The sequence below is a fragment of the Gymnoscopelus microlampas genome (assembly GCF_963454915.1).
Source record: "Gymnoscopelus microlampas genome assembly, chromosome: 14".
NCBI lineage: Eukaryota > Metazoa > Chordata > Actinopteri > Myctophiformes > Myctophidae > Gymnoscopelus > Gymnoscopelus microlampas.
The window spans coordinates 45,643,314-45,787,492 of record NC_139951.1 but is presented as its reverse complement, the minus strand read 5'-3'; the positions used below and the strand labels follow the sequence as shown (position 1 = coordinate 45,787,492).

Sequence of the window (144,179 nt, the reverse complement as noted above, 5' to 3'; positions counted from 1 at the left end):
TTTTATATTCGGACAAATAATAAATCGTGGTGCTGCGGGATAAATCACCCGTCCGGGCCGCCCTCTCCTGTAACTAAAGGGACTTGCAGTGCACGTCGGGTCGTGAGTGAATTCACATTTCAAATCGCATTGATTGACTGGTGATATAAATAAGCTTATATCACCAGTCACAAGTTTTAATATCCAGAATTGACAGCAGAAGTTAAAAATCAAGTGCTTGATCTTGTGAGACCGGGGGACACGCGTTACTGCGTCATCAAGCTTGCAAATGCACAGCGAGGATTTGCAGAAACGGGAGCTTTAGTTTCAATTTTGTTTTTATATAAAAATATATATACAGCTATCATCAAACGTACAGTAGCTGATCAACAGACAACTAGGAAAGCAAAACTATTCCCTATTTCCTCTGCTGTCCTCCACTCCATTCAGTAGCCTACCTCCTGGGGAGGGGACTGAGTTTTGTAGCCTAGACTCGTCAGAAATAAGCGCAACAAGAGCGTGCCTTCATCATCATCAATCATTATTAGAATGGCCCAAATTCATTAACATTTCGTACACGCTTTGTATTGTGCTTTACATTTAATTTGGCTATATTTGAAGAGTTTAATTCTCAAGGAGGCAGACCATTAGGATACATTTATTTTGCAAAATAAAATGTCAAATATCGTCTAATAAAAACATTCGCCGATTGGACTCATCCAATCGCCCAACCTTACTGGTGGACACTGACCATGTGAGTGCCAGCTTTCAAGCATCATTACCAGATCAGCAACATTACTCACAGATGAATAGTAGTTTATTTATCTGATTATAAATGTCCCTATGGATGTTGTTGTCGTTGCACTTCAGGAGGACGGCACCAGAGGACGTGTACCTCTATCCTCCCTGCATGCTGAGATGTTTGTGGACCCCTACCATCCCAACAAGGTCTTAGAGGGTCTCAACAGGCTGCGTCTCAACAGAACCTTGTGTGATGTGGTTCTGTGCTGTGAGGGACAGGAGGTCCCCTGCCATCGTACTGTACTGGCCTCCTTCAGCCCTTACTTTGAGGTAAATACACACTCAGTGTTTCCCCTAGGATGAAGCTGTAGCTATGGCGCCGGGAGCGCTCTATCTTTTTTTTAAAAAGCGCAGACTGCTTTCTTTTTCTCCCAAATGAAGGGGGTCGGATTCTAAACTTTTTGCAGCTAGCGTTAGTTACCTTCCACTCCCAATTCATTGCTCATTGTAGGCAACAGGTGATTTGGCCGGAGATAGTAGAGCTATTCACTGCGCACATACAGTAGCTCTGCGTTTGGAAAGCTCTACCATAGCAGCTACAACCAGCGTCAGCGTGGATACATTTTAATTTAAAATGCCTGCTGCTTCGATGGGACAAGTGGGGTAATTAGAGGCTTATTGAACAGCTGAGAAACCTCCACCACATTTTACATAGAAAAGTAGCGCAAATGAAGTACAAATGTTTATGCTGAAGTCTGTGTCCTGTTTCTCTAGCTCAAGCATTTAGGTTGAAAATAGTTAAGTGAGGAGGGTGGGGGGCGAGGGGGCTTTTGTACTGTAAATACTAAAACTGGAAAAGCATGGACTTAGCGCGACTCTAGACAAAACAAATACATCTGTTGCAACTTGATTTGATATGCTGCGATGATGTAAAGGCAAGCTATTGCCTAAAAGTTATTTGGCGCCTAGTAGGTTATGGAAACCTTTGTGACCCATAGAAAGCTGTTACCCTAGGGAGAACCGTTTCACAGGAAACCTACAAGCTCACAAGTCGTCGCATAAAAAATCAAGCTGTGGCAACAGAAAACAAGGCGTAACACACTGTTAAATGCATATAGGGATATACACTGACACTTTTTATTGACCTGCTGTTACGCAAATATATTTCAATTCTGCCTTGGCTTTAAAGGTTTCATGACGTTCAGTTTTACCACACATTAAAAGTCTTTGTCATGGTCCTTCAAACGTGTATAGAAAGTTTGAACAAAAAAATCCACTCCATTGATCCATGGCAGGTGTTTTTCTCTCATATTTCTAAAGTCTTTTCAACTGCAATGAAAAAATAAATCTTTGCCTGCGGGCAAATTTTCAGCCTAATTATTCAGAAAACCCCAGACCACAGAAAATCCACTGAATGTTCAAAGTTCATTTTTTTGGGGTGTAATTGAGGTCATAAAACCCCCATAAAAAAATTAAAAAGTGAAAATGAATGTCATAGAACCTTTAAGGGGAACCGATCATCATGCTATTTCCATGCTGTATCCAATTAATTCAATTAACCGTTGACACAATGTAAATAATAAAGGCCTAAGCCATAAACACACCCAAGCCAACCATTCAGCTTTTCAACCTGCACAGGCCATGTTTACATCTGGTATGAAGGAGTCCACACAGGAAAGGGTGACCATCAGAGGAGTGGAGCCTCAGATGATTGGTTTGCTGGTGAACTATGGCTACACTTCTAAGATCTCCATCTCTACTGATAATGTGAAGGTAATGTATTATCATATTAAACCTCATTCATTGTCTCCATGTTTTTTCCGACATGACGTCAGTGCTTAATAAAGACATTTTGTTCATTTGCTCTAGGCCCTGCTAGCAGCATCAGACTTGTTTGATGTCACTGCTGTTCGTGAGGCCTGCTGTAAATACATGATGCGTCACATGGACATAAATAACTGTGTAGAGACTTACTGCTGTGCTGATGACCACTCCTGTGAAATGATGAAGAAACACAGCATGGATTACATACTGGAACACTTCAGTGACATCTACCAGAAGGTCAGTGATTGAGGAATAATACATTTCCCGAGTTGATTTTGTCTGTTGTTGGCTCTCATCTGCTCTAACTTTTTCTTATTAATATTACTCAACCTCCCACCACTTTGAGAACCGCTTGTGTGTGTGTGTGTGTGTGTGTGTGTGTGTGTGTGTGTGTGTGTGTGTGTGTGTGTGTGTGTGTGTGTGTGTGTGTGTGTGTGTGTGTGTGTGTGTGTGTGTGTGTGTGTGTGTGTGTGTGTGTGTGTGTGTGTGTGTGTGTGTGTGTGAGAGAGTGTGTGAGAGCACTTCAGAGGAGAAAATGTTACTTCAGTGTGAAGTATGAGAACAGTCTTCTCCATCTGTCAGCTAATCTACTGTATTTTGTTTTCTACCAATAGGAAGAGTTCCTGTCTCTCTCTGTAGAAAGACTGACAGAGGTTCTCTCCAGTGACCATCTCAATGTGCCCAAGGAGGACATGGTGTTTGAGGCTGCCATGCTGTGGTTAGACAAGTGTCCTACCCGCAAGCAGAGCTTTGAAAAGGTCAGTAATTTCTTATTCTCACCTTACCAGACGATCAGAGGTCTCTACCTATCAATATGTCAGGGGTCTTCTAAATGCAAGTTATTTTCTACAGTCACTTTCTAATACATATTTGGCATCTACTGTATATGTGGTACTGGCTGGTAATATGCATAGTTATTATATAATGTTGTTCCAGTTGGACTAGTAAATACTTGGTGTTCTGTGCATTCTTTAAGGTGCTACAGCACATCCGTCTGCCTCTCATCAGCCCCTCCTACCTCCTCACTGTGGTTGAGCCTCAGAGCCAGAGGTTCATCTCTGAGGCCAAGGAGCGTCCCTACTGTAACACAGCACGCCCACGAAGGACCACAGGTACCCTGCTGAACACATGCATGCATGTTGCACCTGATGATGCTGATGAAGCTTATCTGCTAATAAAAAATATGACTGTTTTGCACCCTGTCCGTCCGTCTGTCTGTGAGTAGCTAATGTCCGACACCGTTGGCCTGATGGCAGCAAAACTCCCTGGATGCCAGAGCAGAATATCTGCCCCGAATTCTTCAGATCGGCCTGATGTAGCGCCACCTGGAGGCCCATTTTTGTTTTTATTATATTACTCAGACAGATTCAGTCCAAACATCACGCGAATCGGTACACAGTATCTCTATAGTCACGGGATCAAGACGGATTTTGATCTTTCATATTCCTTCCTGATTGGCTAACATTGGCTTCCAAAGTTTGCAGGATTGGTCCGTTGTGAACAAAATGCCTCGAATCATGAACGCAGCATGCAATTTCCGTGTAATTTTGCACGCACATTCCCACTAGGCCGAGGAAGAAATGCCACCCTTTTCACATTGGCCTGTTATAGAGCCACCAACAGGCCGATTTTAGCAAAACTATATATATTTTTTAAATGCCTCAAACCATGAACGCAGCGTCCGATTGCCGTGAAAGGCAGAGGAATTGGCCTATTATAGCGCCACCAGGAGGACCCAATAACCTACCTGACCTGGCGGAGACCTAGTTGCATCATGATTTCATTATTTTAAGTTTACAGTTCAAGCTTTAATTTAGTTTTTTGCGCTTTTATACATGTCACAATGCTTACCAATTTTCTCCTGGAATCATTCAGTGACTCCTAATGTTTTGCTGCCTCTCTGGGGAGAGAGTTCCAGAGGGTGGGCGCTGACACACTGAAAGCTCAACCAAATACATTTGGTTTCTCTTCAACTGTTCAATCTACAGGGATTAAAGTTCTCAGTCCTGGGGACTGATTTCAGTCTTGAGGATTCCATGTGCCATGTTTAAAAATCAAAAATCACATATTGGGACATGGTCTGAAAATAATTTTCAGTCTTGGGATTCTTTTTTGTTTTAACCCCTGAATCTACTCTGTCTCACCTGCTCCTTCTCCTCTGTTTGTTGAAGTGATTGTGACGTTGGGACAGTCTAAAACCTCAAAGGGCTGTGACAAAGTTGAGAGGTTTGATCCCCTGACCAATCAGTGGAAGACTATTGGACGACTGCCCTTGGACTTTAAAGGCTATAATGTGGTTACATCAGGTGAGGATTACCATTACAGTACGTTTTAACTCATTGAGTGCCATTAACGTGTTTCACGTGTTTTTACTTCACACGGCGAAGCAGCATTCTGCTTCTATGGACCGACTGCTTGGAATAAACTCCCATTACACCATTTCTTCACTCTTGCTTTCAGTTAATTTTTAAATCTCTGTTATTCAAGTCCTCACTGTTTTGACTGATTCACTGCCTTTTTTGCTATGTATTTTTTCTTTAATGTTTTATTCTTTTGTTTTTCTTTTTGGCTTTATTGTTAAATTATTTGTTAATTTTTTGTAAAGCACTTTGAGCTGCATTTCATGTCATGGAAGGTGCTATACAAATAACATTTATTATATAGTCCACCTGGCAGCTTATTTCACAACACACTGGCACTGTTTTGGTGAATTCCTTGGCTTTGTAAGTAAACCATCACAATAAGATAGACGATATGTAAAGAAATGTAAAGTTGTGTATGCATATTCAAATCTTATTTCTTTTAACTTTTTTAAATTCTGCTCTTCTTCCACCATAGGTTCCACTCTGTATGTGGCCGGAGGCTACGTCTATTATAAGGTTGATGATGAATATGATTACAATACAGATTTTTGGCGCTATGATGTTCACCACAACTCATGGTTGAAGATGGCGCCCATGAATGAGAAACGCGATAAATCGAGTAAGATTCAAGAAGTGTTTCAAATTAACCATGTTAGCCCTGGTGGCCCTATTTTGGGCAGGTCAACTTTCAATTCAATTCAATTCAATTTTATTAAAGTGTCAAATCACAACAAGTTGTCTCAAGACACTTTACATGTAGAGAAGAGACCCGACATCCCACCCTGAGCAAGCAATTTTGCGACAGTGGCAACGAAAAACTCCCTCTTAATTCAACAGGAAGAAACGTCAGGCAGACCCTACTGTAGGCTCTAAGGTGGCGGCCTTCTGCCTCGACCGTGTCGGGGAAAGAAGAGAGAGAGAGAGGGAGAGACAGAGGAGAGACAGAAGGAGATACAGTGCAAGTAGTAACAATAACAATAGTAGCAAATATGATAGTGTAAGATACTAGCATATGATAGTATAATATAGTACAGCAATAATGTGTATGCAGTATATAATGGGATAATATAAAAATGTTTAAGATAATATAATATACAGTATAGTGTAGTGGTATAGTGTAGTGTAGTAGAAATCCACGGTCGTGTCCAGGGTCGTGCTCCATGGAGAGGCCCGGTCCGGTCCGCAGTCACAGTCTTGAGCCGCAGCTGGGGGTCCGTAGTAACAGTCCATAGACAACATGGAGAGGCCCAGGCCCGGTCCGCAGTCACAGTCTTGAGCCGCAGCTGGGGGTCCATAGTAATAGTCCATGGACCTGCGACGTGGGAGGTAGAAGAAACTCCGGGGAACGAGTCCCCGGTTGTAGAATTAGTGGCAGGCCTTACTAGAGCGTGAATCCGTACAGGGTTAATTACGATTGTACCAATGGGACACAAACCCACACAACCAAAGGGAGGACGAGAAGAGAGAGGACGAGGGGAGAGAACTTTAAATATATATATATATATTTCAGTATTATTGTTTTCTTTCAAATAATAGCAAATCTACAAGCTCACTACGTGTCACATCAGCTAGTAGATGGTCTGTTTCCAAATAGCCAAATTTGTAAGCCAAATTTATGCATTTCAGAATATCATTCCAGTGCTTTTATATTTAATATATATAAGTATATGGAAGTTCATTAAAATGAGCTGTTGTCCTGTCTTTGTTTTGGAATAAGTGTTTTTGTCTTGGTTACCCAATGAAATGCTGCATAGTGCATATGGCCACGGTCAAGGGTGCCGATTTATGATTTAGCCAATGGGAGCTTAAGTTCAAGTTGTGCATTTTGATTGTTGGCGGATAATAACTAGTGGAACAAGGAATTAATAATCAGAGGTTTTTTTTCAGATTGCAGAGAGAGAGTATTAATGACAGATCCCTTCAGCATTACGTGTGGACTAAGACCGGGTGTCATGCATCCTGTGCAGTGTGCACGTTACATAGCATTTTAACCGCTCGACCGGTGCATTCCCAGTGGGTGCTCGAGCTCCTGAGCACCCACAGGATCGGCGCCCATGGTCATCACTTCATCAGTTTTACTTGTATTTTTTCTCTGCTCAACCCCACATGTAACATAGGCCTGGTGATGCTGGATGGATATGTGTTTGCAGTGGGGGGCTGTAGTAAGAAGAGTCGAGACTCAATAGAACGCTACGACCCCAACTCAGACACCTGGCAGCTCATGGACTCTGTCGGTGTGGATGCGCATTACCATTCTTACAGCTGTGATGTGGTCGCACTGGATGGACAGCTGTATTTTATTGGTATGGAACAGATGCATGCACCTGCAGGCTCAGCCTGCTGGCTTTCATGAGGTTGTGTTTTAATGTAGTGTTAGTGTATGTCAAGCATAATGGTTCACTGAAAATGTACAAATCATTTGGTATTATTATGTATTCATGCTTCTCCTGTTGACTGTGAATAATGTTTTGACATGTGTGTCCTCCTGGACTCTAGGTGGTGCTCCAATGGTCGGCAATCCAAACCGGAGTGTCCAGGTGGCCAAGTACAACCCTAAAACATCTGTGTGGACAGAAGTCCCTCCTATGCAGATTCCACGTAATAAATCAGCTGCTTGTGTGCTGAATGGAAAGATCTATGTTACAGGTATCTTACCTCTTCTTAGTCAGTGGTGGAAGAAGTACTTTTTGTTTTACATTACTTACTTATGCCTATCGCTCGTTTTCATGGAGCATAGGCCGTTAACTACACAGTCCGCCAGAGTCCTCTATCCTGGGCCTTCTTTTCCAGCTGTTTCCATGTCAGTCCACACTGCTTGATGTCAGTCTCAAGGTCCCTGCACCAGGTGTTCTTTGGCCTTCCCCTCTTTCTTTTGCCTTGCGGGTTCCATCTAAGGGCTTGTCTCATGATTCTGGTAATGGGCTTCCTCTCCCACTGGTGGTAGATCCGCTCTCTGCCAGAGATTGTTATTCCTCATGGTGTCTTTTTTTTTTTACGTGAGTAAGAATAATACCAGAATATATAAATACTTTTTTACTCCAGAGAAAGTACAATAATATAATTCAAATGTGCTTGCAATATAATATAATAAACCCTTTTCACAGTTGTATTATTGTAATAAGTAATACATTAATGTATTCATCACTTTAATGTTAGATCTGGTACAGGTGGAGTAGCTGTATAACTTAACCTGTAATAATAATAATCCTCATTTATCAGTTAATGTATGTTTATTATAAATAATCAAAATTAGAAAAGTAAGTAGTAAACTGTCAAATAATTGCAAAAATAAATTAAACTAGAAAAAGTGCTCCTCGGAGCACAACTCTCCGCCAGAAGACTTGTGTTGGGAATGTTGGGAATGTTCTATCTGTATAAGTGTCCTATCCGTCCTGTCTGTATAAGTGTCCTATCCCTCCTGTCTGTATAAGTGTCCTATCCGTCATCCGTCTGTCTATGTAAGTGTCCATCCGTCTGTCTATGTAAGTGTCCTATCCGTCCTGTCTGTGTAAGTGTCCTATCCGTCCTGTCCGTGTAAGTGTCCTATCCAATTGTTACAGTATCCGCCATTGTCTTACCTCACTCTTACCAGACTTGTGTTGGGAATGTTGGGAATGTTCTAATTCTTATGTTCTAACTGTCCTATCCATCCTGTCTGTATAAGTGTCCGATCCGTCCTGTCTGTATAAGTGTCCTATCCGTCTGTATAAGTGTCCTATCCGTCTTGTCTGTATAAGTGTCCTATCCGTCCTGTCTATGTAAGTGTCCTATCCCTCCTGTCTGTGTAAGTGTCCTATCCGTCCTGTCTGTATAAGTGTCCTATCCGTCCTGTCTGTGTAAGTGTCATATCCCTCCTGTCTGTGTAAGTGTCCTATCCCTCCTGTCTGTGTAAGTGTCCTATCCGTCCTGTCTGTGTAAGTGTCATATCCCTCCTGTCTGTGTAAGTGTCCTATCCGTCCTGTCTGTGTAAGTGTCATATCCCTCCTGTCTATGTAAGTGTCCTATCCGTCCTGTCTGTGTAAGTGTCATATCCGTCCTGTCTGTGTAAGTGTCCTATCCCTCCTGTCTGTGTAAGTGTCCTATCCGTCCTGTCTGTGTAAGTGTCATATCCCTCCTGTCTATGTAAGTGTCCTATCCGTCCTGTCTGTGTAAGTGTCCTATCCGTCCTGTCTGTATAAGTGTCCTATCCGTCCTGTCTGTATAAGTGTCCTTATAGAGGACAGGTGTCCTTATAGAGGACAGGTGTCTGTATAAGTGTCCTTACAGAGGACAGGTGGTGATGATGTGGTCGGCAGTCTGCTCAGGCTCGCCACACTCGCATACTGCGCTGTCTGTCAGGCCCCACTTCTTCATGGGCGACTTGAACCGGCCAACCCCAGTACGGAGGCGGTTCAGCAGTGTCCACTGGACACTGCTGAACCGTAGGTGTTCTCCTTGGACTCCATCCCCAGGGTCTAGGATGTGATGGTGCATCCGTGACGGCTCAGCCGACTCCCACTGCCAATTATGTATCAGCCATGCAGCCATTTCGTGTCTTACCTGGTTCCTGTCTTACCTCACTTTGACAGTGGCAGAGACACTGTCAAAGTGATGCCATGTATATATAGGCCACTATGCGTCACTAGCCAATCAGATCACAGTATTTCACGTGTCACGTGAGGCTTGACCAATCGGTGTGTCATGTTTAGAAAGTGAAAACGCGGTGAAAACAATACTCTCCTGGCGGAGAGTAATAATAATAAAGTATTTGCCTCTGACTTGTAGTGGTGTAGAAATATTTAAAAAGAAAAAGGAAACGTTCAAGTAATTTAAAAGTACAGTACTTGAGTAAATGTATTCAGTTACTTTCCACCACTGGAAACATTATAAAACACACTAACAGTCACTATCCTGTTAATTCTGGTTTGTCTATAGGTGGTCTGCATTTTAATAAAACAACAATGGAAAATAGGATGGAGTGCTACAACCCCAAGACCAATCAGTGGACCATGTGTGCCCCCATGCAAGTGGAACGCTCCTCGCCTAGCATGGCTGCGGTGGATGGAAAGATGTACGTACTAGGAGGGCGGGACTCGGATAACTCCGATATTGATAGGTATGACACAGCTGCTCCATGAATGTCTGAGAAAATGTGTCTTCTTGTTCACACCAGACATTTCTCTCACGGCTGTTTGTTTGTGTCTCTTCATGTAGTTCTGCCCGTAACATCGAGTGCTACTGTGAAGAGACGGACACGTGGGAAACTGTGGGGCAGATCTCTGATGCCCGCTTGAGTGTCAAATGTGTCTCTCTCTCAAGCTGAGGAGGGATCACGGTCATCCCATATATTATTAGGGATGGAGCTCGTTAATTTTTATTGATAATGAGCACCTTATCGAACCTGCTTATCGAACCGAGCTTTTATCGAGCCCACTATCGATCTTTTTCTATTATTAAGAAAAAAAAAACGTGAGGCGAAAAATTCTGAACAGAACCGGTATCTTTTTTTATTGGCCAGTTGGTGATAGTGAGTTTGTGGCTGACCACTATCTAAAATTAAATGAAGATGACAAAAGTAAAAAATATTTTTGCCTATCATTAAAACAACCATTCATATAATGTGCAATAAGTGTTAAATGGCTTTATATTATGAATAGTACTGTAATAATTACTATAAAATCTCCATGTCTCTTCAACTTTTTATAAACAAAAAATACATTGTTATTTTTTCTATTCTTTTTTCTTTGTTTTAACCAAAATATATCACGTGCACTACATTTTACTAGGGCATTCAAATACAGTACTTTTCTAACAGACAGAAGGCAAGTGACCTTTTTACTTTTGGAAAATAATATTGAAGAAACGGTTAATGTGTGTACTGTCACTTTAAAAGCGCAATGTATACTTCATCGTACGACGGTGTCACGCACCAAACATGGCCGATCTCCAAGCTCACACTGCGTCTGTTCGCACCACGTTGTGAGCTTGTAGATCTGCCATTTTCGGCAACGATAGACTGAGGGACGGACAGCGCTGTTTGGCACAACTTGCAGCTATCAATACACTTTTAGACCAACATGTTTGTGCCAGCGTGGGTGATTAGATTTATTTCTTGATCGCCTCTTGTTTTGATAGTTTAGACATTACGTCATGGGCCGCTACACTCGATAACAGGCTCGACAAGCCTAAAGCTTATCGAAAACCGGGTCTCGATAAATTCATGCCCGGGTATATAATGGACCCGGTTTTCGAGCTCCATCCCTATATATTATGAAGATGATTATTCTGAAGGTGACTAGGGTTGGGGTCCGGAACCGGATCCAACATTGAGGAACTGGAACTGGTTCCATCACATTTGGAACGGGTTTGTCACTCTGTCAGAAGCTTCATATCTGCTATACAATTACAATACCAGTGGTTCTCAAACGTTTTAATTTCAAGGACCACCATAACTCTTTGAGTTACAGACCTTTAAGGTCCCATTTAGAACCTGACTAAATTTGTGTTTTTAAAAAATCTATATAATTTTGGCTTTCATTCAAATGTTTGATAAATATAGGAATTGTTAAAGGGAACCGTTAAGGTATCAGACCGTTAAGAGGGAATTGTTAACAAACCAGAATTGTTCAAATCCTAAAGGGTCCCAACCCTAAAGGTGACAGAATATAGATGGATATATTATGATTAGATTAGATTGATATAATGTAAACAATGAAGATGATGATTAAGAAGCTTCCTGCTGGGACGTCACAGAGAAGAGACACACTGTGTTGTGATGGTAGTGTCAGCCTCCCATTGAGTGGAGTTCAGAAGCTCTGCTCAGACCCAGCTCACTCAGATGAAAGAGATGGACAGGAGAGAGAGATGGACACAGCGTCCCATGCTGCTACTGCTGCTCCTGGCCAGCCTATCAGAGCTGAGGGGCTTCCCTTCCAGTCCCTCCATGGATGCAGACGTCACCCCCAGAACCACCGTCTTGTTGGAAGGTAAGTTCAACCTGTCAGTCTGTTCCTGTTCAGCCTACCTGTGACATCATCAGTAGCCATTTTTGGTCATTCACAAGACGGGGGGGGGGGGGGGGGGGGCTTTTAATTTTTTCCCCTATTTTTATTTATTGATGCAATGATGATATTGATGATCCAGGAAGAGAAAGGCAGTAGTTTCCCCATTGATGATGTCATTGGTAGATAGGTTTCCGAACTATACATAGCCCACCACAGTGTCTCATCCTTTTTGGACATGTAGCTGTAGTTTTGTTTTGTTGTTGCCCTTCAGGCTTTCTAAATATAGTTTTTTTGTTGATTATGTAGATTTTTTGTTTACTTTTAACATTCACTAGTGAGTAGACGAAAATGGCACCATCTTATATTGACCATGACATGAGTGAGGACCAATTATATGAAGATATGGTTAAAAGTAGGTGAAGTGCTCCTCTAGGCCGAATTATACTTAGCACACGGAAAATGCTCAATATGAGCTTTCCGGTGCACAGGCACACAGCTAAGTATAATATGACTTTGTTGACTCAAATGAGGGTGCATGTGATGAAGGAAAATCATCTAATAAGTCATTTTTTTATGGCTTTTTAAATGACTTATTAAAATTGATTATTTTTCATAACTGATTAACTGTTGCAGTTTTTTAGTTGATGTATATCTATGACAATTGATTTTTGGAACTGACACAATTTATTTTGTCTTAACTAAATTGCTTATTAGATTGATGCTGCTTGGCCATATTGTTGTTAGTACATTTTTGTAGGGGGCGCTATAATACCATCTTTCATGAGGCCTAGAGATTTAGCACGGTGCATTGTTGACATTTTCTGTCAGCTTAAATCTGGCCCCCCCCTGTTGATAAAGTGACTTTAACCCTGGGGTCCTAATGCATCATCTGTGTATGGCTTTCTTGACGTCCCTGCAGTGAATGGCAACGTGAAGGAGGAACCCATCGACAACAAAACCTCCCAGCAGATTCAGGAGCTTGTCGCCAAGTTGACCAATCACTCTGGCCTGGACATCATCCGTATCCACAAGCCTTTCCACACAGACAACCCCAGCATCCAGGGACAGTGGCATCCTTTCACCAACCCACCTCTTTCTATTATACATTCTATAGGCCCAGTTATACCTTTTATTGGCCCAGTTATAACTTCTATAGGGCCACACACGCACACGCACACGCACACACAAATAATGACCATCCCCGGGGCAATATACTGTAAATTTTTTACAGAAACCTGCTAGAGACTGAATACATTTTTTTTGCGATGGGCATGTTTACTTGATTTGGATGTCATTTTTATATTTTGTAAAAAATAAAAAGATTATTTTTATATATATATTTTTTAGAGTTGCCAGTTATTTTCACATTTTTTCTTCCAGTTTTGTCGTTTTGCCAATGAACCCTCCCCACACATTTCTGTATTGCCACTGCTGTTGTACCGTACTGACTCACCTGCCAGTGAGGAGCCCCCACCGGGAGGACGTAGTGCCACCGTTCTACTCTTCCTTTTCAACTCCCTCTGACAGGTGCCGTCCCCCTCCCTCCCGAACACGGACAGTGTGTTCATATAGATGTGCGTCCAAGCCAGATGCCCCGTGGTGGATTCGAACCCCCTAGACTTCACAGTGGTAGACTTTACCCATGTGCCACCCGGGTGCCACTGAAGTTGAGATCTTTTTTGGGGGGGGTAGGACGCAGTGATGTAACTGCAGAAAAGGTTTATAAATAAAAAGAACGTTCAATGTTTTCTGTTTACATCAGTCGATCTAATGTTACAGGCGGAATGTCGACCAGGCATAACTATTTATGCAAATAATTAATTTAGTAGCTAAAGTACACATTTAATTTGAGTGGAATAAAAAGTAGGCTACAATGTTTACCTCTGTGAATGATGTATTATTGAGGACAATTTTGAAATATTCAAGTTGATTAAAAATACCTCAAAATTGCATTGAAGTAAAGTACTTGAGATGCCTTCGACCACTGGGAACAATAAATAGTCCAGATTAGATCTACTCTTCCATCCTCCTTTTGTTTCTGTTCATATATCCATTCAGTGACATACAGGACTAGTATACAAAGAGTTTGTTAAACCTTTGTATTTATACTTAATTTTGTATTCATGTCAACAACAAAGACAAACACAAATGTGAATAAACTTTTCCACATAAAACCCCCAAACTATTTTTGGGTGACCGACACATTGTAACTCCCAGTTGAAATGTCTGTCAACTGAACATCTTAAATGTCTGTCAACTGAACATCTTAAATGTCTGTCAACTGAACATCTTACATGTCTGTCAACTGAACAGCTTACATGTCTGTCAACTGAACAGTGTGTAGTAGCCAGGATATTACTGAAAAATACTTGATACGCTCGAATAAAGCTTCAGTATATCAGATGACTATTGACTGCATAAGACCCGAACAAGTCATGTTTCTTTGCATTTTAAAACGTGGAGAGAGTGACTTCACATCTGACAACAATGGAACACAGGGAGATAGAAAACTATTTTAATGTATACGTTCAAGATGAGCAGAACACACCCCTAAATCAGTTCCAGTGTGTCTATTACAGGACTGGTAGCAAATCACGGTAAATAGTGCTAATTTAACTCTGAACCCACGCTATTGAGAAGGGAGGGGAGGGACATGAACATGTAGAAAATATTAAATTTTATTTGATGGTATTTACTAAACCATCCGTGGTTCTAATACCATAGTTTGTAGTATGATGGGGGTCAGAACCTGTTGTCTTTTAGTAGACCTACTGTACGTTGTCTAGTGGTGGAAAGAACTCATTGCACACACATTCATAAAGGTACTTGACTTTATTTACTCACCATATAACATCTGCAATAATGGTTTATCTTATCTTTCTTATCTTATCTTGTGTCAATTAATTAGCATTTATTTCTACACAAAGGAAAATGCCAACATAATCCAATTCAGCATTCCATGACACACATTCATAGTTTGGTATGAAGGTAAAGTATAGGCTCAATATGAATAAATGCAGAGAAACTCAGTTCATAAAGACAGAGGTCATAGTTCATAAAGACTCAGGTCATAGTTCATAAAAACAGAGGTCATGGTGGACAAACAGGTTCTCAAGTAGATTAAGAGTGACACTGAAATCTGTCTGTCTTTGGATGAATATATATGGCCCTTTTATTTTGTTTATTCTAACAAGACAATAGTTGAATCAGTATTTGAATGTATTGTAATAAACAGATATATTTAGGCTTCATGGTTTGAGTTTGAAATATAATTTTACATATTAACCTTATGCTTCACAAGAGCTTGTAGATCTGCTATTTCCGACGAATGTTTGCACATTTCCACTTCAATGCTATAAGTCATTCACCACTGGAGATAGTTATGGGACAACTCATTGCTTACAACTGTCCTGCAGCTTTATCAATGAGGAGGGTTCAGTATTTATTCATTTGTATTCATTTATAAAGCTGTTTAACAAAAGCTTTCCTCAGCCCTGCTTTCTTGGAATGTTGGTGTTATAGCTCCCCCTGCAGGTCACAAAAACTTTACACAGGCGTTGTTGTGTCCGGAACTGACCTTCTGTAATGTGTTGTTGTCAGGAGGACACAGTTAGGTGTAACACCTCGTCCCTTTGAAGAGGAGCTGCAGGAGGAAAGTGTGTTTGTTGTTAAAGTTTAAAACGTCTAAAACAACGAGGTATGTTTATTTAAGGTGTGTTTTTCTTTGTGTTTATGTATATTTGTACAACTAGCCCTGGTCCAGATCGTTAACGCTCTGGACCAGGGCTAGTTGTACACATATACATGTTTACGTTATGTTTGTATCGGTTTGCGTGTTGTGAGAGCTTGTTTACAGTTGGACGTTGCATTGAGGCTGATGTTAGAATGGTGTTTAATAGAGATGTTAAATACATGTGAGTAAAGGAACAACCAGTGAGTTGTTTAACCAGGAGGCAGTGATGGTGATGTGGAAGTAATGGTGGGATAAAGACATAGCCTTAGATCAAGACTATTGTAGATTCATTTTATCGGTTTTGAGAGTTTTAGCGACCACCCTCCCCCCTAGTTTGCCCTGGAATTTCACCAGTAAAGCCCGTATTTCTCTGAACATGTGCTTTCCCGCTTGCCCCAAATGTTACCTAGGTGTCCGGAGTCTTTGTTTAATGTATTAATCTATGTTTTTCTATAAAGAAGTGTTTTAATCCCGTCTGTGGCCGAACGCCATTTCTTCCCCCTCGTTTACTTCCTGTTTACATTGAGTGTAATTCCGACCTTCACCGGATGCGCCCCGTCACCACCGCCCATTGGGAACTTCCGACAGAATCGGCCACAGACTGGATTAAAACACTTCTTTATTGAAACATATGGACTAATACATTACACAAACACTCCCGACACCTAGTTAACATTTGGGGCAAGTGGGAAAGCACCTTATATTTTGCATTTGTACATGTTCAGAGAAATACAGGCTTTACTGGTGACATTCCAGGTTAAACTGAGGGGGTGTAGCTAAGCCTCTAATAGATATGAAGGTAAAAGTCAGACTCGATAAAATACTTATGATAGTCTTGCTCTAAGGCTAATAAAGACACATGTAGAGAGTTTGATATTTGAGTAGACCCCATCACCCCATAATCAACGTCTGCTTGAATCCATCCTCATTCATTATTTGATCACCTGGTTAGTGCTGATGCTGCTTATGGTTAGATAATACTACTACTGTACTACTAATACAGGCTAAATAGTCCAGAAACACAATCAGAATAATGCTTATTGCCAAGTGTGTTTGCACATGTCAGGTATTTGGTTCGATGAGGTTGATGCATTGAAAGGAAGTTTACAAAGACAGCTGTAGCATACAGTACATTCCCGTTCTAGCTCTGGTTCAGAGCGTTAGTGAGTTCCCTCTAACGCTCTGGAAGACCCCTCGCTCTGCGCATGTACAAGGAATTCCACTGTCCTGCCAGCGTTCAACTATAGTGAAAATAAACAAAACCATTTCGCTAATCACCGAAGCAAAGGCTGTTTTGTGTTGTTGAAAGTCTATTCTCGGAATGCGCAAGCCTCTCAGCACCCCACCTACTCTGTAAAATACACTTTTTGGGCAGAAAATAAAATATGTCAGCGAAACTGAAATTATTCGTATTTACTCCACAGTGCCCTCTACATTTTGGTTAATGGTAAGTTCAAATCCCCCAGATCGGTAGAGGCACTGTGGAGTAAATACAAATAATGTCCGTCTCGCTGACATATTTTATTTTCTGCCCAAAAAGTGTATTTTACAGAGTAGGTGGGGTGCTGAGAGGCTTGCGCATTCCGAGAATAGACTTTCAACAACACAAAACAGCCTTTGCTTCGGTGATTAGCGAAATGGTTTTGTTTATTTTCACTATAGTTGAACGCTGGCAGGACAGTGGAATTCCTTGTACATGCGCAGAGCGAGGGGTCTTCCAGAGCGTTAGAGGGAACTCACTAACGCTCTGAACCAGAGCTAATTCCCGTTCCAATATTGTCTGCTCATTTATTTGTGTCATCACTTCCAATTTCACTTGTTATCTGTATCCTGACTGAGTTCTCCATCCTGATAGGATAAAATTGGTATCCCGACCTGAAAATGCATTTTATGAACAAACACGCTATAGCAATGAGAATATAGACATATTTAACATTTGTTTTAGCCAAAGAAAATCACTTACCCTACCTTTTTAATACTGGTATGTATGCTGGGGTATTTCATCATGTCTCACACTGTCGGTGTGTGGAGTGAAGTCTCTTTAGCAACACAGAACACACTGCTTACTTGACCATTATTATGGTCAAGCAGTGATGAGAGGCTCTCATCAGACACTCTGATCCAGAGTAACTTCCCAGAGTAAGATCAGAGTAAATGACCCCTATAGTCAAACAAATAGCCGGCTAAATGGTCACATAAATAGAGCAAAGAAAACAAGGTAGTGCTTCAAAGAAACTAGGATGGCAGGTAAACGTCAATCCTCCTAGGATCTGTCTAAATAGCACAAAAACTAATCTCTGAATAAAATGATGTGAACAAATAACCAGCATATCTCTGTATAGTATAAGTAGCATTTATTCCACATCTTAGAAGCCAGGAGGGAGAAGAGTCTCTAAATTGATAGAAACAAAGTGTCTCTTTGGGTGAGGTATCCATTTAAAGCCACAATGCATCAGAATCGGAAGATTCTGATTCTGATGAACTCACTTGAACTCACTGAGAAACATGTCCTTGTTTGTCAAAGAAGTAACCCAGACAAATAATTCTCAACCTGCTCTAGTGGCCAGCCGTAGAAGGCAGGCTGTACTGTGAAGCTCCCATGTACAAAATGTCTGTTAACTGAACAGTATGTAGAAGCCAGGATATTACAAAAAAGTACTTGATATGCTCAACAAACCTCCCCTGATTAAATAAAACGTCAGTATATCAGACGACAACAAAAGAGGACCCTTTTGGGTCAAGAAGCTATTTCGTTGCATTTTAAATGTGGTGAGAGAGTAGACTGCACTAGCGTGTCTGATATCATGGCTAGACGGGCGGGTTCAAAATCTGCGGAGAGAATTTCCGCCGGATCCTATTGGTTCACCGATCTGTCCATCAGCCCCCACCCCGCCCCGCGTCCTCCTCCTTCCCAATGTGTAGCATTGAGAGCCCTGACGTCACAACATTTGGAGCAACGCCCACTGCACTCTGGTTGGTTGGGGAAATTAAACACTTCCTATTCCAGGAACATCAACTGGTTGGTCCAGGCTTTTATTTTTTTTAGCAAAAATAAAAAAAATAAAAGCCTGGTGATCGAGGCTAGTGAGAGAGTAACTCCAATCCTGCATTCGTTCACATCTTAACCACATTATTACAACCTCATTTCACTAACGCTCAGCCTTAGTTGAATTAAATCACTGTGATCAACAGGCAATAAAGAGATGAAGACAGGTGAATCATGTTCATACCATCAAGGTTCCAATTCTCAGAGTTAAATGAACACTGAGGATTTCACTGTGTAACCACATGTACTAACTGTAACAGTAATGTTGTGTGTTCTCTCTGCAGACCAGACCCACTCCACTCCACCTCACCTCACCTCAGACATGGCTGACAACATCCTGGATGCTGCCTGCCAGAGAGAATCACCACAGGCTGCCAAGAGGATGAAACTGGACACTAAGGCAAGGGCGTATCGTCATAGAGGCCAATGGGGCCATGGCCCGGTCTGAAAAACTCTGCTCCCCCAGGGGAAAAAAACAAAAAATCAACATAACAACATTAGCACCCCATCACCCATTCTGTTGTAGCCAACCACAGAAATTCGCCTTTGTTTTCAAATCGGGCTTATTTGCATTCGGCCGGATTGTTAATGGCTGGCCATTAAAAAACGGTTTCCCCGTCAAACCATCGTTGCGCGAGCCCCCCCCCGCCGGCCCGCGGGGGGGGGGGGGTTTAAGAATCTGGCCCGGTCCACGTTAGAACCCACCATACGCTACTGCACTAAGGTTGGGCGATATGCCAAAAATATGCCAAAAATATTCCTATCGGCCATCGTTGGCCCAAAAATCGCAGATTGACGATATATTTGTACTAGAAAAGCAATAATGTGAGAACAGCTCCCCAGTCCTTTAAGCTCGAATTATACTTTGCCGTACAGTGGGTCGCGTGTCAAAAATAGCAGATCTACAAGCTCACAACGCGTCGTGGACATGACACATTGTGAGCCTGTAGATCTGCTATTTTCGGCGCGCGACCCCGTCGTACAACGGACTATACATTCGGCTGTAACACGTGCAGTGTCGGGTTAATGGAAAAAAACGAGATGAGACGGCATGACTGTATTTCTGCTGCCATGCACCAATCTCACTCTCACTGACCAAACTTGTTTAGACAACAAAGAATTGTAAATCAATTGTAAATCACTTCCATAGGATATTCTTTTAGCACTAAGCTTAGATCACAGGCTAGGAGATGAAGTGAAGTTGAAGCAGAGAAGCCTGCCTCAGTTTGCAGCAATGCTGTGGCGAAACACACCCATCCAGGTCAACTTTTTTATATTCGGACAAATAATAAATCGTGGTGCTGCGGGATAAATCACCCGTCTGGGCCGCCCTCTCCTGTAACTAAAGGGACTTTCAGTGCGCGTCAGGTCACGAGTTAATTCACATTTCAAATCGCATTGATTGACTGGTGATATAAACATAAGCTGACACAAGTTTTAATATCCAGAATTGACAGCAGAAGTTAAGAATCAAGTGCTTGATCCTGTGAGACCGGGGGACACGCGTTACTGCGTCATCAAGCTTGCAAATGCACAGCGAGGATTTGCAGAAACGGGAGCTTTAGTTTCAATTTCGTTTTTATATAAAAGTATATATACAGCTGTCATCAAACGTACAGTAGCTGATAAACAGACAACTAGGAAAGCAAAACTATTCCCTATTTCTTATGCTCTCCTCCACTCCATTCAGTAGCCTACCTACTGGGGAGGGGACTGAGTTTTGTAGCCTAGACTCGTCAGAAATAAGCGCAACAAGAGCGTGCCTTCATCATCATGAATCATTATTAGAATGGCCCAAATTTATTAACGTTTTGTGCACGCTTTGTATTGCGCTTTACATTTAAAGGGATATTTCACTTTCAAAAAAACTTTGGATAATTTTATCGTCTACTCGGGCTTTTGTGAACCCCCAGACAGTTTTTAAGTTGCTTGATTCATTATTTAGATATTTGATATTAATTTTATCAGACACGCCCCCTTCCTATACAAACCCATTATAACTTCAAACTCTATTTTTAACCTGTTAGATTCATCAAAAACGCCCGTCCTTGGTTCACCCTGCTCACCCTGCCCTCCTAATGCGTGAGGGGGCCGTGTTTTTTCGATTACTTTTTTCATTTATTTTTAATATATTTTTTTGAAAATTAAAATAAATAAATACGATAAACAAATTTAATAAAATAAATGAAAAAAGTTATTGAAAAAACACGGCCCCCTCGCGTATTAGGAGGGCAGGATGAGTCACCAGAACCAAGGACGGGTGTTTTTGATGAATATAACATGTTAAAAATGGAGTTTGAAGTTATAATGGGTTTTTATAGGAAGGGGGCGTGTCTGATAAAATGAATATCAAATATCTAAATAATGAATCAAGCAACTTAAAAACTGTCTGGGGGGCTCACAAAAGCCTGAGTAGAAGATAAAATGACCCAAAGTTTTTTTGAAAGTGAAATATCCCTTTTCATTTGGCTATATTTGAAGAGTTTAATTCTCGAGGAGGCAGACCATTAGGATACATTTATTTTGCAAAATAAAATGTCAAATATCGTCTAATAAAAACATTCGACGATTGGACTCATCCAATCGCCCAACCTTACTGGTGGACACTGACCATGTGAGTGCCAGCTTTCAAGCATCATTACCAGATCAGCAACTTTACTCACAGATGAATAATAGTTTATTTATCTGATTATAAATGTCCCTATGGATGTTGTTGTCGTTGCACTTCAGGAGGACGGCACCAGAGGACGTGTACCTCTATCCTCCCTGGATGCTGAGATGTTTGTGGACCCCAACCATCCCAACGAGGTCTTAAAGGGTCTCAACAGGCTGCGTCTCAACAGAACCTTGTGTGATGTAGTTCTGTGCTGTGAGGGACAGGAGGTCCCCTGCCATCGTTTTGTACTGGCCTCCTTCAGCCCTTACTTTGAGGTAAATACACACTCACAGTGTTTCCCCTAGGATGAAGTTGTAACTATGGCGCCGGGAGCGCCCTATCTTTAAAAAAATGTTTTTTAATTTAAATTATATATTTTTTCCCCCACATATTAAGTCAGGTGTCTGAGATTGACAGTGTCACTCTGGCTATTGACAACGAATACAGCAGCTCAGCTCAAGTCTATTATGTCTGTCTATCAGTCATGGTTTCAGTGACGCAACACCACCGACCGCTTTCTTTTTCTCACAAATGAAGGGGGTCGGATCCTAAACTTTCTGCAGCTAGCGTTAGTTACCTTCCACTCCCAAAAAATCGCTCATTGTAGGCAATAGGCGATTTGGGCGGAGATAGTACAGCTATTCACTGCGCACATACAGTAGCTCTGCGTTTGGAAAGCTCTACCATAGCAGCTACAACCAGTGTCAGCATGGATATATTTTAATTTAAAATGCCTGCTGCTTCGATGGGACAAGTGGGGTAATTAGAGGCTTATTGAACAGCTGAGAAACCTGCATATTTTACATAGAAAAGTAGCGCAAATGAAGTACAAATGTTTATGCTGAAGTCTGTGTCCTCTGAGGTTTTCTCTAGCTCAAGAACTCGGCAGTCAGATGCGTCCCAGCAACAGGCTTTTGGGTTGAAAATAGTGACGTGAATGAGAGGAGGGGGGACGAGGGGGCTTTTGTACTGTAAATACTGTAACTTCAAAAGCATGGACTTGGCACGACTGCGAGCTCTAGACAAAACAAACACATCTGTTGCAACTTGATTTGATATGCTGCGATGATGTACAGGCAAGCGCAAAGTTATTTGGAGCCTAGTAGGTTACTGAAACCTTTGTGACCCATAGAAAGCTGTTACCCTAGGGAGAACCGTTGCACAGGAGATCTATAAGCTCACAACTGGTCGCATCTTGAATAAGAAATCTTCATAAAAATCAAGCTGTGGCAACCAAAAACAAGGCGTAGCGTGCCGCCACTGTTAAATGCATATAGGGGAAACAAACACTGCCACTTTTATTGACCTGCTGTTAAGGAAATATATTTCAATTCTGCCTTGGCTTTAAGGGAAACCGATCATCATGCTATGTCCATGCTATATCCAATTAATTAAATTAACCGTTGACACAATGTAAATACGAAAGGCCTAAGCCATAAACACACCCAAGCCAACCGTTCAGCTTTTCAACCTGCACAGGCCATGTTTACATCTGGTATGAAGGAGTCCACACAGGAAAGGGTGACCATCAGTGGAGTGGAGCCTCAGATGATTGGTTTGCTGGTGAACTATGCCTACACTTCCAAGGTCTCCATCTCTACTGATAATATGCAGGTAATGTATTATCATAAACCTCAATCATCGTCTCCATGTTTGTCCCATATAACATCAGTGCTCCATAAAGATAATTTTGTTCATTTGTTCTAGGCCCTGCTAGCAGCATCAGACTTGTTTGATGTCAGGGCTGTTCGTGAGGCCTGCTCTGAATACATGATGCGTCACCTGGACATAAATAACTGTGTAGAGACTTACTGCTGTGCTGATGACCACTCCTGTGAAGAGTTGGAGGAACAAAGCATGGATTACATTCTGGAACACTTCAGTGACATCTACAAGCAGGTCAGTGATTGAGGAATCAATTTCCTGAGTTGATTTTGTCTGTTGTTGGTTTTTTAATCTGCTATAACATATTTTTACTACTATAACTAACTAAATAACAACTGACCCAGACCTCGGTAGAAACATTCAATCAGTCACAGTGATTGGATATATTAATAAGCTACAGTCACAAACCATCTATCACCAGTGAGCACTTCAGAGGAGAAAATGTTTCTTTATGAAGTATGAGAACAGTCTTCTCCATCTGTCAGCTAATCTACTGTATTTTGTTTTTCTACCAATAGGAAGAGTTTCTGTCTCTCTCTGTGGAAAGACTGACAGAGGTTCTCTCCAGTGACCATCTCAATGTGCCCAAGGAGGACATGGTGTTTGAGGCTGCCATGCTGTGGTTAGACAAGTGTCCTACCCGCAAGCAGAGCTTTGAAAAGGTCAGTCATTTCTTATTCTCACCTTACCAGACGATCAGAGGTCCTTGCCTATCAATGTGTCAGGGGTCTTCTAAATGCAAGGTAGTTTCTAGAGTCACTTTCCAATACATATTTGGCATCTTCTGTATACAGTATGTGGTACTGGTTGGTAATATGCATAGTTATTATATAATGTTGTTCCAGTTGGACTGGTAAATACTTGGTGTTCTATGCATTCTTTAAGGTGCTACAGCACATCCGTCTGCCTCTCATCAGTCCCTCCTACCTCCTCACTGTGGTTGAGCCTCAGAGCCAGAGGTTCATCTCTGAGGCCAAGGAGCGGCCCTACTGTAACACAGCACGCCCACGCAGGACCACAGGTACCCTGCTGAACACATGCATGCATGTTGCACCTGATGATGCTGGAAAAAGCTTATCTGCCAATAATAATTATGTGGTTTGCTGTTCAGGCTTCATAATGGTTATTGTCTCCGCCAGGCCGAAGGCATGGCCAAGACTATGTTTTGCATGTTTTTGGGGCGGTGTAGCCGCCCCCTATAAGTGAGTTTTGGACACCGACCAATCCTGCACCGTGATTGGCCAATAGTCTACAACGCATTGTATACCCCTAACCCTTCCATTGTTAATGCAAATCGATACTTTTGCAAAGTCAGCCAATAACATTACAGCTAGTGTCATCACCACTAACTGTAATTTGATTGGCTGACTTTGCAAATTAAGGACTGTGATTGGCTAGCGAAACACATGACACATGTGCAGCCCTATGAATAGCAGTACTTTTTTTAAAAGTGAGTCATGTTGTGATGACCACACACCGCCCACTTCACACTGGGTGTGATTAATATATTACTCATGCAAATCGGTACACAGTATCTCAATAGTCATTAATCTAAACTGGTCTTTCGGATTTTTCATATTCCATCCTGATTGGCTTAGATTGGCTTCCAAAGTTTGAACCAATCATGAACACAGTGTGCGATTGCCATGAATCATTGCACGCACATTCCCACTAGGCCGAGAAAGGAATGCCACTTGGAATGTTTCAAATCAGCCTCATGATGGCGCTATAACAGGCTTGTTTTTACATATAACTGGATTGAATTGTCTAAAACCTTTTTACACAAAGTCCCCAGATGCCAAGGAAAAACCTCTGCCCTGCATTTTTCACATCTGCCTTTTATAGCGCCACCAGGAGGCCAACTTTTGTAAAACAGTCTTTTTACACTCTATTTTGTCCAAACATCACGCAAATCGGTACACAGTATCTCTATAGTCATGCGATCAAGACGGATCTGTCTTATTTTTCATATTCCTTCCTGATTGGCTAACATTGGCTTCCACATTTTGCAGGATTGTTCCGTTTTCAACAAATGCCTCAAATCATGAAGACAGCATGCAATTTACATGTAATTTCACACGCACATTCCCACTAGGCCATGGAAGAAATGCCACCATTTTCACATTGGCCTGTTATAGAGCCACCGACCGGCCGATTTTAGCAAAACACAATTTCCTTTTTTTAATTCCTCAAAACATGAGCAGCGTGCGATTGCCTTGAAAGGCTTAGGAAGAAATGGCACCCTTTTCACATTGGCCTATTATAGCGCCGCCAGGAGGCCCCAATAACCTACCTCACCTGGCGGAGACCTGTACTCGGAGGAGCACTTTTTCTGAGGAACAGCAAGTGCATTTTCCAGCAGCAGAAGTTTCCGCGGAGCGGCGGGATGCTGGTGGCAGAGAGGCAGGTGCCGGGAGGCGGGACGGCAGCAGCGGCGGAGCGGCAGTTTCCTGTGCCTAACCCTAACCTCAGTAAAACTATACCTAAACCTCTGCCGCTCCGCCACCAGCAGTCACTGCCAGCAGCTGCCGATCCTCCACCGGCAGTTCCGTGTCAGCTTCCGCTGCCGGAAAATGCACTCGCTCCTTCTGCTTTTTCTAGTTGATTGCATCATGATTTCATTATTTTAAGTTTACAATTCAAGCTTTCTTTTAGTTTGTTGCCCTTTTATACATGTCACAATGCATACCAATTCTCTCCTGGATTCATTCAGTGACAAATTCTGTGCTGCCTCTCTGGGGAGAGAGTTCCACAGGGTTGGCTGCCACACTGAAAGCTCTATCCCAGAAGGTTCTAATTCCACAGGGTTGAGGCTGCCACACTGAAAGCTCAACCAAATACATTTGGTTTCTCCTTCAACTCTTTAATCTACTCTGTCTCACGTGCTCCTTCTCCTCTGTTTGTTGAAGCGATCGTGACGTTGAATGAGACAAGAAACTATGACAAAGTTGAGAGCTTTGATCCCCTGACAAATCAGTGGAAGACTCTTGGACAACTGCCCTCGAAAGTAAAAGGGTATGCTGTGGTTGCATCAGGTGAGGATTACCATCAGAGTCAATCAACTTAGGAACTGTAATGGATCCTACTGTTTTACCTCTGAATAGACTGATCGCTAAGCCCCACCCAACGTACCGTTTGTTCAATGCTAGCTTAGCAACCATCATGTTGGACAAGCTGCCATTCATAGGAATCAATGTAATCTTGCACACCCACACACTATAATTACTCCTATCTATCATTATTATTATAACATTGGCAGATAAAAAACCCTAATTTATCGATAGATATAAAGATAGATATCGATGAAGATAGATAGATACATAGATAGATGTAAAGATAAATAGATATATAGATAGATATAGATGTAGACCAGCTACAACCATATTTAATAGGGGCTTAGGTAAGTGGTTAAGCTGAACGTCATAACTGTGATATCGTTAAATAATGCTGCTACCTTGACAAGTCATTCACCACCTTGTTGGGCAATAGAAAACTCTCTGTTACACACGGCCGGGCAAATATAATCATTACACAGGTAATTCTTCAAATAATCTGATGAATGACATTATTGCTTCTGAATTGAACTTTAATACACACATTAATAGATCCCTGAAGGCCTGACGTCACTGCTGCACTGGCGCTCTTCCACTGGTTCATGGCTTTATTTGTTGTTTTGAAATCACCATTGGGGAATCTTAGATCGCCTCATATAAGAACTGTGTTCCAAACATAAACACATCACCCCGGCGATTTTACTCGTATGGATATGAAGCATCGACTGAAGGTGGAAATGTACACATTTACCCAAACAGTAACGCAATAAACGCTAGAAACAAGTCAAACGACCCAAAGACTACATTTTCCATGAAAGTGGCTGCTGTAGGGACAATGATTTCAGACCTGGAAGTGTAGTTCTTAAAAGTTTTAAGGCAGAATTAATTCAATTTTCACCAGAAACAGGCTTTATCAAATATGAATGAATATCTTAAACGAAGCAGAGCCACCCCCTGACAGAAATGCCGGGGTGGTGTGTTTATCTTTTTGAACACAGTTCTTATATGACGTGATCTAAGATTCTTCAATGGGGATTGCAACACAAAAGATAAAGCCACGAACCAGCGGAACAGTGCCCTCTAGTGGCAGTGACATCAGACTTCGGTGCTCAATCGTGTTATCAAGATTGCCTGTTGCACGGAGCAATAGAGCCTATCTGTCGTTGGACGATGCAAAAACGTTGATCTTTTGTTTTCTCTCGGCTTGATTACTGCAATGCACCTTTTTTCTGGCCTGCCAAAAGAACTGACAGATTACAACTTGTTCAAAATGCGGCAGCCAGATTTTTAACTACAACTAAGATGAGGGAACATATTACTCCAGTTTCAGCTTCGCTACATTGGCTCCTGGTTGTTTTTAGGATTGATTTGACTTGTTTATAAAACTCTCAATGGTCTGGTGTAGCGCCCCTGTAAACAGGGGCAAAGATGAATGAATGAATTATAATGAATTCACACAACGGTGCAGTCTCTCCAAACACCAGAGTGTATCTTTATATAAAGCTTCAATAGTGCATTAACACATTAACAATATTCATACAAATGCATTCTTTCAGAATGATTATACAATGTAGCAGCATCACAGTACACAACTACTATTGCAATAAACATGTGACCCTTTGACCATGAATTCCTCCAAAGTGCCAGTCAGTCTGTAACTGTAGCATCATAGTATATCACTCTGACAATAATCAAAATAAATGCACAATCTCACAAAATACAAAAGTATAAATGTTACCCTTACTGGACCAGTACAATTGCATCAAAAGTGCTTAAATGTAATGATGAATGAATGCACCTGTAAACATGTAACTTCACATTTGTTCAGTTTTTAACTAAATTATAAATGCATTTCTTGACATTTACTGTTACACCAACTAATCATGACTGAAAAGATCAAACACAAACAAAGTTACACGACGCGCAGCAATTAGAACTAGTGTGGCTGCAGAATGCCGTCTTTACCACGTGGCTCAAACAATCCACTAGTTATCATTTGGTCTCAATTCAGTTTCACATGTTCACATCATGAAGCATCTTTCACATTTATATTTGTTCACACTTTTCAGCCGTCTGACGACAGTTTTACCTGTAAACAGGGGCAAAGATGAATGAATGAATGAATTATAATGAATTCACACAACGGTGCAGTCTCTCCAAACACCAGAGTGTATCTGAGGAGAAAATAGCGCTGTCCCCCTCTAGAGGCAACACTGTGCCAGACCAACATAATCGATCACCGATTCTCCAAAACACTCACTAGCCGATCACAGAATGATAAGATTATGCTGTACAGTACTATAATCATATTAAACTGTGCAAAACAAACCCACAATGTTGCTTAATATAAGGAAATTACTTGAATTAGCTGGACCAAAATAAAGACATTTAAATAAAATACTTTTGACCAAAAATAGCTTAAAAGATCGTTTTTGTATAAATCAATAAATCAAATAATTTCAATCTACTACACTGGCACCTTTCTACCTCTATGGCTACCTGCCTCGATATGTTCCAAACCGCCACCCTCGGGTCTTCTAGTGCTGACCTGCTCGAAGCATTCTGCTTCTACGGGCCGATGGCTGGGAATAAACTCGCATTACACCTCTGTGTAATGTGACAGGCAGCCTCTGTGGATAGCTTTAAAGCACAGATCAAGACCTTTTTCTTCACTCTTGCTTTTAGTTGATTTTTTAGATCTGTGTTGTTATTCATGTCCTCATGTCCTTTTGCCTGATTCACTACCTATTATGCTTTTGCTTTACTTGTTTGCTTTATTGTTAAATTATTTGTACTTTTTCTGTAAAGGACTTGTGCTTTGTTCTTGCTCTGTAAAGCACATAGGGCTGCATTTCATGCCATGAAAGGTGCTATACAAATAAAGTTCATTATATAGCCCACCTGGCAGCTTATTTCACAACACACTGGCACTGTTTTGGTGAATTCCTTGGCGTTATAAGTAAACCATCACAATATGATAGAAGATATGTGATTTTTTTTAAAGTTGTGTATGCATATTCAAATCTCATTTATTTTAACTTAATTCTGCTCTTCTTCCACCATAGGTTCCACTCTGTATGTGGCCGGAGGCCAAGTCTATGATCGTCGTGTTAAGTGTTATGTTAACAGTAGAAAGATGTGGCGCTATGATGTTCACCATAACTCATGGTTGACGATGGCTCCCATGAAAGAGCAGTCCGATATATACAGTAAGATTGTCACATTCAAATTAACCACATGAACCCTGATGGCAGGTCACCATAGGCAAAACATATTTTTTTAATTATTCTAGTTATTGTTTTCTTTCAAATAATAGCACATCTACAAGTTCACTACTCTACGTGTCACATTAGCTATTAGATGGTGTGTTTCCAAATAGCCACATTTGTAAACCAAATGTACATATTTCAGAATATAATTCCAGACAATATCAGTGGAAATGTATTAAAATGAGCAGGTTTTTAAAAGGCGCCTGTACAGGTAGTAAAATGTACCAGTTCCAACCGCAGAATAATGACATCACAAAGGCAGAGAGGCTCGTCTTTCCACGGAGACATTGTTTGTTTACATCCGGGTTGAAAAAAAAAATGAAAAAAAAATGAAATAAATGTGTATTGATTATATAAGTGTTAATGGAGTGGTGCAGTCAAGCAGCAATAAGGTAATGCTACTTCCATTTGGCCTTTCAACGTTGCCATGTTTAGTGAGAGAAATAAGCAACCTGGTATGATATTTGTTTAAATATTTTGTTTTTCTCTGCTCAACCCCACACGTTTCATAGGCCAGTGTTTCATAAGCCTGGTGATGCTGGATGGATATGTGTTTGCAGTGGGGGACCGGGGGGTTGACGACTGGATGGAACGCTACGACCCCAACACAAACACCTGGCAGCTCATGCACTCTGCCGGTGTGGCAGCGAGTTTCGATTCTAACAGCTGTAATGTGGTCGCACTAGATGGAGAGCTCTATGTTATTGGTATGGAACAGATTTATGCACCTGCAGGTTCAGCCTGATGGTTTTCATGAGGTTGTGTTTTTCATGTAGTGTTAGTGTATGTCAAGCATAATGGTTCACTGAAAATGTACAAATCCTTTGGTATTATTGTGTATTCATGCTTCCCCTACGTGAATAATGTTGACACGTGTGTGTCCTCCTGGACTCTAGGTGGTGATCCAATTCACTTCAAGACAGAGCGGCCCCAGGTGGCCAAATACAACCCTAAAACATCTGTGTGGACAGAAGTCGCTCCTATGCATATTCCACGTAATAAATCAGCTGCTTGTGTTCTGAATGGAAAGATCTATGTTACAGGTATCTTACCTCTTCTTTGTCAGTGGTAGGAGAAGTACTCTGTTTGTTTATAGAAATGATGTTATAGAAATACTTTTTTTTACCAGAGAAAAGGTACAAAAATATAGGCATTACATTTAAATGTGCTTGCAATACCTAATGGCAAAAGGCCATTTTCACAGTTTCAGAGTTGTATATTTTTGAATTAGAGTAAGTATAATTGAATTGTAATAAGTAATGCATTAATGTATTCATCGCTTTAATGTTAGATCTGATACAGGTGGAGTAGCTGTATAGTTTAACCTATAATAATAATAATCATCATTTATCAGTTAATATATGTTTAGTATAAACATTTAAAATTAGCAAAGTAAGTAGTAAACTGTCAAATCACTGTACACCATCACTGTATTTTATATGATTAAGTGGGTTGGCCATATCTCGCAGTTTGTAGAAATTAGCATCATTATATTTTATTTATTATAAGGCCTTGTGTGGTAAGCTTCCTTTGTACCTATCCTCGCTTTTAGAACCAAAGGTTACTGGACATTGAACACTTGAGTAAATGTATTCAGTTACTTTCCACCACTGATCTTAGTTCCATAATAAACCTCACCTAAACTTCACTGTTGTTTGGGCACATTATAAAACACACTAACAGTCACTATCCTGTTAATTCTTGTTCGTCTATAGGTGGTCTGTATGATGATGATGATGATAGGACAATGGAAAATAGGATGGAGAGTTACAACCCCAAGAGCAACCAGTGGACCATTTGTGCCCCCATGCAAGTGAAACGCCCCTCGCCTAGCATGGCTGCGGTGGATGGATTGATCTACGTACTAGGAGGGCGGGTCTTCGATGACCACGATGACTATAGGTATTGCACTGCTGCTCCATGAATGTCTGGGAAAAGGTGTCTTCTTGCCCACACCAGACATTTCTCTCACGGCTGTTTGTTTGTGTCTTTTCATTCAGTTCTGCCAGTAACATCGAGTGCTACTGTGAAGAGACGGACACGTGGAAAACTGTGGGGCAGATCGATGATGCTTACTTCCGTGCCAAATGTGTCTCTCTCAAGCTGAGGAGGGATCGTGGTCGTCCCATTCCCTATGATTAATATGATTATTCTGAAGGTGACTAGGTTTGGGGTGCAGAACCGGATCCAACATTAAGGAACTGGTTCCATCACATTTGGAACGGGTTTGTCACTCTGTCAGAAGCTTCATGTCTGCTATACAATTACAATACCAGTGGTTCTCAAACGTTTTAATTTCAAGGACCACCATAACTCTTTGAGTTACAGACCTGTAAGGTCCCATTTGGAACCTAACTAAATGTGTGTTTAAAAAAATCTATATCATTTTGGCCTTCATTAAAATGTTTGATAAATATAGGAAATGTCAAAGGGAACCGTTAAAGGAGAATTCAGTCATTTTAGATGTTTGCTTTGATGTGTCGCTAATCACTCACCAACATACAAAGGGCCGGTGAATTTTTCCAGAGAAGCCCCTGTTGTCCATTGTGGAGACCCCTTCCACTGGCATAATGGAGTAATGCGGATAAACAAAAATTGCCATGCACTGAATGTCCCTTATGAGCTGCCGTTCATGCAGAACGACGTGAAGCTAGTCCTCGGTGTTGTCAGATTCTGTGAGAGAAACAAGCAACCAGCTCAATGTCGTTATGCATGGACGGCAGCTCATAAGGGACATTCAGTGCATGTTTGAGTGTCAGTACACTGCATAATGAGGATTAGTGGGAAAAAAACGAACTTTGGAGCTGCTAAAATAGGCAATTGTTGTTTATCCGCATTACTCCATTATGCCAGTGGGAGGGGTCTCCACAATGGACAGCAGGGGCTTCTCTGGAAAAATTCAACGGCCCTTTGTATGTTGGTGAGTGATTAGCGACACATCAAAGCAAACATCTAAAATGACTGGAATTCTCCTTTAAGGAATCAAACCGTTAAGAGGGAATCCTTAACAAACCAGAATCGTTAAAATCCTAAAGGGTCCTAACCCTAAAGATGACAGAATATAGATGGATATGTAATATAATGTAAACAATGAAGATGATGATTAAGAAGCTTCCTGCTGGGACGTCACAGAGAAGAGACACAGTGTGTTGTGATGGTAGTGTCAGCCTCCCATTGAGTTGAGTTCAGAAGCTCTGCTCAGACCCAGCTCACTCAGATGAAAGAGATGGGGAGGAGAGAGAGATGGACACAGCGTCCCATGCTGCTACTGCTGCTCCTGGCCAGCCTATCAGAGCTGAGGGGCTTCCCTTCCAGTCCCTCCATGGATGCAGACGTCACCCCCAGAACCACCGTCTTGTTGGAAGGTAAGTTCAACCTGTCAGTCTGTTCCTGTTCAGCCTACCTGTGACATCATCAGTAGCCATTTTTGGTCATTCACAAAATGGGGGGGGAAAATGTTTTAGTTTTTTTATTTATTGATGCAATGATGATATTGATGATCCAGGAAGAGAAAGGCAGTAATTTCCCCATTTATGGTATGCAGGTTTCCGAACTATACATAGCCCACCAATGAGACCCACAGTGTCTCATCCTTTTGTAGCTGTAGTTTTGTTTTGTTGTCTTTGGGCTTTTTATTTTTTTTTAATTTTTACATTTTGTATATTTTTTGTTTACTTTTAAGAAGTTTTTCATTCACTAGTGAGTAGACCGAAATGGCACCATCTTATAATAAGCATTAGTGAGGACCAATTATATGAAAAAGTAGGTGAAGTGCTCCTTTAGGCCAAATTCCTTTCCTTACGGAAAATAGTCAATATGAGCTTTCCGGTGCACAGGCACACAGCTAAGTATATATATGACTTTGTTGACTCAAATGAGGGTGCACGTGATGAAGGAAAATCAAGAAAATTCAAACGATTTCAGATTATTTCTCATAACTGATTAACTGTTGCAGTTGTTGAGTTGATGTATATCTATGACAGTTGATTTTTGGAACTGACACAAGTTATTTTTGTCTAACAACATTGCTTATTAGATTGATGAAAATTATGACAAGAAGTTGCAATTTTGATGCTTGGTTATATTGCTATTGTTAAAACCAGCTTTCATGAGGCCTAGATATTTAGCACGGTGCATTGTTGACATTTTCTGTCAGCTGATATCTGTCCCCCCTGTTGATAAAGTGACTTTAACCCTGGAGTCCTAATGCATTTTACACTCATCTGTGTATGGCTTTCTTTTTCTTGACGTCCCTGCAGTGAATGGCAACGTGAAGGAGGAACCCATCGACAACAAAACCTCCCAGCAGATTCAGGAGCTTGTCGCCAAGTTGACCAATCAGTCTGGCCTGGACATCATCCGTATCCACAAGCCTTTCCACACAGACAACCCCAGCATCCAGGGACAGTGGCACCCTTTCACCAACCCACCACCTTCTATTGGCCCAGTTATACCTTATATAGGCGCAGTTATACCTTGTATAGGCCCAGATGCACGCACACACACACACACACACACACACACACACCCTAAATAAATAATGACCATCCCTGGGGCAATATACTGTACATTTTTACAGAAACCTGCTAGAGACTGAATATTGTTTTTTTGCGATGGGCATGTGTACTTGATTAGGATGTCAGTATTCGGTCAACATCACATTTTTATGTTTGTAAAAAAGAAAAGGATTATTTATATCATTTCTTTTTTAGAGTTGCCAGTTATTTTCACCTTTTCTGTTCCAATTTTGTCGTTATGCCAATGAACCTTTTTCTGTGTTGCCAATGCTGTTGTACCGTACTGACTCACCTGCCAGCCAGTGAGACACCCACCTCTGTCTGACAGGTGCCATCCCCCTCCCTCCTGAACACGGACAGTGTGTTCGTATTGATGTGCGTCCAAGCCGGATGTCCTTTGGTGGATTTGAACCCCCTAGACTTCATAGTGGTGGACTTTACCCCTGTGCCACCCGGGTGCCACTGAAGTTTACTTGTTTTTTTTGCAGTGATGCAACTGCAGATACGGTTCATACACAAAAAGAACGTTCAGTGTTTTCTGTCGTACATCAGTCGATCTAATGTTGCAGGCAGAATGGCGACCAGGCATAAATATATATGCAAATAACTAATTTAGTAACTAAAGCACTCATTTAATTTGAGTGGAATAAAAAGTACAATGCTTACCTCTGTGAATGATGTAATTATAAATTATTGAGGACAATTTTGAAATACTCAAGTTGATTAAATACCTCAAAATTGCATTGAAGTAAAGTACTTGAGATACCTTCCACCACTGGGAACAATAAATAGTCCAGATTAGCTCTACTCTTCCATCCTCCTTTTTCCTCCGTTTCTGTTCATATATCCATTCGGTGACATACAGGACTAGTATACAAAAAGTTTGTTAAACCTTTGTATTTATACTTAATTCTGTATTCATGTCAACAACAAAGACAAACACTAAGTTAAGAAGCCGCTTCTTTGCATTTTAAAACGTGGAGAGTGTGACTTCACATCTGACCACAATGACGATGGAACACGGGGAGCTCAATAAGAATAAGTGCAGTTCATAAAGACTCGAGTCATACTTTCATATTCTTCATAAAAACAGAGGTCATGGTCAGTGGTGTAAAGTAACTAAGTACATTTACTTAAGTACTGTACTTAAGTACAATTTTGAGTTATTTGTACTTTACTTGAGTATTTCCAATTTCCAATACTTTTACTTCTACTCCACTACATCTCAGAGGCAAATATTGTACTTTTACTCCACTACATTTATTTGAAAACTTTAGTTACTAGTTACTTTTCAGATATAAATGATGATACAATGAAACATACATTAACCACTTTAAACCTATTTTATACCTAGGCTATTTGAAAATAGCCGATCTACAAGCTCACAACGCGTCGCATCGCGGCGCGTTGTGGGCTTGTAGATCTGCTATTTTCAAATATTTAGTACTTTTACTTTTGGTACTTTAAGTACATTTTGATGCCAATACTTTTGTACTTTTACTCAAGTACATTTTTAATTTTGGACTTTTACTTGTAACAGAGTATTTTTATATTGCAGTATTGGTACTTTTACTTAAGTAAAGAATTTGAGTACTTTTTCCACCACTGGTCATGGTGGACAAACAAGTTCTCAAGTAGATCAGGAGTTACACTGAAATGTTTGTCTTTGAATGAATAAATATTGCTTTTAATTGTTTTACAAGACAATAGTTTAATCATATTTAGGCTTCATGGTTTGAGTTTGATGTATCGTTTGACATATTAACCTTATACTTCACAAGAGCTTGTAGATCTGCCATTTCCACCAAATGTTTGCACATTTCCACTTCAATGCTATAAATCATTCACCCCTGGAGATAGTTATGGGACAGCTCATTGCTTACAACTGTCCTGCAGCTTTATCAATGAGGAGGTTAAAGCATTTATTCATTTGTATTCATTTATAAAGCTGTTTTACAAAAGCTTTCCTCAGCCCTGCTTTCTTGGAATGTTTGTGTTATAGCTCCCCCTTTAGGTCACAACAACTTTACACAGGAGTTGTTGTGTGCGGAACTGATCTTCGGTAGTGTGTTCTTGTCAGGAGGACACAGTTAGGTGTCACACCTCGTCCCTTTGAAGAGGAGCTGCAGGAGGAAAGTGTATTTGTTGTTAAAGTTTAAAACGTCTAAAACAACGAGGTATGTTTATTTAAGGTGTGTTTTTCTTTCTGTTAATGATTTTTACGTGTGTTGTACAAATATACATGTGTACGCTAATATATGTTTGTGTCGGTTTGCGTGTTGTGAGAGCTTGTTTACAGTTGGACGTTGATTGAGGCTGATGTTAGAATGGTGTTTAATAGAGATGTTAAATACATGTTAGCTCTGGTTCAGAGCATTAGTACAAGGAATTCCACTGCCCTGCCAGCGCTCAAGAGTAGTGAAAATAAACAAAACCATTTTGCTACTCACCGAAGCAAAGGCTGTTTTGTGTTGTTGAATGTCTATTCTCCAACCCCGCACGCCTAAAAGCACCCCACCTACTCTGTAAAATACACTTTTTGGGCAGAAAATAAAATATGTCAGCGAGACGGACATTATTTGTATTTACTCCACAGTGCCCTCTACAGATCTGGGGGATTTTAACTTACCATTAACCAAAATTTTGCTTCGGTGAGTAGCGAAATGGTTTTGTTTATTTGCACTACTCTTGAGCGCTGGCAGGGCAGTGGAATTCCTTGTACATGCGCAGAGCGAGGGGTCTTCCAGAGCGTTAGAGGGAACTCACTAACGCTCTGAACCAGAGCTAAATACATGTGAGTAAAGGAACAACCAGTGAGTTGTTTAACCAGGAGGCAGTGATGGTGATGTGGAAGTAATGGTGGGATAAAGACATAGTATTTTAGAAAGCCTAAAGACTATCGTAGATGTGTTTTTATCGATTTTGAGTCTTAGCGACCACCCTCCCAGTGTGCCCTGGAATATCACAAGTAAAGCCCATATTTCTCTGAACTTGTACTAATGCAAAATATAAGGTACTTTCCTGCTTGCCCCAAATGTTAACTAGGTGTCCGGAGTATTTGTTTAATGTATTAATCCATATATTTCTATAAAGAAGTGTTTTAATCCCGTCTGTGGCCGAACGCCATTTCTTCCCCTTCGTTTACTTCCTGTTTACATTGAGTGTAATTCCGATTTTCACCGGATGCGCCCCGTCACTACCGCCCATTGGGAACTTCCAACAGAATGGGCCACAGACGGGATTAAAACACTAATTTATTGTAACATATGGACTAATACATTACACAAACACGCCGGACCCCTAGTTAATATTTGGGGAAAGCACCTTATATTTTGCATTTGTACTTGTTTGGAGAAATACAGGCTTTACTGGTGACATTCCAGGGCAAACTGAGGGGGTGGAGCTAAGACTCTAATAGATATGAAAGTAAAAGTCAGACTCGATAAATACTTACGGTAGTCTTGCTCTAAGGCTAATAAAGACACATGTAGAGACTTTGATATTAAAGTAGACCCCATCACCCCATAATCAACGTCTGCTTGAATCCATTTCCTCCTCATTCATAATTTGATCACCTGGTTAGTGCTGATGCTGCTTACATCATGGTTAGATAATACTACTACTGTACTACTAATACAGGCTAAATACTCAAGAAACACAATCAGAACAATGCTTATTGCCAAGTGTGTTTGCACATGAGATATTTGTCTCGATGAGGTTGATGCATTGAAAGGAAGTTTACACAGATGGTAGTAGTATACAGTAGATATACCATGATATAAATTAAATGATTTCACACATATACATTTAATTTCACATTCAGTCCACATACATACACTTGGTGGAGGGGATTTGTGTGAAGGGGACCTCAGTACAGTAGCTATACTGTAGTAATTATTCTTCACTGACTGAACTTGTAGATCTGCTGTTTTTTGTTAATATTTTGAAAAAACATTTAAATTATTTTAATTTAATGGCATGCCCACAACACTAACATTGATGCTGCTATGTACTATGTTGCTGTGTATAATATTATGTATTCTTCTATAGATAGCAGCTAATATTACACTACCATGTACTATGTTGCAGTGATATATATATAGACTGTATACATTTATACTATACTATCAATGCAGGTATGTATGCAGCAGTGATGTGTATATAGTCCGCATTCTTCCATAGATATCACTGTAATATTAAAGGTAGGGTAAGTGATATTTGTTGGTTAAAACAAAGAGCTTTATGTTAAAATGTTAAAGCTCTATATTGTGATAGTAATCATTGCTATAGAGTGTTCAGTAACAGGGGTCTCATGTCTCTCTAGCTCTTTAATAAACAGAAATTACGTTTTCTGGTAGGTGGCAAAATGTCAACCAGGAGAGAGTACCCATTTATCAGCTTACTGTTTATAGTGATCCCGTTCCAATATTGTCTGCTCATTTATTTGTGTCATCACTTCCAATTTCACTTGTTATCTGTATCCTGACTGAGTTCTCCATCCTGATAGGATAGAATTGGTATCCCGACCTGAAAATGCATTTTATGAACAAACACGCTATAGCAATGAGAATATAGACATATTTAACATTTGTTTTAGCCAAAGAAAATCATTTACCCTACCTTTTTAATACTGGTATGTATGCTGGGGTATTTCATCATGTCTCACACTGTAGGTGTGTGGAGTGAAGTCTCTTTAGCAACACAGAACACACTGCTTATTATAACCATTATTATGGTCAAGCAGTGATGAGAGGCTCTCATCAGACACTCTGATCCAGAGTAACTTCCCAGAGTAAGATCAGAGTAAATGACCCCTATAGTCAAACAAATAGCCGGCTAAATGGTCACATAAATAGAGCAAAGAAAACAAGGTAGTGCTTCAAAGAAACTAGGATGGCAGGTAAACGGCAATCCTCCTAGGATCTGTCTAAATAGCACAAAAACTAATCTCTGAATAACATGATGTGAACAAATAACCAGCATATCTCTGCATAGTATAAGTAGCATTTATTCCACATCTTAGAAGCCAGGAGGGAGAAGACTCTCTAAATTGATAGAAACAAAGTGTCTCTTTGGGTGAGGTATCCATTTAAAGCCACAATGCATCAGAATCAGAAGATTCTGATTCTGATGAACTCACTTGAACTCACTGAGAAACATGTCCTTGTTTGTCAAAGAAGTAACCCAGACAAATAATTCTCAACCTGCTCTAGTGGCCAGCCGTAGAAGACAGGCTGTACTGTGAAGCTCCCATGTACAAAATGTCTGTTAACTGAACAGTATGTAGAAGCCAGGATATTACAAAAAAGTACTTGATATGCTCAACAAACCTCCCCTGATTAAATAAAACGTCAGTATATCAGACGACAACAAAAGAGGACCCTTTTGGGTCAAGAAGCTATTTAGTTGCATTTTAAATGTGGTGAGAGAGTAGACTGCACTAGCGTGTCTGATATCATGTCTAGACGGGCGGGTTCAAAATCTGCGGAGAGAATTTCCGCCGGATCCTATTGGTTCACCGATCTGTCCGTCAGCCCCCACCCCGCCCCGCGCCCCTCCTCCTTCCCAATGTGTAGCATTGAGAGCCCTGACGTCACAACATTTGGAGCAACGCCCACTGCACTCTGGTTGGTTGGGGAAATGAAACACTTCCTATTCCAGGAAGATCAACTGGTTGGTCCAGGCTTTTATTTTTTTTTAGCAAAAACAACAAAAATAAAAGCCTGGTGATCGAGGCTAGTGAGAGAGTATCTCCATTCCTGCATTTGTTTTCATCTTACCACATTATTACAACCTCATTTCACTAATGCTCAGTCTGAGTTGAATTAAATCACTGTGATCAACACGCAATAAAGAGATGAAGACAGGTGAATCATGTTCATACCATCAAGGTTCCAACTCTCAGAGTTAAATGAACACTGAGGATTTCACTGTGTAACCACATGTACTAACCGTAACAGTAATGTTGTGTGATCTCTCTGCAGACGAGACCCATTCCACCACACCTCACCTCAACCATGGCTGACAACATCCTGGATGCTGCCTGCCAGAGAGAATCACAACAGACTGCCAAGAGGATGAGACTGGACACTAAGGTTGGGCGATAACCAAAAATATTCCTATCGGCCATCGCCGGCCCAAAAATTGCTGATTGACGATATATTGGTGCTAGAAAAGCAATAATGTGAGAATAGCTTCCCAGTCCTTTAAGCTCGAATTATACTTGTACCGTACAGTGGGTCGCGTGTCAAAAATAGCAGATCTACAAGCTCACAACGTGTCGCGGACATGACGCATTGTGAGCCTGTAGATCTGCTATTTTCGGCGCGCGACCCCGTCGTACAACGGACTATACATTCGGCTGTAACACGTGCAGTGTCGGGTCAATGGAAAAAACAAGATGAGACGGCATGACTGTATTTCTGCTGCCATGCACCAATCTCACTCTCACTGACCAAACTCGTTTAGACAACAAAGAATTGTAAATCACTTCCATAGGATATTCTTTTAGCACTAAGCTTAGATCACAGGCTAGGAGATGAAGTGAAGTTGAAGCAGAGAAGCCTGCCTCAGTTTGCAGCAATGCTGTGGCGAAACACACCCATCCAGGTCAACTTTTTTATATTCGGACAAATAATAAATCGTGGTGCTGCGGGATAAATCACCCGTCTGGGCCGCCCTCTCCTGTAACTAAAGGGACTTTCAGTGCGCGTCAGGTCACGAGTTAATTCATTTCAAATCGCATTGATTGACTGGTGATATAAACATAAGCTGACACAAGTTTTAATATCCAGAATTGACAGCAGAAGTTAAGAATCAAGTGCTTGATCTTGTGAGACCGGGGGATTCGCGTTACTGCGTCATCAAGCTTGCAAATGCACAGTGAGGATTTGCAGAAACGGGAGCTTTAGTTTCAATTTCGATTTTATATAAAAATATATATACAGTTGTCATCAAATGTACAGTAGCTGATAAACAGACAACTAGGAAAGCAAAACTATTCCCTATTTCCTCTGCTCTCCTCCACTCCATTCAGTAGCCTACCTACTGGGGAGAGGACTGAGTCTTGTAGCCTAGACTCGTCAGAAATAAGCGCAACAAGAGCGTGCCTTCATCATCATCAATTCATCAATCATTATTAGAATGGCCCAAATTGACTAACATTTCGTGCATGCTTTGTATTGTGCTTTACATTTAATTTGGCTATATTTGAAGTGTTTAATTCTCGAGGAGGCAGACCATTAGGATACATTTATTGTGCAAAATAGAATGTCAAATATCGTCTAATAAAAACATTGGCCGATTGGACTCATCCAATCGCCCAACCTCACTGGACACTGACCATGTGAATAGCAGCTTTCAAGCATCATTACCAGATCAGCAACTTTACTCACAGATGAATAATAGTTTATTTATCTGATTATAAATCTCCCTCTGGATGTTGTTGTCGTTGCACCTCAGGAGGATGGCACCAGAGGACGTGTACCTCTATCCTCCCTGCATGCCGAGATGTTTGTGGACCCCAACCATCCCAACAAGGTCTTAGAGGGTCTCAACAGGCTGCGTCTCAACAGAACCTTGTGTGATGTGGTTCTGTGCTGTGAGGGACAGGAGGTCCCCTGCCATCGTACTGTACTGGCCTCCTTCAGTCCTTACTTTGAGGTAAATACACACTCAGTGTTTCCGCTAGGATGAAGCTGTAGCTATGGCGCCGGGAGCGCCCTGTCTTAAAAAAAAAAAAAGGTTTTCATTTAAATTATATATTTTTCCCCCACACATTAAGTCAGGTGTCTGAGATTGACAGTGTCACTCTGGCTATTGACAACCAAAACAGCAGCTCAGCTCAAGTCCATTATGTCTGTCTATCAGTCATGGTTTCAGTAGGCTGCACTATCCTTCCTGCTTTCGTGTAAGAGGGGCGGGTTTAAAATCAGCGCGGAGAGAATGCGCCTGATCCCATTGGTTCACCGATCTGTCCGTCAACCCCCACCCCGTCAACACAACATTACGAGCGACGCCTACTGCACTCTGGTTGGTTGGGGAAATTAAACACTTCCTATACCGGGTACACCGATGCGCTGGTACAGGCTTTTATTTTTTAGCAAAACTAAGCAATAAAAGCCTGGAGATCGAGGCTATGGTTTCAGTGACGCAACACCACCGACCGCTTTCTTTTTCTCCCAAATGAAGGGGGTCGGATTCTAAACTTTATGCAGCTAGCGTTAGTTACCTTCCACTCCCAAATCATTGCTCATTGTAGGCAACAGGCGATTTGGGCGGAGATAGTACAGCTATTCACTGCGCACATAGCTCTGCGTTTGGAAAGCTCTACCATAGCAGCTACAACCAGCGTCAGCGTGGATATATTTTGATTTAACCCATCGCGTGCCAATCGCATAGATCTACGCTAACCTAAATAACAGCGCAGCGTGCCAGTCGCGTAGATCTACGTGAAGTGGTCCTTTTTTCTTTTTTTTTCTCTCGCAGTGACACATTTCATTGTAGCACTCTCTCGCAGTGACGCATTTCATTGTAGCACACCCGGAAACGGAAATTAATGTCAATCGAAGATTTTCGTTCCCATCCGCCGCCGCTCTAAAGCTTCCGCTAAATCGCCATTATCTCGGTGTTGTTTTTCTCCGCGCTGAACACTGTTTAAAGCGTTTTTTAGAAACTGCGACTACTGCAAAATGGAATGTCGCCGATTGAAAATTTCTTCTCTGGGCCACTCACACAGCTACCCTGTGTGTCTACAAATAGTTGAACGTGCGATCATAAGGTATTTAGCGAGGTCTGTGGCGAGGTGAAAAAAACAATAAACCGCTGGCAGTGGTGAGTACATTATGATATTAAACTCTGGCATGGAATGTGTTAATGCCTGCTGCTTCGATGGGACAAGTGGGGTAATTAGAGGCTTATTGAACAGCTGAGAAACCTGCACATTTTACGTAGAAAAGTAGCGCAAATTAAGTACAAATGTTTATGCTGAAGTCTGTGTCCTCTGAGGTTTTCTCTAGCTCAAGAACTCAGCAGTCAGATGCGTCCCAGCAACAGGCATTTGGGTTGAAAATAGTGACGTGAATGAGAGCAGGGGGGGCGAGGGGGCTTTTGTACTGTAAATACTATAACTGGAAAAGCATGGACTTGGCACGACTGCGAGCTCTAGACAAAACAAATACATCTGTTGCAACTTGATTTGATATGCTGCGATGATGGACAGGCAAGCGCAAAGTTTGGATTTATTTGGAGCCTAGTAGGTTACTGAAGCCTTTGTGACCCATAGAAAGCTGTTACCCTAGGGAGAACCGTTTCACAGGAGACCTACAAGCTCACAACTCGTCGCATAAAAAATCTTAGAAATCTTAGAAAAAAAACAAGGCGTAGCGTGCCGCCACTGTTAAATGCATATAGGGGAAACACTGACACTTTTATTGACCTGCTGGTAAGGAAATATATTTAAATTCTGCCTTGGCTTTCAGGGAAACCGATCATCATGCTATTTCCATGCTATATCCAATTAATTAAATTAACCGTTGACACTATGTAAATAAGAAAGGCCTAAGCCATAAACACCCAAGCCAACCATTCAGCTTTTTAACCTGCACAGGCCATGTTTACATCTGGTATGAAGGAGTCCACACAGGAAAGGGTGACCATCAGTGGAGTGGAGCCTCAGATGATTGGTTTGCTGGTGAACTATGCCTATACTTATAAGGTTTCCATCTCTACTGATAATATGCAGGTAATGTAATTGTATTATCATCATAAGCCTCATTCATTGTCTCCATGTTTGTCCTATATAACATCAGTGCTCCATAAAGCTAATTGTGTTCATTTGTTCTAGGCCCTGCTAGCAGCATCAGACTTGTTTGATGTCAGGGCTGTTCGTGAGGCCTGCTCTGAATACATGATGCGTCACCTGGACATAAATAACTGTGTAGAGACTTACTGCTGTGCTGATGACCACTCCTGTGAAGAGTTGGAGGAACAGAGCATGCATTACATTCTGGAACACTTCAGTGACATCTACCAGCAGGTCAGTGATTAAGGAATCATACATTTCCTGAGTTGATTTTGTCTGTTGTTGTTTTTTTATCTGCTATAACGTTTTTTTATTACTATTACTCAACCTCCCACCACCACAACTGACCCAGACCTGGGTAGAAACATTCAATCAGTCACAGTGATTGAATCTCTGACACAAGTGGATTGCTGCTTGTCTGGCTGAGATCTCGGAGATCTCGTAGTGGATGTCAACGAACCACCTGAAGCTCAACCTGGACAAGACCGAGCTGATGTTCCTCCCGGGGAAGGGCTGTCCGTACCGAGACATGGCCATCACCATTGATAATGCTGTGGTGACGTCAACTCGGACTGCGAAGAATCTGGGTGTGACCTTGGACGATCAACTGTCGTTCTCCGCAAACATTGCATCGGTGACACGGTCCTGCAGATTCCTCCTCTACAACATCAGGAGGATTCGCCCCTTCCTCACGGAGAAGGCAGCCCAGATGCTCATCCAGGCTCTTGTCATCTCCCGCCTGGACTACTGCAACTCCCTCCTTGCTGGTGCCCCGGCATCTGCCATCAGACCTCTGGAGCTTTACAGAAAGCTGCGGCTCGTTTGGTGTTCAACCGCCCCAAGTTCTCCCACACAACTATCCCTTTCCGTTCTCTGCACTGGCTCCCCGTAGCGGCTCGCATTCAGTTTAAAACCCTGGTGCTAGCCTATAGGGCCTTCGGTCTGCCACCTCGGGGCGACTGATTGCCTCGTCACTCAAGGGTCCTTCTGGTCGATCGACACGGTCACGACTTTTTCCTGTTCTGGCCCCACAGTGGTGGAATGAACTTCCCACTGATGTCAGGACAGCAGAGTCACTGCCCATCTTTCGCCGCAGGCTGAAAACCCACCTCTTCAGGAAACAATACCCTTCCTCTTTGCCTGGCCTACTTGTTGTTAACTAGTTGTACAAACTCTTGTTTTATTGTTGTATTGTTTTATTGGATGTTGTTTAGTCGATACACTTACTTGTTTTAGCTCGTGCTCATTTGATTTTGCTATTTTGTCTCATCTGTTTAAGAGAGTAGGTAGCTGTATACTCTTGGTTGCTTGTTTTTGCAGGAAATGACTTCTGGTGATTAGTAGTTTCGTTCCCTACCTATGTTGAATGCACTTATTGTAAGTCGCTTTGGATAAAAGCGTCTGCTAAATGACTGTAATGTACAGTCACATATCCATTTCACTAAACAGATCATCTATCACCAGTGAGCACTTCAGAGGAGAAAATGTTACTTTATAAAGTATGAGAACAGTCTTCTCCATCTATCAGCTAATCAACTGTATTTTGCTTTCTACCAATAGGAAGAGTTCCTGTCTCTCTCTGTAGAAAGACTGACAGAGGTTCTCTCCAGTGACCATCTCAATGTGCCCAAGGAGGACATGGTGTTTGAGGCTGCCATGCTGTGGTTAGACAAGTGTCCTACCCGCATGCAGAGCTTTGAAAAGGTCAGTCATTTCTTAGTCTCACCTTACCAGACGATCAGAGGTCTCTGCCTATCAATGTGTCAGGGGTCTTCTAAATATAAGTTATTTTCTACAGTCACTTTCCAATACATATCATCATCTACTGTATATGTGGTACTGGCTGGTAATATGCATAGTTATTATATAATGTTGTTCCAGTTGGACTAGTAAATACTTGGTGTTCTGTGCATTCTTATAGGTGCTACAGCACATCCGTCTGCCTCTCATCAGTCCCTCCTACCTCCTCACTGTGGTTGAGCCTCAGAGCCAGAGGTTCATCTCTGAGGCCAAGGAGCGTCCCTACTGTAACACATCACGCCCACGCAGGACCACAGGTACCCTGCTGAACACATGCATGCATGTTGGCCCTGATGATGCTGGAAAAAGCTTATCTGCCAATAATAAATATGACTGTGGTTTGCTATTCAGGCTTCATAATGGTTATTGTCTCCGCCAGGCCGAAGGCATGGCCAAGACTATGTTTTGCATGTTTTTATATTACTCATGCAGATTTTGTCCAAACATCACGCAAATTGGTACACAGTATCTCTATAGTCATTAAACTAAACTGGTCTTTCGGATTTTTCATATTCCATCCTGATTGGCTTAGATTGGCTTCCAAAGTTTGAATCATGAACACAGTGTGCGATTGCCGTGAAATATCGCATGCACATTGCCACTAGGCCGAGAAAGTAATGACACTTGGAATGTTTCAAATCAGCCTCATGATGGTGCTATAACAGGCTCGTTTTTACCTATAATTGGATCGATCTGTCTAAAACCTTTTACGCAAAGTCCCCAGAGGCCAAGGAAAAACCTCTGCCCTGCATTTTTCACATCTGCCTTTTATAGCGCCATCAGGAAGCCAATCTTTTTGATATTACTCCTTCAGATTTTGTCCAAACATCACGCAAATCGGTACACAGTATCTCTATAGTCATGCGATCAAGACGGATCTGTCTTATATTTCATATTCCTTCCTGATTGGCTAACATTGGCTTCCAAATTTTGCAGGATTGTTCCGTTTTCAACAAATGCCTCAAATCATGAACACAGCGTGCAATTTACATGTAATTTCACACGCACATTCCCACTAGGCCATGGAAGAAATGCCATGCCACCATTTTCACATTGGCCTGTCATAGAGCCACCAACAGGCCGATTTTAGCAAAACACAATTTCCTTTTTTTAATTCCTCAAACCATGTTGTTGTCAGGTGCCGGGAGGCGGGGCGGCAGCAGTAGTGGAGCGGCAGTATCCTGTGCCTAACCCTAACCCCTGACCCTAACCTCAGTAAAACCATACCTAAACCTAACCCTATAACCTCAGTAAAACCATACCTAAACCTAACCCTATAACCTCAGTAAAACTATACCTAAACCTAACCCCTAACCCTATAACCTCAGTAATATTTTACTACAAGGATTAGTAAGCTACAGTCCTACTGATTCTATGCTGCCACTCCTCCGCCGGCAGCCCGCCGCTCCACCGGCAGCAGTCACTGCCAGCAGCTGCCGATCCTCCGCCGGCAGTTCCGTGTCAGTTTCCGCTGCCGGAAAATGCACTCGCTCCTTCTGCTTTTTCTAGTTGATTGCATCATGATTTCATTATTTTAAGTTTACAATTCAAGCTTTCATTTAGTTTGTTGCGCTTTTATTCATGTCAAAATGCATACCAATTCTCTCCTGGATTCATTCAGTGACAAATTCAAATTCTGTGCTGCCTCTCTGGGGAGAGAGTTCCACAGGTTTGGCTGCCACACTGAAAGCTCTATCCCAGAAGGTTCTAATTCCACAGGGTTGGGGCTGCCACACTGAAAGCTCAACCAAATACATTTGGTTTCTCCTTCAACTCTTTAATCTACTCTGTCTCACCTGCTCCTTCTCTTCTGTTTGTTGAAGTGATCGTGACGTTGAATGAGACTAGAAAGTATGATAAGTATGACAAAGTTGAGAGCTTTGATCCCCTGACAAATCAGTGGAAGACTCTTGGACAACTGCCCTCGAAAGTAGAAGAGTATGCTGTGGTTGCATCAGGTGAGGATTACCATCAGAGTCAATCAACTTGGATCCTACTGTTTTACCTCTGAATTGACTGATTGCTAAGCCCCACCCAACGATAGCGTTTGTTCAATGCTAGCTTAGCAACCATCATGTTGGACAAGCTGCCATTCATAGGAATCAAAGTAATCTTGCACACCCACACACGATAATTACTCCTATCTATCATTATTATTATAACATTGGCAGATCAAACCCCTAATTTATTGATAGATATAAAGATGGATATCGATGAAGATGAATAGATAGATGTAAAGATAAATAGATATATAGATAGATATAGATAGATGGAGACCAACTACAACCATAATTAATAGGGGCTTAAGTAAGTGGTTAAGCTGAATGTCATAACTGTGATATTGTTAAATAATGCTGCTACCTTGACAAGTCATTCACCACCTTGTTGGGCAATAGAAAACTCTCTGTTACACACGGCCGGGCAAATATTATCATTACACAGGTAATTCTTCAAATAATCTGATAAGATTATTGATTCTGAATTGAACTTTAATACACACATTAGCACTGAAGTCCTGACGTCACTGCTGCACTGGCGCTCTTCCACTGGTTCATGGCTTTGTTGTGTTGAAATCCCCATTGGGGAATCTTAGATCGCCTCATATAAGAACTTAAACACATCACCCCGGCGATTTTACTCGTATGGATATGAAGCATCGACCGAAGGTGGAAATGTACACATTTACCCAAACAGTAACACAATAAACGCTAGAAACGAGTCAAACGAGCCAAAGACTACATTTCCCATGAAAGCGCCTGCTGTAGGGACAGTGATTTCAGACCTGGAAGTGTAGTTCTTCAAAGTTTTAAGGCAGAATTAATTCAATTTTCGCCAGAAACGGGCTTTATCAAATATGAATGAATATCTTAAACAATGCAGAGCCAACCCCCTGACAGACATGCCGTGGTGGTGTGTTTATTTTTTCGAACACAGTTCTTATATGACGTGATCTAAGATTCTCCAATGGGGATTTCAATACAAAAAATAAAGCCACGAACCAGCGGAACAGTGCCCTCTAGTGGCAGTGACGTCAGACTTCGGTGCTCAATCGTGTTACCAAGATTGCCTATTGCATGGAGCAATAGAGCCTATCTGTCGTTGGACGATGCAAAAACGTTGATCTTTTGTTTTCTCTCTGCTTGATTACTGCAATGCACTTTTTTTCTGGCCTGCCAAAACAACTGACAGATTACAACTTGTTCAAAATGCGGCAGCCAGAGTTTTAACTACAACTAAGATGAGGGAACATATTACTCCAATTTCAGCTTCACTACATTGGCTCCTGGTTGTTTTTAAGATTGATTTGACTTGTTTATAAAACTCTCAATGGTCTGGCACCTTTCTACCTCTATGGCTGCCTGCCTCGATATGTTCCAAACTGCCACCCTCAGGTCTTCTAGTGCTGACCTGCTCGAAGCATTCTGCTTCTACGGGCCGATGGCTTGGAATAAACTCACATTACACCTCTGTGTAATGTGACAGGCAGCCTCTGTGGATAGTAAAGCACAGATCAAGACATATTTCTTCACTCTTGCTTTTAGTTGATTTTTTAAATCTGTGTTATTCATGTCCCATGTCCTTTTGCCTGATTCACTACCTATTTATGCTTTTGCTTTACTTTTTTGCTTCATTGTTAAATTATTTGTACTTTTTCTGTAAAGCACTTGTGCTTTATTCTTGCTCTGTAAAGCACTTTGAGCTGTATTTCATGCCATGGAAGCTGCTATACAAATAAAGTTCATTATATAGCCCACCTGGCAGCTTATTTCACAACACACTGGCACTGTTTTGGTGAATTCCAAGGCGTTATAAGTTAACCATCACAATAAGATAGAAGATATGTGAAGAAATGTAAAGTTGTGTATGCATATTCAAATCTAATTTCTTTCAACTTAATTCTGCTCTTCTTCCACCATAGGTTCCACTCTGTATGTGGCCGGAGGCTTAGTCTATGATCGTCGTCTTAAGTGTTATGTTAACCATAGAGAGATGTGGCGCTATGATGTTCACCATAACTCATGGTTGTCGATGGCTCCCATGAAAGAGCAGTCCGATATATACCGTAAGATTGTCAAACTATCACATTCAAATTAACCACATGAACCCTGATGGCAGGTCATAGGCAAAACATTTTTTTTAAGTTATTCTAGTTATTGTTTTCTTTCAAATAATAGCAAATCTACAGGTTCACTACCGGTACTCTACGTGTCACATTAGCTAGTAAATGGTCTGTTTCCAAATAGCCACATTTGTAAACCAAATGTACACATTTCAGAATATAATTCCAGACAATATCAGTTGCTTTTTTATTTAATATCTAATGGTATGAACTGGCAAAAGGAGACTCGCTCACTGCATATAGATATAGGAAAAACTCCTTAGACGAGACTTAAAGAAAAATGTTTTTCTTTATTTTGTGATGCCCATGTTGTGCTCAAGTGCTCTGTGAGTTAAAAAGCATCTAATATCTAATGGTATGGAAATGTATTAAAATGAGCAGGTTCTGAAAAGGCGTCTGTACAGGTAGTAAAATGTATCAGTTCCAACCGCAGAATAATGACATCACAAAAGCAGAGAGAGGTTCGTCTTTCCACGGAGACATTGTTTGTTTACATCCGGGTTGAAAAAAAAATGAAATAAATGTTTATTGATTATACAGTATAAGTGTTACTGTGTTAGTGGAGTGGTGCGGTCAAGCAGCAGTAAGGTAATGCACGTCCACTCCTGACATCCCAAACTTGAGTATGGGAAATGTTGGAGGTGGGGTGGATTTAGCAGCTCTTCAAACATGACTTCTAGAATATATGTATGTAATGTATATGTATTGTTTACGAGAGTGCCACATTATAACATAGATCATAGATACTGTTTTTTCACATAATCAAATTTCCAGCATTTAAAATGAGCTGTTGCCCTGTCTTTGTTTTGGAATAACCGCTAAGTGTTTTTGTCTTTTGAAATTTGATTATTGGCAGATGATCACTATTAGAACAAGGAATTAATAATCAGACTTTAAAGATTTCATAGCGAGAGTATTAACTCATTCACTGCCTGAGTTTTTCAGAACAGTCTGCAGCCAGTGGCAGCGTTTCTGAGCATTTGAGCCACAGAATATTTTGCTCTGGGACGATCAACACACCCTCCGTTCTTTAGTTGTTGGCTGTTGAAATAGCTTGTTCTTGCCAAAAAACAAGAAGACACATATTTTTTTTCCTAACATTAGATCGGACGGGCTGGGTTTGTTGTGATCACGCTATTTTTGGGTATGCCGTTTCTCTGGAAGTCATAGGATCACTCATGGGTTGGTGTAGGGCGCCTTCTAGCGTAAACACTGAAAACACTGTTTTGACGTGTTACACATCATTGTCACTGTGGGCTTGTATGTGTTACACATTATTGGTAGCCTGGTTCCAGACGAATCTGCCTTTGCAAAATTGCATCGCACTTTAGCCCTAGGCAGATTAGGTCTGGCCCCCTCAATAGAGATTTTAATTTAATCAGGGCCCAGTATCCAAATGTGGGCGGGCTTATCACCTTATTTGGAGCAATGACGTACAAGGAAGTACTGCTCTGATTCGTTCGTACAAGGAAGCACTGCTCTGATTGGTTTAGGTCTAACCAATAGAGTCCGTTTGGATCTTTTTGTAACCGCCCCTTGGGAAAAAAATCTATCGATAGGGACCAGACTAATATCCACGCAGTGTGTCGTGTGATATTGTTCGGCCACGCGAGGCTACATCATTGGCAATGAATGAGTGCCAATCCCTTAAGCATTACGTGTGGTATAAGACCGGCCCGGTGTGAGCGGGTGTCATGCATCCTGTGCAGTGTGCACATTACAAAGCATTCTAACCGTCTGACCGGCACATTCCCAGTGGGTGCTCGCTGTGTCCCATGGGTGCTCGAGCTCCTGAGAAGTCAGCACCCACCGGATCGGTGCCTATGGCCAAGGTCATCACTTCATCAGTTTCATTTTTTACCAGGTTGCCAAATCTGGTCTATATCTACACTCACTAGGCTCAATGGCCCTCATTTATCAACGCGGTGTAGACCAAATAATGGGCGTACGGCGAGATCACCGCAATTTTCGGCATTTATCAATATATCCTGACGTGGGCTTTATCCTACGGTACGCTGAGATCTCACGTCTGGTCGGGACCAGTTGTTGACGTTGGCTGCACCCGTTTATTCCATCCTAGACCTGCGGAGCAGCATTGTTTGACTGTCTGAGAGGCATTGGACACCTAATCCACTCATAAATCTGTATATCTACACTAATAAATAATCCCTGTGAAAATATAACATTTTATAAAGTAATTTAAACAAACTGCTTTAACAGTCATTCAGATAAGATTGTAGATCTGTCTGTATTGAAAATAGCAGATCTACAAGCTCACAAGCCAGCAACGCGTTGTGAGCTTGTAGATCTGCTATTTTCAAAATATACGGGCGCTTTCTGCGAGAGCACTCTTCTGCGCGAGCACCGGTCTAACAGGCGGCGCTGCTGTTATATTTTCATGGCCACCGGGAGATCAGACATTTAACCCATGGTCCAACACACAGCCTTCATTCATTAATGTTCTCTCCAGGCTATCTCTCATTAATGCGGAGCGGGACGGGACTCGCCCGTCCGACGGTCCGAGTCTCACTGGGAAATGGGAATAGCCTACATGAGGGCTTTATTTTAGTGTAACTCGAACGCGCACTGCTCGGTATGGGTTAAATACATTAATCTACAAAAGTATTCCATTCATGCCGATGTGATTGGTATCATAATATGTCATTCATGTAGGCTACAAGCCTACGTGACAATACGCTACGGGCGTGTGTGTGTGTGTGTGTGTGTGTGTGTGTGTGAGACAGAGAGAGAGAGAGAGAGCGAGCGAGAGAGGCGTGTGCGTGTGCGTGTGCGGCGAGGCCAGCGGGGGGGGGGGGGGGGGGGGGGGCGGCTGTTTCTTATTGGCTTTTCATGTCTTTGGTCGTATTCTGGTTCGTCTTCATGTCGTAAAATCGGGGCGTTTTGAGAATATTTATGGGGCGTGTTATTTAAATGACGCTCGTTTCAGCCGTGACATTTATCAACACTGGGACCAAGTGTAAGCTCGGATCAGCTGTGTAGGATGCGTTGATAAATGTGACTTCGACGTTGGTGTACGCCGAATATATGGAAAAATATACGGCGGTTTATACGCTGCGTTGATAAATGAGGGCCATTGTCCTCTCAGAATATGGGATCTAAAGACGACCCGCAATACTGTGTTCGGCCACTGTATGTATCTCTATGAACTGTGGCGCTGTTCCTCATTTGGCCTTTCAACGTTGCCATGTTTAGTGAGAGAAATAAGCAACCTGGTATAATATATTTTTTTAATATTTTGTTTTTCTCTGCTCAACCCCACACGTTTCATAGGCCAGTGTTTCATAAGCCTGGTGATGCTGGATGGATATGTGTTTGCAGTGGGGGACCGGGGGGTTGACGAATCGATGGAACGCTACGACCCCAACACAAACACCTGGCAGCTCATGCACTCTGCTGGTGTGGCAGCGAGTTTCGATTCTAACAGCTGTAATGTGGTCGCACTAGATGGAGAGCTCTATGTTATTGGTATGGAACAGATTTATGCACCTGCAGGTTCAGCCTGATGGTTTTCATGAGGTTGTGTTTTTCATGTAGTGTTATTGTATGTCAAGCATAATGGTTCACTGAAAATGTACAAATCCTTTGGTATTATTGTGTATTCATGCTTGTCCTACGTGAATAATGTTGACACGTGTGTGTCCTCCTGGACTCTAGGTGGTGATCCAATTCACTTCAAGACAGAGCGGCCCCAGGTGGCCAAATACAACCCTAAAACATCTGTGTGGACAGGAGTCGCTCCTATGCATATTCCACGTAATAAATCAGCTGCTTGTGTTCTGAATGGAAAGATCTATGTTACAGGTATCTTACCTCTTCTTAGTCAGTGGTAGGAGAAGTACTCTGTTTATAGAAATCATCACTTTTTCACTAGTTCCATAATAGACCTCACCTAAACTTCACTGTTGTTTGGGCACATTATAAAACACACTCACACTCACAGTCACTATCCTGTTAATTCTTGTTCGTCTATAGGTGGTCTGTATGATGATGATGATAGGACAATGGAAAATAGGATGGAGAGTTACAACCCCAAGACCAACCAGTGGACCATGTGTGCCCCCATGCAAGTGAAACGCTCCTCACCTAGCATGGCTGCGGTGGATGGATTGATCTACGTACTAGGAGGGCGAGACTTCGATGACCACGATGACGATAGGTATTGCACTGCTGCTCCATGAATGTCTGGGAAAAGGTGTCTTCTTGTCCACAGCAGACATTTCTCTCACGGCTGTTTGTTTGTGTCTCTTCATTCAGTTCTGCCCGTAACATCGAGTGCTACTGTGAAGAGACGGACACGTGGGAAACTGTGGGGCATATCGATGATGCTTACTTCCGTGCCAAATGTGTCTCTATCAAGCTGAGGAGGGATCGTGGTCGTCCCATTCCCTATGATTAATATGATTATTCTGAAGGTGACTAGGTTTGGGGTGCAGAACCGGATCCAACATTAAGGAACTGGTTCCAGCACATTTGGAACGGGTTTGTCACTCTGTCAGAAGCTATGTGGACTTCATGTCTGCTATACAATTACAATACCAGTGGTTCTCAAACGTTTTAATTTCAAGGACCACCATAACTCTTTGAGTTACAGACCTGTAAGGTCCCATTTGGAACCTAAATAAATTTGTGTTTAAAAAAATCTATAATTTTGGCCTTCATTAAAATGTTTGATAAATATAGGAAAATGTCAAAGGGAACCGTTAAAGGAGAATTCAGTCATTTTAGATGTTTGCTTTGATGTGTCGCTAATCACTCACCAACATACAAAGGGCCGGTGAATTTTTCCAATGAAGCCCCTGTTGTCCATTGTGGACAACGACATGGAGCTGGTTGCTTGGTTCTCTCACAGAATCTGGCAACACCGAGGACTAGCTTCACGTCGTTCTGCATGAACGGCAGCTCATAAGGGACATTCAGTGCATGTTTGAGTGTCAGTACACTGCATAATGAGGATTAGTGGGGAATAAAACGAACTTTGGAGCTGCTAAAATAGGCAATTGTTGTTTATCCGCATTACTCCATTATGCCAGTGGGAGGGGTCTCCACAATGGACAACAGGGGCTTCTCTGGAAAAAGAGGCCCTTTGTATGTTGGTGAGTGATTAGCGACACATCAAAGCAAACATCTAAAATGACTGGAATTCTCCTTTAAGGAATCAAACCGTTTAGAGGGAATCCTTAACAAACCAGAATCGTTAAAATCCTAAAGGGTCCTAACCCTAAAGATGACAGAATATAGATGGATATGTAATATAATGTAAACAATGAAGATGATGATTAAGAAGCTTCCTGCTGGGACGTCACAGAGAAGAGACACAGTGTGTTGTGATGGTAGTGTCAGCCTCCCGTTGAGTTGAGTTCAGAAGCTCTGCTCAGACCCAGCTCACTCAGATGAAAGAGATGAGGAGGAGAGAGAGATGGACACAGCGTCCCATGCTGCTACTGCTGCTCCTGGCCAGCCTATCAGAGCTGAGGGGCTTCCCTTCCAGTCCCTCCATGGATGCACTTCACCCCCAGAACCACCGTCTTGTTGGAAGGTAAGTTCAACCTGTCAGTCTGTTCCTGTTCAGCCTACCTGTGACATCATCAGTAGCCATTTTTGGTCATTCACAAAATGGGGGGGAAAAATGTTTTAGTTTTTTTATTTATTGATGCAATGATGATATTGATGATCCAGGAAGAGAAAGGCAGTACTTTCCGCATTTATGGTGTCATTGGTATGCAGGTTTCCGAACTATACATAGCCCACCAATGAGACGCACAGTGTCTCATCCTTTTGTAGCTGTAGTTTTGTTTTGTTGTTGTCTTTGGGCTTTTTTTTTTTTTTTTTTTTTTGTATATTTTTTGTTTACTTTTAAGAAGTTTTTCATTCACTAGTGAGTAGACCGAAATGGCACCATCTTATAATAAGCATTAGTGAGGACCAATTATATGAAAAAGTAGGTGAAGTGCTCCTTTAGGCCAAATTCCTTTCCTTACGGAAAATAGTCAATATGAGCTTTCCGGTGCACAGGCACACAGCTAAGTATATATATTACTTTGTTGACTCAAATGAGGGTGCACGTGATGAAGGAAAATCAAGAAAATTCAAATGATTTCAGATTATTTTTCATAACTGATTAATTGTTGTAGTTGTTGAGTTGATGTACATCTATGACAGTTGATTTTTGGAACTGTCACAAGTTATTTTAGTCTAACAACATTGCTTATTAGATTGATGAAAATGATGACAAGAATTTGCAATTTTGCTGCTTGGCCATATGGTTGTTAGTACTCATACATTTTTGTAGGGGGCGCTATAATACCAGCTTTCATGAGGCCTAGAGATTTAGCACGGTGCATTGTTGACATTTTCTGTCAGCTGAAATCTGTCCCCCCTGTTGATAAAGTGACTTTAACCCTGGAGTCCTAATGCATTTTCACACTCATCTGTGTATGGCTTTCTTTTTCTTGACGTCCCTGCAGTGAATGGCAACGTGAAGGAGGAACCCATCGACCTGGATGAGCTGCAGAGTTCCACAGCAGAGACTGGAGTATCTGTCCATAGGACCACAATTAGCCGTACACTCCATAGAGCTGGGCTTTATGGAAGAGTGGCCAGAAGAAAGCCATTCCTTTCAGCTAAAAATAAGAAGGCACGTTTTGAGTTTGCAAAAAGGCATGCCAGAGGCTCCCAAAATGTATGGAGGAAGGTGCTCTGGTCAGATGAGACTAAAATTGAACTTTTTGGCCATCATGGAAAACGCCATGTCTGGCGCACACTCAACACATCCCATCACCCCAAGAACACCATCCCCACAGTGAAACATGGGAACTCTGCAGCTCATCCAGGGTTACCTTTGGTCTCTGTGCTGCCTCTCTGATTAATGCCCTCCTTGCCCGGTCCGTGAGTTTTGGTGGGGGGCCCTCTCTAGGCAGGTTTGTTGTGGTGCCATGTTCTTTTCATTTGATTATGATGGATTTGATGGTGCTCCTGGGGATCATCAAAGATTTGGATATTTTTTTTATAACCCAACCCTGACTCATTTCACTAATTATGTGACTTCTGAAGGTAATTGGTTGCACCAGAACTTTTTAGGGGCTTCATAACAAAGGGGGTGAATACATATGCACATGCCAATTATCAGTTCTTTATTTTTTTAAATCCTATTTTTATATATATATTTCTCATTTCATTGCAAAACTAAGACTATTTCGTGCAGATTCATCAAATAAAATTCTGATTAAAAAAACATTTAAATTATAGGTTGTAATGTAACAAAATAGGTAAACAGCCAAGGGGGGTGAATACTTTTGCAAGGCACTGTATGTGCTCTGTGGTGCACCCCGTTCTAGATTATCCATGTGTAACTCAAAGAGTGTGCAAATTTAACCATCTGGTCACCGTTATATTTAACTGATATTTGTTCCGTATTTCACTGTCCAGAGAAGAGCATCAAGTTGAACATGTTAATCCTCTCCTGTCAGATTTCCATTGGAATCCCTCTGTACCGTATCAAAGACATTAGGATGTTGTATGGGGTCGGTCCAGCCCTGGGGTGATTGTCCCATTGACTTTGAAGGTCTGGTCACGGCCCCCTCCCCTCGCGGCCACGTCATTGCATCCCGTATCACCAGAAAAAACCCTGATGAGGTATGTGCCACTGTCTCTCTCTCGACAACGGACGTAGAATTTATACACAGTAAAATCCTCAGTGCTACTGTCATTTATTTAACTTAAAAAAAAGTCCAAATTGAAGGGGCTCTGATTAAGTATTTGTTTGATGTGTTGTTGTAGGGTTTCAAGCCCAGCTCGGGAACGGTCCAAGTGCTGAACCTCCGCAGCAATAAGAACGTTTGGGGTTACTTCAGCGTGGTTGTGGCTGGAGGCCTGCATGAGTTTGGACTCTGCTTCTCCTGACACTGCTTATCCTGGGGAGAGAATCACGAGCAAATCAGAGGCCATTTCGTGAGTACACTCACCCTCACTGGATGATACAGTGTCAGTCAGTGAAAAATGATGGAAATGTCAATTCTGCCCTCTGTTCATGGGAGCGTTCCGTATTTGGGGCACTTGCACAATTTTTCCTACTTAAAGATGCTATCGATTACTACTTTTGAGAGGAGCTGCTACATGTTTCCATAGCCATTCATGAATTGAACTCAACTAGGTAATAAGCTCACCATTCAACATAGCTTCAAACTGCATGCAGTGACATTAATAAGTTGTTAATGAGGTTGTTTGACTCTTTAGTCTGGGTAAGTCGGAAAGAATAGTGCAATTCCCCAAAATCCAAACTATCCCTTGAACTCTGTAACCACTTAAACCCTATATTCTTTGTTGACCGGGGTCCTCCAGCGGTCTAATACTTGATCGCTAATTTTTTTCTTCCCTCTACACTACAAATATCTTCATCTGTAATAATGACATACCCCACATAAGGACGCTAGGGTTGATGGGTTTCTGTTTTGTATGATGTGAACGACACCCAGTGAGATTTTAACAGTTGTCTTTGTCTCTACATACTGTAGTAACATGGTGGTGGCTGTGAAGGAACTGTCTATCAGGGGGGACTTCAGGACCACTGTAGAGTACCTCATTAAGCTCCTGGAGACTGAGAGCTTCCAGCATAACCGCATTGAGACTGGCTGGCTGGACAGGCTCTTCTCAGAGAAGATGCAGGTACAGCCATATCTCCCATTTGGGGCGACCTATGAGGAGCATGTAGGACCACATTTCTTATGGCAGCGGTGCTCAAACGTTTTATCTTCAGAGTTACAGACCTGTTAAGGGTCCATTCGGAACCCCCCCAAGGAACCCTGAGGGTCCCTGGACCTCACTTTGAGAACCACTGGCATTAAGAAATCACTGTAACCTCAAGTAATTGTTGTGTTATGTGATGATGATTGTACGACATGGATCTAAAAAATGTATTTTGCCATTATGTCCCCATGCTGTGTTCTAGTCAAACAGAGTGTACGCAGTCAAGTGCGTGATTAGACTATGGTAGATGGAAGCTTGATCTTACTGGCATTGTTCTCATTGTTCTCAACACATTGAAATGGCCACTTTGTTTTAGTTTTATGATAAAAACGAAGACCGTTAGGATGAGTATAGTGCTGTGTGTGCAGGGCAGGCAGAGCGTCCGGACACCATGCTGGGGATCGTGAGCGGTGCTCTCCACGTAGCCGATGTCAACCTGAGGAACAGTGTGTCCAACTTCCTGCACTCACTGGAAAGGTACAAAAAGAATAAACAAAGTACTGTCTTAACCCATTTTGGGCGGGAAGCCCTTTTTGTAACTACACCTTTCAGGACGGGGACCCCTTTTGGGGTTGTTGTTGCTATGTACAGTACATAGCAACATACATTTTTTGTAATTATTGAAGAAATATGTTTTTCAGAAACTTAGGTCTGGATTTAGAAGGCGTTTTTAGAATGGGTCGCAGGTCTAAATGGGTGTCTGTCGACTAGAATATGAACCTGCCCCCAGATCTGCTGATGTCAGGATAGAAAACACACAAGCCTCACAGCTAGAAGGTCCTCGGTTCGATTCCCGCCGGGGACGCTGTGGGCATCAGTGCCCATACCCAATGTGGGGTTGTTGAAAGGGCCTTTCTGTGTGGAGTTTGCATGTTCTCCCTGTGTCCCTTAGGCTAGGTAGGTACCCTCACAAAAACATGCAGTAATCCTGGTCTCTATACTGCCTCCCCCTGGTGATGGAGGGGAAAGGAACTGGTTGGAATAACGTGTTCCTTCCACGCACTACGTCCAACCGTGGAATTTCCCCCCTGTCAGGTGATAAGAAGCGGCTTGCTAGCTCCTCATGCATTGAAGGAGGCATTGAGCTCAGTTCTGGGCTCTCCCTAGGCTGGGAGAGTAGCGGCCAGGATTACATAGGCAATTGGCACTGGTAGAAAAAATGGGTTACAAAATTGTGGGATTAAAAAAAGAAAAAAGGATAGGAAACACATCCACTGAGCATCAGGGTGGCACAGCGGTGAAGTTCCTGCCCACCACTGCAGAGACTAGGGGTTTGAATCCTCCACGGTGCATCCGGCTTGGCCAGGCTCTCCAGCAAACACAATTTCTATCGCTACACTAGTGACTCCTACAGGTTGGCCGGAGCCTGTTCAGCCGGATGTGAAACCGAGAGGTATGGCATGTTCCACCACATGCGTTACGTACACCCCCCTGGTGAAACTCCTCACTGTCGGGTGAAAATAAATGGCTGGCGACTCCATGTGTATTGAATTAGGCACATGGTTGTCTGCAGCCTCCCACATGACCAAATGTAGGGGTTGGCAGTGACAGGGACTACACAAGAGGGGAAAAACGTTGAATCGGCATAATGACCAAATTGGGAAAAGGGGGAATATAAATAACCGCACCCACTAACACACACATCTCCCACTGTCTTTGCCAGAGGTCAGGTGTTACCTGCACACGCTCCTCAACGCGGTGGATGTGGAGCTGATCTATGAAGGCACCAAGTATGTGCTGACCGTGACGTGACATGACAGTCTCCCAACTCCTACGTGCTCATCATGAACCATGCATCTGCCGAGGTGTATGTCCATCGCCTCAGCGACTGAGGCCTTCTGCTCTCATATGACGGCAGCAGCTGTACCACCTACTGTACATGAAAGAGGAGGTGGACAGGTACATTGCTGTTTAATGTTTAGAACCTCAATTAACCTTCATCGTATGACGCTGTGGCATGCTGAAAATAGACGATCTGCAAGCTCACAACACATCGACTCGCACCCCGGCGCGTTGGGAGCTTGCAGATTGCCTATTTTTGGGGGGTGACCAATTCCTGTTGACTTTTTGGGGCATTTTGTGCACAATCCTCCCTGCCATTCTGATTTGTATATACAATATTCAATGGTTAAACTTGGTTAGTACTGTTTGTTTTGTATTTTGCAGGTATCCCATCACTATCGGGAACACGACTTGTGTTTTTGAGAAGGAGAATGACCCGTCGCTGCTGCACTCGCCCTCGGCAGGAAAACTCATCCAGTACACTGTAGAGGACGGTGGGCACGTGTTCTCTGGCCAGTGCTATACTGAGATGGAGGTGTGATATCCAAATGAAAGAGCATTAACGGCAAATTCGCCCTAATTTCATGGACATGAATGTATAGATGTAAACTGCATTAACATGTGTGTTTTCCAGGTGATGAAGATGGTGATGACTCTGACCGCTTCAGAGTCTGGTTGTATTCATTGTGAGAGGGCCTCCTCTAACTATGTTTTTTTTTTCCCTAAGGTGGAGCTGCACATAGGGGCCCTGCCCACTATCCAGGCTGTAGCATTGAGAGGGGGGAAGCTACACAGAGTGTTCCACAGTACACTGGACCACCTGATCCACATCATGAATGGCTACTGCCTGCCCGATCCGTTCTTCTGCATCAAGGTCTGAGTTCACGCGTGCATAAGAAACAAACACCTACCTAGCTAGCAACACAGTACAGTGGTTGATAAACATGCTGTTCTTTCTATCTCCCCAGCTTAGGGAGCGGGTGGAGAGGCTGATGAAGACCATGCGAGATCCCTCCTTGCCAGTGTTAGAGCTGCAGGACATCATGACCAGTGTGTCTTTTGAGAAGGCTGTCAAGAAAGACATGACACAGTATGTCAGCAACATAACCTCAGTGCTGTGCCAGTTCCCAAGCCAGCACCCAGCAGGTAATGCACGAGCGCTCGTTTCTAAATGAGGCTATATATTTATTCACATGATTCAGACAGGTTCTTTCTTACTTCAAATCAAGACAAATGGTTTGATTATGAACATGGAATGTTATCCCTCATTTCCAGATCGCCAACATCCTCGACAGCCATGCTGCTACTCTGAACAGGAAGTCAGGAGAGAGAGGTCTTCTTCATGAACACTCAGAGCAGTGTGCAGTTCAGAAGTGAGTATATCCTAGGACAGTGGTTCTCAAACTTTTTCATGCCAGGGACCCCCAAATTGACACTTATTAGCCCACGGACCCCCATTTGAAAATATAAACCAGGGACCCCCATAAGAGACGATTTTTACGGCTCTAGCAGTCATTGTCTCCGCCAGGAGACACTCTTTCTCGCTCTTTCTGCCCCTCATCCTCCACCCTTCACATATCATCATTTTGAAGCTTAGGCTACTTAGGCGACTAACCAAGGGGCAATTTGAAGACCTGTTGAGTGTTGTTCAAGTGTGTATTTGCACTTCGTGAAGAAAAAAAAGCCGACATGGCCAACATGCTCAACTACATATTCTGCCATGCCCAAGTTCCCAAAAAGAATCTCCTGGTCACTAGTTAGTGTACAAATTGAATGAACACTGGGGATTTGACTGTATACGTTGTCCTCTTGCGTGTCTAGGACCAGCTGTGTGGGCAAGATCCCACCCTCGTTGATGACCATCCTGACCGAGCTCACCCAGCTCAGCAAGACGACCAATTGCACAAAGTTGCATTGCACAGCCATCAGTTTGTAAGCAAGAAATATCCCTGATATTAGACATAGAGGAACAATTTCTCTTATTGATGGAGTGATTCAAATTCAATAGCTAAAAACTCACTCAACAGTAGCTCTCACTCTCGATAAAGCAACTGTTAATTAAAAATATATATATATTTTGTTTTACAATACCCAACTCTGTCTTTCGCACCACTACCTGAAGGCCGTTTCATCCACAGCCAGCACCTTCCTGGCATTTTTGCTTCCAGTAGCTGGACCCTACATTGAGAATAATGCAGTCAAGATAGCACATTTAAGAAGGTGCTCATTTACTAATGACACTAATTTCAGATCATTTTAATTTCAACATTCAGCAATGCATATATGAGCACAAATGACATGAGGATTGACCTGTAAAACAAACAATAGTTAAGTAAGCCAAGCTAAGACAACATGTAGTCTACACTGCAGTGAATCATGTTGTCTAGCGACAGACCAAAGTGAGACTTATGCACTTGACAGACTTTATGCTGCTGTGAGAAACATGGGATTAAACTAACGCATTAAAGTAACTGTTTTCCTGTTCTCTGTTATACATTATAGTTCCTAAGTACAGTAACCAGGTTAAAGTTACTAAAGTTAAAAAAAAATGGCATTACTTGGGTGAGGCCTTCACTGAAATCTGTCATGCACGTCCCAGCAGAGTGATTCAAATTCAACAGCTAAAGTATCACAGTACTGTAGCTCTCACTCTCGATAAAGCATATGTTAATTCCAAATATTAACACCTCAGGCTACAGTCTTTCTATGCTTATGTGTTCACTAATGATTATTTGTCCTAGTGTCTATGCTGACCTGGTCTTGGCTAGACACCTGTCACTCCCCTTCTCAGCTCATGTGTGATTAGAGCCTGACACTATAAAGAGGAGCTGTAGCCACCTCTCGGCTATTCCCCCCAGCACCCCAGCAGAGCACAAGAGTTTATTGGTTCCCTTGACTATTTGTACTTTCTTTATTTCAGTTACGATGGGCTGATTGTAAGTGTTTTTAATGTTTGGTTTTGGTTTTGGTAGTTCATGGGAGTCTGGTGAAAGGACACAATTGTAACTTTAATTAGAAATATAAATAAAGATTCTTTATTTAACTGCTGTCCCTTCAGACTCAGTGATTTCATTTCCCATAGAGTGTGAGGACGTAGTCTTCTTCGTTTTCCACCTTCACCTTCTCGACGATGACGGGGAGTACTGCTTCTGCTTCGACAAAAGATTAACATGTATTTGTCCACAGACCCCCATCTGATAAGATTTGGTTTTGAATATACTTATTTTCAGGTTTATGTTTGTTGCTAACAATGTGTGTTAACATAATTTATACACTAGTCTTGACTTTCTGTTCTGATTCAGATTACGCAAACTAGGTATACCACCTGTTTGATGAATGTAACCGATAGGGTGATGAGTTGAACAAAGGGGCTTTGAGGAATGTTCACGATGATCTTATACAAGACCATAGATGTAATATAGTTGGATAATTACATTATATGATTAGATGGCGGACAAGTTTCAAATAACTTGATCATTGAGAGACAAATCCTTTAAGGTGTGCATCTTTTTTGGAAGCATATATTCATTCTCTTTGATTTATTATTCACTGTAACACCGAATACAAGGGCACAAATGTGGCAGTCATAGGGGTCTTAAACGTTTTCAGGCCAGGGACCCCCGTTGGGGGGTGGTACAGCATATATTGTATAATGCAGGGGTCTTCAACGTTTTCATGGCAAGGACCCCCTAGCTGAGAGAGAGAGATGAAGCAGGGACCCCCTCTATATTGTATAGAATGGTGTTTCAGATATACTTTTGCTGCTCTTTTCTCCCTCTACACCTATAACTCTTTGCCAAAAATAGCCGATCTACAAGCTCACAACGCCTCGCAGTGCGAGGCGTTGTGATCTTGTAGATCGGCTATTTTTGGCTAAAGTTCTCCTCAGAAAAGTGATGCTAGGGTTCAAGTGGTTAATATAAAAAAAGAAAAATCATATCACACAAAGATTTGGCGGACCCCCTGTAGTAACTCTGAGGACCCCCTGTTGAAGATCCCTGGTATAATGTATAACATTGTGTTTCATATGTATAGACACACGTACCATGTTGTGCATTCAAGCTATTCAAATAATAGATTAATATATTCATTCATATCCACTGCCATTAGTAAACATACTTTACTAACTGAGAAGAATGTAATACTATCAACAATCTACCACACTTTAAGTATATTTTGATGCCGATACTTTTGTACTTTTACTCAAGTACATTTTCATTACCAGACTTGTACTTGTAACAGAGTGTTTCTACAATTGCAGTATTGATATAATTGATTCATTGATATTCATTGTTAAATAAATATTACAATGTATGTCTATTATTATTATTATTATTGCTGTTATATATTTCGCTAACTTCTTCTCTTTAACTTTTAAATTAGTGAAATGACGTTTGCATTGAAAACAAATGTATCTATTTTTGATTCGTGCGCATGTGCGTGCTTGTAATAGTGTGTGTGTGTGTGGGGGGGGGAAGGGGCGGGGCTTGTGTCGTGTTCGTGTCGTGTTAGTGTGTGCACGTCATGGAGTTGTTTGGGTGCGTGCGCATGTGCGTGCGTGTAACAGCGTGTGTGGCTGTGGCTGTGGGCGAGGGGGGGGGCTGTACTTGCGAGAGGGCATTCCCGGGGATGCCCTCTCGCATGTACGCATGTCTGCTTGTCAGACCAATCACAGCCCTTGCTGTTTTGTCCCTCCCCCTTAAATCCACCGCTCTTGCAGAGCTCGTCTCAGTTCTCAAGGTTTACAGCGGATGCTAGGTCGCTCGTTACTAGGTCTCTGCGATCGACGATAGATTACGATTGGAAACTGTTCTACTTGATTTCGGTTCATATATCACTGATCTACTTTCATTTCGTCGTCTTTTGTCTGAGGTGAGTAATATTACTTGATATATACTTTTTTCCCGCCTTTATTACTTTATATATGTTTTTTCCCCGCGTTTTTTGGACCGTACATCTACATGAACGTTCAGATTTCAAACCAAGTTTTTACCCCATGGCCACGGATGTTATAATTATGTACGGGCCCTCAGAAGTAGCCGTATCGTCCGTATTGTTCAATAAAATCGCATCTTAATCCGATCGGTGGCCATTTTTCTCATAGCTGGCACACTCTATCAGAGTGCAGTACACCTACCAACCGATGGGTAATGCAGTTGAAAGCATATGGCGGTCATGCTGAGAAAATGGCCACCGATCGGATTAAAATGCTTTTTATTGAACAATACTGAAGATACGGTTACTTCTGAGGGCTCGAACAGAATTGTCACATCCGTGGCCATGAGGTGAGAACTTTATATTTGAAATGTGAACGTTTATGTACATGTACGGGCCTTAAATGAATTAAGTGCAAACGCCAGGTTCGGTTTGTTTCAGGCCCCAGGACTCTGATGGTTTTTCATAAACTTATGTCACAATCGACCTGTCCATAACAATTCATTATACAACGCAGAATGCGGCTTTTAATCAACATTGCATTTGTTATATCTTGTCCGTTAAAATTGAGCTTGTGGATCTGCTAAAACTAACTTGAAGCAGCGACGATTGCTCTGAAACTGGGTTAAAAACGACGACTAGTCAGCTAGGCTAACCAGTGCTAACGGCTATAAACGTATGCCTACAACTTCCGCATGGCAGTGACGTAAATGATTACGTTATCAACAGTGTTGCTATCATGTTTATTTATTTACCAGGGACACAGTGCACATTAATCAACATGTTGGTTTTCACATCCCGTGTAATGAACCAGAGTTAGCCAGAAGCTAGCTTTCATCTGTAGTCCCTGAGCAGGCTGTTAAAAGTGGTGATATAACTATCCATACAAAAACGGTTGTATTAATACCATACAACAGTGGTTCTCAAACTTTTTCATGTCAAGGACCCCCTAATTGACACTTATTACCCCGCGGACCCCCATTTGAAAAGATAAGCCGGGGACCCCCATAAGAGAAGGTTTTTACGGCTCTCTAGCAGTGATTCTCAAACATTTTAATTTCAAGAACCCCCAGTTTGACATGTATTAGGCTACGGATCCCCATTTAATGTAATTTATACCTCTGGGACCCCAATTCACATTGTAAAACCAATGTTAATTTAATGCTGAGAGTGTACAAATGGAACCAAATGGACCCGTTAGGGTCCATTTGGTTCCATTTGTACACTCTCAGAGTTACAGACCCATAAGGGTCCATTTGGTTCCTGTCCATCATTTAGCTGGGGACCCCCTGGAACCCCCTCAAGTACCCCTGGGGGTCCCCGGACCCCACTTTGAGAACCAATGCCACAAGACCAGTAGACATAGTACAGGAGACAGAACAATTATATTTTGTATGTTGGTGGACTTTACTGAGACAAATGGCAAACAACGTGGCTTTGACTCAGTATAGAGTAACATGAGTTTAACGCTAGGAGATGCTGTTGTAATTTGACTGTTTTACTAGCACAAATAGACATTCATTTGACGCACTGTTTGGTTCAACGAGTGTTTATCTGCACCGAGCATTGTACTGGGTTGACTAATGTTAGAGGCCACTTTGGGGTTGTTTTCATTAACCTGGTTGCTTGTTTCTCTCGCTGAACCTGGCAACCATGCCATGTCCGCTTATTGTAAGCGGATGGTCGCGCTTCTTTTGGGGCTTGTTTTGGGGTTGAAAAGGACCGTATGAGAGTAGACGTGTATACACGGTCGGGCGTACCGTGTCGGTCGCGCATGCGCGCCACTCTCAATTGTATATTAGGATCATCATATTTATGATTATGTGCCCACATTTGCCTCTAAATTGTGGAGAAACTGTCGATGCGGAACCAAACTGTCAAGCAATTGTTTCCGCTCAGACACGTTTCACTGTCGCACATAACAACGCGTCGCTGGCTTGTAGATCTGCTATTTTCAAATAGACTATGTATGAAATAAGGCTAAAGTGGTTAAGGTATGTTTTATAATGTAATAATGTATATCTTAAAAGTAACTAGTAACTAAAGTTTTCAAATAATTGTAGTGGAGTAAAAGTACAATATTTGCCTCTGTGATGTAGTGGAATAGAAGTAAAAGTATTGTAAATTGGAAATACTCAGGTAAAGTACAAATACCTCAAAATTGTACTTAAGTACAGTACTTAAGTAAATGTACTTAGTTACTTTACACCACTGGTCAGCAGTTCTAATTGCAATGGGGAGTTCAATCCTTATCTGTCGGTCTGTCGCTCTTTCATTCCCCATGTATGGAGATCCCAGATGTTGCTACCCCCCCTTTTTCCACCAGCAGTGTGTATTTCACGTGATAGATAGAAGAATCTAATAATACTTTTAACCGTCGTTTGTTACACTTTGTACGATAATGCAGGTGTTGTCAAAGCAACTAGACACCTTCTGTTATCCCATTAAGACCTGAAACTGTATAATTTTTAGATTTGAGCAAAAAAGCATTATTTTACACTTTGGGCTATTCAAAAATAGCAGATATACAATCTCATAGCGCGGCACCGAGTGCCGTGCTACGAGCTTGTAGATCTGCTATTTTAAGTAAAAGTATTGGAAATTGGAAATTGACATGCATTAGGGCTACAAACCCCCATTTAATGGCATTTCTATCACTTGGACCGCAATTTATATTGTAAAATCTATGTCAATTTAACTCTGAGAGTGCACAAATGGAACCAAATGGACCCGTTAGGTTAGGGTCCATTTGGTTCCATTTGTACACTCTCAGAGTTACAGACCCATAAGGGTCCATTTGGTGGCTAAGCTATCATTTAGCTGGGGACCCCCTGGAACTCCCTCAAGGACCCCTGGGGGTCCCCAGACCCCACTTTGAGAACCAATGCGTTAGAGCATCTACCCGGTGTCGTCCACCGTGCAGCCCGTACCCTCTGCTGGAGCGCCGTCGTACTCCCAGAGCCCGACCTACAGCACCAACGCTGTCACATATTCTGGTAAGGAAATGCCCGGCCGTCACCCACACATACAAGTTACCCACACGCTAAACCCAAACGTAGTCGAGCAATATAGTAGAATGTGAGCTGCAGAAACACATTTAATTGATCTGGGTGCCATCGTTATAATAACCCATTAAAACCGGGAAAGCATCTGTCATTTTAGATTTTAGCTGTATAGCAAAACATGTTTTACACTTACACTTAAAAGATCTCTCAATAAATGTTCAAAAATAGCAGATGTATAATCTCACAGTCATCACTTCGTGCCGCGCTGTGAGCTTGTACATCTGCTATTTTTGAATAATTTTGAATGGATGCAACGTGTTCATTACTTTGCAACGTTCCCCATACATAGGCTGTCGCTCGTATTCGCTTGCGCAAAATTCACTTCAGTCGAACATAAATATTCAACGTACGCGAGTTGTGTCGCATCGGGCGTAGATGCAGAATCTTGTCACTCAAAACACAGTTTAGCTAGACTGCACATTTTAGAATGGAGGAGGAAGCCAAAAGTTCCCAGTGTTAAACACTGACGCATTTGATTTCTTTCTGAGATGCTGTGGCTTGTAGACTTAGAATAGGCTCTATGCACAGCAGCCATATTATCACTTCTTTCATAGGTGTTACCAATGATACTAATGAAGGCTCTGTTCCATTTAGTGTAGCACAGTGGTTTCCCACGACCCCCATAACTCTGAGAGTGTACAAATGTACATACATTTGTACACTCTCAGAGTTACACACCTGCAAGGGGCCATTTGGAAGCCCATGAGGGTCCCTGGACCCCAACTGTAGACCCACTGGTGTAACAGAGTGTTTCCAGTGAGCCAACATGCACAATATCAGCACCCTGACTCTGTTTGACCAGAATGGAACAGAGCCTTCATTAGTATCATTGGTAACACCTGTGAATGTCTTCATAATATGGCTGCTGTGAATAGAGCCTATTGGTATCTTTAAAAAATATATTTTATTGAAATGCATTTCTTCATCACTGCCCCTATTCCTGCTCCATAGGTACGTCTTACTCTGGCTACGAGGCTGCCGTGTACTCTGCTGCCTCCACATATTACCAGCAGCAAACAGCAGCAGCAACAGAAGCAGGCGGTGGCCGCGGTAGCCGCTACAGCAGCGTGGACGTGCAGCACCTTCACCAAGAAGCCGCCCTTCCAGAGCAAGCAGCTCAGGCCTAAGCAGCCGCCCAAACCCCCTCAGATCCACTACTGTGACGTGTGTAAGATCAGCTGTGCAGGCCCGCAGGTGAGCACACTCACACTTGTGTCTGTAGTCCTTGGTCTTTGAAGCCTAAAGACTGGTGGGGATCACTTTGAACCTCGCCTCCCTATTTTGGGCATGTTGTTATAGACCAAAAACAAACCTGATCTACAAGCTTGTTTGAGAACCTTGAAAAGCTGTATATCAATTCTACATTTACACCGATCAAATTAGTTTAACAAACTTTGCAGGTTTGTCCGACTTAATACATGATTAGATTTTATGCTGAAACGCCATGCTTGGCTTGCATTATACGTCCTACTTTTGAAGCAAATGGTGTCTCAAATGAAGGAATAGTAACCCCCCTTCCTCTCCAACCAGACATACAAGGAGCACCTGGAGGGCCAGAAGCACAAGAAGAAGGAAGCGGCTCTCAAGGTGTCTCAGAGCAGCAGCAGCAGCAGTGGAGGAACCAGCAGCTCTGCCCGCGGCGTCCAGAACCAGCTCCGCTGTGAGCTGTGTGACGTCTCCTGCACCGGAGCCGACGCTTACGCCGCTCATATCCGTGGGGCCAAGCATCAGAAGGTAATGTATTTATTTTATGCTACCATGTATTACCATCATGTGTCACTTGCTCGCATAGATCAGTTCTTTTTGACCAGCGACACCATTTTACCTATGGATTAGGCTTAACCACGTAAGCACTAATTTGTACTTTGGGATACAAGCTCACAGCTTGTCTTATGAAGTTTTATACATTGACTATTTTTCAAAATTTTAGAACTTTGATAAACATATCTTTTAAGTCTTTAAAGCTTTGCCTATAATGGCATGCCCAAAATGGGTAAGCCTGCGCTGATTTTATCCGCCAGATTGGGACGTTCACGGCATATTTTGCACCATTACGGTGCGTTCATCATCGGTGACGAGTGCCTCTAACAGCCGCTGCTGGCTGCGTGCACGCAGCGAGGCAATGCGAGGCGATGCGAGGCGACGCGAGTCAACACTCAATCACGTGCAGCATGCGTCCTCTACCCCTGCGCCTAATGGCTGTACATGGGGCCGACGGGTGCTTTAGCGTGATTGTGTGAGTGTGGCTTCAGGAAGTAAATTCCTAGCCTCGATCTCCAAGCTTCTTATTTTTTATTTTTGCTAAAAAATAAAAGCTTGGAAATTCCTGTCCCAGCTGTTGGTACGCAAAAGCGCCTCGCGTCGTCTGATGTGGTACGCATTTTTTATTTTGGGTGCGCATGCGCACCTGCACACCAGTTATGTGCACCCCTGCCTATAATGACGTGCCCAAAATAGGGACACCAGGTTGAAAGTGGTTCAAACACTCATCACTAATAAAGAGTGAAGCTGGTTTCACAGAGCGTGCTTTGCACTCAAAGGCTACATGCCAATGTCTGGATAAGTCTCTGCCAACTTGTGTAGTGATGGACGGCGACCGGGCGTGCGTTTCCAAACCTAACATTTCTTGAAGTTCTGTGCCTTGTAGAATAACAAGTGTATAACCTAGTTTAACCATGCAGTCAAATGGCCAATAGTTCACTCCTGGCCCTTGCAAATGGAAACGGTCATTGTTTTCCTTTTTTTTTTAAATTATTATTATTGTGATTTATTGCATTTGTATGCTGTCCATTAGTCAAAGCATCTGTGGACTAGTGACTCCTCAGTAAAATGTAAAATGGAATGTCACAGTTTTAAGTAAACCAATACTAAGAATCTTTGAATGGGATTGTGTGTTAATAATGATGTTTTGTTTGTTTTTGCATGATCACAATTTTGATTTGCAAATTCTTATCGGTTAATCAATTCATTTTTTGTGTGTATTTACGATTAGAGGTTGGGTGTTCACTAAGTTTACGGTAACTTTTGATTGAAAATTTGATTCCCCAAACTGCTGAAACTTTCCAGGCGTTATGAAGAGGACATGTACTGGAGACGCATGGAAGAAGAGCACCACTGGGATGACAGACGCCGTTTGCCCGACGGAGGCTATCCTCAGGGGCCCCCTGCGCTGCCCGGTCTCTTGGGAGGTCCGGCCTGGCATGCCCATCCCTCAGCCTCAGGGACCTGTGGTAGGTCCTGGGTCCTCTGAATTTTTGGGCGGTGTAGCCGTCCCTATATGTGAGGTTGGGACATTGACATTTGCTGAACTGTGATTGGCCACCCATTGTACCCCCCAAACCCTGCACTGCGATTGGCCACCCATTGTACACCCCTTCCACCCACAATGGGTGGCCCCTGGACACCCCCGCTGACTCTATTCAGCACTGTGATTGGCTAGCGAGACACATGATGAAATTAATAACCTATAAATAGGACTATGCACTTTAAAAAACAAACTTTTTTTTAAAAGTGAGCTTCCATCACTGTGATGACCACACCGCCCACTTCACACAGGGTGTGATTTTTGGGCGGTGTAGCCGCCCCCTATAAGTGAGTTTTGGACACTGACCAATCCTGCACCGTGATTGGCCAATAGTCTACAACGCATTGTATACCCCTAACCCTTCCATTGTTAATGCAAATCTATACTTTTGCAAAGTCAGCCAATCACATTACAGCTAGTGTCATCACCACTAACTGTAATGTGATTGGCTGACTTTGCAAATTCAGGACTGTGATTGGCTAGCGAAACACATGACACATGTGCAGCCCTATGAATAGCAGTATGGACTTAAAAAAAAGTCATTTATCCTTTTTTTAAAGTGAGTCATGTTGTGATGACCACACACCACCCACTTCACACTGGGTGGGATTTTTTACTATTTGAATGCAGTTTTGCGTTCTGTTAATCAAGTAACTCGTTGCAGAACTATGTCTTTGTCATTAAAAAGTAATTGGTGACAGAATTGCCTACTGAGAATAGTAACTCTTTGGAATACTCTTACATGAACTAAATTGAAACTTCATTGCGATTCCTTTCTTGTCCTGTGAATGAATGGTTTTCTTTCCACCATTTCTCTTTTAGCCGCCTCGTCGCCCCGACTCTTCAGACGATCGCTGCGTAATGACCAAGCATGCAGCCATTTATCCCTCAGAGCAGGGACGTGCACAGATAGACTCTAGGTGGTGCTAGAGCACCTGCCCTTTGCCCTCTTGACCAGAAGTGCCCTTTTGAAAAAAAGAAAAAAAAACGTGTTTTCTTTTCATTTTTTTTCCCAGATTTCAGCAGGGGTCTTCAACAGGGGGTCCGGGACCCCTAGGGGGTCCTCAGAGTTACTACAGGGGGTCCGCCAAATCTTTGTGATATGATTTTTCTTTTTACCATAACCACTCGAAACCTAGCATCCCTTTTCTGAGGAGAACTTTAGCCAAAAATAGCAGATCTACAAGCCCACAACGCCTCGCGCTGCGCGGCGTTGTGGGCTTGTAGATCGGCTATTTTTGGCAAAGAGGTATTGGTGTAGAGGGAAAAAAGAGCAGACCAAGTAAACAAAAAAAGTATAATTTACTTGAGCACCTGCCCCTCAAAATGTCTGTGCACGCCACTGCCTCAGAGGATGAACTCCAAGCTATCCAGAAGATTGTGTCCATCACAGAACGTGGCCTCAAACTGGTGTCGGACATCGTCACTGACCAGGACAAAGACAAGGAAGAGGACAAGGACAAGGAGAAGAAAGTCGCTAAAGACAGGTGAGGCATCTGAGAGAGCTCAACATCTCTTTGTCTCCTCGTGTTTCTGTGTTTATCAAACATAGAATATACTTAAAGTACTAGAATGTTTGAAAAATAGCAGATTTACAAGCTCATGAGCTTGTAGATCTGCTATTTTCAAGTAGCATATTTATAAAGTAGGGCTAAAATGTAGTGGAGTAAAAGTACAATATTTGCCTCTGAGATGTAGTGGAGTAAAAGTAATTACAATAGTATATTTGAAATACTCAAGTAAAGTACAAATACCTCAAAATTGTACTTAAGTACAGTACCGGTACTTAAGTAAATGTACTTTGTTACTTTACACCACTGCTAGATAGCCTGCCTGTAGATAGTGCTTTTGTAATAGTTTCTAATTGTAACACTCCTCATACTGCATGAGTTGTTGTACCCTATATCGTCTTAGTAACATTATTATGTTTTCTCCTTCAAAGCATGCATGCTGTACGTGTGAAACATCTTGACCGGCAGAAATACATCTGCTTTGAGGGACCACTGTCTTTTACATCATTTCTGGAGTGTGGTGAGTGAAATATTGTTCCACAGCATGCCCAATGCCATTGATGGTGTACAAATGATTAGGGTCCATTTGGTTCCATTTTTACACTGTCTTAACATTGATTTTACAATATAAATTGGGGTCCCAGAGATAGACATGCCATTAAATGGGGGTCCTTGATATTAAAATGGTTGAGAATCACTGCTAGAGCCGTAAAAGTCTTCTTATTATGGGGGTCCCTGGCATATCTTTTCAAATGGGGGTCTGTGGGCTAATTGTCAATTTGGGGGGTCCTTGACATGACAAATTGAGAACCACTGTCATATGCAACAACATGCTGGGTGTACAGTACAAGGCACAATCCATTTTATTTAGGATAGAGTGATTCAATGTCTTCAGTAGGGCTGTCAATCTTCTTCATATGATTGAATTTTCTGTGGCTATTTTAATCAATTTTTATGACACATTAACTCAATTTCTGTTGACTGAAAACTTAAAAATTCTGTATCTCGGCTCCTGAGTACTTTTTTAATTTCAATGAAAAATCTCTGGCAGACAACAGCAAAAAATCTGAAATAATTAGGGCAGGCTAAGTGTTAATACAAATTAAATCAATTGCACAACAGATTTATCAATAAGCTTGTGCAATCTTGTTTTGTCTTCAGTTGCCAAGAAATTTGAAATTCCTAGTACCTCAGACTTAAAAGTCTATGATGACTTGAACACTGAAGTTGACGAGGAGGCGTTTCAGTTTTTTTATAAAGAAACCAGACCTTGGTGTGTTGGAGATTTGTTCACCCCAAGACCCAAATCCTGAAGGTGAGTTCTGTTGCTTATCAACATGGAGCCTTATAGCCTCGTCCATACAGTCCTGGCTAACCTAAAATGTCACACAGGTATATTCTTGTACTTTGAAATGATCTTTGTTTCTATACGCCCAATGTAAGTAAAAGAGAGAAAGTGTCTGAGGAAGAACTTTGTTGGTGTGTGGATCCTTCCGTATCTAGTGTGAGCTTTTTACATTACACTTGCCACAAACATTCCTCTCTTGCTAATCACACTTGTTATGTCAACATTATTGCTAGATTCAGTGAGCCCCTATGCAAGCAATTCCATTCCAATTTCCTTAAATATACTTGGCCACCAAATGTAGTGGCCTGTAGGACCAGACTGAGGAACTTGAAGGGGTCCTTGGGGGGGTTCCAGGGGGTCCCCAGCTTGATTGATTGCTAGGAACCAAATCGACCCTTAATGGGTCTTAAACTCAGAGTCTATAGCGGGAACCAAATGGACCCGTAGTGGTCCATTTGGTTCCATTTACACACTCAGACTGATGCCTTGCCATGTAGATTGGGCTCCCAGAGATGAGAATCGTATGAGATGGGGGTCCGCGACCTCATGCAAAACAAACTGGGGGTCCTCAAAATGATAAAGGTTGATAATCACTGCTCAAAAATGTATGTGCACGTGTTTCTTAATGGTTTGTATCTGTCTCTCTTTCTCTCCCATCCACCCCTGTCTCTGTCCAATGGTTCCTTGCTGTCTCTCTCATTCTTTCTCTCTCTCTGACTCTCTCTCTATCAACCCTATCTCCCTGTGTGTATCTTTCTCTCCCACCTCTACCGGGTTCCTCTCATCATGCTGTCCTTCCAGGTACAGACGGCGCGGCCTCCAGCTACCATGTCAAACAGTTGGAGGAGCAGAAGGGCAGGCTGAAGGAGGCCTTGGTCAGGTCAGTCAAAATGTGTACATCTGTTTAAAAACAACAGCAGTTGACCCAAATGGTTTCCAATCAGGAATGACTTGACAACAGCATGATAGTCATAATAACCATTATCCACAAAAGCAAGTGGTTTAAAAATAAACCACCTGACTTAAATGATATGTAGGTGTCCTCTGCTGCCTCGGACACACGCACATTGTACTTTTACAATAACAAGACATAGTCTGGTTATGGCATTGCCTCCCTGTCAAATTGTAAGCAGAGTTGTACCGATACTTGTATCGGAAAAGCTGCCGATACTGCCTAAAATGCTGGTATCTGTATTGGCGAGGATGCCATTCCGATACCACATAAATTACATGATATTTCATTCATATTTTGATTTCTTCAATTGATGTTGCACGACTGTTTTATACTCTTACTTGTACTATTTACCTGAGAGTGTACAAATGATATACTCTCAGACCTGTAAGGGTCTATTTGGAACCCCCTCAAGGAACCCAGATAGTCCCTGAACCCCACTTTGAGAACCACTGTCCTAGATTTGTTTAAATGAGATGCGCAAGTTATGGGGATCGGTAAGGGAAAAAATGGTATCGGTTACATCTCTAATTGTAAGTTGTTAACCCCCCTGTTATGTTCACAGGACGCGTGACCTGTCCTCGTCAGAGAAGCAGGAGCACGTGAAGCTGCAGAAGCAGACGGAGAAGAAGAACGTGGAGCTGGACACTGTGAGGAGCCAGAAGGAGAAACTCCAAGAGGACTAGCCGAGGCAACTATCGATGAGCTGAAAGAACAGGTACGGACAGTTAGAGCGAATCACTATCATTTTGAAGAGGGGGTACTGTCTTCTCCTGTATAGGATATGAACCACATGCTTAAAATGAAGATGATTTCATCTTTTTCTTTAAAAAGATGACTAATGCTCTTTATCGTTAAGACCTGAGGCCGATTCTGCAAATGCCTTCTAAACCAGTAGTTTTTCCAAGATCTTTCAAAAATGTTAAAAAATGGCAGATAAAATCTAAAATGACACAGATCCTTTCCCGTTTTTAAGGGGTAACATGTTCTAGTTTACTATTTCACCATATCTAAACTACTTTAATAATACATTTTACACACTTTAATTATGCAATGAACAATCAAACAGCTAAGTATGCAATACACATGAACTTAATTTTATTTAACCACTTAAGCCCTAAAATTCTCACTTACATGCCCAAAATTGGGACGGGACGTTGAATGAAAGTGGTTAAATATTGTATTTGCTGATGCTGATATTGTCAAAAAAATAGAATGTTTAAAAGAACAAAAGCACAGCAAAAGAAAAACAATACAAAGTGATGAAAAATTGTAAGAGGCAAACCATTTGGGTTAAACAGGTTTCCTTTGCCGATATGGATGTCATTCTGTCAAATTTGCAGATATTAGTGAATGGGATTGGGTGAAGTGACATTTAAATGGATATGGATAATTGTACCTGACTTTCAAACCATGTGCCTCTTGTAATGTGTGTGTGTGTGTGTGTGTGTGTGTGTGTGTGTGTGTGTGTGTGTGTGTGTGTGTGTGTGTGTGTGTGTGTGTGTGTGTGTGTGTGTGTGTGTGTGTGTGTGTGTGTCACAGGTGGATGCTGCGCTGGGGTCAGAGGAGATGGTGGAGACCCTGACGGAGAGGAACCTGGACCTGGAGTAGAAACGCCCTCTCAGTGGTTCTCAAACCTTTTCATGTCAAGGACCCCCAAATTGTTGTACAAGCTTGCAGCGTGGCACGAGGTGAGACGTTGTGAGCTTGTAGATCTGCTATTTTCAAAAGATTTGTACCGGTATACATTTTGAAAACTTAAAATGGGACATTCTGCATAAGGAATACTTTTACTTTTGGTATTTTAAAGGAATAGTTTACCCCGAAAATAACTTTCCGTCGCATTCCTAAGCCAATAATTTGATGACCGGCAGCAGTTCCGTATGGAGACACAAAGGAGATTCTTTGTATCTCCGTACAGAACCGCTGCCGGTGAGTAATCGATAGAAAACGTAATTTTGGGCATGAACTATCCCTTAAGTACATTTTGATGCCACTACTTTTGTAGTTTTACCCAAGTAAATTTTGAATACCAGACTTTAGCTTGTAACAGTTTTCCTGCATTGTAGTATTGATCATTTTACTTAAGTAAAAAGATTTGAGTACTCCTTCCACCACTGCATTTGGCTTTGTTCTACGCCTTACAATGTGTATACTACCACACATGACGGTCGGTCCCCTCTTCTGTCCTCCCAACAGGAGGCCATTAATGACATGAACGACGAGCTCCAGGAGAACGGCAGGGAGACTGAGATGCAGACCGGGCACATGCACACTTTTTCCATGGAGAGAGACACACACACACACACACACACACACACACACACACACACACACACACACACACACTCACACACACACACACACACACACACACACACACACACACACACACACACACACACACACACACACACACACACACACACACACACACACACACACACACACACACACACACACAGCTGAGTGAGCAGCTGGACATGAGCGGGGGGGAAAGGTCCGCGATGCCCACAAGAGAGTTGAGGCTGCCCAGGAGACCATGGCCGATTACCAGCAGACCATCAACAAGTACAGAAAGCTCACTGCCAGCCTGCAGGTGCATAGATCACTACACACATACACGTTGTACTACTATACTTACTTACCGCAACATTTTAGGATGGATTTTCGTTTTAAATGCATTTTTCCCCCATGAGTTTTTTTGCCGTTTGTAACCCTGAACCTATAACTCTAAATCCTAATTCTGACCCCAACCTGAATCTTTTCCTAATTGTAACCTTGGCTCTAAAAGTCTTTGTTAACAAATTCTCTTGTGGTGTCCAGGAAAATGGCCTTCACAAGGTCAATTTCTACTATACTTATGGGGACACGTGGCCCTCAAGTATATTCATAAACACACACACACACACACACACACACACACACACACACACACACACACACACACACACACACACACACACACACACAGGAATGAGAAGTGAGCTGCTATGATTATCAGTAGGTCGTCAGTAAATGCACATTGCTCACTGCTGTCTGTGTGTGCTTTTCCCTGTGTGCACCAGGAGACCAACAGAGAGCTGACCAACCAGCAGAATGCCAACGCTGAGCAGGTCCTGCTTTATCCTCCTGCAGAGATGTTTGATTTCAAGACAAAGTTTGCAGAGACCAAAGCTTATGCCAAGGTACGGCTGAGACGAATGTCAGAATGCTAGGAATCTGATTGGGAGTTGATGGGGATTTGAATCAATCCAATGACAATAAAATGTCTAAAGTGACACTTTGGTACCACTACCACAAAACTCAAGCCAATCCATACTGGAAAGAAATGGATTGGAAAAGGTTGTATCCAGTTTAACTGAGCACTAGGCTTACGTGATCATAATTCTTGTTAATGGCATCAATGGACTTTTAGTTTAAAAGTTTTACATTAATAAAAGTTTAAGAAGAGTAAGAGTAATGAATAGTTCTCATATCATAAAATTAGGATAATAATTTCTGGATCCTAAAATTATTACGATATTTATCAATTCCGATTCCTTCATTTTCATGGGTACCTGGCAGTTTGGATATGGTTCCTAACTTCTATACCCAACCTTGACTGTGTGTCTTCCAGGCCATCGAGATGGAACTGAGGAAGATGGAGGTGGGCCAGGCTAACCGCCAGGTGTCCCTCCTCACCGCCTTCATGCCTGAGTCCTTCCTCCGCCATGGGGGAGACCACGACTGTATCCTGGTGCTGCTGCTCATTCCAAGGCTCATCTGCAAGGTGTGTGTGATCTGCAAAAAAACGAAAAAAATAGTCTGACCAATGCCACATGGGTTCGATCCTGATTTTGGAGAGTCCTAGACCACTAATCTTTGACCGATCTTTTGTAAAAAAAAGTATTTTAATGTTTAACAACATAAGCCCTGTTCATACATTTTCAGAAATAGCCTATCTACAAGCTCACAATGTGTCGTGAGCTTGTAGATCGACTATTGTTGTTATTGTTTTGAAAACGTTTGTTAATGTTCACTTAAAATGACATGCCCAAATAGGGACACTCTGTTGAAAGTGGTAAAACATTGGGACACATCGGCTGCATAATTACAATACTGATCGTCGACAAATAAGTAAAACAATGGCCATATATCAGCCAACCGATGTATCGCTCAGGCTCTGCTTACCACCTGTTCCCAACATGTCCGTGTGTCATTTCCCCTGCAGGCGGAGTTGATCAGCAAGCAGGCCCAGGAGAAGTTTGACCTGAACGGTGACCCCCTGCAGGGAACCACGATGAGGGGATCCCGTGGAGAGCAGCTCAGCTTCGCCTCAGGACTGGTCTACTCCCTGGGCCTGCTGCAGGCCACTCTGCACAAATATGAACAGTGAGTGACTATCGCACATGAGAGACTAAATTGGGAATGTTGTCATTGGAGAATACCCACCATGCTAAAACTTTATAACAAGATTCCAAATAAATTAAAAGATTCTGGTAATGCTCCATGTTGCTATCCAGAACTGAACACCTTTATTCCCAATGTATTGAACATCTTCAATAAAAATTCAGTCCAATGAGAGACAACTTTTCTCGCTCGTAGTTTTGTCCTCTGTTAACTACTTAAGCCCTGCATACTTACCGTCATACCGTATGACGAATAGTGAAACTAGCAATTCTACAAGCTCACAACAATCTGCTATTTTTGCTGCAAGGGAAAGTGCAACATTGTATCATATTGGTCCCTGAATCTGAACAAAGCAAACGCACTACTGGTTTGAAAACACACTTAATGCATTACTTTTGAGCGTCCTGTGTATCACAAAAACCTTAACGTTATCGGTCTCTCCACTCTCGCCACTTCTAACATTATCTGTCCTTCCATTGTCATGTCCTCCTCTCACCCAGGGCTATGAGTGGCTGTAGTGTGGAGGTGTTGAAGAGGATGGGCACGCTGTACTCTGAAATGAGCGTCCACGAGCGCTCTCTGGACTACTTCATCGACCTGCTGCACAAAGACCAGCTGGATGAGACCATTCAAGTGGAGCCACTCACCAAGGCCATCAAATACTACCAGGTAACAACAATACAGGACCTCTAGGCTGCCATCTAGCATTTAAAACATGCACACATTTGTGTGTGTGTGTGTGTGTGTGTGTGTGTGTGTGTGTGTGTGTGTGTGTGTGTGTGTGTGTGTGTGTGTGTGTGTGTGTGTGTGTGTGTGTGTGTGTGTGTGTGTGTGTGTGTGTGTGTGTGTGTGTGTGTGTCTCTCTCTCCATGGAAAAAGTGTGCATGTGCCCGGTCTGCATTAATACGCATTCAACGTATTCATGCTTGTTACTTGTCTGTAAGTAACTCACTACTGTTGTGTCCTCCAGCATCTGTACAGCATCCACCTGGCGGAGCTCACAGAGGACTGCACCGTGCAGCTGGCTGACCACATCAAGGTATTTCAACGCCTTGTGATTTTATTTTATCTTTATTTATTTTTTGTTGGTGTTTGCTGCTGTCTGCTGCACCTTTAATGCGGTCACACCCTTGCCCGTTAAAGCCGAAAGCAAGCTACGTACACTGCAACTGTAAAGACAAACGGATCTAACAAAATAAGACTAAGGAGGTTTATTTTGTAATTTGGTGTTTTTTTTTTATTCTGTTGATTGCTGATTTGGCACTATAGTCAAATTTAACAAATTGTCTCAAGACAGTTTACATATAGAGCAGAGACCCAACGTTTCCCCCCCTGAGAGAACATTTGGCAACAGTGGCAAGGAAAAAACTCTCCTTTTAACCACTTAAACCCTATACTTAGTTGACTGGATTCCCAAGAACTCTATTCTAGAGCCACTCCTGTTTTCGCTCTACACTGAAATACATTGTCATCAAATGTTTGCCCCAGAATAGGGTTCATGTGGTTATTGGGAAGAAACCTTGGGCAGAACCAGGCTCTAGAGGGTGGGCGCCCCTGAGATACAGGGGAATGGAGAGAGAGAATAAGTGCCTGGTGTGCATGGATTCAAGTTCTCGCCACGACTGATTTCAGTTATTTGTATTCCATAGAAGCCAGCATGTCTTCTATGGCATCATGTTGCACACCTATGCTCTCAATGCGACTGTTTCACAAATCACACATTACGACTTGGTCATACAAACCTTTTTCAGTCGTGAGATTGTATTTTGCTTTAATCCATGGGTGTGTCTCAGTTCATCCAGAGTGGCCTGGACTGTGTGGCAGTGGAGTCGGCTCGCCTGCGGGCCTTCCTGACCGCCGGTCAGGAGAGCTCCAGCCTCTGCATCCTGCTGAAGGACCTGGACACCTCCTGCTCCGACATCAGACAGTTCTGCAAGAAGATCCGTCGCCGCATGCCCGGAACGGACGTGATGGGAGCACCCGCCGCTGTCATGTTTGGACCACAGGTACACATACACCCATTCTACTGTCTGTACGGGTCAGTGATTCTCAAACCTTTGAATTTCAAGGACCCCCCCCCCCCCCTAATTTTTATGTGCACTAGGCCACAGACCCCCATTTGATGCAATTCATCTCTGGGGTCAATTCTTCATCTCTGGGAACCCCAATCTACCCTGTAAAATATGTTTTCAATTAAACAAAAAGCTGCTTTTTGATATAATCTTTCACTGATATATTTTTCACAATGACCATTCCACATACAGGTAAATGTTGTTTGACAACTTCTCTTAGAGTGTTTGCCCTGACAACCGGGAATGTATTTCTTTATGTACTTTTACAGTTAATAACAGGATTCCCACGGTCATGAATTTCCTGGATATATTTTGAAATGAGAAAAACTGTCTGCCACGCCTGGAAAAAAATTGGAATTCATCAAATGTTTTGGAAGATGTTTGGATATACATAGTTTTTGGCTATTGATTTTGTTCATAAAAAACATGTCTAACATTTCATGAAATATGTAACATGGTAAAATGCAGTGCTGCGTGAGAGCTGCCTATTATACAGAACATCACGGAACAAAAATAATACATCTACAAGCTAAGAACAAACGTTGTTAGCTTGTAGATCTGTTCTGTCATGTGACGCCTTTGCTCGAGGTCTGTCTTGGGGCATTGATGGAGTAAGAGCCTCATTATTGCCACCATACGATTGATATAGGCCTGGAAATAGGGTGAAAAAGTTATGGAAAAGTTTTGAAAATGACCAGGTAAAAATGTGTGGGAACCCTGACCAGTGCTTTAAAATATTACTGTCTATCCCTGTGTTTCCCCTCCTTTTTTTTACTTCCACTTAGATGGTTGAAAAAATTCTGAAGGACAGACCTGGCGGAGAGAGGATCCTTACCGAGTATGCTCGGACAAAAAGCCTAACGGATACCAGAAGACGCGACATGGTGAAGATATTGGTTGCACACATGTTAAGTGAACATGGGTATGTTGTCACCTAAAAATTATGCACCCAATACACAATTTTGGTTGTACTTGGTGCAGGCCAAAATCCTCCTTTTTGCAGAAGGCAGCACAGCAATACTTTTGTTTGGATCTCATACGTGTGTGTGTGTGTGTGTGTGTGTGTGTGTGTGTGTGTGTGTGTGTGTGTGTACTGTAGGACGAGTCCTTCAAGGCGCGTTAAAGAGGACTATGCACAGGGCATCACTGCCTTATTCCCATACCTGGCCGATCCCCAGGGAAATTTGGGCTATGTAAGTACATAAAACACCAGTCTAACGCACATTTAAACATGCTCATTTCCCCCCTCTTTTCTTCTTGTGTTTTAGGAACAGTATTACAGTCCAGTAGAAGGGAGTGGGTTTCTGGCATGGCGAGTGAAATCACTTCAAAAAGAAGCATCAGACGGACAAGAAAAGAGCAGAAATGTTCAGCCACTGACGGGTGTGTGATTTTGATTGTAGTTAGGGGGAAGTCACATGTTCACACACACACACACACACACACACACACACACACACACACACACACACACACACACACACACACACACACACACACACAGGAAGAACCAGTGCAACATGTCATGTTTACCCCCAGTCCACTGTCTAGCAACTGTGAAGATGGATCCTTATAGTAAATGCATATCAGTGGAAAGTATTGCAGCAGTATATGTGGTTTCTACACTGTTACAGGTGGTCCAAATGCTGGCGACAGAGCTCCCGTCTGTGAGGAAAACCAGCTAACCACAGAAACCCAGTGTCGTGAGGCCATTGTATATGTGGCTGTATGTATGTATGTATGTGGCTCTTCAACTGCCTTGCATTAACCCACTAAGACCTGAGGAAGCATCTGTGTCACTTTTTCATTTGAGCTAAAAAGCATTGTTTTGCACTTTGACTATTCAAAAATAGCAGATATACAAGCTCATAGCGCGGCACCGAGTGCCGCGCTATGAGCTTGTAGATCTGCTATTTTTTTGAAAATATATATTCTTTTAAAGCGAACAATAACTCAAATCTTTGCTTCTGGGTTAGGGTTAGGGTCTCAAAATATTTTGAGACGGGGGTCCGCGGCCAAATTCATATCATTTTGGGGGGTCCTTTACATTTTGCAGAATATAAATTATACAGCAGAAAATGTCGTTATGGTTCATCTTGCATATTGTGGCAATAAAAGTGATTCTGGAGGCTACCTAATCGTGACCAAAACATCCCATTGCGATCCGGCTCTAAACTGTTTGCAAACGGTGACTATTTTTTTAATAGCAAGACTAATAAAGTTCTCTTTTCACAGACTGGGACCAGTGTCCAGGGGCATCTGGACAGCATCACAGAGAGCCTTCAACCCTATCTGCTTGCTGTGGGTACCCAGAAGAGTGTGATTCACAAGTACTTCATTGTGATTGACAAACGTGCAATCCCTTGTAAGTCACCCAGGGGTTGACACTAACGCCTGCCCGACTGCCAGGGGCAGGTGAGCTTTTCAAAAGTCATCCTCTATTTTTTTTTCCGTGCAAGAATGTTTTTCCCGTGCACTCCTAAATTGGCTGAATTTACTTAAAAGTTAGAATATAATTTTGGATAATAACAGTAATAATAATCATTATAGCATCAATAATATATCTGTCAATAATAAACTGTTTACAGGCATTGTAATAGTTACCATAATATATAATTGTATAATCATCACTAATAACTATAATTAACCTATATATAGAATCATAAAATATAACCATACTATTATTACATATATAATCATAATAACAACAACTATAATAACAATAATTGATAGGACATTATACCAAATATATTGATGGTGTTGCTTACAGTAAAGGTACCAATAATACAATTGTGTTAATAAATACTTTAAACTATATCTGCTCTGCTTTGTCTCTACTTATTATTCTTTTTACCATGTGTTTGAAAAGTGAATCTATATGTTTGGTAATGTATTTAGTCACATGTATTTAACATTTACAATGAATACAGATGTGTTTTTTTTTTTTTTTTTAATTACTATTCACGATCAGAAGGGTTCTTCACTACTAAAGCTGAACAAAAAGTGAAACTTTGGAATGTAACCTCTCATTAATGCCTAAGCCCATACACATATGAACATAATACACAAAAGTTGTTTATTTAACTGACAATAATTTTTGCCTTCTACAATCTGGTGTTTTAATTTATTTGACCAACTTATACACTTAACAGTTTGATCCATGCAAGAGTCAAAGCTTGTAATTGAAATTGTTGTCAGACTATAATCTCTGCCTGCTGGACAATCAATCCCTCTACTGTGTGTACAATTGTGAAGCAATCTACATGGACATTAGAGCTTATCCAAAACTCCTGCCTGGTGATGACAAGTCTGTCACAATGTAGGCTAAACAATAGTTTTTCATTGTGGTATTGACTCCATTCAGTAACATTGATGTGCCTGATATGCTGGGGAGTATCTATTTTACAATATACAAAATGGTATGGCTTCAACCCAGCTACTAGCCAGGTCAACAAGTATCGTAATGGTTCCACATGTATTATATGGTGAGACATTCCCAAGTACATTACAAGGTATTTAATATCTATTATCAGGCTGGGGAAAATAGGTGCTGAATCTTATACTCACAAAACATGACATCATAATATAAGGAAAACGTGAAATGTCTTCTGAGTATTTACAACTTGTTTGCAAATAGCAGATATGCCATTTACTCTATATACACAGGGTATTGTCTCCTCACAATATCTCAGATCAGAACAATAAGGTAAAAAAAAGAAGGCAAGTTTGCTTTAACAATCTTTTTTTTTGAGATCTTCAACACCACTGGGGACTGGACTGTGAACTACTATGTGACGATGGATTCCTTGGACCCCCATGGCCGCGGGAGGCATGCGTTAATCCGACAGACCTTTTCTCCGACTATGTGGCATCCGCGTGCGGTTAGGGTTAGGGTGCGGGTTTGGTTCGGGTTTACTGCTCCTGTTTCTGCTCAACATTGTAACAGGGCCTTTTATTTATATGGTATATATTTTACCACGAATGTTCAGCAAAATGTCATGATTATATTATTGAGCATTGGAACACACATTTAATTTAATGTTTAATATGTCCATAATGATTGATGAAGAGCATAGAGTTAAAAAAAAAGTAAGGGACAGCGCCCTCTATGTCTTGTCTGTCAGACTGCAGATGGACCCTTCAGATATCTTCCCAAATCTCGCGAGAGTGTGTTGCTGGGATAGAGAAAAGTCAATAACAAAGTTGATTTCCTCCTCATTTGTGTCTCTAAAAAAAGCCATTTTCGTATGAAAATCTTGTACATATTGTGTGTCTTGTGACGATTGGGTCCAATATTTAGTTCAGTAATCATGGAGCTAAGGAATGGTTCAGAAGCTGTGTTCACGTTCACAAAATAAATATTGGAATTGGTCTATTTGTTCTATTTGATGCCTCTTTGTTATGCATCTTTTGGGAGGCCAAATACAGGCTTATATTTTTGTAACTGTAATTATTCGACTGTTCTCTTGGGATAAAAAAACGAAAACAAAACAACAATTAAACGTCAACGGTATAGTTTGAATTACCGGCTTGCTCCTCCAGACGCGAAACGTAACGTCTGGGGGGTGACAGATACATTTTTACACCCACCCTTTGTTATTGTGGTCCAAGTGAAGACGATGATTACTTTTAATTGAAAGTCATGTGTAATAATTAAAAGTAACTTCCCCTACACTGTCTATGAATTGACCTTCCTTCTCTCCGTGTCTTCCGGGTTGCAGTTGGAGGTTCTTCACCTGCTGTCTCCAGAACAGAAGGCTGAGCTGCTACTGAGGCCTGAGGTTGCAGGCCTGGACAACGGGACCCTCAGCCTGATCTTCCACAGCTTGATGACCGGTGGTCCTGGGCCCACCCCCGGATACACATACACCTCACATAACCCCTACTCACCACCACCACCACCACCACCACAGAATAGCTTCAGAGAGGTTGCATAGCTTTAAATATTATACATTTCTTTCATCCAATTAAACTTTTACCAGATTGTTGATGGTAATCTTCATAACCTTAAACAATATTATTTTGTTCTTTTTGAAACACTTGCAGGTGGTGAATGGTTGATGGGAGCTTTCAGACCTGTTGGGAGCCTCGTCAGTGAGTTTGTGTCTCTCACACGTGAGGTACATACAGCGTACATACATATGCATATATGAGAAGCCAATTACTTGTTTTTATATGACTAGTTTATTATGATTATGCATATTACATCTGCTAACCTGACATGACCCTGACATTCCTATCTGACTATCTGTTGCTCTCCAGAGAAATGTATCCGAGATCGGAAGCATGACTCTGACCCAGACCCTGCTGATCTGGACCCTAGCTGAGCTGGCTGGCATGTACACGCCACATAATACGTCCATAGCCCAACCAATGGAAGAGTTTGATGTGACAAATGTGGAGGATTGGTTCAACCATGTTGTAACGCCACTATTACAGAGATTCTTACCCCATGGGCAACTCCCTGACCAAATCAAGTATGCCTTCCACCAAGTGTTGTAAGTACAATTCATATTCTTTCATACAGTGAGTAGATGCATGTACAGTCCAGCGTCCATGTCGTTGTGCAGGCTAGTCTTGACCAAAGTCCCAGATTTTCCTGGATGAGCCGAACTAGTTTAATTAAGAGTGCCGGTGGTGTTAGTGGACTTCTGTTTCCTTTCACATTCAACACAACACAACACAAAATAATGGAAATCAACAAAAGGGCAACGTTTATTTATGGATTAACTCAAAACGTTTCTTTGAATATTACATGCGAGATAGCAAATATTGAGTGAGTAATAACTGGAATTGTTGATTGTAACCTTAAACAAGTGACCCAAGCAAGGCAGGACACAAAGATTACAAAAGGAAAGACAAACACAGGCCCTTTACTAAGATGTGAACACAGGGTAGGTGGCTGAACAAAGTACAAATTATTAAAGAGAACTTAAATACAAACCGACACAAGGAATTTGTCACTTTGTGATAGTGAACCTAACAAGACAAAGGTCAACAATGTCCTGCTTTTGGAGTGATAACAAAGGTCAGCCTCTGGTTACCCTCTGGTGGCCATCCAGAAATATTGCAGGTTATGTCCTTTGTAAGTCCCTTGTTTTGTCCACTGTCCATTATCTATGAATATGATGCTGATTATTGTGCTTGCTTGTTGAACAGCTATTTGGACATGGGCAATGACACCACTGAGGTCCAGGACACTTGCAGCATCACCCTTGAAGAAAGATCATGTGGCGTGAGAAGGCTTTATTAATTGTTTCTGAATTTCTTTAATTTAAATGTATTACACAAAGGATTCCAGATTCTATTCTAGATGTCGTCGGATAGGAAAGTCATGCCTGTACATCCATTATCCTTCTCCCCATCTCTTCTACCAGCTTACCAACGCAGTGGAAAATGTGGCCCGTTTCATGCACTGTGCTGCCCGTAGCATTGCGTAGCAACCTCACTATGTCAGAGGTGATGATACTGAGAATGATCACAGAGCTGAACGGAAGGCTCACCCTACTGGTCAATGAGTTTGCCACAGCGGTAAGCCTTGGGCGGTCACTGGTGGTTGATTTCTGCTCATAAGTTCCCTTTCAGAGCCAAAAATATAATATTTTACAACTCTTTTTTCCCCCCTCGTTTTAGAACTTCAGTGAGCTTGCGTCCCACTTCAGAGAAGTGTTTGCTCAGGTGGAGTCTCCATCCCTGACCCAGAAGAACCTGGAGGACCCAGACTTCATCAGGATGTGGTTCCAGATCAAACTGCTGCCTCTGCTGCCTACAGTTCCCATAAGCCTCCTCGACTGCCTCAGCTTTAAGAACTTCACCTGTCCTGTTTACCAAGCCCTGTGAGTTGTCCCGTTTATAAAGGGAATGCTATCTTCTCTAGAACATAACTGTTTCCCAAACATTTTCAGCTTGAGACCTGAAATATACATTTGGTGACTTCCTGGGACCTAATTAAGAAAAATCATTATGAATTATAAAGTATGCATATTTAAAAAATGTATTTCTTAAAATCTTCTGAAAATCTTTTGTATTCCTTTTCCTTTTCTTTAATTTCTGAAAATCTGTTGATTTTTTTTTTTAAAGATTGTGGGACTTTGTTTATTTTTGAAAAAACAAAAAACAAGCAGGATATTTACTTTACCTTACTTTAATTCATAAAACCTGGTCTGTGACCCAAAAATGGGTCAAGAGTAAGACCCTACGTTTGGAAAACACTTATAGTCGAAATACACAAAATAGTCCCGGAATAATGATACATTTCTTTGCATTGCTGGGTCCAGAGTAAAAGATCTGAGTCATCATATGCGTGTCATGGATCCTGATCACAACCACAGCCCAGTGATGTACGAACACTTCATCCATTCCTTCTTGCTACATCACAACACGTCCGGTAAGTGAACCAAGTAGCCATAGCTAGAGACAAGCTCAGAGGACCATTTGTCTGCAGATGTACAGGAATCTCTGTTGCTTTCAGAGTACATTTTTGAGTAAAACATTACTCTATTCTAATATACTATTACTATACTATACTATTATACCCTACACTGACTTGTGTATTTATCTTCAGATCCTCAGTGTGTCTCCTCATCCAGCCATAGTGCAGAATGGCTGGAGGAGAACTTTGGATTCTTCTCCATGTTCGCCCCCATCACAGACTTCTATGACCTCAACCGTGACTTCTCTGGAGTGAGTGTGGATAATCTGAACATTTTTACTGAAAACATTGATTTGATTGTTTGTACTTGACACTACAATTTCAGTAACTTAATAACCTTTCAACCTGGCGTATATTTTGGGCATGTCATCACAGGATTGCAAGATTTTCAAAAACGTAATAGCTGATTTGCAAGTGTGACATTATAATTCTATTACGTATAAAATAGGGCTTCAGTGGTTAAATCTCATATCCTGCCCTCTCCTATTATGTCCTGTCTGTCTCTCTCTTGTCTTAAACGTGTCCAGATGGAGGTTCTACACCTCCTGACTCCGAAGCAGACTGCAGAGATGCTGCTGGTGCCTACTCCTCCAGAGAAAGACGTCATCATCCATCCAGTGTTTGACCATCTGACACAGTCTCAAGGAGACTTTCCTGAGTTCCTGCACCACCTGGTTCTGCTCGCTAGATGGACTCTTCAGATGGGGAGTGGGATTCAGCTCTGGTAAGTATACAAATGATCTTTAATTGGTTGATGGTGTTATTGACAAAAATACATGGGGGCGGCAGTGGCTCAGGAGGTAGAGCGTCTGTCTGTTTGTCTGGCTGGCTGGCTGGTTGGCTGGCTGGCAGGCAGTGTAATCAGTGTAAAAGTGAGAAAACATAATGCGTTGTGATTATATTTACACGTTTTTGCATGTGTGTTGTGCACTAAAACATTTTTTGTCACCATCAAGGCCATCATTTCCAAATATCTGACTAAGGCGGGCAACAGTCTTGGCAGTGCAGAGCTCAGTTGTGTCAAGGGACCCAACCTGTGTTCCCTGGATACCAGTGTCCTACAGACCATCTCAGAGAGAGGACACCCTCAGGTGAGGGGTGTTGGGGAGGGAGCCAGTAGTATCGTAAATCATGTTTACTTTAGTATTTCTTCACTACTTGCACACACTTGAACATCGACATTAATCCAAAAAACTATTATTATAAAAAATAAATTGGGAATATTTTGGGCTTTATTGACAGTGTATAGTAGAGCGAGACAGGAAACAGGGAGAGAGAGATGGGGAATGACATGCAGCAAAGGTTGTCGGGACCGGGATTCAAACTCGCGACACTCTGTCAGACTGTATTAGAGCCTAGTATATATGGTATGCGCCTGGACCGCTAGGCCAACGGGCGCCCCACCCAAAACTATTTTTAACCTAATTAACCCTGGCATCCGTATTTTGGGCTGGCAAAAATAAGAATCAATTATTATTTTATAGAAATAAAAGTCCTAATAATAATAATTCACGCATTTTCACAAATAAAAAAGAAAGTAGTAAAATTAGCATACATTTCTACAAGCAACATCGTACAACAAATTATAAAAGAGTGATGCGTGTGATTCCATGACATATTAGCCAAAAGGTAAATAAGATATGTAAGGGACTGAATTTTAGAGACTGAATAAATTACATTTGTGGTTGAAAATGTGGTAGCACTCTTTTGAGATGTGTGCTGTGTGTCTCCTGGTGTTTCCAGTAATTCCAGTTTGCTGGTAGTGTCCAGCTGTACGCTGGAGAAGAAGAAAGTGCTCTTTAACATCGCAGAAAAAGCCTTCTCTGGACTCAGCCGCACTACAGCTATCAGCACTACCAGCTTCCAGAATACAGAGCCATTTTTGGGTAAGCAAGCATTCATTCACATGTACATGCGTACAAACACATACTGTATATTGCAGTGGTTCTCAAACATTTCCATGTCAAGGACCCCAAGTTCATACACAACTGTCTGTACTGTACTGTATACCAGTGATAATAGCCTAACTCAAAAATCCTCACAATGTCTCAAATTTCGCACGCACGCACGCACGCACGCACACACACACACACTTCAGAGATGGATAAATTCAGTATTTTCTTTATGACCTGTAGGTGGTGCATCCCTTTCCTATGTGAGAAGTGCCGCTGCCTCCAATGTCAACATGGACCTGGATACCTTTGTCAATCTGGACCCGAGTGTTGTACAGGTTAGTGGCGTGTGCGTGCGTACGTGCGTGCGTCCTTGTGGTTGTACATCTGGGAAAGGCAAGTAGTTAATGTATGTTTTTATAATATAATAATTTATATCTACAATAACTAGTAACTAAAGTTTTCAAATAATTGTAGTGGAGTAACAGTATATATTTGCCTCTGAGATGTAAGTAAAAGTACAGACAATTGGAAATACTCCAGTAAAGTAAAAGTACCTTCTAATTGTACTTAAGTACAGTACTTTAGTAAATGTACTTAGTTACTTTACACCACTGGATATTTCATACCAGTGTATTGAAGGACATTTCTTTCTCTTCCACAGGGAAGTCATGTGGCTCTGCTGGGGAAATCTCCAACGGTCAGTTTGTGTACACTGGATCAAAGTTTGGAGACTCTGCTACAGGTGTCTGTGATGAAGGGTAAGAACATTATAAATATATATAAGAACTAGGGTTGGGACTCGATTAAAAACATTTATCAAATTAATTAGAGGCTTTGTAATGAATTAATCACAATTAATCACATTTTAATCGCATATCAATATTTTACTTGAGAACAGGGAAAGGCAATTTTTTCATACGTCTTTTAAGTACATGTAAAATAATAAAAGCTTAAAAATACTAAAAAGAAGGAAAAACGTTGCGACGCTGAGGAGCGTGTACAGAAGCAGCCTTCCCCCTCCATTGGCGCTCCCATATAATGGGAATTCAATACCCATATAACAATGAATTCAATACCCATATAACAATGAATTCAATACCTTTTTATAGAATGTCATATCAGAAGACCGAGCCTCGCAGTGTAAAGAATAGTTCTACCCTTCCAGTCTTGAAGTCTGTCTTGAAGGGATCCGATCGCCGTGGCCGATAGAGCAAGCTCTGAAGCTCAGATAAATGCCTCCTCTGACTGAAAGGAGCCTTGCCTTTAGGGAAGTGTGTCAATAGGATTTATCTGTTGATACGTCCTAACATTAATCGAGTGTTGATTCCAACTCGTTGGAATCTATAAGCGAATAATATAATAAAGCCCCTCCCTACCGGCGTCTATAAGGTTTATGAGTGCATTTATTTAATGTTGCATATGTTGCACTCTGACTATACTCTTGCCTTGAAGACGGCCGTGTCTGCAGGGATATGGCTCTTGTCTGGAAGGGTATAACTATCTCTATTCTCTACGGTGCAAGGGTCTGTCTTCTGATGTGACAATTCTATAAAAAGCGCAAATATGAAGCTAGACTTGTCATTAAATTTGTGCAATTATAATGCTCGGAGGAGGTTGGCCCCCAGACGTGCGGCACGCAAGCCTACCGAACTACTGGTGCCCACGAACCAGCCCCCAACTATGGGTTAAATAGTACCACTGCCTAGTCTCGGAGGAGGTTGGCCCCCAGACGTGCGGCACGCAAGCTTACCGAACTACTGGTGCCCACGAACCAGCCCCCAACTATGGGTTAAATAGTACCACTGCCTCGTCTCGGAGGAGGTTGGCCCCCAGACGTGCGGCACGCAAGCTTACCGAACTACTGGTGCCCACGAACCAGCCCCCAACTATGGGTTAAATAGTACCACTGCCTCGTCTCGGAGGAGGTTGGCCCCCAGACGTGCGGCACGCAAGCTTACCGAACTACTGGTGCCCACGAACCAGCCCCCAACTATGGGTTAAATAGTACCACTGCCTCGTCTCGGAGGAGGTTGGCCCCCAGACGTGCGGCACGCAAGCCTACCGAACTACTGGTGCCCACGAACCAGCCCCCAACTATGGGTTAAATAGTACCACTGCCTCGTCTCGGAGGAGGTTGGCCCCCAGACGTGCGGCACGCAAGCTTACCGAACTACTGGTGCCCACGAACCAGCCCCCAACTATGGGTTAAATAGTACCACTGCCTCGTCTCGGAGGAGGTTGGCCCCCAGACGTGCGGCACGCAAGCCTACCGAACTACTGGTGCCCACGAACCAGCCCCCAACTATGGGTTAAATAGTACCACTGCCTCGTCTCGGAGGAGGTTGGCCCCCAGACGTGCGGCACGCAAGCTTACCGAACTACTGGTGCCCACGAACCAGCCCCCAACTATGGGTTAAATAGTACCACTGCCTCGTCTCGGAGGAGGTTGGCCCCCAGACGTGCGGCACGCAAGCCTACCGAACTACTGGTGCCCACGAACCAGCCCCCAACTATGGGTTAAATAGTACCACTGCCTAGTCTCGGAGGAGGTTGGCCCCCAGACGTGCGGCACGCAAGCTTACCGAACTACTGGTGCCCACGAACCAGCCCCCAACTATGGGTTAAATAGTACCACTGCCTCGTCTCGGAGGAGGTTGGCCCCCAGACGTGCGGCACGCAAGCCTACCGAACTACTGGTGCCCACGAACCAGCCCCCAACTATGGGTTAAATAGTACCACTGCCTCGTCTCGGAGGAGGTTGGCCCCCAGACGTGCGGCACGCAAGCTTACCGAACTACTGGTGCCCACGAACCAGCCCCCAACTATGGGTTAAATAGTACCACTGCCTAGTCTCGGAGGATGTTGGCCCCCAGACGTGCGGCACGCAAGCCTACCGAACTACTGGTGCCCCAGCTCCACTGGTTCCAGACCAGTCTGGAAGCTGTTCCTCTCCAAGGCCTCTGGGGTGTTGGATGCAGCTCTGGATCTTCTTGCCAACACGGTACAAAAACTAGATCTAACCAGACACTGAAATAAACTGAAACTAAACTGCTAAGTGTAATGGCAAAGATAGAATGACCAATCACTGAAACTAATTAAAATGAACAATGATGACTGAGTTAGTACATCTCAGACCTACACATAATTACAGTCTATGTTTATAATTAGTAATTATAAAATGCACCAATGCAAAATAAAAATAAAAAATCAATTATTTCTGGCCAGAAGCTGTTATTTGTCCACATAAAGTCCACCCAGGTTTGGAATGAAAGTTCTCTATTGTAGAGCGAAAAGCCCTGTCCACTATTCTTTACACCAAATGAGCTCACACGTAATGCACATTTAAATGAAATATTGACCCATGTAATCCTTCCCCTAGTCCATGACGATGACTGGTCCATCGGCGTCTGCGGTTCTGGATGTGATTGGAGAGCTGAGAGTGTCGATTCTGACGGATGAACAGTTGAGGGACAGTGATGTCATTGGGAAGTGGTTCTCTGGACGTTTGAGAGGGTTCCTGTCGTCTGCATCAGGAGAGTTTCTATACTGCCTCAGCAGCAGGAACCTCAGCTGTAACACATACCAGCAAGTGTAAGTATTGAGCTGGAGACTTCTTCCATCTGTATACCCTTTGACTGAATTTTCCCACCTGGGGCTATCATCTTTATGTGGATGTATTTCACATTTCATCTCCCATAATGGGGTGTTTGGGTGAAAAGCATAGCTAAGTCACAATGTTTTGAATTTCTTTTCTTTTTTTCTCGTGAGTAAAAAGTCATATAATAGTGAAGTTGAATTGAGTCCAAAGTAATGGGTAGTGTGGAAGAGAGCTGAAGAAGCGATAGGTAGGGTGGAACTGATGGAGTCAGGGGTGATTTGTGAGAGAAGGGTTCCAGCTAGAGTGAGAGGGAAGATGTGTACGGCTTGGAAATGGTGGCACTGATGAAAAGACAGGAGGCGGAACTAGAGGTGGCAAAATTGAGGATGCCAATGATTACATTGGAGGATTAGCCCAGGTTAGAAGGTTTTGGGATAATGCAAGAGAGGCGAGGTTTGGATGTTTGTTTGGATATATACGGAGGAGGGATGAGAGGTATATTGGGAGAAGGATGCTGAAGATGGAGCTGCCAGGCAAGAGGAGAAGAGGTAGACCAAAGATGAAGTTTATGAATGCGGAGGGAGACGACATGCAGGTGGCTAGAGTGACCAAGGAAGATGCCGAAAACAGAAGCAGATGGAAACGGATGATGTGGCGCACCCTGATGGGAATTGGCCGAAAAACGAAGAAGTGAAAACAAGTATTTTTCATTGTATTTTGATTTGATCCACTGATTGCAGGAGTTTAGCCATCAGTTCGACAACATGACCTCACATCAGCAGCAAGTGGTCCTGACGGAACTAATAATCCCTTTCCTGTCCCGACCACAGTCAGGTACTGACTAACTGCAATCTATCTATCTATTTTTACAAAATATAAAAATGTTATATATTTTTTACAGGAAAATATATTGACTGTATTTCCAGACACCTTTCAATGCCTTAATGTTTCATTCTGATCTGTCCCCTTCAGACCGAGGCCGTGTGTCCAACAGCAGTGTTTACTGGTATGGTTGGAGAACAACTTTGGTGCATTCTCAGGTCTTGTGTCTGTCAGTGAATTCCTGAATCTAAACCCAGGCTTCTCCCCTGTAAGACTTTAAAGTTGTTACATTACATAACAATGATGAATTATTAACTCCAAGAGATAATTACTTTTTAAATATAAAATAAAGTCCAGTGGTGGTGATCAAGTTTTTCTTGACTTTCTTTCCATCTAGCTGGAGGCTGTAAGGCTCCTGTCTCCAAAGCAGAGTGCAGAACTTGTGGTGTTGCCTCTTCTTCCTGAGAAAGACGTTGTCATCCACGCAGTGTTTGACTATCTGACCGAATCTCCAAAGGAGAGAGGATTGGCTGAGTTTGTGTCCCACCTTGTTATGTTCTCTGGAAAGGTAAAAACTGTGAAGTAATGATGGTAATAAACTGTAACTATGCACATTTGGTTTGAAATCACAAACTCTTTTTGTCATTTTTCAGGGTGAAATTTCCTGCTTGTCGTACAAAATAATGTAAGTTATCTATCAGTATATTTAGTTTTTTGAAGACCAAGTAGAAATAATTCAAATCATTATTTTTGGCCTATGTTAACCCCAACTTGTTGGGTCTCAGTTTCACCAGACTGGACCTGGCCATGTTTACTCTTCCACCGAGTGTAGCATCATCCATCACATACAACAAGCTGACTTTGCTTCATCAAATTCCACCAGGTGAGATCTTCGACTGAGTTAAAAGTGATGTATCACTATGCTGTTATGTTCACATGTTATTGGCAGTGGTTATGTTTTTCCCATTGCATTTCTAAAATCAACAAAACTTTTTCTGTCTATACTTAGGCTGCATCATCTACAGTGGAGAGGTAGGTACCTGAAATGATATTCACATTTTAAAGTCTAATTGACTAAATGTCACCAAATTAAAAACATTTCACTCTTTCTTTCTTTCCCAAGTGCAATGTTACTTCAGCAAATGGTAAGTGTATAGTAGTTTTGATTCATTGTTATGAATTTTATTGTGATTTATTTTCATAATGAATTAATTAATTAATGTTTTCACAGAAACAGACATTTGTGTTGTAATTAACAGGTGAGTGTTCTGAGGCAATGCCTACAATATCTCAAATATATTTAATGAACAAACTTTTCGTTTTGCAACTCAAATGTTTTCCTTTTCGGCTACCAAAGCACTGCACTACAGCTCCTCCTCAACAACGGACAGATGAATGGACGTTTTTGTGACTTTGGCATTGAAGAATACACGTGTGCTTCAGTAAGCCACTTAAGTCTCTCACATTGAACGCAACAGTTATTATTTTTCAATTTTGACTTCATTAAAGGTTTCCTGTTTTTTCTGTTCTGCTTTGTCCATTATCTCCACCCAGGTGTCCATGTTGACAGCACAGGATCTGGCAGCAGTGATGAAGTGTAACCAGCCCCCAGCTCCACTGGTTCCAGACCAGTCTGGAAGCTGTTCCTCTCTAAGACCTCTGGGGTCGCAGCTCTGGATCTTCTTGCCAACACGGTACAAAAAGTAGCTCTAACCAGACACTGAAAACAACTTTTATGGTGAAGACAGAATGAACAATCTCTAAAAACTAATTAAAAGTAACACATCTGAATTCTGAAATTATTTAAATTTAAAGCTCATGTTTTTAATAATCTTAAAAATATTTGCTAATGAAAAAAAATGCTAATAAAAATTCCCTATTCACTGTCAGGCAAACAGTCTATCAAGATTTGAAAGAATATCTCTATTATAGAGCCAGAATCTTTATCTACTATTCCATACACTAAATATCATCACGTAATATTAATGCAAATGTAATAATATTAAATATTGATCCATGTAATCCTTCCCCTAGTCCATGACCATGACTGGTCCATCAGCGTCTGTGGTTCTGGATGTGATTGGAGAGATGAGAGTGGCAATTCTGACTGCTGGATTTCCATAGACATTTCTGTGCACCTTCATTCTTCCTGGGGGATGATTTTGATTTTGATGACTCCGTTGCCTTTTCTCTAGCTTCACCAATAAGCTAAGAATTAAGTATTTCTCATTCTGTGTTTGATTCACCAGTTTGAAGGAGTTTAGCCATCAGTTTGACAACATGACCTCACAGCAGCAGCTGGGCCTGAAGGAACTAATCCTCCCTTTCCTCTCCCGACCACAGCCAGGTACTGACTAACTGCAATATCTCAATAACAGTTTGGCTCTCATTTTCAAATGTATTTGCTGAATAAATATATTCCCATTCTATTCTCAATTAGAATGGGATATCTTTACTGGAAAATGTTTTGACTGGTATTTGCAGCCATTGTTCTGTTTGAATGCCTTAATACTTTGTTCTGATCAGTCCCATACAACAGCAGTGCTTACTGGCTGCAGAACAACTTTGGGCCATTCTCAGCCCTTGTGTCTGTCAGAGAATTCCTGAATCTCAACCCAGGCTTCTCCCCTGTAAGACTTCATCGCTGCCACATAAAAAAAACTCTAAAGAATGATTAGACCAAATAGTTACCTTATTATTATCAAATAAAATCCAGTGGTGGTGATAATCTTTTCTTGACTGTCTTTCTGTCCAGCTGGAGGCTGTAAGGCTCCTGTCTCCAAAGCAGAGTGCAGAACTTGTGGTGTTGCCTCTTCCTGCTGAGAAAGACGTTGTCATCAACGCAGTGTTTGACTCCGACTGCATCTCCAACTGGATTGGCTGAGTTTGTGTCCCACCTTGTTATGTTCTCTGGAACGGTAAAACACATAAAGTAAAGATAATAGAAAATGTAACCATGCACATTAAGGTTTGAAATGACAACATATTTTTGCCACTTTTCAGGGAAACATTTCCTGCTCATCGTACCAAATAATGTAAGTAGATCCATCAATATATAGTATTATGTTTTTTGAAGACAGGTAGATGTGATTTCATTCGTTATTATTGGCTGATGTTAACCCCTGACTTGTTGGGTCTCAGTTTCACCAGACTGGACCAGGCCATGCCTACTCTTCCTCAGAGTGTAGCATCATCCATCGCATACATGAAGCTAACTTTAGCTCATCACGTTCCACCAGGTGAGATCTTCTATCTACATGACGTAAACATTGCCGTTACATTTACATTTTATTTGTATTGGTTATTTTGCTTTTCCATGGTGTTTTAGAAATGAACAAAATCCTAATATCTGCACTTTTCTTTTCTTAGGCTGCATCATATACAGTGGAGAGGTATTTGCCTTCATTTGTTTTCAAGTTTTAAACGTTAAGTAGAGTATTAGTTAAATGTCATCAAATTCACAACTATTTCCCCCCTTTCTCCCCCAAGTGCAACTTTATTCCAGCAAGTGGTAAGTGTTGTATACCAGCCCCCAACTATGTCTGCCCTGGCAGTTCTGGCAGGTCAGTCTCCGTTTACAATTTCTACTCAAATGTCCCACTTTCGAACATCCAAAGCATAGTCCTTTTTCCCTGAGAAACTGAACTTTGTCTTCATGTGCCTGTGCATTCATTTTCTGACATTCAGGTAAGGGATGCTTGCCGGTACAGAAAATACATGCGAAATCATATGCACCAAAAGGCATGCTTTTCGGCTACCAAAGCACTGCACTACAGCTCCTCCTCAACAACGGACAGATGAATGGACGTTTTTGTGACTTTGGCATTGAAGAATACACGTGTGCTTCAGTAAGCCACTTAAGTCTCTCACATTGAACGCAACAGTTATTATTTTTCAATTTTGACTTCATTAAAGGTTTCCTGTTTTTTCTGTTCTGCTTTGTCCATTATCTCCACCCAGGTGTCCATGTTGACAGCACAGGATCTGGCAGCAGTGATGAAGTGTAACCAGCCCCCAGCTCCACTGGTTCCAGACCAGTCTGGAAGCTGTTCCTCTCTAAGACCTCTGGGGTCGCAGCTCTGGATCTTCTTGCCAACACGGTACAAAAAGTAGCTCTAACCAGACACTGAAAACAACTTTTATGGTGAAGACAGAATGAACAATCTCTAAAAACTAATTAAAAGTAACACATCTGAATTCTGAAATTATTTAAATTTAAAGCTCATGTTTTTAATAATCTTAAAAATATTTGCTAATGAAAAAAAATGCTAATAAAAAATCCCTATTCACTGTCAGGCAAACAGTCTATCAAGATTTGAAAGAATATCTCTATTATAGAGCCAGAATCTTTATCTACTATTCCATACACTAAATATCATCACGTAATATTAATGCAAATGTAATAATATTAAATATTGATCCATGTAATCCTTCCCCTAGTCCATGACCATGACTGGTCCATCAGCGTCTGTGGTTCTGGATGTGATTGGAGAGATGAGAGTGGCAATTCTGACTGCTGGATTTCCATAGACATTTCTGTGCACCTTCATTCTTCCTGGGGGATGATTTTGATTTTGATGACTCCGTTGCCTTTTCTCTAGCTTCACCAATAAGCTAAGAATTAAGTATTTCTCATTCTGTGTTTGATTCACCAGTTTGAAGGAGTTTAGCCATCAGTTTGACAACATGACCTCACAGCAGCAGCATTTGGGCCTGAAGGAACTAATCCTCCCTTTCCTCTCCCGACCACAGCCAGGTACTGACTAACTGCAATATCTCAATAACAGTTTGGCTCTCATTTTCAAATGTATTTGCTGAATAAATATATTCCCATTCTATTCTCAATTAGAATGGGATATCTTTACTGGAAAATGTTTTGACTGGTATTTGCAGCCATTGTTCTGTTTGAATGCCTTAATACTTTGTTCTGATCAGTCCCATACAACAGCAGTGCTTACTGGCTGCAGAACAACTTTGGGCCATTCTCAGCCCTTGTGTCTGTCAGAGAATTCCTGAATCTCAACCCAGGCTTCTCCCCTGTAAGACTTCATCGCTGCCACATAAAAAAAACTCTAAAGAATGATTAGACCAAATAGTTACCTTATTATTATCAAATAAAATCCAGTGGTGGTGATAATCTTTTCTTGACTGTCTTTCTGTCCAGCTGGAGGCTGTAAGGCTCCTGTCTCCAAAGCAGAGTGCAGAACTTGTGGTGTTGCCTCTTCCTGCTGAGAAAGACGTTGTCATCAACGCAGTGTTTGACTCCGACTGCATCTCCAACTGGATTGGCTGAGTTTGTGTCCCACCTTGTTATGTTCTCTGGAACGGTAAAACACATAAAGTAAAGATAATAGAAAATGTAACCATGCACATTAAGGTTTGAAATGACAACATATTTTTGCCACTTTTCAGGGAAACATTTCCTGCTCATCGTACCAAATAATGTAAGTAGATCCATCAATATATAGTATTATGTTTTTTGAAGACAGGTAGATGTGATTTCATTCGTTATTATTGGCTGATGTTAACCCCTGACTTGTTGGGTCTCAGTTTCACCAGACTGGACCAGGCCATGCCTACTCTTCCTCAGAGTGTAGCATCATCCATCGCATACATGAAGCTAACTTTAGCTCATCACGTTCCACCAGGTGAGATCTTCTATCTACATGACGTAAACATTGCCGTTACATTTACATTTTATTTGTATTGGTTATTTTGCTTTTCCATGGTGTTTTAGAAATGAACAAAATCCTAATATCTGCACTTTTCTTTTCTTAGGCTGCATCATATACAGTGGAGAGGTATTTGCCTTCATTTGTTTTCAAGTTTTAAACGTTAAGTAGAGTATTAGTTAAATGTCATCAAATTCACAACTATTTCCCCCCTTTCTCCCCCAAGTGCAACTTTATTCCAGCAAGTGGTAAGTGTTGTATACCAGCCCTCAACTATGTCTGCCCTGGCAGTTCTGGCAGGTCAGTCTCCGTTTACAATTTCTACTCAAATGTCCCACTTTCGAACATCCAAAGCAGAAAATACATGCGAAATCATATGCACCAAAAGGCATGTTGCTTTTGACAGGTGACTTTTCGGCTTTGCTGTCAGACACTGTTGCCACCGTAGTAGCAAAACTACTTCCCTTGCTCTTAAATCTGCCTGAGGTTGATTCAGCTGCAGTCCTTGGTTTTGAAACCTTCACATTGGCAAGAGGATCATGAATATCGCCGAAAAGTGGGTCCTGGAGTATTCTCGCTTGCTTTTCCATAAATAGTACCAAGTGGCTCAATCTTGCTCTCCTTTGCGTTTGCTCTAAAATATCACAAGCTGTCGTTCTCCATTTTTCCTTCAATTTATAAGGCAGTTTGGACACAATGAGTTTCAGGTTAGAAGTCAGATCCAGGTCCTCTATATCCTCCAAATCTCTCATTGCGTTACAACAGCCTCTCAGGAAGAGTGCATAAGCATGCAGTGCATCTCCATCCTCTGCCTTAATACTTTTCCAATTTAAAGCTTTTTCCATATAGGCACTTGAGATTTTTATGTTATCTCCAAAATGCTTTTTTAGCAGTGTTTTAGCGTGAATGTAGCCTGTGTTGGCATTCATATGAAGACAGCTCCTAACCAATTCTCTGCAGGGTCCAGAGGTGTACTGTTCCAAGTAATATAGCCTATCTTGGTGGCTTCTAGTCTTTTCCTCAATACCATGCTCAAATGCCCTCATCAATGCCTGGTAATCTAAAGGGTTGCCATCGTAAACTGGGATTTCCTTAGAGGGAAGTGAGGTCAATTTTAGCTGTACAACCAGTAAATCAGCAATCTCATTTTGCCTCTGTATTACAGTCAAGAATTTGTCGTCATTGTCTGACACTGTAATTCCAGTTCCTGTCCCAATTGCTTGCTGTTGGGTATGAGTTGCTGTGATTTCTGGTGGCCTTAGGCCTGGGTTTGATGGTCCTTGTAATTTTATTTTTTGTCTGGCTCCAAGTGAATTAATTGGAAATGAGTCCATATTGATGCTTGGGGTTTTAGTATTTTCCAGATACTCATTCATGGCATCATCCTGTGATTTTGGCTGTAACATTTGTGGTTGTGATTTAAGCAGTGATGGTGCTGGTGGTTGTGAAATGGAGTCAAGATCCGCCAGGATTTTTAATCTAGCATCGGATTCAGCCAGGCATACAGTATGTCCAGTTCCATTTGTTCCAGTCTGGCTGGCTTGCATTTTAGCCTGCTCCATTTCCAGAGCCTGCTTTGCCTTTAAAGTCGATGCCCTTATAAGGAGCACAGCCTTCTCAGCCTCAGCCTTGAGTCGGGCTGCGGTAACTGATGAAGTGGTTGATTTGGTTGATTTCGCTTTTGAGTGTTTTGAAATATTGGAGATACTGTCCCTAGGAATTCAATAAACACGACGCTTTTGGCTCATACCATTGCGTTCTATCCTATCCTTGTCCTTTATTGCGCACGCACGCACGCACACACGCACACACGCACACTTCAGAGATGGATAATTTCAGTATTTTCTTTATGACCTGTAGGTGGTGCATCCCTTTCCTATGTGAGAAGTGCCGCTGGCTCCAATGTCAACATGGACCTGGATACCTTTGTCAATCTGGACCCGAGTGTGTACAGGTTAGTGGCGTGTGCGTGCGTACGTGCGTCCTTGTGGTTGTGAAAGGCAAGTGGTTAATGTATGTTTTTATCTATCTATAACTATATAAATGGCGACCAACTTCCGCACCCTCGGTGTCCACACCCCACAGCTCTGTTATCGACTAAACAACGCACCGCCAGACCACATGTCGGCAACTGACTCGCCACGGCGGCCGCGCTGAATTTACGCCTCGCGTAGGGGACATCTCACTGCTAACTACACCTTTTCCACCGCGCAACATAATTAATTCTACTCACCAAATGTCGGACAAAACGGAAGGGGAGGCAGCTTCGTACCGTTTACCGTGCGCACGACCTCATCACCACAACAGCACGCAGCCGCTGCGGGTTTTTTTTCCTTTTTTCCCAAACTTTTTTTTTGGTCACCATTTTCTCCAGGCACCATTTCTGGTGTAACGTGCAGCATGCGCTGGGCCACTACAACGCTCTGTAACCGAGAGCACGTGCGCACGACCAAATCACAACAACACCAGGCGGCCGCCATCTTGCAGAAAGGGCTGCCATTCGCCAGCTTTCACAAAAACAAGCAACCACCTTCATATTTTTTTTTTTTTTTTTTTTTTTTTCCTTTTGGAAATTTTCATCCCACGATTTCCGCGCGGACCACCAGGGGGTCCGCGGACCCCCTGGTGGTCCGCGAAACATACAAAATATAATTTCTTCTACTTATTTTTCATCATTTTGTAACTTTTACATTACACTTTCTTACAATTTTTTTTTTTTTTTTCCCCTTTTTGCAAATGTTACCCCCACGGATACAGAGACAGGGACACGGAGGGACCAACAAACGCAAAGCCCCGTGCGCGGCTGGGGTTGAGGGGGGCGTAGCCCCCCGAAACTCTAGTAATATAATAATTTATATCTACAATAACTAGTAACTAAAGTTTTCAAATAATTGTAGTGGAGTAACAGTACAATATTTGCCTCTGAGATGTAAGTAAAAGTATAGACAATTGGAAATACTCCAGTAAAGTAAAAGTACCTTCTAATTGTACTTAAGTACAGTACTTTAGTAAATGTACTTAGTTACTTTACACCACTGGATATTTCATACCAGTGTATTGAAGGACATTTCTTTCTCTTCCACAGGGAAGTCATGTGGCTCTGCTGGGGAAATCTCCAACGGTCAGTTTGTGTACACTGGATCAAAGTTTGGAGACTCTGCTACAGGTGTCTGTGATGAAGGGTAAGAACATTATAAATATATATAAGAACTAGGGTTGGGACTCGATTAAAAACATTTATCAAATTAATTAGAGGCTTTGTAATGAATTAATCACAATTAATCACATTTTAATCGCATATCAATATTTTACTTGAGAACAGGGAAAGGCAATTTTTTCATACGTCTTTTAAGTACATGTAAAATAATAAAAGCTTAAAAATACTAAAAAGAAGGAAAAACGTTGCGACGCTGAGGAGCGTGTACAGAAGCAGCCTTCCCCCTCCATTGGCGCTCCCATATAATGGGAATTCAATACCCATATAACAATGAATTCAATACCCATATAACAATGAATTCAATACCTTTTTATAGAATGTCATATCAGAAGACCGAGCCTCGCAGTGTAAAGAATAGTTCTACCCTTCCAGTCTTGAAGTCTGTCTTGAAGGGATCCGATCGCCGTGGCCGATAGAGCAAGCTCTGAAGCTCAGATAAATGCCTCCTCTGACTGAAAGGAGCCTTGCCTTTAGGGAAGTGTGTCAATAGGATTTATCTGTTGATACGTCCTAACATTAATCGAGTGTTGATTCCAACTCGTTGGAATCTATAAGCGAATAATATAATAAAGCCCCTCCCTACCGGCGTCTATAAGGTTTATGAGTGCATTTATTTAATGTTGCATATGTTGCACTCTGACTATACTCTTGCCTTGAAGACGGCCGTGTCTGCAGGGATATGGCTCTTGTCTGGAAGGGTATAACTATCTCTATTCTCTACGCTGCAAGGGTCTGTCTTCTGATGTGACAATTCTATAAAAAGCGCAAATGTGAAGCTAGACTTCTGGTCATTAAATTTGTGCAATTATAATGCTCGGAGGAGGTTGGCCCCCAGACGTGCGGCACGCAAGCCTACCGAACTACTGGTGCCCACGAACCAGCCCCCAACTATGGGTTAAATAGTACCACTGCCTAGTCTCGGAGGAGGTTGGCCCCCAGACGTGCGGCACGCAAGCCTACCGAACTACTGGTGCCCACGAACCAGCCCCCAACTATGGGTTAAATAGTACCACTGCCTCGTCTCGGAGGAGGTTGGCCCCCAGACGTGCGGCACGCAAGCCTACCGAACTACTGGTGCCCACGAACCAGCCCCCAACTATGGGTTAAATAGTACCACTGCCTCGTCTCGGAGGAGGTTGGCCCCCAGACGTGCGGCACGCAAGCTTACCGAACTACTGGTGCCCACGAACCAGCCCCCAACTATGGGTTAAATAGTACCACTGCCTCGTCTCGGAGGAGGTTGGCCCCCAGACGTGCGGCACGCAAGCCTACCGAACTACTGGTGCCCACGAACCAGCCCCCAACTATGGGTTAAATAGTACCACTGCCTCGTCTCGGAGGAGGTTGGCCCCCAGACGTGCGGCACGCAAGCTTACCGAACTACTGGTGCCCACGAACCAGCCCCCAACTATGGGTTAAATAGTACCACTGCCTCGTCTCGGAGGAGGTTGGCCCCCAGACGTGCGGCACGCAAGCCTACCGAACTACTGGTGCCCACGAACCAGCCCCCAACTATGGGTTAAATAGTACCACTGCCTCGTCTCGGAGGAGGTTGGCCCCCAGACGTGCGGCACGCAAGCTTACCGAACTACTGGTGCCCACGAACCAGCCCCCAACTATGGGTTAAATAGTACCACTGCCTAGTCTCGGAGGATGTTGGCCCCCAGACGTGCGGCACGCAAGCCTACCGAACTACTGGTGCCCCAGCTCCACTGGTTCCAGACCAGTCTGGAAGCTGTTCCTCTCCAAGGCCTCTGGGGTGTTGGATGCAGCTCTGGATCTTCTTGCCAACACGGTACAAAAACTAGATCTAACCAGACACTGAAATAAACTGAAACTAAACTGCTAAGTGTAATGGCAAAGATAGAATGACCAATCACTGAAACTAATTAAAATGAACAATGATGACTGAGTTAGTACATCTCAGACCTACACATAATTACAGTCTATGTTTATAATTAGTAATTATAAAATGCACCAATGCAAAATAAAAATAAAAAATCAATTATTTCTGGCCAGAAGCTGTTATTTGTCCACATAAAGTCCACCCAGGTTTGGAATGAAAGTTCTCTATTGTAGAGCGAAAAGCCCTGTCCACTATTCTTTACACCAAATGAGCTCACACGTAATGCACATTTAAATGAAATATTGACCCATGTAATCCTTCCCCTAGTCCATGACGATGACTGGTCCATCGGCGTCTGCGGTTCTGGATGTGATTGGAGAGCTGAGAGTGTCGATTCTGACGGATGAACAGTTGAGGGACAGTGATGTCATTGGGAAGTGGTTCTCTGGACGTTTGAGAGGGTTCCTGTCGTCTGCATCAGGAGAGTTTCTATACTGCCTCAGCAGCAGGAACCTCAGCTGTAACACATACCAGCAAGTGTAAGTATTGAGCTGGAGACTTCTTCCATCTGTATACCCTTTGACTGAATTTTCCCACCTGGGGCTATCATCTTTATGTGGATGTATTTCACATTTCATCTCCCATAATGGGGTGTTTGGGTGAAAAGCATAGCTAAGTCACAATGTTTTGAATTTCTTTTCTTTTTTCTCATGAGTAAAAAGTCATATAATAGTGAAGTTGAATTGAGTCCAAAGTAATGGGTAGTGTGGAAGAGAGCTGAAGAAGCGATAGGTAGGGTGGAACTGATGGAGTCAGGGGTGATTTGTGAGAGAAGGGTTCCAGCTAGAGTGAGAGGGAAGATGTGTACGGCTTGGAAATGGTGGCACTGATGAAAAGACTGGAGGCGGAACTAGAGGTGGCAAAATTGAGGATGCCAATGATTACATTGGAGGATTAGCCCAGGTTAGAAGGTTTTGGGATAAAGCAAGAGAGGCGAGGTTTGGATGTTAGTTTGGATATATACGGAGGAGGGATGAGAGGTATATTGGGAGAAGGATGCTGAAGATGGAGCTGCCAGGCAAGAGGAGAAGAGGTAGACCAAAGATGAAGTTTATGAATGCGGAGGGAGACGACATGCAGGTGGCTAGAGTGACCAAGGAAGATGCCGAAAACAGAAGCAGATGGAAACAGATGATGTGATGGGAATTGGCCGGAAAAAAAAGAAAGAAGTGAAAACAATTATTTTTCATTGTATTTTGATTTGATCCACAGATTGCAGGAGTTTAGCCATCAGTTCGACAACATGACCTCACATCAGCAGCAAGTGGTCCTGACGGAACTAATAATCCCTTTCCTGTCCCGACCACAGTCAGGACTAACTGCAATCTATCTATCTATTTTTACAATCTATTAAAATGTTATATTTTTTACAGGAAATATATTGACTGTATTTCCAGACACCTTTCAATGCCTTAATGTTTCATTCTGATCTGTCCCCTTCAGACCGAGGCCGTGTGTCCAACAGCAGTGTTTACTGGTATGGTTGGAGAACAACTTTGGTGCATTCTCAGGTCTTGTGTCTGTCAGTGAATTCCTGAATCTAAACCCAGGCTTCTCCCCTGTAAGACTTTAAAGTTGTTACATTACATAACAATGATGAATTATTAACTCCAAGAGATAATTACTTTTAAAATATAAAATAAAGTCCAGTGGTGGTGATCACGTTTTTCTTGACTTTCTTTCCATCTAGCTGGAGGCTGTAAGGCTCCTGTCTCCAAAGCAGAGTGCAGAATTTGTGGTGTTGCCTCTTCTTCCTGAGAAGACCAAGTAGAAATAATTTAAATCATTATTTTTGGCCTATGTTAACCCCAACTTGTTGGGTCTCAGTTTCACCAGACTGGACCTGGCCATGTTTACTCTTCCACCGAGTGTAGCATCATCCATCACATACAACAAGCTGACTTTGCTTCATCAAATTCCACCAGGTGAGATCTTCGACTGTATGTACCTGAGTTAAAAGTGATGTATCACTGTGCTGTTATGTTCACATGTTATTAGCAGTGGTTATGTTTTTCCCATTGCATTTTTAAAATCAACAAAACTTTTTCTGTCTATACTTAGGCTGCATTATCTACAGTGGAGAGGTAGGTACCTGAAATGATATTCACATTTTAAAGTCTAATTGACTAAATGTCACCAAATTAAAAACATTTCACTCTTTCTTTCTTTCCCAAGTGCAATGTTACTTCAGCAAATGGTAAGTGTATAGTAGTTTTGATTGATTGTTATGAATTTTAATGTGATTTATTTTCATAATGAATGAATTAATTAATGTTTTCACAGAAACAGACATTTGTGGTGGAATTAACAGGTGAGTGTTCTGAGGCAATGCTTACAATATCTCAAATATATTTAATGAACAAACTTTTCGTTTTGTAACTCAAGAAACATTTGATATGTTTTCCTTTTCGGCTACCAAAGCACTGCACTACAGCTCCTCCTCAACAACGGACAGATGAATGGACGTTTTTGTGACTTTGGCATTGAAGAATACACGTGTGCTTCAGTAAGCCACTTAAGTCTCTCACATTGAACGCAACAGTTATCATTTTCCAATTTTTACTTCATTAAAGGTTTCCTGTTTTTTCTGTTCTGCTTTGTCCATTATCTCCACCCAGGTGTCCATGTTGACAGCACAGGATCTGGCAGCAGTGATGAAGTGTAACCAGTCCCCCAGCTCCACTGGTTCCAGACCAGTCTGGAAGCTGTTCCTCTCTAAGACCTCTGGGGTGTTGGATGCAGCTCTGGATCTTCTTGCCAACACGGTACAAAAAGTAGCTCTAACCAGACACTGAAAACAACTTTTATGGTGAAGACAGAATGAACAATCTCTAAAACAAATTAAAAGTAACACATCTGAATTCTGAAATTATTTAAATCTAAAGCTCATGTTTTTAATAATCTTAAAAAGATTTGCTAATGAAAAAAATAATATCTCTATTATAGAGCCAGAATCTTTATCTACTATTCCATACATTAAATATCCTCACATAATGTTAATGCAAATTTAATAATATTAAATATTGACCCATGTAATCCTTCCCCTAGTCCATGACCATGACTGGTCCATCAGCGTCTGTGGTTCTGGATGTGATTGGAGAGATGAGAGTGGCAATTCTGACTGCTGGATTTCCATAGACTTTTCTGTGCACCTTCATTCTTCCTGGGGGATGATTTTGATTTTGATGACTCCGTTGCCTTTTCTCTAGCTTCACCAATAAGCTAAGAAATAAGTATTTCTCATTCTGTGTTTGATTCACCAGTTTGAAGGAGTTTAGCCATCAGTTTGACAACATGACCTCACAGCAGCAGCATTTGGGCCTGAAGGAACTAATCCTCCCTTTCCTCTCCCGACCACAGCCAGGTACTGACTAACTGCAATATCTCAATAACAGTTTGGCTCTCATTTTCAAATGTATTTGCTAAATAAATATATTCCCATTCTATTCTCAATTAGAATGGGATATCTTTACTGGAAAATGTTTTGACTGGTATTTGCAGCCATTTTTCTGTTTGGATGCCTTAATATTTTGTTCTGATCCCTCCAGACCAAGGCTGTGTGTCCAACAGCAGTGCTTACTGGCTGCAGAACAAGTTTGGGTCATTCTCAGTCCTTGTGTCTGTCAGAGAATGAATCTCAACCCAGGCTTCTCCCCTGTAAGACTTCATAGCTGTCACATAAAAAAGCCCGCTAAAGACCGATTAGACCAAATAGTTACCTTATTATTATTATCAAATAAAATCCAGTGGTGGTGATGATTATTTTCTTGACTGTCTGTTTCTGTGCAGCTGGAGGCTGTAAGGCTCCTGTCTCCAAAGCAGAGTGCAGAACTTGTGGTGTTGCCTCTTCCTGCTGAGAAAGACGTTGTCATCAACGCAGTGTTTGACTCCCTGACTGCATCTCCGGGGGGATTGGCTGAGTTTGTGTCCCACCTTGTTATGTTCTCTGGAAACGGTAAAAACATAAAGTAAAGATAATAGAAAATGTAACCATGCACATTAAGGTTTGAAATGACATCATATTTTTGCCACTTTTCAGGGAAACATTTCCTGCTCATCATACCAAATAATGTAAGTAGATCCATCAATATATAGTACCGTATTTTCCGCACTATAAGGCGCATCTGAGTATAAGGCGCACCTTCAATAAATGTATTATTTTCATATATAGGGCGCACCGCATTATAAGGCGCATCCGCACTATAAGGCGCACTGACGGTGCGCCTTATAGTGCGGAAACCAAGGAAACCAATATTGATACATATATAAGGCGCATCGGATTATAAGGCGCATCCGCACTATAAGGCGCACTGACGGTTATAGTGCGGAAAATACGGTATTATGTTTTTTGAAGACAGGTAGATGTGATTTCATTCATTATTGGCTGATATTAACCCCGACTTGTTGGGTCTCAGTTTCACCAGACTGGACCAGGCCTTGCCTACTCTTCCTCCGAGTGTAGCATCATCCATCGCATACAACAAGCTAACTTTACTTCATCACGTTCCACCAGGTGAGATCTTCTATCTACATGATGTAAACATTGCCGTTACATTTACCTTTGATTTGTATCGGTTATTTTGTTTTGCCATGGTGTTTTAGAAATGAGCAAAAGCCTAATATCTGCACTTTTCTTTTCTTAGGCTGCACCATATACAGTGGAGAGGTATTGACCTTAATTTGTAATCAAGCTTTAAATGTTAAGCAGAGTATTATGTTAATTTCAGTAAATTCACAACCATTTCACCCTTTTCCCTTAAAGGAGAATTTTGGACTAAAGTGTTATTACCTTTTCTATGATGTTATGATATCTTAGGATGAATGGTACAGTAGAAAAATGTCATAACTCCACCCCTGAGCCGCCACAAATTTGTACAGCAGATTCAAAAAAAAAAAAAAAAACAGAAGTCTCGCTAGCCGAGATTGAAATCTCGAGATTTCAATCTCGTCTAGCGAGACTTCTGTTTTTTTTTTTTTTTTGCATAGTGTTCTGTCACTATGAACATCAGATCTCACAAAAAAAAAAAAAAAAAAAAAAGCTATTAAAATATGTGATCTAACCTAAGGCCAATCCGCTTCAACTGTAAGTGAGATTCCCCATTCAAGTGAATGAGGCAGCTTAGAGGGCTTTTAAGCTCTGGCGGACCAGGGGTGTAGTTATGAAATTTTTCTACTGTACCATTCATCCTAAGATATCATAACATCATAGAAAAGGTAATAAAACTTTAGTCCAAAATTCTCCTTTAAGTGCAACATTATTCCAGCAAATGGTAAGTGTTTATACTTTTCTATACATACATTACAGTAATTTAAAAAACATTATAATTATGGCAAGGCAAGTTTATTTGTACAGCAGATTTCACACGTACATAAATATGGATAAATTAATACATTAATTCATTTACTCTCATGTTTTCACAGAAACAGACATTTGTCTTGGAGTTAACGGGTGAGTTTTTTTAAAGCAGCACATCTCAGCTTTAAGAATAATTTTGTTGTAATGCAAGAAATGTTTGATCATATTTTCCATTTCTCTACCAAAGCACTGCACTACAGCTCCTCCTCAACAATGGACAGATGATGAGTGGAAGGTTTTGTGACTATGGCATTGAAGAATACGCTTGTGCTTCAGTAAGCCACTAAAGTCTCTCAATTCTACTCAACAGTAGCTTTTCTCATCTTGACTTCTTTAAACATTTTCTGTATTTTCTTTCTGCTCTTCTTTCCACCCAGGTGTCCATGTTGACAGCACAGGATCTGGCAGCGGTGATGAAGTGTAACAAGTCCCCCAGCTCCACTGGTTCCAGACCAGTCTGGACACTGCTGCTCTCCAAGTCCTTTGGGGTGTTGGATGCAGCTCTGGATATTCTTGCCAACATGGTACAAAACGTAGCTCTAACCAGACTTGACAACATGACCTCACAGCAGCAGCATTTGGTCCTGATGAAACTAATCCTCCCTTTCCTGTCCCAGTCAGGTAGCTATAATATCTCAATAACAGATCGTATGGAAAACGTATTATTTCTAGATACCTTTCAGTTTGAATATGTTTCATTCTGATCTGTCCCCTCCAGGCCAAGGCTGTGTGTCCAACAGCAGTGTTCACTGGTTGCAGAACAACTTTGGGCCTTTCTCAAGTCTTGTTTCTGTCAGAGAATTCCTGAAGCTCAACCCAGGCTTCTCCCCTGTAAGACCTCATCACCTATAAAACACCAAAGAATGATTAGACCTTTATTAATTACTAGATTGTTTTAAATAAAATACAATCCAGCAATGAGTTTTTCTTGTTTTTCTTTATGTGCAGCTGGAGGCTGTAAAGCTCCTGTCTCCAAAGCAGAGTGCAGAACTTGTGGTGTTGCCTCTTGCTCAGAAAGACGTTGTCATCAATGCAGTGTTTGACTACCTGACTGCATCTCCAAATGAGAAAGGATTGGCTGAGTTTGTGTCCCACCTTGTCTCTGGGAAGGTAAAAACAATAAAGTAAAGATAATAGAAACAGTAACTGTGCACATTTGGTTTGAAATTATAACGTCTTTTTGTAACTTTTCAGGAAAACATTTCCTGCTCATCATACAAAATAATGTAAGTGTATATCCGTCGATCCATCAATATATTGTGGATTTTGAAGACTTGGTAGATGGGATTCCATTCATTATTATTAGCTGAAGTTAACCCCCGACTTGTTGATCTTCAGTTTCACCAGACTGGACCAGGCGTTGCCTACTCTTCCTCTGGGTGTAGCATCATCCATCACATACAACAAGCTGGCTTTATTCCAGCAAGTTCCACCAGGTGAGATCTTCTATCGAAAGGACGTAAAGTGATATTTAACTTAGGTTAATTAAGCTGTTACATTTACTTTTGATTTGCAATGGTCATTTTGTTATGCCATGGTGTTTTAAAGGGTTAGTTCAGATTTTTTGAGTATTTTCTGTAGAAAATACTTACCATTAATGTAGTGGTTGCAAAGGTAATTGTCAGCCTTCTTGAGGACAATGAGGTACAGCATGGGCCAGTTGTCAATGACTTCATATCATGGTGTGACAAGTCATTCTTACAGTTAAACGTGACCAAAACAAAAGACATGATCATCAGCTTTAGAAGGACTCCTCCCAGTCCTGCTCCTACAATTATCAAGGGCACAGAAATTGAAGTTGTAGAGAGCTATAAATACTTGGGTGTAGTTCTTGACAACAAACTCTCCTTTGACTCTCATGTTGCCTCTACATCTAAAAAAGTCCAGCAGCGTCTTTTTTTTCTGAGGAAAATGCGTTCTTTTAATGTCTCATCTGTGATGATGACACTTTTCTATAGAAGTTTTATTGATGTTTTGTATGGTTGCCTGGTACGGTAATTTGACCCTGGCAAACAGGAACAGGCTAAGCAGCCTCGTCAAAGTGGCCAGCAAGATTTCTGGGAGAACCCAAGCCCAACTCATAGAACTATATAAGAGGCAGATGCTTAAGAGAGCCTCCTCCCTCCTGGAAGTAGAGGATCACCCACTTCGGTCTGAGTTTGAACTGCTGCCCTCAGGCCGTCGGCTGAGGGTGCCAAAAGCAAAGAATAAACGGTTCAAACTATCCTTTGTCCCGGCTGCTATTTAACTGCTGAACAGCAGATAGCACTTTATTTTTGCCTCTCTGCACATAATGCCCCCTAATGCACTTTTGATGACTTTGCTACTTTGAATTTGAATGTCATGAATTCTCTGTCTGTAGTGCCCTGTTCTTAGATCTCAGTCTTGTATTGAATGTTGTTGTTATGTTGTTGTTTTTTATTATGATCCGGCTGCAAACCAATTTCCCGCAAGGGACAATAAAGCTAACCTTGAACCTTGACCTTGACCTTGACCTTGTATTAATTGATTGCCCGAGTCCCGTGGTCAGAGTTATGGTCCGTTTCTGATAAATATGAATGTAGTTCCGGTAGATTAGTAGATTTGGTGGGGGCCGCTCATTAAAAATAAAAAAATAAAAAAAACTAACTTCAATTGTATTGTTGACCTATTTCTACCATATAGAGCAGGTTTCGTTCAATTTCGACCCCTCTGTCACATGGTACTATTTTTTGTGTCATATATTTTGTGCGTGAGTAGGCTGCCGCGGTGCAGTGATTCTGGACACAAACATTAGTACCATGTGACAGAGGGGTCAAAATTGAACGAAACCTGCTCTATATGGTAGAAATGGGTCAACAATCCAAATGACGTTAGTTTTTTTAATTTATTTATTTTTAATGAGCGGCCCCCACCAAATCTACTAATCTACCGGAACTACTTCATATTTATCAGAAACGGACCATAACTCTGACCACGGGACTCGGGCAATCAATTAATACCTTTGCAACCACTACATTAATGGTAAATATTTCCTACAGAAAATACTCAAAAAATCTGAACTAACCCTTTAAGAGTGAACCAAGGCCTTACAGTATCTTTTTTCTTAGGCTGCATCATATACAGTGGAGAGGTATTTACCTTAATTTTGTTTTCAAATTTTAAACGTTAAGTAGAGTATTATTTAAATGTCATCAAATTCACAGCTATTTTCCTCCCTTTTTCCCCCAAGTGCAACTTTATTCCAGCAAGTGGTAAGTGTTGTATACTTTTCTTGACCTAGTAGTTTGTGAAACATTGTCAAGTATGGCCAAATGTATTTGTAAATGAAAATTTCATACACAAAGGCAATATCAATATTCTTTACATAAGGCATTTAAAGAGAGAAAAATATATCAAGAAACAAATAGAAGATAGAGTATGGAGAAAATGCATAAAACATTATGGTCAAAGTGCAGTTATAGTTTAACTTTTTCAGTCAAGTTGAACAATATCAGCAATAAATGTGCCTTCATCAAGAGTGTTGTATGTATATAGGAGCATCTGTCCTTATGTTCAGGCATCAACACATGGAACTTATGTCATTACTAGTTTTGTGTTTCAAAAACACGCGTCAGAGACGCCATGCCTTCCTAAATCCCTTTGAACAGAAATTGTTTCCAAACCACTTACATTCCCAGAACATATTCTCTAGTTATTTTTTTCAATCCTTAATTCGTTTGCACTGTTTTCACAGAAGCAGACATTTGTCTTGGAGTTAACAGGTGAATTTTATTTCTCAGATTTATTTAATAAATAATCATGTTGTTGTAATGTAGGAAATGATTGAACCTTTTTTCCTTTCCTTTACCAAAGCACTGCACTACAGCTCCTCCTCAACAGCGGGCAGATGAGTGGAAGTTTTTGTGACTATGGCATTGAAGAATACGCTTGTGCTTCAGTAAGTCACTTAAGTCCCTAATTGTAGAAAGCCTGTCAGCGACGCCTAGTGGCCTGACATGGTACTTACCACTGACAGTCTATTTAGTTAGAGTGTTTGACATAAGCAGGACCAGTCAGACACGAAGATCTCTGTATGTTTCTTCCTGTTCCCTTGTTCCTTGATCCCCTATCCTTTGTACGTCCATGAAACGATACCACACATTCACCCTCACACATTCATACTGTTGTAAGACCAATAACCCAATGCCCTTTGGAGAGAAATAAATGATTGGAAAGAAATCCCTTCTCCAGACTCCCCTGATTCTCTGACCGGAATTTAGTCCATATTCGCCGCCTCAACCAGTATATTCTATATAAAAGTAAACAGAGGTGTCCCCCTTCGTTACATTCATATTTTAAACAACAGAACCTTTTCTCATCTTGACTTCTTTAAACATTTCCTGCATTTCTTTCTGTTCTGCTCTCTCCATTTTCTCCACCCAGGTGTCCATGTTGACAGCACAGGATCTGGCAGCGGTGATGAAGTGTAACCAGTCCCCCAACTCCACTGGTTCCAGACCAGTCTGGAAGCTGTTCTTGTCCAAGTCCTTTGGGGTGTTGGATGCAGCTCTGGATCTTCTTGCCAACACGGTATAACAATTGCTTTAACCAGACACTGAAATAAACTCAAATTAAACTGCTAAATTGTGTAATTAATTGGTATACAACAATGACCAAACACTGAAAGTAATTTAGTCAAACATCATATTGACACATGTAATCCTTTGTTTAGTCTGAGACCATGACTGGTCCATCGGCGTCTGTGGCTCTGGATGTGATTGGAGAGATGAGACTATCGATGCTGACTAATGAACAGTTGAGGGACAGTGATGTCATCAGGAAATGGTTCTCTGGACGTTTGAGAGGGTTCCTGTCATCTGCATCGGGATGCCTCAGTGGCAGTAACCTCAGCTGTCACACATACCAGCAAGTGTAAGTATTGACCTGGAGGCTATTATTCATCATTATAACCCAATCACATTAATGTGCAAATGTAATTCACTTTGAATATTGGTTTGATCTGACATGTTGTTTGATTTAAGAGTTTAGGTCCCCATAAGGTTAAGTCATACTCACAATGATAACTTTCCTCTAGATTCTAGAATAATAAGTCCGTCATAGAGAAGATTATTTCTCATTGTGTGTTTGTTTAATTCACAGTTTGAAGGAGTTTAGCCATCAGTTTGACAACATGACCTCACAGCAGCAGCATTTGGTCCTGAAGGATCTAATCCTCCCTTTCCTGTCCCGCCCACTGTCAGGTACTGACTAACTACATTATCTCAATAATAAATAATGAGTCTATACTTGGCTCTGAATGGGCTCTTTTTACTGGATAATTTACTATTGACTGACATTTTCATACACCCTTTTGTTTGAAAGGGATAGTTCACCCCATGGAGACTTCATGGATATTTTGTTGTTTTTGTCGCATTCCTAAGCCAATAATTTGATGACCAGTGGACCGGTAGGCAGCGGTTCCGGTAGCAGACATAAAGGAGACCCTTTGTGTCCTACCGGAACTGCTGCCGGTCATCAAATTATTGGCTTAGGATGCGACAAAAACAAAAAAACATCCATGAATTCAAGTCTCTGTGGAGTGACTAATCGATAGAAAAAAAGTCATTTTGGGGGTGAACTATCCCTTCAATGTTTCATTCTGATCTGTCCCCTCCAGACCGAGGCTGTGTGTCCAACAGTAGTGTTGACTGGTTGCAGAACAACTTTTGGGCCGAATTCCTGAATCTCAACCCGGGCTTCTCCCCTGTAAGACTTATAACTTATAGACTTAAGCTTATACACACATAACATGGAAAAATTATCAAACATACACGTAATAGGTAATTACTTACTTAATATAATATATAATATATATAGGTTACTGTAATATAAAATAATAATAATATTTTTCTGTATGTTTTTTCCCGGTCCAGCTGGAGGCTGTAAAGCTCCTGTCTCCAAAGCAGAGTGCAGAACTTGTGGTGTTGCCTCTTCCTGCTGAGAAAGACGTTGTCATCAACTCAGTGTTTGACTACCTGACTGCGTCTCCAGAGGAGAGGGGATTGAGTTTCTGTCCCACCTTGTTATGTTTTCTGGAACGGTAAAAACTATAGCATGATAATGAGAGAAACAGTAACTGTGTATGTTTGTTTTGAAATGACAATTTATTTTTTGTCATTTGACAGGGAAACATTTCCTGCTCATCATACAAAATAGTGTAAGTTTATATAAATATTTTTGTTTTGTTTTGTTTTTTGAAGACCATGTCAAAGTTATTTAATTCATTATTATTGGCCTATGTTAACCGCAACTTTTTGGGTCTCAGTTTCACCAGACTGGACCAGGCCTTGCTTACTCTTCCTCAGAGTGTAGCATCATCCGTCACAAATAACAAGCTGGCTTTACTTCAGCAAGTTCCACCAGGTGAGATCTTCTAGATCTGCTGTATATGTTTACACTTGACTTCATTTGCAATGGTCATTTTTGCTTAGCCATGGTGTTCTTAAAATTGAACCAGATCCTTATTATATCCAATTTTCTTTTCTTAGGCTGCACAATATACACCAGAGAGGTAAGTACCTTCATTTGAATTTAAGCATTACATTTTAAGCAGAGTAGTGGCTCATTGTCTGCTAATTCACAGTGTGGTATTATTTTATGAAGAATCATTTTGTAAGAAATGTTTTATTTTATTTTCCAATCTTCTAAAGCACTGCACTACAGCTCCTCCTCAACAATGGACAGATGAGTGGACGTTTTTGCGACTACGGCATTGAAGAATACGCTTGTGCTTCAGTAAGCCACTAATTATGTCTCTCATATTTAACTCAACAGTAGGCTACCCTTTCTCATCTTGACTTTCTCATTTACTAATATAAATCTTGTGATAAACATTTTTTTTAAAACTCTTTATTTTCAGAAGTTTTATCAGACAATACATAAAATCAAATAGTACAAAAAAGTAACAGAAAAAAAAATGTGATAAACATTTGTGAAGAATTCTGCTTGCATCTCCCCGTTCCTTGTAGACATTTAACCCTAGCAACCCTGCAACATCGCTGATTCTGGATTCCATTGGAGAGATCCGACTGGACACCTTCAGCTCAGACAACTTTGAGAAACCTGCGTTCATTGATCTGTGGTTCAAGCAAAGGCTCAGCCCATTCCTGCCAGCTGTGTCCAAAGAGTTCCTGTCCTGTCTCACCACTAAAAACCTAAATTGCCTCTCCTACCAAGCCCTGTAAGTGTCATAGCCCCCAACACTGTAACTGTTGTACATAACCTGGCTGTGAGCTTCACTGTTGTGTTGTACCAGAGTGCTCCACTCATACACACAGTATATGCTGTACCTTAGACCTGTTCTTTGCCACAAGAGCCAACGATCAGTATACCCAAACAATATGAATGTAACTATTCAAGGGCCCCTATGCTAGAGATGTTCATAGTTGAGCTGCGTGGTTCATTGGCAGATGACCACCATGGGTAGTGTAGAAGTTATGCATATGTGTTACATACATCTGTATACATTCATTCAATACAACATTTAACCAATCACTTTACTGCTAAACTAAATACATTATAATGAATGACCTTTCAACTGCTACCTGTCAACCACAGTGTTGAGGTCTTGGGTGAGCACCAGTCACAGATGGAGCCTTCCAGACCGGTCACTGTGTACCTGTACTTCATCAAGGCCTTCCTCACCAGGAACACAACCACAGGTTAGGACTTCCATTCATCCTAACTGCAAATCAATGGCACAAGCTTGATGAATACCTTATATCCTACAGCAGTGATTATCTATATTTCAAAATCTAAATAAAAAATGAAATATCCTCATTGATGTATTATGTACTTCCTGGTCCAGATCCTAGCTGTAGTTCACAATATCCAGCCAGTGGAGAATGGTTGCAGAAGAACTTTGGAGCCTTTGCTGCTGTTGTCTCATTCCGTGACCTAGGGACGCTCTACTCCAACTTTTCAGCGGTATTGTTTACAGTTTTTTTTTATAGAATAGAATTTGTTTCCTGTCTTAAAATCTCTATGGTACGCTGTTCATTTTAAATCTCTCTACACGGTTTGTGATATTGTGTATCCACACACTGTATGTGTGTGTGTGTGTGTTGTATGCTTGCATGGTTGCAGATGGACGCCCTGACCCAGCTTACAGTGACGCAGTTAGCAGAGGTCTCGTCCACACCTGGTCAGCTCACCTCATCTTCTCAGGTCGCCATGGTGATGAACCACGTTCCCAACAAACACCTCACAGCGTTCTTCGATGACTTCTCGCCTGCCATCCTGGTGAGAGGGGGACACATTTCAACATTAAACTGCCTTTTCCAGTGATGGAAAGTAATTAAGTATATTTAGACGGTAGAGGTATATTTAGATGTAGAGGTACTGTACTTTGACTTTACTTGAGTATGTCAATTTTTCAATACTATACTATACTTCTACTACACTGCATCTCAGAGGCAAATCTAGTACATTTACTCCACTACAATCATTTGAAAACTTTAGTTACTAGTTACTTTGCAGATTTGGATTATCAATACAAAACATATGTATAATATTAACCAATTACTTACTTAATCTCCATTTCATTACTCTCTTTTTCTGCAGGCTCATGAGAGTTCGTTCCCCGCTACAGTGAGGTCTGCCATGTTGCAAGTCGTGTTTGACCGCGCCAACCTCTCTGAGCCCTCTGTGGAAGACAGCAGTGTGCAAGCGTGGCTCCACATGCGCCTACGCCCCCTACTGGTTGACCTCTCACCGAGCCATGTCGGCCCTTACTTCAGCATTGTGGCAGGGAGGAGCTGTGCCACAGAGCAGCAAGCGTAAGTGGAGCACCTTTACCTGTTCTTTTCCTTGGGGATTGGGGGATTGCCCTTGGCCTTTAGCTGAACGTTTTTTTGTGGGAAACATTGGGTGTATTCCTAGTGGGTGAGAGATCATGGGGTAAAAAGTATTATATTATTATCTTGTAATATAATACTATAATATAATATATCCTGGTTGACACACTTACTTTTTTTATTGTTGTTGACCTACAAACTAGTGGCACAGTAACAATATCTTTAGAATTTGACCTTTTAGTATGCCTTCTCTTTTTGTGACGCAGAGTTACTGTCCTGAATGTGATTCTATCAACACTTGGGGACGTCACACAGACGGAGATACACAATCACATCATTCAGTCTCTCAAAGGTAAAGGACGACCGCAAAGTCAACACTTGCAGCTCATGAATGAATGAATGAATGACAGGCAGCATTCTTACTGTACATCTATCTCCCCTGTTCTTATAGGATCAACTCCTCTCCGCTGCTATGGTGACAACTACAACCTCCGTTTCTATGGTTTCTTGGAGAGCTCATTCATGGGATTCCAGTTCCCCAACCTGTCCACGTTCATGTTGCTCATGCCCAGCGACAGGATGCCTCAGGTGTGTGTGTGTGTGTGTGTGTGTGTGTGTGTGTGTGTGTGTGTGTGTGTGTGTGTGTGTGTGTGTGTGTGTGTGTGTGTGTGTGTGTGTGGAGGGGGGGGGGGGGGATAACCAGTGGTCTAAAGTGACTAAGTTAAATTTTGAGGAATTTTTCCTCTTTTTTTCCCCCCTTTTGCTTCTACTTCACTACATCTCAGAGACAATTTTTGTAAAAAAAAATCCAAGATAAAATACGCTAAAGACCTGAAAGTGCAGCACAAAATAGACACTCAGGGTATCATCACATTGCTGTGGTTTCCAGCATAGCGGTAACGCAGCGCTCCTATTGAAAACAATTCAAAACATACGCTGCACTCAGGGAAAAAAAAACGCCTTGGTGGACACACAGCCCCTATGAGAGAAATGGCTGCTGTGTGAATAATGCTCACGTTTCCGTAATGCTACTGTAACTGTGTCTTCAGCTGCTGAACTCCATGCCACCTTCAGACCTTGGCAGTTTCCTCCGTCGCCCTGGTATTGTTGACGATGAGGGACAACTCTGCCAGATCTACCAGAACTACATTCAGACTACTGTGTTCCTGGAGAACGTAGGCACTACACAACCACAGAGCAGACACTCATGTGTATATGTATAGTGTATACATGATACTGTATACAGTATAGAGCAGTTGTTCTAACATTTTCATGTCAAGGACCCCCAAATTGCTATGTATTTGGACGTAGACCCCCATTTGGCTGCAGTCCAGAGACCCCATAAGAGAAGATTTGTTAAAAACTAAAATATTTAAAAAAAAATGTGAAAAGTCAAAAGTTATGCTAACATAAAAATCTTGTTTCTATGGTGGTCCGTTGTACTGTGAACTCCCTCAAGGACCCCACTTTACGTATTGTATTGTATGCTGACTGCAGGAGAGACTCCCTGCGGTTGTGCGGCGTGCCACGCTGCCTCGCGTCTGGCCCCTGGCTCTCAACAGCAGTGATAGGTCACAGGTCAACTTCTGGTTCGATCGCAGTCTCACCGATGACTTGGTCTTCCTCCACAAGAACCTGCTCACCTCCACCACCACACAGGGTGCCACCTGTCTGTCCTTCCAAAAACTGTAAGTGGACTTAAAGAAATGCTTTTCAGTTAAATGTGATAAGCTTGATATTTAGTACTCCAGTTCTGCACAGCTATTGTGTCTGTGATGAGCGGTTCTACATTACATTGTACGGTATTTTATGTAAAATAATTTTTCATAGTCATACATCATGATTTCACGCTTTGTCTGTTTTGACTGAATCATTTTTTGTTCAATTCTTTAGTGTTTCAGTTCTGGGCACACACAACTACAGCATCGCAGACTTTGCAGAGAGCGACGTGTACGGCGTCATCGAGGCCTACCTTGTCTCAGGTCACTTTTTCATCGTTGTTATTTGTTTTTGTTGTTATTTTACAAGTGTTTTTTTACAAGTTTGGATTCAAGATTTGATTCCAAAAATGTGTTACCGTACATATTTTTTTATATTTTATTGTGTTTACAGGAACGACGCCCAAGTGTTACGATGCCAACGATCCGGAACTGAACTCTACCGCCTGGTTCGCTCAGTACATAGGCCCCTTCATGCCTTTCCTCACACTACAGGACCTCAATACTTTTGGTTCTATACAGGTATTGCTCAGTAGGAAGGAAAGTTTATATGTGTATGAATGTACAATATACATATCATCGCTGTTGCGTGGAAACCTTGTATGTCCAAAACTGTTACTTTTCAGGAAATGGAAAAAAGAACCAGTGTTCAAATGGATCCAATGTAGTTATTTTTTTTAAATCACTTAATCACTGTCAGCCTTGCCTCCCTATTTTTGGCATGGCAGAGGCGAATTTGCTAATAATCTACGCATTTACATCGTGATGCAACATTTTGTGAGCTTACCGATCTGCTATTTATGCTACTTTTGCGTGACACTGTCATACGGCAAAGTATAAAATACGGCATTTATCTATGAACACACTTAAAAAGATGAAATGTGGAGATACAAGGTTTCTGCTTGACAGTGATGATATGCATGTATGTACTTTATGCATGTAGAAGATGAATGGACGGATGAGAAATGCATATAATTGTGAGGGATAGTGGACATCCTAACTCCTCTGTGTTTATATCCTGTCTAGGTCATCCAGGTGTTCACTGTAAACCCGCTGAACATTGCTCTGCTCAACCATTCAGTTCTGGACGCCAACTTCACCGCCTACTACACTGAACTGATCTACCTACAGGACCCCAACTTCAATCCCCTGCTGTAAGTCTGAACAGTGAAACGATGAGCTTAACCCATTCAATCCGGGAACACGTCTGTGTCATTTTCGATTTCTTTGGCTATTCAAAAATAGCAGATCTACAAGTTTATAGTGCGACCAAGTGCCACGCTATGAACTTGTAGATCTGCTATTTTTGAAAAATAGTGAAAATGTGTGCAAATCTTTGAATATATATATTTCTAAAGAGAACATTTTTAACTCAAATCTTTGCTTCTGGGGTCCCTGGGACTAAATATTTTGAGATGGGGATCCGCGGCCAAATACATATCATTTTGGGGGTCCTTGACATGAAAGTGTTCACTGATATAGCAACATAAGTTTTTTTTAGGATTTAGTAGACATTTGTAGAATATATATTCAAAGATTTGAAAAAAACAATGCCAAAGAAATCTAAAAATGACACAGATTCCCGGTCTAAATGGGTTAACCCTGGCATCCCTATTTTAGTGTTTTTACGGGGCCAGAGCTCTGCTCTGGACACGTATTGTTATTCGCATTATTCTGTCACTTCTTCTTCTGCCACTTTTCGCAGTTCTGGCTGAACCGCGCTGTCGGTTTTTACGAAACTCGGCCATATGGTAGATGGTCATGAAAAACGATCAAAAAATAATTCTCACAATCTTTCGTCCAAAGGTGGCGCTATAGCACTCAATTGAAAATGCCAACTTTGACCAGGTACAATTCATGCCCTGTTTGACCTACAGCCATGAAACTTGGATACACATATGCGTCTCCTCATGCTTAACAACTTTCACACTCTGACTTTTGACCTCTGACCTTTAGATCTCCCACCATTTTGAATTATATGAAAAACAGTCATTGGCTCCTAACTTCTGCATTTTTTCACTTATGGAAAATCCGTTGGAAATTTTTGTAGAAAGTGGTCCAAAGTTCAAGTACGAAACGTTTCGTGCAGATTGCTCAAAAATCCCAGGAGGAGATAGATTTTAACTATTACAGTTTTATGAAAATTATTCATCTGTGCCTAAAACATACATGCAGACTCACATTTCTTTGAAACTTTGCAGAAATGTACAGGGTCATTCCAAATATCACTGAAACCAATCTTACTCCAATTGGCCAAAAGGGGGCGCTATAGCAATTTTTTGAAAAGGCAGACTTTAAACAGGCATAAGTCATGCCTCGTTTGGCCGAAAGTCGTGAAACTTGCTTACACATGTGCCTTGACTCATGAGGAACACACGTATCGATTTGACCATTAAGCTCCGCCCTTAGATTTTCCGCAATTTTGAGCAGTTTGAAAAATACTTGTTTTTGCCAGTTCTGGCTTAACCGTGCATACGCTTTTTACGAAACTCGGCCATATGGTAGATGCTCATGAAAAACTACCAAGAAATAATTCTCACACTCATTCGTCAAAGGGTGGCGCTATAGCACTCAATTGAAAGTGCCAACTTTGAACAGGTACAACTCATGCCCTGTTTGACCTACAACCATGAAACTTCGATACACACATGCGTCTCTTCATGCCCGACAACTTTCGTGGTCTGACTTTTGACCTCTGACCTTTAGATCGCCCACCATTTTGAATTATATGAAAAACAGTCATTGGCTCCTAACTTCTGCATTTTTTCACTTATGGAAAATCCGTTGGAAATTTTTGTAGGCAGTGGTCCAAAGTTCATGTGTAAAATGTTTCGTGCAGATTGCTCAAAAATCCCAGGAGGAGATAGATTTTAACTATTACAGTTTTATGAAAATTATTCATCTGTGCCTAAAACATACATGCAGACTCACATTTCTTTGAAACTTGGCAGAAATGTACAGGGTCATTCCAAATATCACTGAAACCAATCTCACTCCAATTGGCCAAAAGGGGGCGCTATAGCAATTTTTTGAAAAGGCAGACTTTAAACAGGCATAAGTCATGCCTCGTTTGGCCGAAAGTCGTGAAACTTGCTTACACTTGTGCCTTGACTCATGAGGAACACATCTATCTCTTTGACCAGTAAGCTCCGCCCTTAGATTGTCCGCAATTTTGAGCAGTTTGAAAAACACTTAAACCCAGGATTTTTCAGCTATTTGCGTGAAACTGTATCATCTCTGTGATCTCCTTTTTCACAGTTACTTATCTGTTGGGCCAATGGCGTCTCCCTTAAATGAAGGCCTCACAATCTCAGGGTCGCCAGTTCAAGCCTCACTTGATGCAGACTTAATTTAAGTTGAATTGCAAACAACATGACTGTATCATTGAATACATGTGCAACTGTTAAAGGTAATGATGAAATGCTTCTTGGAGAGAGTATGTTTTTTTAATGTATGACAAACTTCATTGTGAAAATAACCGATCTACAATCTCAAAACTTTTCAGATAGCAACATGTTTCTGAGCTTGTAGATCACTGAAACCAATCTTACTCCAATTGGCCAAAAGGGGGCGCTATAGCAATTTTTTGAAAATGCAGACTTTAAACAGGCATAAGTCATGCCTCGTTTGGCCGAACGTCGTGAAACTTGCTTACACATGTGCCTTGACTCATGAGGAACACACGTATCGATTTGACCATTAAGCTCCGCCCTTAGATTGTCCGCAATTTTGAGCAGTTTGAAAAACACTTAAACCCAGGATTTTTCAGCTATTTGCGTGAAACTGTATCATCTGTGTGATCTCCTTTTTCACAGTTACTTGTCTGTTGGGCCAATGGCGTCTCCCTTAAATGAATGCCTCACAATCTCAAGGTCGCCAGTTCAAGCCTCACTTGATGTAGACTTAATTTAAGTTGAATTGCAAACAACATGACTGTATCAATGAATACATGTGCAAATGGTAAAGATAACCTGAAATGCTTATTTGAGAGTATGTTTTTTACGTATGACATACTTCATTCTGAAAATAGCTGATCTACAATCTCACAACTTTTCATGGTTTGTGAGCTTGTAGATCGGCTACTTTCATTAGTTTTGGTTCTGAGGAGATGTACAATTTCTTCATTGGTAAATGGCTTGTGAACGAGTGATCTTAGTGTTAGTGAAACAGGGGCTTGGTTCATGAAAGAAGGCAAGAGTTTATGATCTTCAACAGACAATATCAGCCTGGACAAAGCTATAGCACTATAGGTAGTGTTGCAGCCTATTAGTCTGAAGGTTGAGAGTTCGAATCCTGTTAATGGCAGTAGGTTGAGATGTCCAATCAAACCATTATGTTTCCATCTCTCTCTCTCATCAATCTATTGTTTCCATGTCACTCTCTCTCTCTTCAATCTATTCCGTTTCCATGTCTCTCTCTCTCTCTATTCACTGGCCCCGTATTATCGCTGCTTGCAGCTATATTTTATTTTAATTTTTACAAATCAAACCCAGTGCCTAAATGTGTCAGCTCACTGACGATCTCCACTCACTGCTTCCAGGCTTCCTCTGCTGTGTCGATGCCTTGCCCCTGGTGCATCTTTCAGTCAGCTGACCTCCTCACAGAGCATGATCATTCTGTACAACCTGACAACACACTGCACAGACCTCGACCCAGAGGTAAGACATTCACACACATGCGCCGCACACATTCATGCTTTTGACACTGACGGGTTGTGTTTAAACCTTAATCTCCCATTTGCTGCAGATTGCTGCTGCTTTGGCAGGCAACAGTGGTGGCAACCTCAATGCAAACTACGTCACTGCCCTCGGCAGTCAGAGCGTGGGCTTATCCTCCGGCCAACTCACCGGCGCAACGCCGGGAGACATCCATGCCTCGCTTGGCAAATTATTCCCATCTTTCAAGATTTTTTTAAAATAGCAGATCGACAAGCTCACACTGTGTTGCATCGCAATGCGTTATGAGCTTGTAGATGTATATTGGGTTAAAGTGGTTTTGGTGATGTTGGCCCCCCTGGAACCTCCTCAAGGATGGGGGACCATACTTTGAGAACCACTGTGTGTGTGTGTGTGTGTGTGTGAGAGAGAGAGAGAGAGAGAGAGAGAGAGAGAGAGAGAGAGAGAGAGAGAGAGAGAGAATCATAATATGAAGGTGGGAGATAGACAATGTTTGCTGCTTGCCTCACCAACAGCTGACCTGCATGTACAACTACATCAAAGGAGAAGCAGATGTCACCACCTTCAGCGACTACCCTCCAGATGTTCTCCTCTATTATGAGTAAGTACAGTATGAATGATACTCACAGCTGCCCTTAATGATATGGACTTAACCCATTAAGACCTGAGGCCGATTCTGCAAATGCCTTCAAAACCGTGACTTCTCTGGAGTGAGTGTGGACAATCTGAACATTTTTACTGAAGACATTGATTTGATTGTTTGTACTTGACACTACAATTTCAGTAACTTAATAACCTTTCAACCTGGCGTATATTTTGGGCATGTCATCACAGGATTGCAAGATTTTCAAAAACGTAATAGCTGATTTGCGAGTGTGACATTATAATTCGATTACGTATAAAATAGGGCTTCAGTGGTTAAATCTCATATCCTGCCCTCTCCTATTATGTCCTGTCTGTCTCTCTGTTGTCTTAAACGTGTCCAGACGGAGGTTCTACACCTCCTGACTCCGAAGCAGACTGCAGAGATGCTGCTGGTGCCTACTCCTCCAGAGAAAGACGTCATCATCCATGCAGTGTTTGACCATCTGACACAGTCTCAAGGAGACTTTCCTGAGTTCCTGCACCACCTGGTTCTGCTCGCTAGAGAGGTAACCTCATCTGTAGAGCGTCTTATGACAGCTTAAAAAACGTACAGCAAAATATAATAATAATTATAATAATAATAATTATTATTATAATGCATGGACTTTTATTTTATTTCTTAGGTTAAGCCACCCTGTGATGTCTACCAAGTCATGTGAGTGTGTTGTGATGATGTTAAATGGCTTACATTTTAAAGGGGTTACACCATGAATGTAAAAAAAATATATTATATATAAATATTGCCCCCTAATACGTATTAAACAGGTTGTAAGCCTAAAAAAACAATATTGACCCATGTAATCCTTCCCCTAGTCCATGACGATGACTGGTCCATCGGCGTCTGCGGTTCTGGATGTGATTGGAGAGCTGAGAGTGTCGATTCTGACTGATGAACAGTTGAGGGACAGTGATGTCATTGGGAAGTGGTTCTCCGGACGTTTGAGAGGGTTCCTGTCATCTGCATCAGGAGAGTTTCTATACTGCCTCAGCAGCAGGAACCTCAGCTGTAACACATACCAGCAAGTGTAAGTATTGAGCTGGAGACTTCTTCCATCTGTATACCCTTTGACTGAATTTTCCCACCTGGGGCTATCATCTTTATGTGGATGTATTTCACATTTAATCTCCCATAATGGGGTGTTTGGATGAAAAGCATAGTTAAGTCACAATGTTTTGAATTTCTTTTATTTTTTCTTGTGAGTAAAAAGTCGGGTAGCACTTTACAATAATGACCCGTTATAAAGCATTTATAAACGTTTATAAGTAGTTTGTAGACTATTAACAAATCATTAACAACCTGTTTGTTGACATTCGTAAATGATTACTAAAACCTTTATGACTACAGTTACAAATCATTTGTAAAGTATTAGTAAGTAGTGAACTATTCATGAATAAGCCATTTATATACATCTGTAAAAGATTATTAAATCATTTGTAACGACCCATTCTAAAGCATTTATAAACGTTTATAAGCAGTTTGTAGACTATTAACAAATCATTAACAACCTGTTTATTGACATTCGTAAATGATTACTAAAACCTTTATAACTAAGGTTACAAATCATCTATAAAGGTATTAGTAACTATTCATGAATAAGCCATGTATAATACATCTGTAAATGATTATTAAATCATTTGTAACTGATGTTACATAATATATACAAGCTATTGGTAACTTGTTCATGGTTAACATATGCTTTGTTAAACATTCCTAAAGTATCTATAAATCCTTAGTACATGTTATTATGTGCCCTATAGTAAAGTGAAGACAGTTCATCATTTACAACTGTCTGTTAATGTGTTTGTTCATGTTTAACATGCTTTGTAAAACATTCCTAAAATATCTATAAATCCTTTGTACATGTTATTATGTGCCCTACAGTAAAGTGAAGACAGTTCATCATTTATGACTGTCTGTTAATGTGGACTTTCTCCTTACCTGTTGCAAACTACCTGGCTTTCATGAATGCAGACACCAAACAATTACTAGAATTATCATTCATGTTAAGCAAATGATGCGTAAGACATTCGTATGTAAACCATTTGTGGTGTTAGGGACCAAAAAAGTCACTACAAAGTACTACCAATCAACTCTAAATTGCCTGAAACGTACTCCTAACAGGTTTTTGGGGGGACGATTTTGGCCTCCACACTTAGTGATTATTTCGGATTTAACTTTCGTTTCGGTGGTGACCAACTTTCGTTTCGGTAGTTTGATTACAAAATGTAAGTTGTGTAAAAAATAATCTGACTATACTAAGTTGTTATTTGTTTGTTTAAGTCAGGCTATACTCTACTCAGAGTCATAAGTTTACAAAATGTACTAAAGTAGAGTGAACGTCTGTGCGGTTTGTCTTCATCACTGAAAATAACGTACATGTAAACTGATGTCACGTGCAGTTGGGGTGAAGAAACACAACCATTTCACTCCTAATAATACCTATTTGATTTGACTTCCTGACTTGCTGCTGTAGCTGAGGCTTGAACCTGTTACCTGCGGCTCACTAGTCAGTGACTCTATCCATTCACCTACAGCTGTTTCCTTGGAGTCTGCGGTTCTGAAACGTTTTGTTGTCAACCCCCCAAATTGACATGTATTTGGGCAGTGGACCCCAATGTGAAAAGATGTAGTGTCAGGGCCCCCCATGAAAAAGACTTATATTTATGCTGTAACATATTTTTAGCGGCGCTAGCCGCTCTATACCTTTAGGTATAGAGCGGATATTAGCCCTCTATGCCTGGCTTTTGCGTCAACGTTCTGATTGGTCAGGTGCGCCAACGTTCTGATTGGTCAGGTGCGTCAACGTTCTGATTGGTCAGGTGCGTCAACGTTCTGATTGGTCAGGTGCGCCAAAGTTGTGATTGGTCACTATTCATGACATCACTATGATGTCATGAATATAGAATTCGATGTCTATATAAACGATGACAATGACTTCATCTTATTATTCATTTGGCTAAAGTCTCCGTCTAGGTAAGTTATTTAAAGTTAATATGACGAATAGAAAGAGAAAGATACAAGAACAGATGAAGGGTGAATGTATAGAAAGTCTGAGTTCGGGACCCAGTCATCCGTTATGACAGAATGGTTTGATAGAGACGATCGAGAATCCAAGAGTCCGTTAAGGTTCTGATTGGTCAGGCCCGTCAAGGTTCTGATTGATCAGGCCCGTCAAGGTTCTGATTGGTCAGGCCCGTCAAGGTTGTGATTTGTCAGGCAAGGGGACTATTCATGACATCACTATGATGTCAAGGTTTATTTTTTATTTCCTCATGTTTTTTTTTGTATATATTTTTATTTGGCTAAAGTCTCCTTCTAGGTAAGTTATTTAAAGTTAGATCCTCAATTTAACTTTATCTGTCGTCGACGCTCTGATTGGTCAGACCCGTCAACAAAGTGATTGGTCAAGCTTCACATGACACATGGCTATAAACACATTATAAACACATATCGATGACATAATGTATTCTAAGGCGCCGCTACCTTCACACAGGGTGTGATTTTTTTAAAGTTATTTGTCTTGTTTGTTGTTCAAGTCAAAGCACCAGGAAGGCTGTACTTGTCAGCCATCTGTTAGCTCAATGGGTTGAGACGCAGTATTCATGATCCAGAGGCCATGAGTTCAAATCCCATTGATGTCTTTCCTATGATTCTTTCCTTTGCAGACTGGCTTCCAGAAGATCAACTGAAAACTGCCAGGAAGGCTATATTTGTCATCCAACTGTTAGCTCAATGGGTTGAGACGCAGTATACATGATCCAGAGGCCATGAGTTCAAATCCCATTGATGTCTTTCCTATGATTCTTTCCTTTGCAGACTGGCTTCCAGAAGATCAACTGAAAACTACCAGGAAGGCTGTACTTGTCAGCCATCTGTTAGCTCAATGGGTTGAGACGCAGTATTCATGATCCAGAGGCCATGAGTTCAAATCCCATTGATGTCTTTCCTATGATTCTTTCCTTTGCAGACTGGCTTCCAGAAGATCAACTGAAAACTACCAGGAAGGCTGTACTTGTCCGCCATCTGTTAGCTCAATGGGTTGAGACGCAGTATTCAAGATCCAGAGGCCATGAGTTCAAATCCCATTGATGTCTTTCCTATGATTCTTTCCTTTGCAGACTGGCTTCCAGAAGATCAACTGAAAACTACCAAGAAGGCTGTACTTGTCAGCCATCTGTTAACTCAAAGCGTTGAGACGCAGTATACATGATCCAGAGGCCATGAGTTCAAATCCCACTGGTGTCTTTACTGTGATGCTTCCCTTTGCAGACTAACTTCTAGAAAAACAAGTTAAAACCACCAGAAAACCTGTAACTCTCAGCCAACAGCATAGCTCAACTGGTAGAGCGTCTGTCCAATAACATGACTTGACCTGACTTGAGTGGGTTCGATTCCCACTTGAGTCAAGTGTCCCCGGTAACTTGGGGCAACGGATAAATTGACTGATATCCTTAGTGATGCTTCCCTTTGCAGACTAACTTCTAGAAAAACAAGTTAAAACCACCAGGAAACCTGTAACTCTCAGCCAACAGCATAGCTCAACTGGTAGAGCGTCTGTCCAATAACATGACTTGACTTGACTTGAGTGGGTTCGATTCCCACTTGAGTCAAGTGTCCCCGGTAACTTGGGGCAACGGATAAATTGACTGATATTCTTCGTGATGCTTCCCTTTGCAGAATAACTTCTAGAAAAACAAGTTAAAACCACCAGGAAACCTGTAACTTTCAGCCAACAGCTTAGCTCAACTGGTAGAGCGTCTGTCCAATAACATGACTTGACTTGACTTGAGTGGACACTTGCCTCGAGTGGGAATCGAACCCACTCAAGTCATGTTATTGGACAGACGCTCTACCAGTCGAGCTATGCTGTTGGCTGAGAGTTACGGGTTTCCTGGTGGTTTTAACTTGTTTTCTAGAAGTTAGTCTGCAAAGGGAAGCATCACTAAGGCTTGACTTGACTTGAGTGGGTTCGATTCCCACTCGAGGCAAGTGTCCACTCAAGTCAAGTCAAGTCATGTTATTGGACAGACGCTCTACCAGTCGAGCTATGCTGTTGGCTGAGAGTTAAAGGTTTCCTGGTGGTTTTAACTTGTTTTCTAGAAGTTAGTCTGCAAAGGGAAGCATCACGAAGGATATCAGTCAATTTATCCGTTGCCCCAAGTTACCGGGGACACTTGACTCAAGTGGGAATCGAACCCACTCAAGTCAAGTCAAGTCATGTTATTGGACAGACGCTCTACCAGTTGAGCTAAGCTGTTGGCTGAGAGTTACAGGTTTCCTGGTGGTTTTAACTTGTTTTTCTAGAAGTTAGTCTGCAAAGGGAAGCATCACTAAGGATATCAGTCAATTTATCCGTTGCCCCAAGTTACCGGGGACACTTGACTCGAGTGGGAATCGAACCCACTCAAGTCAGGTCAAGTCATGTTATTGGACAGACGCTCTACCAGTTGAGCTATGCTGTTGGCTGAGAGTTACAGGTTTTCTGGTGGTTTTAACTTGTTTTTCTAGAAGTTAGTCTGCAAAGGGAAGCATCACAGTAAAGACACCAGTGGGATTTGAACTCATGGCCTCTGGATCATGTATACTGCGTCTCAACGCATTGAGTTAACAGATGGCTGACAAGTACAGCCTTCTTGGTAGTTTTCAGTTGATCTTCTGGAAGCCAGTCTGCAAAGGAAAGAATCATAGGAAAGACATCAATGGGATTTGAACTCATGGCCTCTGGATCTTGAATACTGCGTCTCAACCCATTGAGCTAACAGATGGCGGACAAGTACAGCCTTCCTGGTAGTTTTCAGTTGATCTTCTGGAAGCCAGTCTGCAAAGGAAAGAATCATAGGAAAGACATCAATGGGATTTGAACTCATGGCCTCTGGATCATGAATACTGCGTCTCAACCCATTGAGCTAACAGATGGCTGACAAGTACAGCCTTCCTGGTAGTTTTCAGTTGATCTTCTGGAAGCCAGTCTGCAAAGGAAAGAATCATAGGAAAGACATCAATGGGATTTGAACTCATGGCCTCTGGATCATGTATACTGCGTCTCAACCCATTGAGCTAACAGTTGGATGACAAATATAGCCTTCCTGGCAGTTTTCAGTTGATCTTCTGGAAGCCAGTCTGCAAAGGAAAGAATCATAGGAAAGACATCAATGGGATTTGAACTCATGGCCTCTGGATCATGAATACTGCGTCTCAACCCATTGAGCTAACAGATGGCTGACAAGTACAGCCTTCCTGGTGCTTTGACTTGAACAACAAACAAGACAAATAACTTTAAAAAAATATGTTACAGCATAAATATAAGTCTTTTTCATGGGGGGCCCTGACACTACATCTTTTCACATTGGGGTCCACTGCCCAAATACATGTCAATTTGGGGGGTTGACAACAAAACGTTTCAGAACCGCAGACTCCAAGGAAACAGCTGTAGGTGAATGGATAGAGTCACTGACTAGTGAGCCGCAGGTAACAGGTTCAAGCCTCAGCTACAGCAGCAAGTCAGGAAGTCAAATCAAATAGGTATTATTAGGAGTGAAATGGTTGTGTTTCTTCACCCCAACTGCACGTGACATCAGTTTACATGTACGTTATTTTCAGTGATGAAGACAAACCGCACAGACGTTCACTCTACTTTAGTACATTTTGTAAACTTATGACTCTGAGTAGAGTATAGCCTGACTTAAACAAACAAATAACAACTTAGTATAGTCAGATTATTTTTTACACAACTTACATTTTGTAATCAAACTACCGAAACGAAAGTTGGTCACCACCGAAACGAAAGTTAAATCCGAAATAATCACTAAGTGTGGAGGCCAAAATCGTCCCCCCAAAAACCTGTTAGGAGTACGTTTCAGGCAATTTAGAGTTGATTGGTAGTACTTTGTAGTGACTTTTTTGGTCCCTAACACCACAAATGGTTTACATACGAATGTCTTACGCATCATTTGCTTAACATGAATGATAATTCTAGTAATTGTTTGGTGTCTGCATTCATGAAAGCCAGGTAGTTTGCAACAGGTAAGGAGAAAGTCCACATTAACAGACAGTCATAAATGATGAACTGTCTTCACTTTACTGTAGGGCACATAATAACATGTACAAAGGATTTATAGATATTTTAGGAATGTTTTACAAAGCATGTTAAACATGAACAAACACATTAACAGACAGTTGTAAATGATGAACTGTCTTCACTTTACTATAGGGCACATAATAACATGTACTAAGGATTTATAGATACTTTAGGAATGTTTAACAAAGCATATGTTAACCATGAACAAGTTACCAATAGCTTGTATATATTATGTAACATCAGTTACAAATGATTTAATAATCATTTACAGATGTATTATACATGGCTTATTCATGAATAGTTACTAATACCTTTATAGATGATTTGTAACCTTAGTTATAAAGGTTTTAGTAATCATTTACGAATGTCAATAAACAGGTTGTTAATGATTTGTTAATAGTCTACAAACTGCTTATAAACGTTTATAAATGCTTTAGAATGGGTCGTTACAAATGATTTAATAATCTTTTACAGATGTATATAAATGGCTTATTCATGAATAGTTCACTACTTACTAATACTTTACAAATGATTTGTAACTGTAGTCATAAAGGTTTTAGTAATCATTTACGAATGTCAACAAACAGGTTGTTAATGATTTGTTAATAGTCTACAAACTACTTATAAACGTTTATAAATGCTTTATAACGGGTCATTATTGTAAAGTGCTACCCGACTTTTTACTCACAAGAAAAAATAAAAGAAATTCAAAACATTGTGACTTAACTATGCTTTTCATCCAAACACCCCATTATGGGAGATTAAATGTGAAATACATCCACATAAAGATGATAGCCCCAGGTGGGAAAATTCAGTCAAAGGGTATACAGATGGAAGAAGTCTCCAGCTCAATACTTACACTTGCTGGTATGTGTTACAGCTGAGGTTCCTGCTGCTGAGGCAGTATAGAAACTCTCCTGATGCAGATGACAGGAACCCTCTCAAACGTCCGGAGAACCACTTCCCAATGACATCACTGTCCCTCAACTGTTCATCAGTCAGAATCGACACTCTCAGCTCTCCAATCACATCCAGAACCGCAGACGCCGATGGACCAGTCATCGTCATGGACTAGGGGAAGGATTACATGGGTCAATATTGTTTTTTTAGGCTTACAACCTGTTTAATACGTATTAGGGGGCAATATTTATATATAATATATTTTTTTTACATTCATGGTGTAACCCCTTTAAAATGTAAGCCATTTAACATCATCACAACACACTCACATGACTTGGTAGACATCACAGGGTGGCTTAACCTAAGAAATAAAATAAAAGTCCATGCATTATAATAATAATTATTATTATTATAATTATTATTATATTTTGCTGTACGTTTTTTAAGCTGTCATAAGACGCTCTACAGATGAGGTTACCTCTCTAGCGAGCAGAACCAGGTGGTGCAGGAACTCAGGAAAGTCTCCTTGAGACTGTGTCAGATGGTCAAACACTGCATGGATGATGACGTCTTTCTCTGGAGGAGTAGGCACCAGCAGCATCTCTGCAGTCTGCTTCGGAGTCAGGAGGTGTAGAACCTCCGTCTGGACACGTTTAAGACAACAGAGAGACAGACAGGACATAATAGGAGAGGGCAGGATATGAGATTTAACCACTGAAGCCCTATTTTATACGTAATCGAATTATAATGTCACACTCGCAAATCAGCTATTACGTTTTTGAAAATCTTGCAATCCTGTGATGACATGCCCAAAATATACGCCAGGTTGAAAGGTTATTAAGTTACTGAAATTGTAGTGTCAAGTACAAACAATCAAATCAATGTCTTCAGTAAAAATGTTCAGATTGTCCACACTCACTCCAGAGAAGTCACGGTTTTGAAGGCATTTGCAGAATCGGCCTCAGGTCTTAATGGGTTAAGTCCATATCATTAAGGGCAGCTGTGAGTATCATTCATACTGTACTTACTCATAATAGAGGAGAACATCTGGAGGGTAGTCGCTGAAGGTGGTGACATCTGCTTCTCCTTTGATGTAGTTGTACATGCAGGTCAGCTGTTGGTGAGGCAAGCAGCAAACATTGTCTATCTCCCACCTTCATATTATGATTCTCTCTCTCTCTCTCTCTCTCTCTCTCTCTCTCTCTCTCTCTCTCTCTCTCTCTCTCACACACACACACACACACACAGTGGTTCTCAAAGTATGGTCCCCCATCCTTGAGGAGGTTCCAGGGGGGCCAACATCACCAAAACCACTTTAACCCAATATACATCTACAAGCTCATAACGCATTGCGATGCAACACAGTGTGAGCTTGTCGATCTGCTATTTTAAAAAAATCTTGAAAGATGGGAATAATTTGCCAAGCGAGGCATGGATGTCTCCCGGCGTTGCGCCGGTGAGTTGGCCGGAGGATAAGCCCACGCTCTGACTGCCGAGGGCAGTGACGTAGTTTGCATTGAGGTTGCCACCACTGTTGCCTGCCAAAGCAGCAGCAATCTGCAGCAAATGGGAGATTAAGGTTTAAACACAACCCGTCAGTGTCAAAAGCATGAATGTGTGCGGCGCATGTGTGTGAATGTCTTACCTCTGGGTCGAGGTCTGTGCAGTGTGTTGTCAGGTTGTACAGAATGATCATGCTCTGTGAGGAGGTCAGCTGACTGAAAGATGCACCAGGGGCAAGGCATCGACACAGCAGAGGAAGCCTGGAAGCAGTGAGTGGAGATCGTCAGTGAGCTGACACATTTAGGCACTGGGTTTGATTTGTAAAAATTAAAATAAAAAACACTAAAATAGGGATGCCAGGGTTAACCCATTTAGACCGGGAATCTGTGTCATTTTTAGATTTCTTTGGCATTGTTTTTTTCAAATCTTTGAATATATATTCTACAAATGTCTACTAAATCCTAAAAAAAACTTATGTTGCTATATCAGTGAACACTTTCATGTCAAGGACCCCCAAAATGATATGTATTTGGCCGCGGATCCCCATCTCAAAATATTTAGTCCCAGGGACCCCAGAAGCAAAGATTTGAGTTAAAAATGTTCTCTTTAGAAATATATATATTCAAAGATTTGCACACATTTTCACTATTTTTCAAAAATAGCAGATCTACAAGTTCATAGCGTGGCACTTGGTCGCACTATAAACTTGTAGATCTGCTATTTTTGAATAGCCAAAGAAATCGAAAATGACACAGACGTGTTCCCGGATTGAATGGGTTAAGCTCATCGTTTCACTGTTCAGACTTACAGCAGGGGATTGAAGTTGGGGTCCTGTAGGTAGATCAGTTCAGTGTAGTAGGCGGTGAAGTTGGCGTCCAGAACTGAATGGTTGAGCAGAGCAATGTTCAGCGGGTTTACAGTGAACACCTGGATGACCTAGACAGGATATAAACACAGAGGAGTTAGGATGTCCACTATCCCTCACAATTATATGCATTTCTCATCCGTCCATTCATCTTCTACATGCATAAAGTACATACATGCATATCATCACTGTCAAGCAGAAACCTTGTATCTCCACATTTCATCTTTTTAAGTGTGTTCATAGATAAATGCCGTATTTTATACTTTGCCGTATGACAGTGTCACGCAAAAGTAGCATAAATAGCAGATCGGTAAGCTCACAAAATGTTGCATCACGATGTAAATGCGTAGATTATTAGCAAATTCGCCTCTGCCATGCCAAAAATAGGGAGGCAAGGCTGACAGTGATTAAGTGATTTAAAAAAAATAACTACATTGGATCCATTTGAACACTGGTTCTTTTTTCCATTTCCTGAAAAGTAACAGTTTTGGACATACAAGGTTTCCACGCAACAGCGATGATATGTATATTGTACATTCATACACATATAAACTTTCCTTCCTACTGAGCAATACCTGTATAGAACCAAAAGTATTGAGGTCCTGTAGTGTGAGGAAAGGCATGAAGGGGCCTATGTACTGAGCGAACCAGGCGGTAGAGTTCAGTTCCGGATCGTTGGCATCGTAACACTTGGGCGTCGTTCCTGTAAACACAATAAAATATAAAAAAATATGTACGGTAACACATTTTTGGAATCAAATCTTGAATCCAAACTTGTAAAAAAACACTTGTAAAATAACAACAAAAACAAATAACAACGATGAAAAAGTGACCTGAGACAAGGTAGGCCTCGATGACGCCGTACACGTCGTTCTCTGCAAAGTCTGCGATGCTGTAGTTGTGTGTGCCCAGAACTGAAACACTAAAGAATTGAACAAAAAATGATTCAGTCAAAGCAGACAAAGCGTGAAATCATGATGTATGACTATGAAAAATTATTTTACATAAAATACCGTACAATGTAATGTAGAACCGCTCATCACAGACACAATAGCTGTGCAGAACTGGAGTACTAAATATCAAGCTTATCACATTTAACTGAAAAGCATTTCTTTAAGTCCACTTACAGTTTTTGGAAGGACAGACAGGTGGCACCCTGTGTGGTGGTGGAGGTGAGCAGGTTCTTGTGGAGGAAGACCAAGTCATCGGTGAGACTGCGATCGAACCAGAAGTTGACCTGTGACCTATCACTGCTGTTGAGAGCCAGGGGCCAGACGCGAGGCAGCGTGGCACGCCGCACAACCGCAGGGAGTCTCTCCTGCAGTCAGCATACAATACAATACGTAAAGTGGGGTCCTTGAGGGAGTTCACAGTACAACGGACCACCATAGAAACAAGATTTTTATGTTAGCATAACTTTTGACTTTTCACATTTTTTTTTAAATATTTTAGTTTTTAACAAATCTTCTCTTATGGGGTCTCTGGACTGCAGCCAAATGGGGGTCTACGTCCAAATACATAGCAATTTGGGGGTCCTTGACATGAAAATGTTAGAACAACTGCTCTATACTGTATACAGTATCATGTATACACTATACATATACACATGAGTGTCTGCTCTGTGGTTGTGTAGTGCCTACGTTCTCCAGGAACACAGTAGTCTGAATGTAGTTCTGGTAGATCTGGCAGAGTTGTCCCTCATCGTCAACAATACCAGGGCGACGGAGGAAACTGCCAAGGTCTGAAGGTGGCATGGAGTTCAGCAGCTGAAGACACAGTTACAGTAGCATTACGGAAACGTGAGCATTATTCACACAGCAGCCATTTCTCTCATAGGGGCTGTGTGTCCACCAAGGCGTTTTTTTTTCCCTGAGTGCAGCGTATGTTTTGAATTGTTTTCAATAGGAGCGCTGCGTTACCGCTATGCTGGAAACCACAGCAATGTGATGATACCCTGAGTGTCTATTTTGTGCTGCACTTTCAGGTCTTTAGCGTATTTTATCTTGGATTTTTTTTTACAAAAATTGTCTCTGAGATGTAGTGAAGTAGAAGCAAAAGGGGGGAAAAAAAGAGGAAAAATTCCTCAAAATTTAACTTAGTCACTTTAGACCACTGGTTATCCCCCCCCCCCCCCTCCACACACACACACACACACACACACACACACACACACACACACACACACACACACACACACACACACACACACACACACCTGAGGCATCCTGTCGCTGGGCATGAGCGACATGAACGTGGACAGGTTGGGGAACTGGAATCCCATGAATGAGCTCTCCAAGAAACCATAGAAACGGAGGTTGTAGTTGTCACCATAGCAGCGGAGAGGAGTTGATCCTATAAGAACAGGGGAGATAGATGTACAGTAAGAATGCTGCCTGTCATTCATTCATTCATTCATGAGCTGCAAGTGTTGACTTTGCGGTCGTCCTTTACCTTTGAGAGACTGAATGATGTGATTGTGTATCTCCGTCTGTGTGACGTCCCCAAGTGTTGATAGAATCACATTCAGGACAGTAACTCTGCGTCACAAAAAGAGAAGGCATACTAAAAGGTCAAATTCTAAAGATATTGTTACTGTGCCACTAGTTTGTAGGTCAACAACAATAAAAAAAGTAAGTGTGTCAACCAGGATATATTATATTATAGTATTATATTACAAGATAATAATATAATACTTTTTACCCCATGATCTCTCACCCACTAGGAATACACCCAATGTTTCCCACAAAAAAACGTTCAGCTAAAGGCCAAGGGCAATCCCCCAATCCCCAAGGAAAAGAACAGGTAAAGGTGCTCCACTTACGCTTGCTGCTCTGTGGCACAGCTCCTCCCTGCCACAATGCTGAAGTAAGGGCCGACATGGCTCGGTGAGAGGTCAACCAGTAGGGGGCGTAGGCGCATGTGGAGCCACGCTTGCACACTGCTGTCTTCCACAGAGGGCTCAGAGAGGTTGGCGCGGTCAAACACGACTTGCAACATGGCAGACCTCACTGTAGCGGGGAACGAACTCTCATGAGCCTGCAGAAAAAGAGAGTAATGAAATGGAGATTAAGTAAGTAATTGGTTAATATTATACATATGTTTTGTATTGATAATCCAAATCTGCAAAGTAACTAGTAACTAAAGTTTTCAAATGATTGTAGTGGAGTAAATGTACTAGATTTGCCTCTGAGATGCAGTGTAGTAGAAGTATAGTATAGTATTGAAAAATTGACATACTCAAGTAAAGTCAAAGTACAGTACCTCTACATCTAAATATACCTCTACCGTCTAAATATACTTAATTACTTTCCATCACTGGAAAAGGCAGTTTAATGTTGAAATGTGTCCCCCTCTCACCAGGATGGCAGGCGAGAAGTCATCGAAGAACGCTGTGAGGTGTTTGTTGGGAACGTGGTTCATCACCATGGCGACCTGAGAAGATGAGGTGAGCTGACCAGGTGTGGACGAGACCTCTGCTAACTGCGTCACTGTAAGCTGGGTCAGGGCGTCCATCTGCAACCATGCAAGCATACAACACACACACACACACATACAGTGTGTGGATACACAATATCACAAACCGTGTAGAGAGATTTAAAATGAACAGCGTACCATAGAGATTTTAAGACAGGAAACAAATTCTATTCTATAAAAAAAAACTGTAAACAATACCGCTGAAAAGTTGGAGTAGAGCGTCCCTAGGTCACGGAATGAGACAACAGCAGCAAAGGCTCCAAAGTTCTTCTGCAACCATTCTCCACTGGCTGGATATTGTGAACTACAGCTAGGATCTGGACCAGGAAGTACATAATACATCAATGAGGATATTTCATTTTTTATTTAGATTTTGAAATATAGATAATCACTGCTGTAGGATATAAGGTATTCATCAAGCTTGTGCCATTGATTTGCAGTTAGGATGAATGGAAGTCCTAACCTGTGGTTGTGTTCCTGGTGAGGAAGGCCTTGATGAAGTACAGGTACACAGTGACCGGTCTGGAAGGCTCCATCTGTGACTGGTGCTCACCCAAGACCTCAACACTGTGGTTGACAGGTAGCAGTTGAAAGGTCATTCATTATAATGTATTTAGTTTAGCAGTAAAGTGATTGGTTAAATGTTGTATTGAATGAATGTATACAGATGTATGTAACACATATGCATAACTTCTACACTACCCATGGTGGTCATCTGCCAATGAACCACGCAGCTCAACTATGAACATCTCTAGCATAGGGGCCCTTGAATAGTTACATTCATATTGTTTGGGTATACTGATCGTTGGCTCTTGTGGCAAAGAACAGGTCTAAGGTACAGCATATACTGTGTGTATGAGTGGAGCACTCTGGTACAACACAACAGTGAAGCTCACAGCCAGGTTATGTACAACAGTTACAGTGTTGGGGGCTATGACACTTACAGGGCTTGGTAGGAGAGGCAATTTAGGTTTTTAGTGGTGAGACAGGACAGGAACTCTTTGGACACAGCTGGCAGGAATGGGCTGAGCCTTTGCTTGAACCACAGATCAATGAACGCAGGTTTCTCAAAGTTGTCTGAGCTGAAGGTGTCCAGTCGGATCTCTCCAATGGAATCCAGAATCAGCGATGTTGCAGGGTTGCTAGGGTTAAATGTCTACAAGGAACGGGGAGATGCAAGCAGAATTCTTCACAAATGTTTATCACATTTTTTTTTCTGTTACTTTTTTGTACTATTTGATTTTATGTATTGTCTGATAAAACTTCTGAAAATAAAGAGTTTTAAAAAAAATGTTTATCACAAGATTTATATTAGTAAATGAGAAAGTCAAGATGAGAAAGGGTAGCCTACTGTTGAGTTAAATATGAGAGACATAATTAGTGGCTTACTGAAGCACAAGCGTATTCTTCAATGCCGTAGTCGCAAAAACGTCCACTCATCTGTCCATTGTTGAGGAGGAGCTGTAGTGCAGTGCTTTAGAAGATTGGAAAATAAAATAAAACATTTCTTACAAAATGATTCTTCATAAAATAATACCACACTGTGAATTAGCAGACAATGAGCCACTACTCTGCTTAAAATGTAATGCTTAAATTCAAATGAAGGTACTTACCTCTCTGGTGTATATTGTGCAGCCTAAGAAAAGAAAATTGGATATAATAAGGATCTGGTTCAATTTTAAGAACACCATGGCTAAGCAAAAATGACCATTGCAAATGAAGTCAAGTGTAAACATATACAGCAGATCTAGAAGATCTCACCTGGTGGAACTTGCTGAAGTAAAGCCAGCTTGTTATTTGTGACGGATGATGCTACACTCTGAGGAAGAGTAAGCAAGGCCTGGTCCAGTCTGGTGAAACTGAGACCCAAAAAGTTGCGGTTAACATAGGCCAATAATAATGAATTAAATAACTTTGACATGGTCTTCAAAAAACAAAACAAAACAAAAATATTTATATAAACTTACACTATTTTGTATGATGAGCAGGAAATGTTTCCCTGTCAAATGACAAAAAATAAATTGTCATTTCAAAACAAACATACACAGTTACTGTTTCTCTCATTATCATGCTATAGTTTTTACCGTTCCAGAAAACATAACAAGGTGGGACAGAAACTCAATCCCCTCTCCTCTGGAGACGCAGTCAGGTAGTCAAACACTGAGTTGATGACAACGTCTTTCTCAGCAGGAAGAGGCAACACCACAAGTTCTGCACTCTGCTTTGGAGACAGGAGCTTTACAGCCTCCAGCTGGACCGGGAAAAAACATACAGAAAAATATTATTATTATTTTATATTACAGTAACCTATATATATTATATATTATATTAAGTAAGTAATTACCTATTACGTGTATGTTTGATAATTTTTCCATGTTATGTGTGTATAAGCTTAAGTCTATAAGTTATAAGTCTTACAGGGGAGAAGCCCGGGTTGAGATTCAGGAATTCGGCCCAAAAGTTGTTCTGCAACCAGTCAACACTACTGTTGGACACACAGCCTCGGTCTGGAGGGGACAGATCAGAATGAAACATTGAAGGGATAGTTCACCCCCAAAATGACTTTTTTTCTATCGATTAGTCACTCCACAGAGACTTGAATTCATGGATGTTTTTTTGTTTTTGTCGCATCCTAAGCCAATAATTTGATGACCGGCAGCAGTTCCGGTAGGACACAAAGGGTCTCCTTTATGTCTGCTACCGGAACCGCTGCCTACCGGTCCACTGGTCATCAAATTATTGGCTTAGGAATGCGACAAAAACAACAAAATATCCATGAAGTCTCCATGGGGTGAACTATCCCTTTCAAACAAAAGGGTGTATGAAAATGTCAGTCAATAGTAAATTATCCAGTAAAAAGAGCCCATTCAGAGCCAAGTATAGACTCATTATTTATTATTGAGATAATGTAGTTAGTCAGTACCTGACAG

General features: G+C 41.6%; 7 protein-coding genes, 2 long non-coding RNA genes and 1 pseudogene across 11 annotated transcripts in view; 9 read left to right on the top strand and 1 right to left on the bottom strand.

The window, feature by feature from the left end:
* The first annotated feature begins 5,441 nt into the window (after positions 1-5,441).
* Positions 5,442-10,232, top strand: LOC311060324 (kelch repeat and BTB domain-containing protein 12-like). The gene is made up of 5 exons (XM_084078467.1): positions 5,442-5,526; positions 7,025-7,210; positions 7,404-7,553; positions 9,822-10,002; positions 10,101-10,232. The coding sequence occupies exons 1-5, from the start codon at positions 5,493-5,495 to the stop codon at positions 10,207-10,209; spliced, it is 660 nt and encodes a 219-aa protein (XP_083934593.1). The 5' UTR covers positions 5,442-5,492; the 3' UTR covers positions 10,210-10,232.
* Positions 10,233-32,306: 22,074 nt separating this feature from the next.
* LOC311060250 (large ribosomal subunit protein mL43-like) lies at positions 32,307-35,923 on the top strand (the record flags this gene model as incomplete). Its single annotated transcript, XM_084078380.1, has 3 exons — positions 32,307-32,677; positions 33,572-33,790; positions 35,832-35,923. Exons 1-3 carry the CDS (start codon positions 32,530-32,532, stop codon positions 35,921-35,923), a joined length of 459 nt encoding a protein of 152 aa, XP_083934506.1. The 5' UTR covers positions 32,307-32,529.
* LOC311060323 (kelch-like protein 21) lies at positions 35,920-54,282 on the top strand. The gene is made up of 13 exons (XM_084078466.1): positions 35,920-36,006; positions 39,814-39,924; positions 41,291-41,491; positions 43,437-43,571; positions 43,674-43,865; positions 45,192-45,335; positions 45,553-45,688; positions 47,255-47,389; positions 49,351-49,494; positions 52,843-53,037; positions 53,227-53,373; positions 53,545-53,728; positions 53,827-54,282. The coding sequence occupies exons 2-13, from the start codon at positions 39,847-39,849 to the stop codon at positions 53,966-53,968; spliced, it is 1,833 nt and encodes a 610-aa protein (XP_083934592.1). The 5' UTR covers positions 35,920-36,006; positions 39,814-39,846; the 3' UTR covers positions 53,969-54,282.
* A 2-nt stretch (positions 54,283-54,284) lies between these two features.
* Positions 54,285-62,045, top strand: LOC311060325 (acetyl-CoA carboxylase 1-like). Of its 2 annotated transcripts, XM_084078468.1 has the most exons (12): positions 54,285-55,108; positions 56,037-56,489; positions 57,039-57,204; positions 57,349-57,519; positions 58,083-58,233; positions 58,683-58,791; positions 59,978-60,213; positions 60,481-60,631; positions 60,824-60,970; positions 61,065-61,242; positions 61,372-61,469; positions 61,918-62,045. In XM_084078468.1, exons 7-11 carry the CDS (start codon positions 60,194-60,196, stop codon positions 61,440-61,442), a joined length of 567 nt encoding a protein of 188 aa, XP_083934594.1. In that variant the 5' UTR covers positions 54,285-55,108; positions 56,037-56,489; positions 57,039-57,204; positions 57,349-57,519; positions 58,083-58,233; positions 58,683-58,791; positions 59,978-60,193; the 3' UTR covers positions 61,443-61,469; positions 61,918-62,045. The 2 variants fall into 2 exon arrangements, with proteins under 2 accessions (XP_083934594.1, XP_083934595.1); XM_084078469.1 differs by lacking the exons at positions 54,285-55,108; positions 56,037-56,489 and having other exon boundaries at positions 56,774-57,204.
* On the top strand, positions 61,786-86,612 carry LOC311060249 (annotated as a pseudogene). Its single transcript has 22 exons — positions 61,786-61,852; positions 63,155-63,236; positions 67,955-68,027; positions 69,048-69,290; positions 69,627-69,835; positions 71,163-71,326; positions 72,752-72,887; positions 73,343-73,431; positions 75,061-75,139; positions 75,777-75,929; positions 76,754-76,818; positions 77,101-77,143; positions 77,411-77,475; positions 77,682-77,810; positions 78,280-78,399; positions 78,831-78,983; positions 79,425-79,585; positions 80,104-80,272; positions 80,574-80,642; positions 81,397-81,609; positions 82,461-82,559; positions 86,397-86,612. The product of its transcript is annotated as an uncharacterized misc_RNA (transcript).
* Positions 86,613-86,994: 382 nt separating this feature from the next.
* LOC311060583 lies at positions 86,995-88,107 on the top strand. The gene is made up of 3 exons (XR_014602286.1): positions 86,995-87,173; positions 87,835-87,910; positions 88,053-88,107. It is a non-coding gene; the product is annotated as an uncharacterized lncRNA (long non-coding RNA).
* Positions 88,108-88,125: 18 nt separating this feature from the next.
* LOC311060248 (uncharacterized protein) lies at positions 88,126-113,041 on the top strand (the record flags this gene model as incomplete). Its single annotated transcript, XM_084078379.1, has 12 exons — positions 88,126-88,206; positions 88,309-88,511; positions 88,953-89,062; positions 89,240-89,358; positions 89,635-89,831; positions 90,851-90,879; positions 109,766-109,835; positions 112,025-112,194; positions 112,292-112,404; positions 112,522-112,683; positions 112,768-112,799; positions 112,912-113,041. 12 exons carry the CDS (start codon positions 88,126-88,128, stop codon positions 113,039-113,041), a joined length of 1,416 nt encoding a protein of 471 aa, XP_083934505.1.
* A 3,057-nt stretch (positions 113,042-116,098) lies between these two features.
* Positions 116,099-122,081, top strand: LOC311060247 (uncharacterized protein; the record flags this gene model as incomplete). The annotated part of the gene is made up of 10 exons (XM_084078378.1): positions 116,099-116,124; positions 118,563-118,774; positions 119,152-119,255; positions 119,402-119,520; positions 119,680-119,835; positions 120,157-120,371; positions 120,656-120,741; positions 120,841-120,977; positions 121,439-121,564; positions 121,887-122,081. The coding sequence occupies exons 3-10, from the start codon at positions 119,183-119,185 to the stop codon at positions 122,079-122,081; spliced, it is 1,107 nt and encodes a 368-aa protein (XP_083934504.1). The 5' UTR covers positions 116,099-116,124; positions 118,563-118,774; positions 119,152-119,182.
* A 273-nt stretch (positions 122,082-122,354) lies between these two features.
* LOC311059829 lies at positions 122,355-123,262 on the top strand. Its single transcript, XR_014602216.1, has 3 exons — positions 122,355-122,371; positions 122,502-122,629; positions 123,134-123,262. It is a non-coding gene; the product is annotated as an uncharacterized lncRNA (long non-coding RNA).
* Positions 123,263-135,849: 12,587 nt separating this feature from the next.
* Positions 135,850-144,179, bottom strand: part of LOC311060246 (uncharacterized protein) — a gene marked incomplete at its 3' end in the record, with an annotated part of 9,020 nt that continues 690 nt past the window's right edge. Inside the window, exons 2-17 of the mRNA XM_084078377.1 lie at positions 142,194-142,405; positions 141,713-141,816; positions 141,448-141,566; positions 141,133-141,288; positions 140,597-140,811; positions 140,227-140,312; positions 139,991-140,127; positions 139,416-139,541; positions 138,903-139,093; positions 138,609-138,697; positions 138,351-138,478; positions 137,719-137,846; positions 137,053-137,170; positions 136,829-136,964; positions 136,511-136,521; positions 135,850-136,050 (exon numbers count right to left, since the gene is read on the bottom strand). Coding sequence (XP_083934503.1) covers positions 135,850-136,050; positions 136,511-136,521; positions 136,829-136,964; positions 137,053-137,170; positions 137,719-137,846; positions 138,351-138,478; positions 138,609-138,697; positions 138,903-139,093; positions 139,416-139,541; positions 139,991-140,127; positions 140,227-140,312; positions 140,597-140,811; positions 141,133-141,288; positions 141,448-141,566; positions 141,713-141,785 — 1,914 coding nt within the window. The 5' untranslated portion in view covers positions 141,786-141,816; positions 142,194-142,405. The remainder of the gene's footprint in view (positions 136,051-136,510; positions 136,522-136,828; positions 136,965-137,052; positions 137,171-137,718; positions 137,847-138,350; positions 138,479-138,608; positions 138,698-138,902; positions 139,094-139,415; positions 139,542-139,990; positions 140,128-140,226; positions 140,313-140,596; positions 140,812-141,132; positions 141,289-141,447; positions 141,567-141,712; positions 141,817-142,193; positions 142,406-144,179) is intronic.

Excerpts from the sequence above, each read along its gene's own strand:
- LOC311060324 (XM_084078467.1), top strand. The coding sequence starts at position 5,493 with ATGGCGCCCATGAATGAGAAACGCGATAAATCGA. Across the intron at positions 5,527-7,024 it reads TGAGAAACGCGATAAATCGA|GCCTGGTGATGCTGGATGGA; the intron begins GTAAGATTCAAG and ends CATGTAACATAG. Across the intron at positions 7,554-9,821 it reads TGGAAAGATCTATGTTACAG|GTGGTCTGCATTTTAATAAA; the intron begins GTATCTTACCTC and ends GTTTGTCTATAG.
- LOC311060323 (XM_084078466.1), top strand. The coding sequence starts at position 39,847 with ATGGCTGACAACATCCTGGATGCTGCCTGCCAGAGAGAATCACAACAG. Across the intron at positions 41,492-43,436 it reads CCTTCAGTCCTTACTTTGAG|GCCATGTTTACATCTGGTAT; the intron begins GTAAATACACAC and ends TAACCTGCACAG. Across the intron at positions 53,374-53,544 it reads TGGAAAGATCTATGTTACAG|GTGGTCTGTATGATGATGAT; the intron begins GTATCTTACCTC and ends GTTCGTCTATAG.
- LOC311060325 (XM_084078468.1), top strand. The coding sequence starts at position 60,194 with ATGAAAGAGGAGGTGGACAG. Across the intron at positions 60,632-60,823 it reads AGTGCTATACTGAGATGGAG|GTGGAGCTGCACATAGGGGC; the intron begins GTGTGATATCCA and ends TTTTTCCCTAAG. Across the intron at positions 60,971-61,064 it reads ATCCGTTCTTCTGCATCAAG|CTTAGGGAGCGGGTGGAGAG; the intron begins GTCTGAGTTCAC and ends CTATCTCCCCAG.